The 133,082-nt window shown below is 40.5% G+C and overlaps 5 protein-coding genes across 15 annotated transcripts in view; 2 read left to right on the forward strand and 3 right to left on the reverse strand.

The window, feature by feature from the left end:
- The first annotated feature begins 20,853 nt into the window (after positions 1–20,853).
- On the forward strand, positions 20,854–62,449 carry lmo3 (LIM domain only 3). 9 transcript variants are annotated; one of them, XM_034032603.3, is made up of 5 exons: positions 20,854–21,340; positions 22,738–22,930; positions 37,713–37,926; positions 54,254–54,379; positions 61,304–62,449. In XM_034032603.3, the coding sequence occupies exons 3-5, from the start codon at positions 37,721–37,723 to the stop codon at positions 61,407–61,409; spliced, it is 438 nt and encodes a 145-aa protein (XP_033888494.1). In that variant the 5' UTR covers positions 20,854–21,340; positions 22,738–22,930; positions 37,713–37,720; the 3' UTR covers positions 61,410–62,449. The 9 variants fall into 9 exon arrangements, with proteins under 9 accessions (XP_033888494.1, XP_033888496.1, XP_058842346.1 ...); XM_034032605.3 differs by lacking the exon at positions 22,738–22,930 and having other exon boundaries at positions 20,855–21,340; XM_058986363.1 differs by lacking the exons at positions 20,854–21,340; positions 22,738–22,930 and adding an exon at positions 29,476–29,527.
- Positions 62,450–85,786: 23,337 nt separating this feature from the next.
- LOC117420119 (microsomal glutathione S-transferase 1-like) lies at positions 85,787–89,981 on the reverse strand. 2 transcript variants are annotated; one of them, XM_034033660.3, is made up of 4 exons: positions 89,836–89,981; positions 87,972–88,110; positions 87,091–87,188; positions 85,787–86,716 (listed from the first exon to the last, which is right to left on the reverse strand). In XM_034033660.3, the coding sequence occupies exons 2-4, from the start codon at positions 88,095–88,097 to the stop codon at positions 86,470–86,472; spliced, it is 471 nt and encodes a 156-aa protein (XP_033889551.1). In that variant the 5' UTR covers positions 88,098–88,110; positions 89,836–89,981; the 3' UTR covers positions 85,787–86,469. The 2 variants fall into 2 exon arrangements, with proteins under 2 accessions (XP_033889551.1, XP_033889552.1); XM_034033661.3 differs by having other exon boundaries at positions 87,972–88,144; positions 89,836–89,924.
- A 6,833-nt stretch (positions 89,982–96,814) lies between these two features.
- slc15a5 (solute carrier family 15 member 5) lies at positions 96,815–111,010 on the forward strand. Its single transcript, XM_034033548.2, has 9 exons — positions 96,815–97,160; positions 103,136–103,358; positions 103,898–104,067; positions 105,079–105,299; positions 106,048–106,234; positions 106,820–107,008; positions 108,189–108,320; positions 109,493–109,601; positions 110,286–111,010. The coding sequence occupies exons 1-9, from the start codon at positions 96,815–96,817 to the stop codon at positions 110,410–110,412; spliced, it is 1,704 nt and encodes a 567-aa protein (XP_033889439.1). The 3' UTR covers positions 110,413–111,010.
- Positions 111,011–118,799: 7,789 nt separating this feature from the next.
- dera (deoxyribose-phosphate aldolase (putative)) lies at positions 118,800–131,013 on the reverse strand. Of its 2 annotated transcripts, XM_034032239.3 has the most exons (9): positions 130,847–131,012; positions 128,695–128,792; positions 127,456–127,603; positions 126,681–126,776; positions 125,859–125,993; positions 125,250–125,378; positions 123,017–123,129; positions 122,035–122,184; positions 118,800–120,434 (listed from the first exon to the last, which is right to left on the reverse strand). In XM_034032239.3, exons 1-9 carry the CDS (start codon positions 130,875–130,877, stop codon positions 120,378–120,380), a joined length of 957 nt encoding a protein of 318 aa, XP_033888130.2. In that variant the 5' UTR covers positions 130,878–131,012; the 3' UTR covers positions 118,800–120,377. The 2 variants fall into 2 exon arrangements, with proteins under 2 accessions (XP_033888130.2, XP_058842352.1); XM_058986369.1 differs by lacking the exon at positions 126,681–126,776 and having other exon boundaries at positions 130,847–131,013.
- A 1,634-nt stretch (positions 131,014–132,647) lies between these two features.
- The window catches only part of LOC117419530 (serine-threonine kinase receptor-associated protein-like), a 7,826-nt gene continuing 7,391 nt past the window's right edge, over positions 132,648–133,082 (reverse strand). Inside the window, exon 10 of the mRNA XM_034032338.3 lies at positions 132,648–133,082. This exon is cut by the window's right edge and continues 225 nt beyond it. The gene's annotated coding sequence lies outside the window, so the exon portion shown is untranslated.

Genomic DNA, 133,082 nt, shown 5'->3' on the forward strand with positions numbered 1-133,082 from the left:
AAGTTACTATAAAATCTGCTGTAACTTTTTGTTATTTGAAAGTAAGTGAAATGCAAGGATTTGAAAGCATTGTAAATCACAGAGGTATGGTACAGCTTATTAAAAAAGAAAAAACATGGTCAATTAACCTTTATAAAAGTTTCCCATGGTAAAAACACAGCAAAGTGTAGTAAAGCACAATGAAAGCATGGTAAAGCATAAGCAAGCATTGTAAATCACAGAGGTATTGTATAGCATATTAAAAAAACAAAACATGGTTGACTAACCTTTACAATTTACCACAGTAAAAGCATAGCAAAGCACAGTGAACGCTTGGTAAAGCATAGGTAAGCATGTAAAGAATAGCATGGTATGTTAAAGCATACCATTGCAAACCAGGGTAAGCAATGGTAAATGCATAGGATAGCCATGGGAAAAGCATGGGGGAAAACTGCAACATACAATGTAAATGTACCTTTTATAAGGGAAGAACCCTCAAAACCACCCTTTAACTGAGTCTCTCAGCTGACCCTTGTTCGTATGTGAGTCACAGCAGCAAAAGCAGTGGTTGTTATTGAGAAGGACAGTTGGAGTCCTCTAGCTTTTCTGCTCAATAAGCAGTCTCTGCGTTCAGTGTCTCTGCCCTCATCATGTGACTTCTCAGAAGTGCAGGGCTGTTGGAGAGCGTTGGGCTGTGAAACATGTAGAATAAAAAACAAACTGCACAAATACAGTGGTGAACTTTCCTAAGGGTCATGGTGCAACCAAGCAATCCAGGCCTAAGCTCAAAAGGCTTTGTCACAAAGTATTTGAATAGATCATTTTTTCCACCCTTCAGTTTGAATATTGGATTTTGTGTATGGTACCTTAAGGCTTGAACATTGGATTGGAATGAAAAGCACAGATGTTTACCATTAATATTTTAAATAGATTTTTTTTTCTTCTACAGTTTTAACATTCAGGAGGCTTCTGTTTCATTGAAGTGCACTGAAAAAGGCAAAGTTAACTAATAGGTCCAAATTTTCAAACGAGAGGAAGATTAAAGGCAATTGACTTCCCCACTGGGTTTGAGTCAGTGGTGCTTTGAAAACTCAGCTCCGTGGTGGGTTTCATATACTGTAAAAACACAGCTCCTTCGAAGATATCAATATTTCATATTCTCATTACAGAGGGCATAATGGCGGCACTGAACTGGTTTTGAAAGTGCTTAACACTTTGTTTTATGTTTTTAAGAGCACTGTATGATAAGTCATGAGGTTTCACAAAATCAGAGAATAAATTCTCAAAGCTTGAATGGAGTATTAAGTCATTTCTTATTTGTTGCAAACTTTTAACTGGTGTTTTTTTTTCCATTGAGAAAATAAAATTGGGCTGATGATGTTTTGGAGTAAATAGCTTTTATGAATGCAGAGTGCCTAGCGGTGGGGTCTGTACAGTACTGCTGACTTTGCTACCAGCAAGTCCAGTGATGTCCTCTAAACCAAACTAAAAATGTAATTAATGTAATTAAGTGACAATGGGCCAGATTCTCAAAGCTATTTCCTCCAAAACATCATTAGCATGATATTTTCACAAAGTAGTAACACACCCAATAAAGTTACCAAACCAGAAATAAACAGCTCAGACATTTGATGCCGGGGACGATGAGTAGAAGTATTGTTTCTGATTCGTTTCAGAATTGTAAACGTCAGACAAAAATAATGCTAATGACGATTTGGAGACATGATGCTATGCATTTACCATATAGCTTACCATGGGGTGTCTTTTTTTTTTTTTTTTAAATATGCTTGGCCATACCTTGCTATTCTTTACAATGCAGTACTAAGAGTAAATAGCTTTGAGAATCCAGCCCAGTATGCCAGCTCAGTAAAGTTTCACCCTGTGATCTCTTGATTCTCACACTTCCCACAAGATTACCCTGCTACATCGAGAGCACTAGTCCTCGATTCCCTCTGCAGTATCCACTGCTACTACTCCGACAAACCAGCGTGTACAGGGTTAGCACAGCAGGCTTTAGCTCATTGTCATGTCGGAATATGAAGTTAGGACCAACAAGCTGATAAGACTAAACAAATCTCCATTTCTCAGTCGCTCGCCGCTGTCAGCGTCCTGTTGACACAATTTATGACACAATTTGTTTGGAGATACTTTACAGCAACATGCTTGCACACGTCCTGACTCCATGACAGCCAGCTCGCCGCTGGAGGGATGTCACATATATCATTAGCTCTATCGTATCTCTTTCTCGTACACAATGATGTTTATTTACGCACAGCTGTTTTATTTTATTTTTTTGGTAGCACTATATATAGGTTAACCTAGGCAAGCATTCCCATTAGTTATGATGTCACCAAGTCATTCTGTACTTTACTTTAGGAACTAAAAGTGTGGCAACAACGTCTCTTTGGACCACGGCTGCCTTGAAGAATGGCATTTCAGGAAATGCAGTCATTTGGTGCTAGTCTCCAGCCCAATCTACATGGGTGCTTGAAACGTGGCGTTGAAAACTCAGGCTTTGCAGAGATTTGAAAATGTCCTTTATGACTAACACAGATGTTGTTTTTTTTTGTGTATGTAGAAGTCTGTTAAAAGAGGTCAATCTGTGTAATAAATAGCATGATGCCTAGTTTCAAGAATATTTTACATTTTCATTTAGGCTGTTACATTATTACACTGTTATAATTCCTGTTCATTAGTTAACGTAAATATTGACCTTAACGTATTCATTTCATAACAATAGAGACAAAGAAAAAAAACCGTTTCATTTCTGTTGCAGTTTCCCAAAGTTTACCTATTAATTTGAACGGTACCATTATAAAATGGTAAAAATAAGTGGGAGCCTCTCACTGGCTAGAAGGTGTTCCAGCCTGTGCAGATATGTCATTATAGCAACACTGCTTGGAACTTTCAGAACCACTCTGCCTGATTCATTGGACAATTCCCAGTGGAAGGGGTGGGGTAGTCCAATAACACGACCACGAGGGTTAAATATGGTCCAAAATACTTATCGGCTATTGGACTATATTTGAACACCATGTCATGTGTTATTGCTTACATATTATAATGGTGGATCTGAGGTCCTACATAAGGAAGTGCCAGTGTAATAGACTACCTGAAAGTAAGGAAAGCTAACTGAGAACTCTCTTTCATCTTGTATGATACCAGATTTCATGTTATTAAAATGAAAATGCATGCTTGCTACAACATTCTTTCAAAAGTGCACCAATGTGACGTAGAGAGCCCTTATTTAAAATATTACCATGGTAACCTTTTTACCTTGCTTTCCCCATGGTCATGTTATGCATTCACAATAGTTTACCCCCATTTGCTATGTTTTTTGGGTTTTTTTTTATATGTTTTACTATACCTCTCTGTGCTTTACAGTGCTTGCTTACGCTTTACAATGCTTTCACTGTGCTTTATTACACTTTGCTATGCCTTCACTATGGGATGCTTTTATAAGGGTAAATTCAGAGTGTAAGGAGTTTTACAGCTTTGAAGTAATATACTGTGACAGCGATTTATGACAATGTAGTGCGATACAACAAGGTGTGTTACAATAGACTCGTTTGTAAGAGTTCTCAGTAACTACAAATGAGATAAAAAACCCTCTTCACAGTGCTCAAAGAAGAGCCATTTGTACAGTGTGACACTGCGGGAGAGACATCACTGTCAGCCTGGATTCATTTACAGCACAGAGTCTGTGTCAGGAAAATAATGACTTTAATAAAGTTTACTATTGACTTTGACTTTACATGGGCTAAAATATGAAGTCGTCAGGATTAAATGAATAACAACACAAGCAGCTGCCTGAAAGCGCTTCTCTCAAACAGGGTTCTTTAATGTTTCAAAGCAGGCGAAGATGACTATTATTATTATTATAATTTTTTTTTTTAATATACATCAAAAGATATATTTGAAATGTATTTTTTTTATAGAAACATGTTTTGTTTTTTTGCATGCGTCGGGGAAAAGGTCCTCTGACACTTCCGTCTGAAGAGAGGATCGCAATTGCAGTTCATGCAGTCTCTCTCGCTAAAGAGTAGGAAATGAATAATTTATAAATTAGTGAAGGTCCATCTCATCTGGAAGATATCTTTTGATCAGATGAGGGACTCCAACCAGCCTGCTGTGTGCACACTGTGAGTGGAATGTACAGCATGTTAACAAGGCTGGGGTCACTGGGAATACCAGGGGAAGGGAAGGCACCCAGGACTCTGTTAGGGAACGCTTTGCATTGAGCATCTCTGACTGTGATTGCACTGTAATTTCCAGCGTGCTTCCAGAGTTATAACAAATACACAACCCATGGATGGAATCCCATTGCATAGCAGTTTGATCCATTCCTGGTTTTGTTATGAGTTTAATACGACACATCTGAGCTTGTTACCTACACACTGGGGCTAATCAAGCTCGTATTAAAACCTGGAATGGGTGAAACTGCTATGGTATTGGCAGCGCCTAAAATATGCTTGATGTTGACGTGATTTGATCTAAGGTTGATATGAGTTCCCTGCCAGAACCGCTGCTTTGCTTAATATCTCTGATATCAGCTGTTAAATCCCAGTTTAAACACACTTTATTTTCCATGCATTGCACTTCTTATACAATGAGAATGCGTTCATGGGGTGCCGCGTTGTGTCCTCTATACCTGTGTAGCTATAGCCCTGGCTAACATCAAAGAAGTACCTGATGATGTGCCTAACACCTTATCCATTGCACACGGCATCCTACCCCAATCCCATCAGCAGCACCAGGCTGGAGGAGGACCCTCGCTGGGACTCAAGTCCTGGAATCTCCTGTGTGGCTCATGAAATAGATTCCAGGTCTACTGTAATGATCTCCGGGCTACAGGCATGAGCTGCAAGGATATAAAGGTTGAATCCGATCGACTTTGGAACAGGGGGGTTAACTGAAGTTTTAAAACTGTGATTATATATATATATATATATATATACGGTATAATCAACCCAAGCTACTATTTCAAGAAACAATTATCTGCTGTCCTGGGGGTGAAGAGAAGCTCTAGATGGAGAGCCTCCTTGGGTCTCACAGCCTCCTCTCTGCATGTAAAAGAGAAGCTCTAGAGGAAGAGGTCTCCTTGGGTCTCACAGTCTCCTCTCTCTGCATGTACAAGAGAAGCTCTAGAGGGAGAGCCTCCTTGGGTCTCACAGACTCCTCTCTTTGCATGTACAAGAGAAGCTCTAGAGGAAGAGGTCTCCTTGGGTCTCACAGACTCCTCTCTTTGCATGTACAAGAGAAGCTCTAGAGGGAGAGCCTCCTTGGGTCTCACAGTCTCAAAACACAGCTCTTTGATGTGGACTTTCACTAGCGAGACATTTGGAGCTCTTTGGGTTTGCTTTTTAACTTTTGTAAAGTACCTTGGGATGCTTGTGCATGAAGGACGCTATATAAATGAAACTGGTATGGTATGCTATGGTATGGTATGGTGTGGTATGGTATGCAATGGTATGGTATGGTTGCTAGAACCACTTTAAATGTGAGAGATTGCAACTCTATTGTATTAAAAGAAAAATACTGTAATTTGCCTTGGGTGGTGAAAACAACACAACTACCCTGAAATACAGCGCTGATCAGAAAGCCAGTCAAGGGGTTAAACAGTATGTGAATAGAATGGAGTTTCTGTATTGAAAGAGTGCTGCAGCCTTTCTGAAATCTCAGCAGATGTGTATCATAAACACATATGTAAAAATAAAAAAAGAGAATAAAATCCTTATTGAGGCTAAAATAAGGCAATTTATATGTAAATCGACAATAAAGCAGAACTCCTGCGGATGCACAACCAGTTCCATTATTGACTCCTCTGCACTGAAACAGTTAAAATGCTTGATAAAACCCACTTTATCTGCGTAAATATTTGCTTACCTGTCTTCTATTCCCATCTTACTGGCTACATTAAGCCATCTACAGCCTAGATTAATATCTCTCTGCAAGCCACCTTAGCATTTGATTATTTAGTCAGGTAATTCCCTTATAGAAATATTGCAGGAGCCGAGTTTGCTGTACAGCCAGATATTAACTGCAAGCAGAATATCATACATGCTGAAATTTCAGATTAAACTAGAATGCATTATTGATTGTGTGGTAATTTAGTTTCCTGAAAATAAGTGCCATTGGGTTATTCTTTAATATGAATGATAATGCAATATCTCCATAGACGGGGAATGAGGCCCTTCTCGCCTGATCATGAGCACCGTTACTTTGTCAAACATTTTCAAATTGCTTCCCTTTGTGTGCGTCTGGATGATGGTGCTATACCAGGGTCTTTTCATTAGTTTACAATTTGAGATTTATTACAATAAAAACTCAACTGCAAATGTGCCCGGAGTATTGCTTTATTAGTGTGGAGCGAGTCTTTATTGGACGACCAAGTGAATAAAATGCTGAGTTGTTCCATGCACAATGAATTGCAGCAATATCTAGGGTGCTTTCATAAATTGGTATTAAAATATCTGATAAAAAAAAAAGTCCTAGGAGGTAAATCTTTTGTTAACTTTTCTTTTTTCAAATAATGTGTTATTTTTATAATTAAAAAAAAAAAAAAAAAAAAAAAAATCACACATACCGGTACCTAGTCCCGAAACCAAAGTAGTGGCCAAGAAGTAACTAAACATGAAGGCTGTTTAATCTGGAGGGTGATTTCATATCAAACTGGGGGTGCTGATTCCATCTGCAGTCTGCAATCCAATCTAAAAAAACACACTTTTTAGCAAAGAGCAAATATCGCAACTATGAACCACATTGTTTCATCTTTCACGTTGGACACTCAGTAGGTCACTAGAGAGGTCTCCAATATCAAACTGTATGAATCACATCTGTGTATAATTTATAGCTATGAGTTGGTAACACTTTACATTGTACGATTGTAAGTCGCCCTGGATAAGGGCGTCTGCTAAGAAATAAATAATAATAATAATAATAATAATATCTCTAAATCACTGTGTATTTACATAGTAGTTACTTATTATTATTATTATTATTTGTTTATTTAGCAGACGCCTTTATCCAAGGCGACTTACAGAGACTAGGGTGTGTGAACTATGCATCAGCTGCAGATTCACTTACAACTACGTCTCACCCGAAAGACGGAGCACAAGGAGGTTAAGTGACTTGCTCAGGATCACACAATGAGTCAGTGGCTGAGGTGGGATTTGAACCGGGGACCACCTGGTTACAAGCCCTTTTCTTTAACCACTGGACCACACAGTCTCCTTAGAAAATACATGTGTACTTACACATAATTACAATGTTATTATGCATACTTACAATGTACTTAATGTGTAAATCTTTTCGTGATATATGTAAGCACACAATTGTATCAGAAAAGGATTAGGGTTAGGTTTAGGGTTAGGGTTCGGGTTATCTTGCAAAAAAATGTACATATTAAGTACATTGTAACTATGCAAAATAATGTTGTAATGATGTGTAAGTACACGTGTTTACGAAGTAACTGCTCTGTAAATACACAGTAATTAGAGACACTTAATGTAAAGTGTTACCTATGAATGAATCCACGTCCAGTATAACTCTCACTGCCACGATTGATGGATTTGATCTGCTGCTGATGGAAACGAACAAGTCTGATTTCAAACAGTTTTCAACTCAGTCCCAGTGGCTGATGGAAACGTGGCATAAAGTGTCCCAGCCTTGATTATGGTGTTTATGGTTCCACCTCTAACAGATAGCACAGTAACCCATTAAGAACCTAATTCACTGAAAAAATCAGAACACAAGCTGTATTTATGCAATTTGAAACATCACATTTAGACTGAACTTTTGCGGTTAACAAAATTAGAGTAAGTTACCATAGCAATATAGTTAAAGAGAACATTTAAATAACAGGCAAATGCCAGTTAAAAATGCTCTAAAAAATTACAAAGTAGCCTGTCCTCAAATGAGAGAACCTTAAAGTAACCGTAGCAACAAAATAGTTCTATAAAATCTCTCCACCATGCACATCTATTCATTATATAGTTATCAAATGTGCAGTTTGGAAAGAAACACATGTTATAGCAAACATGCATTTTAATGTCAATACATGATATCTGGTACTACACCAGGTTAAAGAAGCCATGCTTTCAGATGCTGTCTTGTACTTCCTGGGTCATGTCACCTGGAGAGCGAAATGGTCCCCACCCCTTCACTGGCTTCTTTCCTGTCAATAACCAATCAGCTGCCCCTATTGACTGACATGCCTTCAGCCAGTAACATGCTTTGAACCAGAAGACAGTGCTGAGGTGAAAGAACCCAGGGAGTGCAAACAGATAACCCAACTGAGAGCATGCTTTAAAATGAAAGCACATGTGTGCTATTACATGTGTTTCTTTCAAAACTGCACATTTGAGACATATGTAGTGAGTGGAAGTACAAACTGTCTAAGATTTATGCAACTATTTTGATATCTGCAATTACTTTAAACACAGTGCAGAGCAGAGCTCCGACCTGGTCAATACAATGACATCCAGCTCAATGAAAATGAGGAGGGACAGTTCAGTTCTTACTGTGGGAGCCCACTATGATCCGGGTGTGCCCGTCTGAGAAGGAGCAGCTATGTATGTTCCTGAATTAACACTCGTTAATAAATAAGGATGTGTGTGGTTGTTCTATATTCAGAACATTTTAGACAGCAGCTGTACAGTGGAAACAGAACTACAACAACACAGTCATTTGAATTAAGCAATGCTTCAACAACTACTTTATTTTAAAAAATACTTCTTTTTGCAGGATGTATGACTTATAATAGCTCTAATGATCTAGAAGCAGCACGTCCATGGGGGTGCTAGTCTTTTATTTCAAAGTAATGTTCTGGGTCCTGCAGTATAAACTGCATGCACACAGTCATGTAGAGGCAACAGAAGTTTGTACACATACCCACACAGAGATCTAAATCTGCTCAAGTACACAACAGGTCGTTTTTCTTGATAGAGTTGGTCATTAAATCACAAATTAGGTTCAATAGCTGCTACTTATTGCTTCAGTCTCTTGCATTGTGTAGTGTGTGTGTGTGTGTGTGTGTGTGTGTGTCTATGTACACACACACACACACACACACACATCAGCATCAACAGCACTTCATATTTCGATAGAGCCTTTCACCAGAAGGATCCTAAAGCGCTTCACACACACACACACACACACACACACAAAGAACTATTAAACCAATTAAAAACAGTCTAATACAGAATTTGATAAAACAGAAATTAAAAAAAAAAGCTAGTAAATGTGGTTTTAAATTGTAAGATTAGAAAAACTAAGATAGAAAGCCAGTTTGTAGAAATAGAATTGAGTCCAAGAAAAAAAAAAAACATGAATAAAATTGGAATGAAAAAAAAATAGTTTAATTGTCAAATTTGAAAAACTAAGATAAAACGCTAGTTTGTAAAAAACATCTCTTTTTTTAACAAATAAAATAAAAACAGTAACCCGTCTGCCCTTTCCATAGATTATCCTATTTTCTATATGTAATGGGTATGCATGGAAGCTCTCAAATGCACACATTGCAAGAGGTAATTAGATAGCTGCTAAACATGATTTGTTTCAATTCCAGTCCCTGACTGCAGCAGCTCTCATTTAACTTCATGATGATCCAGTCGTTTAAAATCTGTTCTTCTGCACTCTCTTCGGATGGCAACCACAGGGTTAATTTGCTCATTCCAGAACTGCTGACAGCCCTAGTCAAATACAATAGATTTAAAAGTAATAAAGGCAGCTTAAATTTTAATGTAGCCACTACTTTAATAACTACATTTTAACTACAGGGCAACTCAATATCTCAAACTTGCTTATTTTAGATGATCACATAAAAACAAATATATATATATATATATATATATATATATATATATATATATATATATATATATATATATATACACCTCTTCAAAACTTGTCATCTTTTTTGTTCAAGACCTGATAGATTGTCCTGGAGATTATTATTATTATTATTATTATTATTATTATTATTATTATTATTATTATTATTATTATTATTAATACTACTACTACTACTACTACTAATAATAATAATAATAATAAAGCAGAGGTGAATGTTATTGTGTTGCGTGGATAATATTTTGTAAAACAGAACCAAGTTTCACACAAATTCAAATGAGTCTCTGACAGAACTCTGACAAATGAAGTTAATATTCCAACTCAGAATGCTTTTTAATATGAATTACCAGTGGCAGTCAGCGCCTCTAGACCTGTAGAAGTATTTCACTTTGCATGAAGCCTAGACGTGCTTCTTTATCAGAACACCAACCCAAGTTTAACACTTTCCCCTTTGGAAGAAAGAAAAAGACAAGCCACTTTGCATACCAAGCTATAGTTTTTATTCAATGTTTTTTTTTATTAGACTGTTTTTAATCATTCTCTTTCTATAAAACTAGCTTTTTATCTTTTCTAATTTTACAATTAAAAACCACATTGTAATTTCTGTTTTATCAAATTCTGTAATAGACTGCTTTTAATGGTTTAATAGTGTGTGTGTGTGTGTGTGTGAAGTGCTTTGGGATCCTTATGATGAAAGATGCTATAGAAATGTGAATTATATATTATTATAGAAATAACAGAATGCAATGTAATCCTGTGTCGTCAATATAATCACTGGACAATGATGAACAATCAATCAAAAATGAATGAAAGCCACTGACGCCTTGTCAAAACTCTTAGCACAAGCAATTACTAGCAAATGACACCTCTGGTTAAATGTACTTAACATGTAAAATCTTCTTGCTCGATATATGTAAGGACTTAATTTGATCAGAAAAGGGTTATAGAGTTAGGGTTAGGTGGGTTAGGGTTAGGGTTAGGTTTAGAGTTAGGGTTGGGATTGGGGTTAAGGTTATATCATGCAAAAAGATTTACACATTAAGTGCATTGTAACTATGCTTAATAACATTGTAATTATGTGCAAGTACACATGTATTTACTTAGTAACTACTATATAAATACACAGTAATTAGAGACACTTCATGTAAAGTGTTACCCTGAATTAGTTCACTTTCACAAAATTATATTGAAAGCAAATATGTACGTGATACTTCTATCAATGTGTTTTGTACAGATTTATTAAAAAGACATATCTACAGTATATTCTGTTTTCATATTTATATAAAAACAAGTGCATATTGCATGAGGTAAGGGTGTTATGGCTTCTGGTAACATTGACATAACAGGAGGAGGAGCAGAAAAAAACAGCTTTAATTTGTGTTTCCAAATAAATGTGTGGTTGCAGTGAGTGCTTTGAAAGCAGCCTAATGAAATCCCAAGCTGCTCTAGGGCGGTTGCTTTACTCTGATCACTAGATTGCACTATTGACCATATGTCAGGCGCAGTGCGATACAATGATTGAATAAACCCGTCTGCATAATCGAAGCAGAGAACTTTGCCAGGATTGGCTTTCATTGCCTTTCTAATAACACTGCCCGAGATGCTTCTGTTTACCCCCCCCCCCACCCCCCCCCCCCCCCACCCCACACACACACATACTTTTCTCAATATAGCCTAATCTGTTTGTTTTTCTCATAAAGTCCCGATAATAAAATACCTTTTTTCTTCTAGTTCTTCGTCTCTCAATATTGGCATGCCCTCTGCTGAATGAATGCACGTTGCCCCGGTCAGGGAAGGCTGATGAAATATTTGTGAAGCAGATTAATCTGTTATCGGTTCCAGAGGTGTGAAATGTGACGAAGATGACAAAGAGTCGTGCTCCACAAGGCCTGAAGCAATCTGCGGCCGAGATATTCAGATCTGCCGGGACATCGCAGATTGCTGATTATGGGAGGGGACGCCCCAAGGGGAAGCAGCCTTGACACATAATTCAGATGCGGAGAGGGAGCCGCAGGAGCAAGTTGGTAATGAATGAAGTTTTCATTGGGTGGAGAAATCACTTAGGAGCATTGCTTTCCAAAGAGAAGCAGCTTCTTACCTGAATTATGTTTAACTTGCAAACAGATACTTTTTTTTTTTTTTTTTAGTGATGGATTTTATTTTTTTAATAACTTTGGAAAACTTTATGCTTCATGGTGTTTAAGTTTCAGGCTGTTATTTTCTTTATTGATATGTTTTAATACTTCAGTAGTCAGTCATTGTTCCATTTCAATAGTTCCATAACTCTGACACAGTTGGGAAGTGAAATGGCTGTTTCTGTTTTCACTCAAATTAGTATCTTATTTTCACTAATGGTTTTATAATAACGAAGATTGTCTTTCAGATATGTTTGCTGACATCATATTTTTAATCTCTTGAGGGTTGAGACCTGGAAGTAACTTCATTTTTACATTAATGCAGCCATGGCCATAATTAAAGAGTCAAACATACATCATTTTTTCATTATGAAAGATTTGACCTCGCCTGAAAAAGTTTTTCATGTTGCGTTTTGGTTTATTCTCTGGTTTTCTCATTTCGGAGGGTAGGGGTTTGGGTTACCCCCTTCCTCGAGAACATTTTGGACATTGGTTAATCTGACCTAAATTATTAAAATTACATTTAGTATCAATAAAAGAAAAAGAACAATATTGGTTCAAAATTTGCAGCTTGAATTAAGAACCCATCGATGAATGGAGTGCACATACATGTTGATAATGACAAGCTTCAGATTTTTACATCACCCAAACACTGATCTTACATAGAGGTTTTATTTAGTGGGTTGTACAATGACTATCGTGGGTCTGCAGGTTTTAATGCGGGTTACTTGGGTGGTCTGTATGAATGCAATGTTGTTCTACATTCTATAGTCAAACCTGTGTTCTCTGTGTAATAAGAACATAAGAAGAAGAACATAAGAAAATTTACAAACTAGAGAAGGCCATTCGGCCCCATCTTGCTCGTTTGGTTGTTAGTAGCTTATTGATCCCAGAATCTCATCAAGCAGCTCCTTGAAGGATCCCAGGGTGTCAGCTTCAACAACATTACTGGGGAGTTGGTTCCAGACCCTCACAATTCTCTGTGTAAAAAAGTGCCTCCTATTTTCTGTTCTGAATGCCCCTTTATCTAATCTCCATTTGTGACCCCTTGTCCTTGTTTCTATTTTCAGGTCGAAAAAGTCCCCTGGGTCGACATTACCTTTTAGAATTTTGAATGCTTGAATCAGATCACCGCGTAGTCTTCTTTGTTCGAGACTGAACAGATTCAGTTCTTTGAGCCTGTCTACATACGACATGCCTTTTAAACCCGCTCTTCTTTACACTCTTTCTAGAGCAGCAATATCCTTTTTGTAATGAGGTGATGAGAACTGAACACAATATTCTAGATGAGGTCTTACTAATGCATTGTAAAGTTTTAACATTACTTCCCTTGATTTAAATTCAACACTTTTCACAATATATCCGAGCATCTTGTTGGCCTTTTTTATAGCTTCCCCACATTGTCTAGATGAAGTCAACATAAACTCCTAGGTCTTTTTCATAGATTCCTTCTTCAATTTCAGTATCTCCCATATGATATTTATAATGCACATTTTTATTGCCTGCGTGCAGTACCTTACACTTTTCTCTATTAAATGTCATTTGCCATGTGTCTGCCCAGTTCTGAATGCTGTCTAGGTCATTGCTGCAACAGTGTTTGACACTCTTCCTATTTTTATGTCGTCTACAAATTTAACAAGTTTGCTTACTATACCAGAATCTAAATCATTAATGTAGATTAGGAATATCAGATGACCTAATACTCATTCCTGTGGTACACCACTGGTTAACTCACTCCATTTTGAGGTTTCTCCTCTAGTCAGTACTTTCTGTTTTCTACATGTTAACCACTCCCTAATCCATGTGCATGCATTTCCTTGTATCCCTACTGCATTCAGTTTGAGAATTAATCTTTTATGCGGGACTTTGTCAAAAGCTTTCTGGAAATCTAAATAAACCATGTCATATGCTTTGCAATTATCCATTGTCGGTGTTGCATCCTCAAAAAAATCAAGCAGGTTAGTTAGACACGATCTCCCTTTCCTAAAACCATGTTGACTGTCTCCCAGGATACTGTTACCGTATAGGAAATTCTCCATTTTAGATCTTATTATAGTTTCCATAAGTTTACATATAGAGAAGTGTTATGACTCTCCCAGGACTGTCTTACAGCCTAAATTAAGAGGCTATGCTCCAAGCAATTAAAGCAAAGACACATTTTCAAAAATGAATAAAATAAAATACTAATAAAGCAACATACCCTGCAGAAACCCTGCTGCTGTATATAGTGTGTGGGGGGAATGTAAGGTTGCAGGGATGAGGTTAAATCTATCCCTGCCAGAAATCACAGGTGTGGCCATTCCCCAGTTTGATAATTGGTGCTAATTGGGGAGTTGCCACCTGTATATAAGGAAGTTTATGAGTTTTGATCTGTGTGTTGCTGGAACAAAGAAAAAGGCACAAGGGCCAAAACAAACACTTTAAACAAAATGCACAAACATACAAAAACACTGCTGTCAGGCTAGGCATTCACCTTCACTGAACAGATCTAAACAAACAGCAACACACAGATCTACAATCTAAACTTAAGTTTTAGTCCCGAATAACTTTAGTACAATTTAAGAGTAAGATGCACGATTATCTACTTGAGAGTTGTGCATGTTTTAAGTAGTTGAGTAGACTTACTGTTTGTTACTATTTGATTTGTTGACTGTTTCACTGAATGTTGACTGTATTATTATGATTTGTATTTTATTTTTGTAAATGTGTTTTAGTACCGTGTTTTATTGTGTTGCTGCTTCTTTTCTTGGCTAGGTCGCACTTGTAAAAGAGATTTTAATGTCAATGTGCTTACCTAGTAAAATAAAGGTTTAATAAAAAGAAAAACTCACTCCACCAGACAAAGGATTTCTCCTTCCTTATATACAGGTGGCCACTCCGCAATTAGCACCAATGACCTAACTGGGGAATGGCCACACCTGTAATTGCTAGCAGGGATAGATTTAATTAAAAGAGAAAGGGGCCGCTACATCCAGACAGTTATCTTGTTTCACGTGGAGGTGCAGGGACAAAAAAACAATTAATTGATAAAGAACGACCTGCACTCTCCACTAAAAAAAACAATGCGAAGCACTTAAAAGTACAATTAATATTCCTTTCTTATTTCATTTTTGATAAAAAAAAAAAAACAATTATATCCACCCTGATTCGGAACGGAGCTGCAAATGCTTTTCGGCAAACTGCCTCTACAGCAGACCCTTTCACTGAGCTGAGGGCTGGCCTTTGTCCACTGAGTATTCGAGGATAGAACAGACTTTGGAGGATAAAATCCAAGACAGAGCCAGCTATCCTCTCCAAGTACACCAAACTCACAAACGGACCCGTCTACCCCACGTTCAATCACTCGACTATGTGTGCAGTGCAACAGATAGGCACTCCGATAAGTGACATGCTGGTCATGAAGAAAGCAAAATTACTGTACCAACAAATGTGTCTAGACAAAGGTGAGGCGATTTCAAATCAAGCACGGGCAATTTTACTTGTTTTAAACAAAGCACACTTTTTTTCAAGCCAAGGGAGGCTGAGTGACTGAGCAAGCTGCACGAATGCATTTTGTTTAAAATAAAAACAAGCGCTACGTTAACCCATGTTATCCTAGACGTTTAAATCTGTGCCTAAAACTGGTCTTCCTCGTTTCATATCAAATCATGTGACACAGGGGCCTTTCAACTTGACTGCTCCCACATGCTCTCCTTCTCTATAAAGGTGGGCCTGTCGAAATGTCACATGGTGTGAATGGACTGTTCAGTGCTAGGCAGTTCGGATTCTCCAGACAAGCCAGCACAAAGTACAGACAGATCCAGAGACGAGTGATAATAACCCAATGCTGTAGCATCAGACATCACAAAAAGCCAAGGAAAAGGTGAAACGAATAAATAACAAAACCTTTGAAGATACTTAACGATTGAAATGCTGGCTGTGTTCCGACCCTATTGAATAAAACCGGCTGCATATTTTATTAAACAAGCCGGATACCCAGAGGACTGCTGATGCAGGTTCAGCCGTCGTCCTCAGATTGATATTTTGATGTATTCCACCCGAGATTGCTGAGAAATGACCCTGGAACGCATGCAGTGTTCAGGGCTTTACAGTTCTCATTTCAAACAGACTGCATTGGAAAACGACGTTTGGCTCTGGAAATGAACAAAGACACTGGAAAAATATTAAAATGGCTATAGGGGTGACAGGAAAAATGGAGTGAGACAGATCGATTCCTCCAGCCTGATGCTTTGTGATGTTCCTCTTGTTATTGAGTGTATAAATTTCCATTCCGCTGTACAGCTGGGGGAAGGAGAGAAACACAAGACTATCATATCACTCCGAGGCCTACAACGGAGAAATCAGACCCGATATAAATTCACGCTATAAAATGACTTTAATAAGCTTCCGCTAAAGTTAGTGTTACATTTTGTATGATTAAAAATTGATTTACCCTCTCTTTGCTCATTGGCTGACTTTCCCTCGCTCCCCTCCCCTTCCCTACCATCTGAACTGATTATCTCAGCAAGCTTGTTTTTTTTCAACATTCAGGAAACAAAGCAAACGTTTAATACTGAGCTAGAGCCGGCTCACAAATCTTAGCAAGAGCTTGGCAGAGCACACGCCACCTGTACCAGAGGACACCGCTGACAATGAGTTGGTGACAGACTACGGACGGTAGAAGCCATAGATTGAGAGTGTAGAATGGGGTCCTGAGACATGTTGTTGATTCTCAATCATTGGGATCCTTTAAGTTTTGAGATCAACCAGCCACATTGGCTGAGTGGCTTCCTCTTGTTCTTTTATCATCTTGCTTAGAAACATGTCAACAAAAACTTTTCAAATAAGTGAAATATAAAGTTGCTCAAATTTACCCGTATCTAAAGGGACTCAAGTCAAGTGGACATGCATTTCATTTGATGTTTTGAGGTTCCAAGACTTGAAAAATGACTAGAGGCTCACGAGAAACACACACAAAAAGTGTGCCTTGCAGACATGTAACAGGCAGTGTTGTGTGATGCACTGCCGTTACGGACTGTCCCGTCGGTGAGGTCAAAAGCTCTAAAACCACAAATGCATACGAACTTGGCTGTTATGCACAGTGGTTAAGACACTCGTTTGCAGTGTGTGGGGTCGTCAGTCTGCTCCCAGCCTCCACTCTGTTACAGATACATCACATCAAATCATAATTATGCTATCCTGACAGTGTGACAACAGGTGTTTATAGTGTTTTGTTCAACATTAACATTAAAAGGAGGCTTATGAACAAGATGTGTTTGATACAGAGCCAAGCCTACTGCATACAGGCGAGCTAACATGCAAATGTATAACTTCCTTGTCTGCTTATAGCAAGTAGGAATATTCAGGCAAAGCTGTCAGAGGGCATTAGCGAACTAGAAAGGCTCGTTAGCACCACAGACCACTCATTAGACTCATAACCACAGCGGCAACGGCACTTTATACCACTTTGCTTAGCTGATAAATGCACAAGCCCTGGTTTTACTGTTTAATGGCGTACTTTATTTTTCATTAAATAAAAAGAGAAAAAAAACACACAACATTAGCATAAATGCCCTAAATGTTTTAAATGGCTGTACTGCTTTTCACTTCAGGTTTTAAAAGCTTGTTTGATTTTAATGTTTTTACAGTGGGGGTGCTGAAAGCCTTTGAACAAAACTGGAACCCCTGTATATGATGGAAGCCATGCATTCAGTTGGTGTTATGTTAAACAAGTTAATAAAACTGAGCCAGTGTCAACACCTGTTTATCTAGTTAAATAAAATAAAAAAATCTTTAACCACAGTCCTTCCTACAATATTTACAATATGCTTATCATTAAACATTAAGAGCAAACACATTGAAAAGTACCGTATACAGTGTACAGTAAACAAATGTTTACTTGTGAAAACAGTCTGAACAGTTGTAATTTATTGACAGCAGTCGCTGTAGACTAGCAGAGAAGGCTCCAAAGGTTTACTTGCGCTCCGGTTTCATGCTGATGAATTTTTTCAAGAGGGGCATCTAGCATGTCTAGAATGTCACTGTGCACTGTATTCTTGGTACTCTGCTGTTGAGTTGAAGAGTTTTCTACAAACTTTTGCAAGGTGATCTCTATTGCACAGCTGATTAATGATCCAGAGGCTGGTTGTTTAATAATAAATATGAAAGCAATCCCATGGAGACTGTAAAGACAGGCCCAGACAGCTACAGTGCGTTTTAAATATATACACACAGTCCCCCTAAATACCGAAAATAAAATTTACTAATGCTTTAAGCCAAGGTCTTTCCGACTTTGACCTGAATTAAATCCATTTATGGAGACATCATCACTATACCCAAGTAAGGCCCGCAGTAAAGGAAATGGACAGAAATGTTTTTTTGGTTTTGTAAAGGGAGGGGAGGGAAGAAAACCTGCAAAAACTGAAGACTGAGATCATATGAAGTGCTGCAAAGAGTGTTTAGGCTTGACGAGTAAGGAGTTGGTTAGAAAAACAAGGGTAAAATTGAGAAAGATTTGATAAGCAAAACCCACAATCCAATACTAACCTAGCATCTTAATAATTTAGTTTATTAAGATCTACGCCATTCATTAAACCTGCTGACCTCTCCGATTCTGTGGTACGTGGTTGACCACGATTGTGTCACTCCTGGTATAAAGATGGCCACTTTTTGTAAAATGTTTGTAAAATGCTTGGGCTGTGGGGCCCAAATCTAAGCGAGGCCTGGCAATGGATAACTGGGAAATCAGGGTTCATAGGTAACCCACTGAGTATCAGATTCCATTCTCTTTGAAAAAATCAGAACACAAGCTGTATGTATGTAATCTGATGCATGAACATTTAGACTTAACTTCTGAAGTTTAACAAAATCAGAGTAAGTTCTCATAACAGAGAAAATGATAATGACGGGTAGATGATGCCAGTTAAAAATGCTCAAAATAATTACAAAAGTAGCCTGTCCTGAAATGAGGACAATGGCACTTAATGGGTTAATAGTCAAACAGTTGGGGAAAAAAGCATTTAGTGACATGATGCAAATAAATACATATTTGGGTAGACTTGCTACAGTATAGTGCTCAGAGGGGAAAGCCTCTTCTTGGCTTTTAGCAGTTACTATAGAGGGAAGGATTATAAATAGAACTATATGTCCATCTAACTCTGGATACCTGACTGTACATACCCACTTTCACAGGAGGAGACGAAGCCCCTCGAAGCCACAATGTGACACTGTCGTTTTAATAGATCTCAGTCATTATGAGTTATGCTTCACAGTGATGATTTTCTCTTCACTGTGTTTCATTAGCAAGCCTCGTTTACATCATGCATACCAAATAAAAGGTACTCTGTCAGTCCTGATCTGGATTCCCTCAGCTAGATGTGTGTATTTGAGTTCTCACTTCAGTGAGACTGAGTCAGTGACTGGAACCGCCAGCACAGACTACAGGAATACATGACAAGCGGCTGCTTGCATTCTGTAAAATACATATTCAGCGCTATCATTTAACCTTTTAGGGTTAGGGTTATAACAATCATATCATTGAACCTTTTCATAATAGAAATATAGGAAGCAATAGGAAGAAGAGGATGTGCAGACACTCTTTAAAAGCCCCTTGTTAAATAAAAGTGCTGTTTAATTAGGAAACCAATCTGTAAAACTCCAATCTCATCTTGTACATTAGTTACACAAACACTCAAGAGACCTCCACGTGTGTTACATTTTACATTACCAGGGTGCACCTCCAGTCCAGGGCAGGCTTGAGGCATGAAGACTCAACTGCTCCCTCACCCCTAAGAGAAAGGGTGCACCCTCCAGACCTGGGCAGGCTTGAGGCATGGAGACTGAACTGCTCCCTCCCTCACTGGCTTGAGGCTGATATCGATGAGATAGCAGGGCCCCACTACCTTTATTCTGAAAGACACTCTCTTCAATCAGTCCAATCTGCTAATAATGACATGGTAACGATTCAGCCATGAATTGAAATCATTCCCCGGCTTACACCTTCAGAACAACCGATTAAGCGTTTTGTATTAACCTCTTAGTCCATTAAATAAAGACATTTAAATAAAACCAAACATATTAAATGTAATATAAATATGTACTGCGGTGTACACACACACGCTGGGAATGAATATCACCCATTAGGACTTTACAGCACCGATCGCTGATTCCTTCTGTGTTGGAAAATATCTTCTCCTTTTAAGTGCAAAACCAGAGCATTAGCATTTCCCCGAGTGCTTTGTGTTCTAATTAGAGGCATGATAACAGCCTTGCTGATTGGCATTATAAAAGCACCAGTTTGGCTTCATCTGTCCCAGGTGGACGGCGTCATTTCATTTCTTTTCTTTCTTCCCTGCGTTTCTTCTTACCGTTTCAGAGCGCTACCTTGTCTCCCCTTCATTTTTCCTTAAAGTTTCCATCGGAGGAATTAATAAAGATTAAAGAATGCTCTGAGAAACAACACACCTCCCCTGCCAGGGTTCATCACTGGAACCTTTTATCAAAAGTACAAACTATATAAGTTAGTTTTTTTCCCCTCCTCATCATTTCCTGAGTGTTTCAAAAAAGAGAGGAGAAAGGGAGAGAGAAAAGGGAATAAGACAGTCAATGGATTGAATGCGCTATTAAATCTGGCGTCACTACAAAGGTTGGCAGATCTGACTGTCAATACTGTGAGTGGAGTGGAGTCCGGTCTGGGGAGGGAGAGAAGGGAATTGCTTTGTGAAAAAGAGATACTTTGATATTTTGGAATGTTAGAAGGGTGAATCTGAAAAAATTGGAGGTTGGGGATTTAATTACTCGACTGTAATTGGGGGCTAGGGAATAAGTTGCAGTCCTCTCAACTCACCGCAGATCAATTATGTTAAGAGAACATCTGTAAGTAGAGCTTAATGAGGTCCATTAGAGCAGCATGTACAGCCTCCTCTAACAGCAGTTGTCAGCTTCTTGGAAGAGCAGAAGGAGGCAACTAGCTAGGGACCCCACAAGGTTCTTAAATACTGAGGAGACACAGCGGCCCGCTCTGATCAGCAGGGAAAGAGTGAGGAACAGACCGAGAGAAGAGAGAGAGAGAGAGAAAGCAAAAGACAGGTGCTGTTTTTTATCCCTGCTGCTCAGTTTTTTTTAAACGGAAAAAGTACGGTAGCAAGCCAGCAGTGCTTTTTAAATATTATTTTTGTCGACTACTGCACATACTCGTCTTTTTTATATACTGTTATTTATTTATTTATTTTTTAAATCGGGGTTTGGAGGAGGGTGTGGAGAGAAGAAGTCGAAAAGAAGACACGGACAGATTCACTTGGTTTAATTACTTCTTACACAAATTGGTGTTCAAGAAAGTCCTTCACCCTCTGTGGCAGAAGAAAATATATATATTTCTGAGGAAGACAAGAAAAAAGGTAGGTTATTTATTTTCTTGTGTGTGGTATTGAATTGGAAGATATGGCTGAATTTTATTTAGTTGGAAGTGGAGGGGAGGGTGGATTAAGTAAATGATTCTTTACGTATGAAGTCTGACAAGCCGTTGACAAAGAGCTCGCCCTATGGTAATCACACGAGAAAATAGCGTTTTACTTCAATGCTTTCTGAAAGATTTCTCTTTTTATTCTCTCTCTCGCGCTTTCTATGAGCTTGTAATTAAACTCTTCATTTGCTTGCAGCTGACAGGGAAAGTGCTTGCCTGGTTTCAGACGACCTTTAGCTTTGTCGCTTGAATTAAGCTGCAATTTCTTTTCTTTCTTTTTTTTTTCTCCCTGGGAGAGGGAAAAGGTTGTGGGGGGGGCGGACAAATAAAATAACCAGCGAGACTTTTCCACGTGTTTATGGTGTCCGTTCGTAAAGGTGTCAGCAGAAAATGATTGAATTCCACCTCTTGTTCGCTTTGCGCAGGCTTGTATTTCATTGCAAAGCAGTCACCGTCAGTCTATGTAAAGCATTTGATGGCATACCTCTTCATCGGATTATTTTTTTCCCCTGTGAATAATTCATATGATTATAAAAGAGGGAGCATGAGTGTCTCTCTCTCTTTTTGTTGCATGGTCAAAACATCTCTCAGTAAATTGCATGATTGGGAAGATAGCCTGCTTTCAAATAATTTAATTCATGACAAAACCTAATTACTGTCAGGTAATACCCTGTCAGCTTTAATGCATTTCATCAGTCATAATGAAAAGAGGTCCATTTTATGACCCATCTAATTATCATTACATTTTAGGGGGAAATGGTGGCATGGAGATGAATGTTAACTATGAATTTGATTCTGTGTGCCTCTCTCTCGCTCTCTTATTCTCACAAATGTGGCCTACCATATAAATGTAGCAATTTCCTTTTCTTCTACTGTATAAAAGGAACACCCACACATTCATAAAAAGCAAAGAAAATGTAAATACTGAGGTGTGCGTCGCCGTTGACAGAAGCTTGACAAAGTAGAGTTAATTTTGCAGTTCGTCGGCTGCATTATTAGTACAAGCCTAACGCCACAACGCCCAAACAGAACGCTAATTAGTGAAGAATGATGTCACCGCAGGAAGAGGAATAATCGCATAATTGAATTAGCAGAACGAGTTCATACAAAGATTTGCGAGATGCACTAATCGTTTTTCAGAACACTGCTTGAAAAAAAAAAAATCATATTCTTGAACATAATTAATTTAATTGTCCTCATTAGTTGTACCATTTGTTTTGGTTTTATTACTCTCTCTCCTCTCTATCCTCCCCCTCTCTCTTTCCACATACCTACATCTCTCTCTCTCTCTCTCTCTCTCTCTCTCTCTCTCTCTACTGCGTTGGCTGGCAGTGCTAGCGCTGTGTGGAGCTGTGTAGAGCGCTGGTACAGAGCTCAGGTAACCAGAGAATGGGTATGAGCTGGATACAAGCAGGCAAAGAAAAAGACCCCAGTCCGTTCTTGTGAAAGATTTCAATCCACAGAGAGCTGTCTCGCTAATCCGCTGCTCCTGTTCTGCCTGCGCTCCTGTGTTCTTGTTGCTGAGGTTGGTGTTTCATTGCTTCTTATTTGTTCTCTCTCTATTTAGAAAAAGTAGCACAGTTACAAGTTGCATGGGGATAATAATAATAATAATAATAATAATAATAATATCATCCAGCTCTGTTTTTTTTTATATACAGCGAGCTAATAGTTTATCTAGTATGATACATTGTGTTTGCATTGAGACAGGATCTCAGTGCACACTGTAAGTATGGTACCTATGAAGTGATCAAAAAGTTACAATCTGATAGAATCTCACTGAAGAGGGAGGCGTGTGATTTGAGAATCTGATCGGTGCAGCTGTTTCATCAGTAAATTGTGTATTCTCTTATCTTTATTAGGTGCTAGGATAGGAAACAGTGCAGGGAGAGGGAAGGGGGTTTGTTTTACTTGACTTAACTTTCTAAATGTGTCTAGTTAAAAACTGGGACTAAATGTTCTGCTTTTTCCTTAAAAAAACAAGTTGGTGCAAGAAGTGAAGCAGATTTATTCTTTTTGATTTTTTGCATGATATATGCAAGTACAGACAGTTAGGGTTTGAATTAGAAGTAGAATTAGGTTTAAAGTTAGGGATAGGATTAGAGTAAAGCGTTAGCATTAGGGTTATCTCATGCAAAAAAAAATTTAAACATTAAGTACATTGCATCTATGCATAATAACATTGTAATTATGTGTAAGTACACATGTATTTACTAAGTAACTACTATGCAAATACATAGTAATTAGAGACACTTAATGTAAAGCAAAATTTGCAATAAGCATTTGACAATCTTGTATTTTAGTATCTTATAGAACTGTAAGCATTCATCACAATCTCTATCTCTGAACTGAAGGTTCAAGCACAGCAGGTGATTGACAGGGAAAGCGATCAGTCACAGTTCTGTGAATTATTATTTGTTTATTTAGCAGACGCCTTTATCCAAGGCGACTTACAGAGACTAGGGTGTGTGAACTATGCATCAGCTGCAGAGTCACTTACAACTACGTCTCACCTGAAAGACTGAGCACAAGGAGGTTAAGTGACTTGCTCAGGTTCACACAATGAGTCAGTGGCTGAGGTGGGATTTGAACCGGGGACCTCCTGGTTACAAGCCCATTTTTTTAACCACTGGACCACACAGCCTCCTTATGACTTTGTGACATCAGATATCGGACAGACTAAGATTATATAAACACAGATTATTGATTAGGTTAGATTTAAAGCAATTACTAAATGATGTCAATACATGAATCGAATCTGTTCAGTTTTGTATAATGATAATTGAAAAAAAAAAAACCCACAAACTTCAGCACCTGAACACATTCACTGAAACTACTGTGAATGTGTTCATCATTTTAAACTGAGCTTGATTTTAATGTTAATATTTTCAGGTAGACCATTACTGGAATTCCACATCATGTAAGGTGCTTGCTTGTGGTGTGGGCGGTCGCCAATTCGTGCCCAAGCGAATAAAATACAGATTACAGCTTTATTATTTACAGGCACCTACAGCAGATTTGATTGTTAAAGCAGAAGATCAAAATGACGTCCAGATTTCAGATTTGGACTTAAGAGGACAAAAGAAACAGTTCAACAGCAAGAAAATGCTGCAAGAATAATCTTTTTTTTTTTTACATTTTGAGCGATACAGTTTGAGTGCTAATTATTGCAGCACTTATTTTGCATGTCTGTTTACATGACCCGAGTCAAAGTTGGATTTCCTCGATCCCAGTCTAAACCTTATAGCTTGCAGGCTAATCATCACCTGACAGGCACCCACATTGTCCGACAGTGCCATTTTAGGATCCTAAGATTTCAACCCAGTTCGGTTTCTTTGTCCTAATTCACAGCTGAGAGTATTCTACACCTTGGGTATAAAAACTTGCCCCGTCCAAATGGGCTGTTTCATCTGCGGCTGTGTGCGTCTATAGAGAACATATACAGTATTGACGTAGGTATATGGCATACAGTGGCACCAAAAAAGTATGTACAACTCAATATCCATAGTTCTATAGTAAATATAGATTCAGTTATACATTTAATTCTGTGTAGTTCCCAAATAAAGTACCTAATTAAAAAAAATAATTAATAAATAAGACCAATTTTCACAAGACATGGAGAAACCAATGCTTATTTTAACAAGAAAATAATCAGTTTAGCTGGCACACCTAGAGCGGTGTTAAAGGACACATCCTGCTAATTAAACTAATTAGTGTGGTTGAATAATCTGTCAAGCTATTTATAAAACCAGTTTCAGGAGTGCAGCAGCAGCAGCTGCAACGTCTTTCTGTAAAACATGGCACCATTCTGGGCAGATACCATTGCAGAAACTCGTTTCTATTGTACAACGTTGAGCAGGTAAATGATTTTGGGTATCAGTGTGCCTGTGTGTGGGATCGCGCATTACTTTTTCTTGTATTTTAAGATGGGAAGATGACAGCAACGTGTCGAGGTAAACAGGCAACAAATGTCTAATACTGGGTGTGTGTTGGGGCATCTTTGTAAAGAGTATTCATCCATGTAAATTAGTTCTGGGACCAACATGTATTCATTTAAATTGTAATCAATATTCAGATATTTTGAAATGGAGAACAAAAGTATAATTGGTACCATATTATGGTAGAAAAAAAATCAATTATACCAGGAGTAAAATAAACCTGCTACCCCTGCAAATGAGCTACTAAATAAAACTCCTGGCTATGTTGTTCTGCTCTAAAGCAAAGGAGAAAAGCCCTCTTCTGTGCAGTATACTCTGTGCTGTGTATTTCACATCTCAGTTCTGCATTGGTTTCCTTTGCATCTTTTCAATACAATTGTTTATAAATTCTGTCTCCTGAATAAATTCATTATTTTTCTGCGGAACACAATTCAAGCAGTGATGGCTCAAATATCTGAATGTTTATGCTAATGTAAGAGGAAGAGCGAGGAACAGGGAGATTATTGAATAATTTGTTCCTGTTTTAATATTGGGTCCGTTTTAATTCTATAAAAATACCAATGATGGGCTCTTACAAAGCAGGCTGGCGCAATCTTCTTACGGAAAATCCATTTGGAAACACACATCTTGTAGTTTAATTGCTGTTTATCTGTGTTTTTTTCAATGGTAAATGAGACAGTAACATTTACAAGCAAGTACATCGGTACCAACAGTATACTTGGGATAGCAGCTATACACATCCCCTTTTTGCAATGTATTTATTTTATTTTAGTGGTAAGTTTCAGCTCTCAATGTTGAGTATTAGATGGACAGGTTGACCAGTTGTCTAATTCCATTTGAAAGGCTTCATTAATTAACCGTGTTGATTTAGTGCGGGTCAAGTTTAAAATCCGGGGGGGGGGGGGGGGGGGGGGTTAAATCCCTACTTAAAATGTGTGCGATTGTTTAAGATGTATTTTATGTTATGACCCTAACTATTAAACTCTCAATAGTGCTGAATATAGAGATTAAAAAGAAACTCAAATTCAATGACAAATATTTCAACTAGAAGTCTTCCTCAACGCCTTCGAAATTCAATGTGTAATGAAAACAAAATGCAGTTTATGAAAATGACACCACAGGAAAGCATGCAAGATATTTCTCTCTCTAAAGCAGAATTAAACGAGTGTGCGACAAAGACATGTGCTTTTATTGAATTGAAATGTCGACATGCACGTGGCAGTGTAATATGTTTACTTAGCTGAATCTTTTATTTACAGCCCACAATGCTCTTTGGCGGTATGAAAAATGAATTCCTGCGATTTGTCAGCATCAAACACAGCAGAACTAAATCAAAAGCTGCCAAATGGGAAATGTATTATTCAGTGTGTGTGTGTGTGTGTGTGTGTGTGTGTGTGTGGGTGTGTGTGGGTGTGTGTGTCCTCATATATGGAGAGCGAACAAAGACACAGACCAGCTCTTTTCTTAAACCTGACCAAAATATTTTGCCATATCTTCTAACTTCTCAGTTCTTCAAATTGTGAGGGTCACCCTGATATTTTTGAGCTTCAGTAGTGTGCAAATGATTTAGAACACCTCAAGAGGTGTCATTTATATCCTTTATATACCTCCCTGCACGAAAACCTCAGGGAGTGAAAATTTCAGTTTCTGGTCAGTAATCAGTGATATAGAAACAACAAGCACTAATGTGTGAAAATGTTAGACCACTTTGTGCTTTAATTAGGCGTCTTAAACAACTTCTAAAAAGTCTCGTGCATTTTACCATGTGTGGCTCTGTGTTCCTTTTCTCTTACTATTTTAAATGAATTGCATGTGTGACCTATTAAGTCATCAATTAAATTAGACAATCACTAACTTGCCGATTTTGAGAATTTACAGTGGTTTCATTTCATATGCACAACCAATCAAAACTACAGAAGCAATGGGATGTTTTAATAAATGTGAAAACTGCTGTACACAATCCTATTTTACCACTGGCTTGATGCATATTTATTTTTCAACCTTTTTGCTCACAGACAGAAAAGCATGAAGAACCGTGGACTGCGTTAATTCTACAGCTCAGAAGCTAATAAATAAATAAATAGTGAATGACAGATGCTCGCTGGCAACAGAAGTTATCCTCCAAAATCAAAAAAGGTTTAGAATGGTCGTATTCCTGTTAGTGTTTGCTGTTACGCATATATGCTTAATAAATTTAAATTGTATCTACCTGCTGTTGCCCTATAGTGCTGGAGCGATGTTGATCCGACCATGCTCTGCTATTCGCCAAGTATTAACCTGTTTAAGATATAAAAGCAATTGCTTTTTAAAAAATACTTTGCTGCAGCCGTGGACAGAAAGGACCCGAGTGTCTGCCGTACTCAGTGAGACACTTATCGTGGCACATTGGAGCGAGTGCAAACACTCAGGGGTGTCTTTGGGGTTCAATACAGGTGTTAAGGGTTCCTTTGTATGTGGACATTAAACCAACACAACACCGTTTTGTTTTTGAAGAGTGTTTCAGATTGAGGAGAGCACAGTTTGCACAGGTTGTGCTGAAGGAAGGCACGGTGAGCCACACTGGCAAAGCATTTACTCTGGCCTTTAATGCAGTCCTGTTTTTTGGTAAAAAGCCTGTGACTTTCACAAAACTAGAACCATATATATTTCAAGTTCTCTTTGGCAACCTTGAGGTGTTTTGTTTGTCATTTTGTAATATTAACATGATTTTTTGTTAATCCTTTCAGAAAAAAGGGAGGTAATTAAAGAATAAAGGAAACACTTTGAACATTTTACAAAACTAGAACTAAACAAATCAATGACATAACCCAAGGTCTCTTACTCCTTTAAGGTACAAGGGACATATGTGTCCCCCGAAAAAAAAAAAAAAATGATACTAACTTCTTATTTTTGCAATGAGGTGCACAAAACAGGGTTTCACTGACAGGTTGGATCCAGTGAAACCGTTTGAACAAGCGCTCAATTCCTTGTGTCCCTGAAGGTGTTACGAACCCTCAAGGTGTATGTGTGTTTCTGTTTTGTAACACTAACATGGCACTTTCTGAATTAAAGATGGGATACCCTGAATTATACATATTTATAATACCTTGCTTCTATTATAAACACCCATATAATGCAGCCCACAGAACACAACACATGCATTTCATGTATTTTGAAATGCTGTTTTCAGCAAAGACCTATTGATGTCAATCTAATTCATTTTCATGGCTTCATTTATTTGTACGTGCAAAAACTCAATGTTAATTCAACACGATTCGTTTCTACAGTCAGAACCTCACCTGGGCAGCAGTTCCTCCAGCTGGTACAAAAGACACTATCAGTGTACATAACAAGCTGATTGCGGTATGTAGTTCACAAACTAATATGTTACATTATATTTTTGTGTTACGCTTCTGAAGCAAATACTGAATACTGTGAAGCAAGGTTAGCCAGCATCGTGATAATAATAATAATAATAATAATAATAATAATAATAATAATAATAATAATAATAATAATAATAATAATAATAATAATGTATATTAAGAGGTGATCTAGTAATCGTGCTCTTTAATAACAGAATAATCTTATGTGCAATAATAGACCGGCAATTTATTCCGAAGTGGAAGCGATAGAAAAACGGACGTATTCTTACAAATAAACCTCACACATTCAAATGCGAGTTTAAAACTATAAACCTGGCGGATACATTATATGCCTATGGACCCGTACTTGCCTGCTCCTGTGTGCACCAGGATTTGTGAGACTCGCCGGCTTTCACCAGACCGTACCTGGCTCTCCGCTATGTTATCTACACAGGTCAGTGGCGCGCATACTGGAGCTGCTGCTTCCCTCGTTGTAGCTAATTTTCATCATGGGGTATTATTAAGTGCTGGAGCCGACACTTACATCGTGTAATGTGGCCCTAGGCTGCGAGTCTCCTTGTGAGCCGATTCTCTCTATAAACTCACGGTAAATATTATAACAACGGGGTGAATAGGTTTGCTGTATGCGGTGATAAGAACCGCGGAATGTGTGTGTGAGTGAACACGTGTGTGGTTTCGTACTCGACTCACAGCTCGGTACTAATAAGTGAGTGAGTGACCTTTTCTTAGCTGTAGTGTCTCGCCGGTGAGGGATTGGGCAGTCGCAGTTGATAAAGCTCGAGTTCACTGTGTTCTCCATCCCTCGCCCACTGACGATGGGTAAGCTGTCTTGAGCCCATTACGGCAGAGCTGAGAGAGAGAGAGAGAGAGAGAGAGAGAGAGAGAGAGAGAGAGAGAGAGAGAGAGAGAGAGAGAGAGAACGAACGAGCACCTGTAGCTCTGCTAGGTCATCGCAATTACTGCAACAGATCCGTGTGGACCTCATTATTTTAAACTTAAACAACTCCGACCCGTTTCGAGGAGATGCTTCTTTTATGATATCTCGTCCCGAGGAGAGAAAGGTACGCTGTTTCCCCTGTGCCTGTTTCGAACAGTCTCCTTGGTATTGCTTAATTGAGAAGGTAAGTCAATACACGGCGAGTCTACTACAAGTAGGCTACAGCTGCCTTCATGCACTGTACTGTACTGAACGATAGGGAGACGCTGCTAATGAAATACAAATTATTGTTGTTTGTGTTATTTTAAACTCGCTTAAAATTTTAACAAAGCAAAACAATGTAACCCTTTGTGCATGCTATTTATTTTTATTTATGTGTTCAAATATGGAATGTGGTAGGCACAAAACGTTTTTTTCACCAACCGCAAGCATTGTCTCGGACTGTCAGAATAGTTGTACAGGTTTCCAACTGGTGGTGCGGGTTCAAGAAAAGCATGCACACCTCGATTTATAGACAATTTACAGTTCCCTTTTTTAAGTCAATTAATTATGTTATACATAGTAATAGCTGTATGTCTGTGCAGATCTTCTGTTTTACCCAAAGGTCTCCAGTAAGAAACCAGTTTACCTTGCTGGAATATCCGGTAAGGAAACTGGGGCATTTCGAACAATATTGCTTAATTACTGACGTCTGGAAACTGTCAGAATGGTATATATTCAGTAGAAAAGGAGGCTAGTGCGTGTTAGCAGTCAGAAAGCATGCAGTTTTAGCGCTGTACGTAACAGTTTCGATATTGTGATTAGGTCGGTTTTATTGTATCTATAAATCTACAGAACACAACTATTCACCGCCGTAGAGTATGCCTCTCTATTATGAGTGATGGGAGGGTAATCTACTGCACGCGGAGAGTTAATAATACATTGTAGCCTATAGCCTACTCTATTTTACCTGGCATAAGATTTTCATATTGTGCGTTATTTTTTCTTTTTCTATGTATTCATCCTGGACAAACTCCGCAGATCGACCATAATTGGCGTTATTAAGAGAGCAGTAGCCTAATGGGTCAACCAGAATAGCTCATCATTATGCTTAACCTTTAAAAATGCAATCTATTTGAGGCACGGTAGGCTATTATTATTATTATTATTATTATTATTATTATTATTATTATTATTATAGGCTATTTTTTTCTTGTAAGAAAGCACTCCTGCTTTTAGCGCTGAGCTTTTACGAGAATGATTATATGTTGCACTGGCAGTTTATTGATTATTCTTTATTTATTTTTAAATGCTCTAGTTGTGGTGCTTACTAAAGCTACAATTGTATGCGTAAAAGGGGAGAGGGCTCTCCCCCAAACACTGGAAAAGGCCCATTTGCCTTTAAACAAAGTCTAATCCACAGTCCACATGCGACATATCGCATTATGAAATTACAGAATAAAAATGTAAATTGACCCGCGATTTCTACAGAACTTTGAACTGCTGGAGTAAAGCAGTGACATGTAAGTACTGCAGCGTCGCTAGTTTGCGTCCGCAAGGAACGAGCATGTTGAGGATTAGACGATTTGCTGCGCAGTAAAGGGGATATGCAGCATGTGCCTTTGTCATCGCCTGTCATTTCCACGCCGCCTCTTGCAAAGCAGCGACTGGCAGGCGCGGGATTCCTTTTTCACAAATAGCAGGAACCAAACGTCGCCGTTGTGAGAAACGTGAGTTACGTTCTTTACAGATGCGACCAAGTCTCATCTTATTCCGTGCGTTCTTTTTAGGGGGCCTGTCACTTTGAACAATAGGCTTGCCATCGCTGGCAGCGCCGTGCATGTATTGCATACAGCTGCTCACTTGACCCGCAGCAGCTGTGAGTGACTGAGCGGACAGTTTCGTCTCCGGACTTGTGTGCATGGTGAACGGGGTTATCAACAAATGCAGGAAAGGGATCAAAGTTTCGGTAAGGATTTTTTTTTTTTTAACCTGACTTGCGTGGGTTTAAAGTAAATAAATACATGTTATATATATATATATATATATATATATATATATATATATATATATATATATATATATATATTAAACACACGAGTGTTTGTGGGGGGTATTGGCGACTGTTGTTCACAAATAAAGTATTCATGTGAGTATTGCGTATTATTAACTCCAATGCGCCTCTGCAAAGCGGTTATTTAATTGCTTTCGAGAACGTAGCGTGTGCCAATTATTCTGACAGTTTTTAACAGATAGCTTGAAAATGTTCCCGCTGAACGGCGCAGATAAAGGGGATATTTAGCACAAAAGACTGAGCACATTAACTAGGAAAGTGTTTGTTTATTTATTTATTTATTTATTTATTTATTTAGAGGGGCGGGTTGTTTTGTTGTGCAGGCAAGCAAGCTGCATTGAAAATTGGGTTCGCTGTTGCAAATGTCTCATTGGCTTTTGCCAAGCACTGGCACTTTGCTGCCATGGCAACTGTAATTAAACTGATAACAGCGGAAAAATGTCGGCATCTCCGAGAGAGAGCGAGCCTCGCTTAACAGCTGCACAGGCGGAGAGGAGTGAATCAAATTGGTTCTGAGCTCCGCGGCTTAAAAACGCACAAACACGCCACTCACTACTTAAAATAAATAAAAAATTACAGTTAACTCAGAGCCACAGGATTTGGGGCATCTATTTGTGGTTACTCAGATAACCCACAGGGATGCTCTGGGAGACTGAACTAGGGGAAAGAAGAGCTTCAGTCAGGCCCCATCACGCTCCCGTTCCTTTTCTAAAATGAGAGGAACCTTTTGTTGGTTTTCCCTTGGTGTTAGGAGGATTGGATGTGGCAAATTGTTTTCATCTGCGTCATAAAACTTCCAGCTGCGTGTGCTAGGTGGGAGATTTTTAATTTACACAGAAATGAAAAAGAAGGAACACAAATTTTAAAAAAAAGTAGTTGTGCCTCATAGATTTTTTTTTTTTTTATCAGGCGCAGAATCGTCTAAAAAGGATTTTAGACTTGAGAGTTGAAACTCTTGCTTCTTTGAGTTGGTAATGACTTGCGGTTACTTTGTTGTGTTAACTAGCCGAGCCGGGCATACTCGCTTGAATGCCGCAGAATAACGGGTGCAATCAAGCGGGAGCGGTCTTTACAAGGTAATACAGCCAATTAAAACCTCAAGAGAGTTTAATGAAAGGACACAATAGACACAGAGGTCAGTTTCTGACAATAACACCGCGGTGCGCCAAGCTATTATGCCGATTGCACGTCTCCGTGTGTCACACACTGTTCTTCCCAATTTATATTTTAATATTTCACTCAAACTTACAAATAATACAAAACAAACATCTTTTCAATCTTTACAGCCCAAATTTACTGCCTGGCAGTATATATATATATATAAAGATTATAAAGTTAATATTTTATAGTAGTTACAAATGAGAAGGAGGGGTACATATTAGGTCAAACTAAGATCACTATTTGTACACGTAAGGCACTTTTTTTGTTAAAATTGTGTTCAAGTTTTTGGTCTGCAATACTGTTTTTTTCTTCTTACTGGGGTAAAAAAAATGGTTGTGATTTAAAAAAAAAATACACATTTGTTTTCATTAGTTGTGATGAAAAATCAGTGTTACTGAATCTTGGGACTGTATCATTTAGAAAATGAACATGTTGTGTTTTATGTTAAGGTACTGGTAGCAAGAACTGCTTATTTGTAAAGCTTTTGGTGAACTCTATAAACTCAACTTCATTTCTGCACCGTCCCTCGGAAGTGAAGTGGGGGTCTGTTTATCACAGTTTGTGTTATTTTTGTACATCTTTACAGGGGTGGAGATAAGACTCCCATTGCTTAGCAGTTTGTTACAAGCACTGTTAAACATGACAAATATCCTTGAGTTCAGAAACAGTATTAAATGATGAATAAGAACATAGGCTCATAATCATAATCAGATATGACAAAATAAATATTAAGCAAATGCAGAGGGTGTAAAGTATTACTTTAAGTCAATACTGTTGTGAACTGTAATTATTATATCCTCTGTGTGTGTGTGTATATATATATATATATATATATATATATATATATATATATATATATATGCCACCTCAGTAAAAAGGCCACTTTCGCAATTAAGGCCACTTTTTCACTGTTCTGATTTGCTCCTGTTGACAACAATGTAAAAATGCCTTCAATATTAAGGCCACCCCATGTGTTTAGTATTAAGGTCACAATCTGCACTCCCCAGACCTCTGTTCAGTTACCTCTCTAATGAGACCAACATGCTGTGGATTCCCAAGCCCTCTGAAACATGACGTAACTCCTCCACATGTGATTCAGGTTTGAGAGAGATAACAGTAAATGAGAGCAGTCTGCATTGAAAATAGCTGAAGTACAGTAAATCGCATCTCGGATGAATGTTTCGACTGGAATGCTTTAAGCACTCGCAGACCCTGCTTCTAGAGCCTTTGTAGATTCTAAAGGCATCTCTGTTCTAGTGTAAGCACTCACAGACCCTGCTTCTAGAGCCTTTTGTAGATTCTAAAGGCATCTCTGTTCTAGAATGTAAGCACTCACAGACCCTGCTTCTAGAGCCTTTGTAGATTCTCAAGACATCTCTGTTCGCGGGGGCTCCCGAGTGGCGCATCCAGTAAAGGCGCTCCGCGCAGGATGTGCCCTATAGTCTGGAGATCGCAGGTTCGAATCCAGGCTATGTCACAGCCGACCGTGATCGGGAGTTCCTAGGGGGCGGCGCACAATTGGCCGAGCGCTGCCCGGGTAGGGAGGGCTTAGGTCGGCAGGGGAATCCACGGCTCACCGCGCATCAGCGACCCCTGTGGCCGATAGGGCGCCTGTGGTTCTGCAGTGGAGCCGCCAGATCTGTGTTGTCATCCGGCACTATAGGTCTGGTGGCATTGCTGTGGATCTGCAGTGCGAAAAATGACGGCTTGGCAGGAACACATTTCAGAGGACGCGTGTTCCAGCCTCCGTTTCCCCGAGTCGGCGCGGGGGTTGCGAGCGGTGAGCCGAGGATACAGATAATAACTGGGCATACTAAATTGGGGAGAAAACCGGGATTCTTTTAAGTCTAAAAACCTAGGTCTACTTTTGTTAATGTGCTTTTATATAATTGGTTGTAGCTGGAGTGTATTGTACATGTGAGCTCTCTTGTTTTTCATTTTGTACAGCGCTCTGGGAAGCCATGGTGTGAAGGGTGCTGTATTGTATTGTAGTGTTGCTTGTTTAGCATAATTAATTTAAAGGGGGGGGGGGGGGGGGTCACTGTGGAATGCAGGAGCATAAGAGTGAGACCAGAATTTAAACAGATACAATAACGTGTTCCGCTACAGGCTGGTATTCAATTGTAATTAGGGAGGTGCATTTGTTTTAGAGGCTTTGAATATATATATTATATATATATGACATTTCATTCTTAGTTGAATTGGTGGGGTACAGAGTTGAATATTGTTCAGCAGCCAGCACCTTTATTTTGGGTTACCCTAGTTTTCTACAGTCCTGGTTTGGTTTGAGCTGTGGTGTGCAGGTCTTGTTAACCTGGTCGTTGTGTCTGTGGATATGGGAGAGGAGTGGCTGGACATCTCCACAGATGCTTAGTGCAGGCATCGATTAGCTGGATTAATGAAACACATTTGGCCAGAGACCCCTAAAACCAGACTACAGACAAGGCTTGGAGGAGGAAATGTTAAATTCCTAATGTTTTGTTGGGTGTTAAAACACATGCATCGGATTTGTGGGTTGGGTTCATTTTGCGCTGAAAATAAATCACAGGTTATCAAAAGTTAAAATTCAGTTTGTACCCACTGAAGAATAAGAAAATACTAGAAAAAAAGACTTTTGGATGTGGTGGATACAAATCTTAATGGCAGCCTAACAAAATGTACAATGGCCTAAAACACCAGTAAGTTCTTGTGACATTCACGACTACATTCACAATCTGCTCTAGAAGCTACAGGATTTACTCCTAATCAGCACTGACACCATCTGAAGACAAAAAAACAAAAGAAAAACAGCATTTACAATTCTAAAATTGATTTGCAAGCCACAGCATGAATGCCATTTATTTCTTTATTGGGTGCATTTTTCCTTTCTGAAACTTGACAATTTGGAGTAAACCGCTTTGAGAATATAGCCCTCAGTTTGATTATTTACTACAATTTAAAATGTATGCCACTTATAAAGGATTAATGCTTTTTAATTGAAGAGATGACAGTGCGAGAAAGCCTCCCATGCCTCTTGTCTTTAACCCCGAGAACGCTGCTGCCCCTCAGAGTCTGGCTTTGATAATCTGTCACAAGAGGGCTTACGTTGTCATGGGATTGATGAGACAGATGTACTGCAGATAGATAAGCACACAGCTTCTGAAATACAGGCTGATCCGCTAATAAAGAACAATACATATACAGTATGTGTAAAACAATCTTTAAAGCAGCACAATTACTGCTGTGAAACTGTCTCTTACTGTATGAGAGTGTCTTTGGGTAGGCAAGAAAGAGGGCTGCCGAGTGAAACCAAGCTGTATCCAAACTGCTAGACTATTAACTACGAGACAAATAAAAATGCATGCTTTTATATATCAAAGGGTTTATTTAAAAGCTATTGGGGGTGATTTATGCAAGATTTATCTCCAAAAAGTAAAACTCAAACTAAGAAATCCACACAAACTTAACATCCACGGTAGTTCATTTAAGTATAGTTCCACCTGTATTTGTTTAGTCTATTTTAGAAAAAAACTAATCAGTTAAAGGACTACTTTATATAATGGATATTTTCCTAATATTTCATTTCTTGCCTGTTGAATATCGTACCACATGCGTGCGGTCTGTATCATTGCCTGTTGGTGTTTCTGTTTTGCTAACTTTAGTAACTAACATTGTTTCTGAAAAGACTCCAGAAGGCTGTGGGGGAAGCAGGAAGGAGATGGACAATAATAACTATAGACAATCACACAGAACACACTTAATAGGATATTCATTTAAGGAAAATGTTGGTGATATAAAATGCCCTTTAAGTTAAAATAACATAAAAAAAAGCTTTTCAAAAAAATAATTTATACTGTTTGTATTGATCAGTAGATTTACCTAAAATGCACATAAGATTTGAAAAAAAAAATAAAAACCAAGAAAAACCCTTTAGGGTGATTGTGTTTTCCCTACTGGTGTACAGTAGTGGTCCCACTAGCAATCTGATCGTCCCTGTTTGCAATTACAACAGACTTTGTTTTCTCACAGTTTAATCTTCATGGCGCTGCAGTCTCCAGTGTTGTGCTTCAGTTGTAAATGGTGGTTGCTGTCTTTGTAAAGTGGTTTGAGATTACTGTGTGTAAAACAGGGTTGGTTGCTGTCTTTGTAAAGCGATTTGGGATCGCTTTGAGGAAACAGGTTCAGTATGGTTGCTGTAGTTCTGTTGGGTTTTACAGTGCCAGATACAAAGAGGTGAATTTCAAATCCATTCCTCCACAGACAAACACACAAATACAACCAATCAGCTACTGGTTTTACCTCTGAATTTATGATTAAGGGCTTGATTCTCAAAGCTCTTTATTCCAGATTACATTTGGAAGTAAACTGCTTTGAGAATCTAACCCTTAGTATCTGATACAGTGGATGGATTTCTCAAACCTGATTATAAAAATCAGATTTCCTGAGCTTGTGGTCCAGTTCCTGAGCTTGTGTTCATATCCTACTCGGAAGCGTAATGTCACTTACGTTATACAGCAGCATCAATCCTGTGTTGTTTAACTGACCACTGAAACAAATATAGGGAAACAAGGACATTTTAAAATCTTTTCTCCCAAAAAACTAGTTGTGAAAAATGGAAGCGATTCTGTTCAGGAAAATATATTTATGCAGTTCAAAAGATGGGAAGCAAAGAGCGTAGCACAGAGATCCTCTTCTAATGTGCTCCCCGATTTAAGTGTGCGTTGAAGGTGATGGGTTCACAAGTTCGAAGACAGGAGGCATTTATCTGCCAGACAGTAGTGCAAGGTACTAGCTCTCCCAGCACTACTGTATTGTCTGTATTGCTGCTGGTATGTTGAAGTGGATCTCGGTGTGTTTCTCCCCCTCTGCTGCAGGTATACAAATGCTCTCAGTCCAGCCAGACACCAAGCCGAAAGGTTGTGCTGGCTGCAACCGAAAGATCAAAGACCGCTACCTCCTAAAGGCCCTGGACAAGTACTGGCATGAGGACTGCCTGAAGTGTGCCTGCTGTGACTGCCGGCTGGGCGAGGTGGGCTCCACGCTCTACACCAAAGCCAACCTCATCCTCTGCCGTCGGGACTACCTGAGGTAAGAGCTCACTCTCACACTCACACTCTCTCGCAGTCCCTGTCTCCCAAGAAGCAAAAAAAAAAAAAAAAAAAAAAAAAAAAAAAAACACCTTCACAAAAGCAATCAAATCCACAAGTGTGCATAGAAGACATGCTTATTAAAAAAGCAAATGAAATGTACACTCTTCGCAAATGCCTTGAAATGCATGTGCTAGTAATGTAATATAATGTATATAGGCTCCAAATAAATGTTTAATAGAGGCTTGCAAAATGAAAGCTGCAGCGATTGGTTAATTGAGTATTGTTGCATCTCTGTATGTCAGGTGGGTTAAGTAAGTAGTAGATCACTAAAGTGTCTGGTGTTCATACACTGCAAATAATGCACTGTATTGATTTTGGTTTGATTGGCCCCCATATGTAAAAGGATATATAGCTTATATGTATGGCAGACTGTTTTTACATAATATACAGCAGACTCTGATATTGATGTGATCCAGCCACCTGAGATTTCTAAGTGTCCGATAGTTTGTATCAGATTATTATTACTAAGCAGACGCCTTTATCCAAGGCAACTTACAGGTGTGTGAAATATTGCTTGCATCATCAATGATGAAGTTCAGAAGATGAAGAGATGGAGTTTGGCGGTTTCGGATCAGATGATACAGACTCCACAGTCTGATTGATTATGCTTTCCCGTTATGCCACAATCCATATATATTATATATATATATATATATATATATATATATATATATATATATATATATATATATATATATATATATAATTTTAGACACTGCAAGAGCTTGTAACTCAGGCATTTTTGTATCAAACATTTTAATACCATAGTGCTACTTTGGATGCTACGTTAATTTATTATTTTGTGTTGTATTTTCACGCTGGACACTCCAATTTCTTTTTTTTTTTTTTTAATTTTAGTAGTTGCCAATTAGTTTTTTTGTTGTTTTCTCGCCAATTTAATGGTGAGCTGAGGACACCCTGGCCGACCTAAACCCTCCCTCTCCCCGTGCGGCGCTCGGCCAATTGTGCGTCGCCCCCAGGAAGCTCCCGTCCTCGGTCGGCAAAGGAAGAGCCTGGACTCGAACCAACGACGTCCAGACTATAGGGCGCATCCTGCACTCTACGTGAGTGCTTTTACTGGATGCGCCACTCGGGAGCAGGACACTCCAATTTCTTACTTGCAGAGATTATATAAAGCCATTTATTTAAGTGGACCGTACATTTCACGTGCTTATATATTTTTTAAAACATAGCGGCTTTCATTTTAGCGTTTTTCACCTACAAATGTGTTTTTTCATGATGTGCTTTTGCACTGCACATACCTAATTGTAAACGTAAACTATCTACCTAATGTTACAAATGCCTGTAATTTCGCCCCTGCCTGAGTCAATGTTTTTTTTGGCTCATCCCTTTAACTTGATTTAGTGGCATGTTTAATAAAAAACAAAAATCCATATTTCCATGTTTTAATCAAGTGTTATCAAAAAACAGCAGAACCATTCAATCACTGAGTGCTAAACACACACACACACACAGATCACGATTGTCTCACTCCTGGTATAAAGATGGCCACTTGTGAAGTGTGACCATGTGAGTTTGTAAAATGCTTGGGCTTTGGGGCCGAAAAACCAAGCAAAGCCTGACAATGGATAACTGGGAAATCAGGGTTCATAGGTAACCAAATTCCATTCTCTTTGAAAAACATCATTTAGACTTTTGCAGTAAAAAAATGTGAGTAAGTTCTCATAACAATATAGTTATGATACCAGGTAGATGATGCCAGTTAAAAGATGCTCAACAAAATTACGAAGTAGCTTCCTGTCCTCAAATGAGGACAATGACACTTAATGGTTTAGTGATTTTTTTATATAAATTGGCAGAGCATAATACATATTACGATCTGTTAGAACAGATCACTGATCTGATCAGCGTCCAGTCACTACTGATTCGGTTAAGTCTAGATCACTTACATTTCCTGCCATTTTGGAATTCTCATGGAATATTTATTACATCATTAAACGGCAGTTCCAAGACATTTGAAAGCATATTTTACTTGTATTGTCAATATCTATTGCAAGTAGCTGTCTGGCTTTTTAACATTCCAAAATATATTGCTTAAGTTTGTGCTAAACTCAGCATTTCATTCCTCGTTGTGTACGGTCAGCCATCAATATTATCGTAAAAGAGAAACGAGTCCAAGTGCCCTGTGGTCCTAATTAAGATGTTAACTGGGCCCGTCTATTAACACATTTTGTCTGCAATTTCCATCCCCCATTCAAATAAATCACACTAAACTGTCCCAGACTTAGGAATCAAGCGCATTTGACAAATGGAATAAAAATGAATACAAATCAGAATCAATACCAATATATATGTGCACAACAAGATTTAGGAATTGTGAAGAAAGGTTAATGGATCCTTGCCAAAGCATTATGCAAAACCAGAATCAATTGCTATTTTAAACTCCCCTCCCTGTTCCCCAACTTTTCTGCTTATTTGCCAGGTAGAGTCCTGGAGAGTATACAAGGGTAGCCAGAGCCACACTGCTGCATTGCTTAGCTTTCTAATCCTTGTGATCCCCCTCAGCTAGTTCAAACTCATAGACAAGTAAAGGTAAAATTGATGAGTCCAGGCCCTGTTCAGAAAGCTGAAACTTGGGCAGCTGAGTACAGTTTGATATCGTTGAAGCCGTTCTAGGCTGTTTAGGCTGGATCCTTTTTCATGCCCTTTTTCCACATCACTAACCCCAGGATTACATTTTAATCCTGCTGTCGCTGTCTTTATGGTGGCTCTAGTTTACAACACGAATGGGGGGGATCTTTGCAGCTAGTGCCTTCATCTGTGTTTGTGCAGTTAAACTTTTCTTTTTGTTAATTTTTATTTTATTGCATCTTTGTCAAATACTGGTTTTTTTGCAAAACAATTGCATTGATCTTTCTCTTTTTTTAAAATGTGGTTTTCAAGTTGTTTCAATCTTACTTTATATATACATGTACATTTGTCACATATCCTGCTTATCAAATTAAAAGTTATTGAGAGTTCAGATCTGACGAAGCAGCCTGTATGTAACATTTCTAATATAGAGGATCCACAGGACAGTACCGGCACAAATTAAGGCAACAAATGATTTACAGCAAGATTGCAATGCCCATTTTTCCTCACTTAGACCCTTTACTTGCTAAATATCTTGGCATCCTTAAATAGACAATAGTCTCCTCTTTAAATAATATGCTAAATATTTAAACAAGCAAGACATCTCACAAGTAGAATGGTACCTCAAAATGTTCTCCTTTTTCTAGGAAAGCAGTGCAACTGGGAATGGAGAGTTTGTAGCTGGAAGGAAAGGGTCTGTGAGGACAATGGGCAATACAATCCCCACCCCTAGTCTCGCTGTAAATCATTTGTTGTTGCCATAAGTTGTGCCGGTACTGTAGCTCACAGTAATTTACTTTTATTTTTTCATGACACCAACTTTTGTAGTTACTGCAGCGTCAGGGGGTGGATGTTACCAACACACTTGAAACTTCTAATCCAATTCAACTTTATTAAACTATAGGAATCATTCATATATTAAAACAGTTTACCCTAGTAAAATCACAGCAAAGTGTGATAAAGCACAGTGAAAGCATGGTAAAGCATAGGCAAGCATTGTAAAGCACAGAGGGGTATGCTTAAAAAAAAAAAAGCCAAACCGTTGTAAAATATGGTAAATGCTTAGTAAACTGAAATTAATAATATATAATGGTTCACAATTAGATAATGAATTTGGTTAATTCAGGTTTAGGCGACAAACAGTAAATTGTCGTACTGTACTTTACTGTAAACAAGCCCTTCATTCATTCAGTGTTAATATTCCCCGATTGTTTGGTGTGTCGGTCAGATAGCTGAATGAAATGGGAGCACCATATTTGTCTTGGCATAGTTTGGCTGAATTAGCAGTTGCAATTCTCAAGGAACATGACAGTGACACACACAGTGATTCTCGCTCAAACGAGTCCGTCACTACCACTGCCAGCTTGCTTCTCAACCTGCTTTAGCACTTTACCTAATTAACAAAAAAAAAAAAAAAAAGTTCCTAATTACAACTCCCCGCACTGGAATCTCTGCAGCTGTCAAGGTGACGTGGGTTTTGGTTTGTTTTTACTGCGCTACATCTGCCGCTGTTTTCTGTGTTGTCAGATGACACTTTTGTAAAGGTCCTTAAAGTATCAAATTAGCAGCGCGCTTACATGGTATCAATTAATCTGGGCAGCTGGGCCGGTCTCCCTTGGGACAAGACTAAATACAGCTCTCCAGGTCTTCTCGTCAGCTGTTTGGGTGGAGAAAGTACGCAGACTGTGGCCTTCTACGATACCAGACCTTGCTTATACAGGCAGCAATAGAAACATTAAAACAAACAAAATGCGTATTGGAACAGTTTCTACTCGGTCTCTTTGAAGTGATATGAAAAGGGTTTGAATTTTGTTCCAATGTTCTGCCAAATAGTGTCATCTGAAGAAAAGTGTTGCAATTGTAGTCAGTGCGTATGCAAAATCTAGTTTATTTTTTCTGCCATCTTTGAATCTTGTCTGCCAAAGTGTCGCATTTCAAAGGCGCTCTGCGTGGAGTGCAGGATGCGGTTTAGGTCGGCCAGGGTGTCCTCAGCTCACCGCACACCAGCGACCCCTGTTGTCTAGATGGGTGCCTGCGGGCTTGCCTGTAAGCTGCCCAGAGCTGCATTGTCTTCCGACGTTGTATCTCTGCAGTGTGAAAAGAAGCGGCCGGCTGATGGCACACACTTCGGAGGACAGCGTGTGTTCATCTTCGCCGCTCCCGAGTCAGCGTGGGGGTGGTAGCGGTGAGCTGAGCTAAAAATAATTGGATATTCTAAATTGGGAGAAAATGATAAAAAACAATTGACGACTACTAAATTAAAAAAAAAAAAAAAAAAAAAGTATTCTGCTCCGCTACAGTAATAAATACACTAATTAGCAGTACAGTGTTCTCTGATCTTCCAAAACAAAAATATCAAATCAATACAGTTACACAATATATTGCACATTATTACTTAATATTACAATTGTGATACATTATTGGCACAACACCGGCCAGAAACAGTAAACATTTTAAATTTTGCTATTGAGATTATATATATATATATATATATATATATATATATATATATATATATATATATATATATATATATATATATATATATATATATATATATATATATTATATAAATAACAAAATTATATTATTTTTATATATTATATATAAATGGGAGAAACAAGGAAGGGAAAAGACAAGGCGAGCAGCAGAGTTTTGGATGAGCTGGAGTGGACGGGTAGCAGAGGCAGGGAGGCCAGCCAGGATGGAGTTGCAGTAGTCAAGGCGGGACAGTACCAGGGTCTGAACTAGGAGCTGTGTGGAGTAGTCGGTGAGGAAAGGGCGTATTCTGCTTATGTTGCTGAGGAAGAAGCGACAGAAGCGTGCCAGAGTAGAGATCTGTTTAGAGTAGGTGAGGGAAGGGTCGAGGGTGACAGAGGTTTTTAGTGGATGAGGAGGGAGAGAATCCCCTCTCAACCTGATTAGAGGGAGCCACCAAATACTTGGTGATTGTCTGTTATTAAATACAGTTAGAGTTTCTAATGCATCAATTAATAAAACATTTTTTTGAAAAAAGTCCCGGGAGCGTGGCAACCCATTGGTCTTCTTTTTAACAGCCTCTATTTGCTCACAGAACACGTGGATATTTAGACAGATGGATGCTCAAACAGGCTGGGGTTTACTGCCTGCAGTGGATTAAGCAGCTTTTGTCTCCTGTCGTGAAACACACTCGCGCCATGCTGTTTTAAAGCAGCTTCCGGCAGCGCTGTGCTTAGTTAGGCGGCAGGAGTGTTGCTTACAGCTCCGAGCTGACACAATTATTAGTGAAGAGAGTCGAACAGTGACAGTGAATGGTTTAATAACCACAGCTTTAAATAACATTCTCTTGCCCCTCCTTAGTATAGCACTGTTCTTGCAGAGCCCTTATTGTTTTCCTGATTTTTCACTTCAAGTGAGGTCAGTTCTTCTTGCCACGCACTCTTAAGTTCACTTCCTTCCTGTGTTGCAGGTCTGTGCAAGGTAGCCTCACCCCGTCCACAATTTTTTTATTTTTTATTTAATAAACTGTAAGTGTACCAAAAACTACCATTCCAAAAAAAACAAAACACTTTAGTAAATTGGTATGGACACAGTATGACCCTCAATGTGCTTAGTGTATGGTAAAGCATGTCAAAAAACAAACCCTGGTAAACTAACTCTTGTATTATTATTATTATTTATTTATTTTTTGTATTTGTTTATTTAGCAGACGCCTTTATCCAAGGCGACTTACAGGGACTAGGGTGTGTGAACTATGCATCAGATGCAGAGTCACTTACAATTACGTCTCATCCGAAAGACGGAGCACAAGGAGGTTAAGTGACTTGCTCAGGGTCACACAATGAGTCAGTGGCCGAGGTGGGATTTGAACCGGGGACCTCCTGATTACAAGCCCTTGTCTAACCACTAGACCACACAGCCTCCTACTGGACCACACAGCAAAGTGTAACAAAGCATAGGGGAAAGCATGGTAAAGCATAGGCAAGCATTGTAAAGTATATTTAAAAACATGGCAAACCAGGGTAAGCTATAGGGAAAGCGTGGGAAAACTGCAAAAATACCATACAAATTTAGTGTGGTAAACTTTTCTAAGGGTACTCTGGTTAATCTGACCATGTATTTTTCTAGACTGTACGGTGATGAAACTTTCAGCCCTTCAGTACTTAAATACAAACAGACTATATTGTAAGATAGATAATGTATTTTTATCTTAACTTTATTGGCAGAGATCCTTTGAAATGAACCCGGAACCCTCAGATAAATAGTCTGTATTGACAAAGAAGAAAATAGTGCAGGTACTTACTGTATGAGAGGCTGTATCCTTTGATCCAGAGGACTTCTCTGAGCTCAGCCTGTCTCTGCGGCCAGAAGTGTTCACGTTTTCCTGCTCTGAAAGGATGGTACCTGCTTTGTGTTTTTAATTAAACTCCATGGCGGTTTGAAGGCTATTTGACCTTTTTGCAGCACTTCATTGTGAAAAGTGCTTGCGTCGTTTCCATCTGCATATATTAAACCTTTCCATTCAAACAACGTCCCAGGAAGCTTTGGGGATTAAGGGAGGGAAGTTCCAACCTTTCTTTTAATTATTATTTTTCTTTGGTTGGAAACCATTGACATATTGCTTTCTGAACAGTCACTCCAGAACACTCCAATACTGTTTAAGGACAATACCCTCCTGCTCCAGAAGGTGCAATCTGCTTGACACTGTTGGATTCAAGGCCAGAAAAGGTTTGAGGCTGAGAGCCTCTTAAGGCTTGGTCGGTGTCAAGGCTAGGATTCTTTTAATGCTACGTTTCCATCAGCCACTGGAACTGACTTGAAAGCGATCTTGGTTCAGTACTGTACTGGGATCACATTTACAAACACCAGAAACTGGCACAGCTATTCATGACAGACACTGGTCAACAGTGTGTTTACTATGCAGAACTGGTGTTCACGCACACACACAACCTCTTCATCCAACTCACAATTACAAACTGACATAGAAATTGAATAATATTATGTTACATGACACACAAAAGAATGGGTTTCTGCAATGGCGATTACCAAGACTAGTGCCGTGTTCAATGTGGTGCAGAAACCCTGGGAAGTGTAATGAAGTATTTGGTCCCAGTCACACACACACACACACACACACACACACACACACACACCTCCCACCGAACCCACCCGCTCCACAGGGAACCTTGTTAGAGAGTTTTGAATATCAGGATTATGTAAGCAAAATAACTATAAAAAGCCTAACTAGTGATAATAAAAAGAAATAAATTGAGTAAACAAATGCATAAATAATTGGAAAAACAGACCATGTGCTGTATATGCAGTATATCTATGCCAGCACACCCCAATATATATACACCAGTACCTGCTATCGGAGAAGTGTAATACAAGTGTATATCAGCATACAGTATAAAAGTAGTAATAAAAATAGAGAAAATATCTATATGAATAGTGATATATAACTAGGTAGATGGGTATATTGGTTTAGCCCTTCTTTTGAATGTGTTTGAAGAGGATGATTATTCATTCAGGGATAACAGTATATTTAGTGAGCAAGGCTTCCCGATTAGTTGTTCAATGTTGCATTTAAGATATTTAGTATATTAAGTCCAGACATGCAATTGCAATGCTCATGTAACACAAAAATCACAAGAGAATGTTTTTAAGTAAGAGCAGGATTAATGGCTTATTTAAAAGACTTCCTGTAACTCCCATTATATACAGGTTTATCACAGTATTTTTCCATGGTAATATTGCAGTTTTCCCATGCTTTTCCCATGGTTATACTCTACATTTACCATAGTTTACCCTGGTTTGCCATGTTTATTAATAAGCTTTACCATACCTCCTTATTCTTTACAATGCTTACCCATGCTTTAGAATGCTTTCACTGTGCTTTATTACACTTTGCTGTGCTTTTACTGTGATAAACTTATACAAAGGGTCAAACCAGGTCCGGGTGTTTTAATAAAACCCCAAACTGGCTACGCAGTGGTTCTCAACCTTTTTCAATGTAGGGACCACCTTGGTGTTTGGATTTTTGCCATGTATTTTTTCACAGCAGCATTTCGAAACTACATTTTATGTGTATATGTAAAAGTACATGTAGAAAGTAAAGTGTTTATGTACCTAACTCAATGAGATTCCTGGGCTTGGACCTTTGCTACCAGTTCAGCAAGGAATGTTGTCATTTTGCATATTGAAAGTTCCTGTTTCTTTTGTTTAAAATATTTTTTCACATTCTGAATGCTTTGTAGATAAATGGCATCTCAGTTTTGCAGGTTTAAGAGTTTTGTTTGACAAAACCTCCTGACAAATAATGCACTGGGGCTTGGGTTGTCCTCGGAGCCAGTAAATGTAAATACATGCCGGTTCCCGCAACCGTTACCTCATGTAGCAAATTAATCTATCAATTTCTAACACAACTTATTGCACTCAGAGTCGCAAACTTTGCTCGATGTACATATAAAAAACACTGGAATACGAAGACGAGGGAAGCAATTTGAAAAATTTAAAAATAATTGGAGAGTGTACAGGATGTTACTTGCCACTTCTGGTGGGCTGCGATGTGTAAATGAAATGGGATTGGTGGCACACAGTCGATAGGATTTATAGCTTTTCGGTTAAATATGATAGCGTCAAGAACAGACTGTACACATTATTTCCAGAATTGGTGTTAAGAGAATTTCCTTTTGGCATATAGTCTTGTGCAGGGTCGGTCTTAACGGCGGCTGCCTATGACCCCCACCCTTTAGGGGGCCCCGCTCTCAACCAGACTGCCGTGAGATTAAGTGTGTTCGTTTCGTGCGAGTAAAACGCTCACGGGTGGAGATTTGTTTTATGTTTTATTCCTTAGCAACCATAGATGATGATAGTTTGTCATTGAGTCTGGACTACTCACATGACCCATCCACATTCATCCACATACACAGGAGAGGCGTTGTGTGGGAAAGTGCTAGCAAACATGTCGCAGTGTGCTTTTATACGGTTATTAATTACATCTTTGTTCAGCAAGTCAAAAAGGTATTTGGGCAATAGAAAACTTAACAGGTAACAATACATTGTAAAATAATGTTTCGTGTTCGGAAGCCTCTTCATTTTACCGCGGAAGTTAAGCTTTGCTAGTTTATAACACATTTTGTTGATTAAAAATACTCATGCTTTGGTTAAATGCATATAAAATCACAGATTTATGTTAAAACCAGATCAGCTAATGTAAATCTAATCCATAAATACAGTTCAGTGTAACCGAATTCGCTAGCTATTGTTTTGTTAATATATCTAACGTTTGGGCTACTCAGGTCTAGCATCATAGGTTTCTTAATATAGCAATTTTGGTGTAGAGATTATATATACACATACAGCACAACTGTTTCTAATACTGGGGTTTCTAATCATAGAGCAGCAGTGTGGAGTAGTGGTTAAGGCTCTGGACTCTTGACCGGAGGGTTGTGGGTTCAATCCCCAGCGGGGGACACTGCTGCTGTACCCTTGAGCAAGGTACTTTATCTAGATTGCTCCAGTAAAAACCCAACTGTATAAATGGGTCATTGTATGTAAAAAAAAATAATAGTAATGTAATTGTATGTAAAAATAATGTGTCATATTGTAAGTCGCCCTGGATAAGGGCGTCTGCTAAGAAATAAATAATAATAATAATAATAATAATACTGGTCATCATTTTGTTAATTTGATTTTTTTTTTTTACCTACTAAATTTCGGAATGGAATAATAATAACAACAACAACTAAACTCCATCTAGCCACATGTAAAATATCTTCTTTTTAAGTACACGTTTGTTTCTCCTAAGAAAAAAATTAAGTATTACAGGCTGCTTTGAGTCTTGCCATGGAAGAGAGAAATCTGGCAGAATTTCCTTTTTACAAAATATTACAAATATGGGTGTGATTATATATGGGGTACATTTTTAAATATTTACTGTAACACAAAACACTAAACTAATTGAAGGGGGAGGGGTGGTGATAATTTATCACCAGTAGGCTCTCTGGTGTTAAACTTTCAAAACAGTTTAGCACCAATTGTCTAAATGATTTGCACCCCTGACTCTGTAGCTGCAGCTCATCATGTTGGCCCCTCGCAGGTATGAGTCCTGTGAAAATGCTGCAGCACATGCATGGAAACGGATGAGCCGACAGATCACTGCAGTGACGGCTGCTTCTGGGGAGCGCAACTTTTCCAGGCTGAAACTGATCAAGACATATTTGCGCTCAACGATGACTCAAAAAAAAAAAGGATTGTCAAATTTGGCCACACTGTCAAATGAGAGCGAAGATGCCAAGAATTTAGAGTAGTCAGATTTGATAAAGAACTTTGCTGCCGCTAAAGCTAAAAAATGTCTTTGTAATTTATGTTCTTACTTAATTTAGAACGTAAAATGAAAAAAAGGATTTGATAATGCCCAGGGGCTAATTTGTAAAAATGTTTTTGTAAAAAGTGGCATTGCACACAGTGTCAAAGAGGGATTTTTTTGTTATTATTATTATTTTTATTTCATTTATTTATTTCTGCCTGGTTATTCTCACCACTGACCTGCCAGAACACATTTATAGTTGGGCATTACAATATCTTTCAATAGGCCTGCTGGGGCATGGTCATTTTAGAAAGTTAATACGTGATATGTTTGGAGTAGACTGGAATTCTGAGTGCTTTTGAAGTTGTGAATTATATAAAATGATAAAGTCTAACAAACAAACTGAAACAAGTATTGATTAACATTTTAATATCATAATTGTTATTTACCGTATCTTAACATTAGTATATGTAGGTGCATATGATTACATGACGCACCTATATAATAACTAAGATACGGTTGCTACTGTAGCATTCATTTGATGTTCTGGACCCCGCACTTAATCATCACTGCCTAGGGCACTTCACAGCCTGAGGCCGGCCCTGGCCTTGTGAGATTAAACCCGGTTGAATAAAACCATATAATAACATGGAGCTGAAGTCGATCATTCACACTGTGGTACAGTTCACAAGTCAAGCTACAAATATAGCCTCTTTTTGTTTCACATTAACTTGTTACTAAATGCAGCTAAGCGCTTCTAAAACATATGGCAGTAATAGGTATATTCCTATATCCCTGGCAACATTGTAGCACAGGGTGAAATGACAGTGACAGTGAAACTACAGTACTAACTGACCACTGAGATGACTGACAGCGACCCCTAGCCACTCAGAGCGGGAAGGAAACGGGACAGACAGGAAGTATAAAAACTACACAAACTAGAGATGATTTCTAAATGATTATTTTTGGTAACGTGACGCTGACGTTTATCCTATATAAATTTATTTCAGTCAAACTCATATTTTTGGGGAATTCGACGTTTAATGAGCTTTACTGAGTAGCAACAAAAAGTAGCAAGCCTAAATCTATATTAATTTATAAACACACCCGTAATAAAATAAAACCGATAAAGGGGAGAAATGCAGACTCCATATGTATCTTATAATTGTATATCACGTGGTTGATGCCGTTTGCTGTGTTGCTTAGTAATAGTAGTAGCACAACGTGTGATTGTGTAGAAATTGGTTTTGCAAGAACTGCATAACCATATTTTGGGAGTTGTTTGCGGATCACCTGGAGATTACTCACGGACCACAGGTTGGGAACCACTGGGCTACACCATTAAACTATGATATGGAAGCAGTGTGTGGGTAAGGTTTTATCCAGACCTAAAGCTACAATACATTATCTAAATTCAGTACTCTATTACTTACCTAATAGAAACTCAGATAAAAAAGCTTCATGAGGTTTCTAGAGACACCCTTTTATAAGATGCTGTCATTTTTTGTCAAAATATGTAGATTTAAAGAGCTTTTAAAGTAATTATTGAATTTTGTCTGTACATGAAAATAAAAGCAGGCAGTGCTCTGAAACACTGCACTGAGCTTTGCGTCTGGAAGAATAATTCCTCCTCCTAATACACTGGAAGATCCCGGAGGAGAACCTTTCATTGCTCTAAAAGCAGGACTGGTGGGTGTGTTTACATAATCCTGAATGGTACAGATAATCTGAGACACAGCTTCAAATTGAGCATGAATGGAAGCAGAGTAAAAGTATGCTCAGAACAGAAGGTACGAAGCACTTTTTTTTTTTTTTTACAGAGGAATACATGCATGAAATGGCAACCAGTGTGATTTTCAGCCTGGCGCTGTATGGCTTTGATTACAGTGTGTTAGCAGAATCTGGATTTGTTAAAGTAAATGAATAAATCTCAATACTACGTACAGCTTGTCCGATGTAATCAAAACATTTTCTCTGGTGATGCAGCAGTGTTTTAGATCCTACTACTTCACCTGGTAGGCTATTCCATGCATTTATAACTCTTGTGTAAAAGAGTGCTTCCTACCTTCTGTTCTAAACTTACTTTTACTCAGCTTCCAGTTATGCCCCCTTGTTCATCTCTCTGTGCTAACCTTGATAACACAAGAAATTGAGAGAAGGCTATTCAGCCCCTCAGAATTTAGTCAAGTTGGGTCTTAAAGGATCACAATGATTCTGCATCAACAACATGAATAGGTAACCATAGCAAACCCTTTCCATCCCCTCGCCACTCTCTGTGTGAAGAAGTGTCTCCTACCTTCTGTCTTAAGTCTGTCCGCTCCTAATTTAAGAACGCAAGATAATTTACGACTGAGATTTGTAAACGGCACCCTGCTGTCATGACCAGATATTTAATGTGTGGATTGCTAAATAGAACCACAAGCACTGTGCTGTGCAGTACATTATAGAGTTATGGCTGGTTGTCAAACAGGCACACTGACCTAAATCAAGAGAAAGCTTTAAGCCCCAAAGTGACTTGAAGATTGGGTTCCACTCACAAAGCTTTAACTTTTTTTTTTTTTTGGTTTCAATGGTTTTCTATTGATATAGGCTGCTGCTGGCTTTAAAAAAACACAGACTAGAACATGAATATCACTACTGGTGGATTTTTGTTTCAAGTGGGTATTGTTTCATAGTTCTAAACATTTTTGCAAGTGAACTGTGACATTAGGGCCTTATCAAGCACTATATTCTGCAATTTTGAATACTGACTTTGGATACTGTTTTAATTCTGGAAACTGATTTTTTTTATCTTTTGCTAAATTGAATTGCCTTTAACGTTTTTTTTACGCATTTCTGTGCATGGGTAACATTTTGATTTAAATTTTGCTGTTGGGTCATTAATGGGGAATTTTACATACTGCTACAATACATACCGGATTTAGAAGTATGTACTGTATCACAGTCCACATATCCAGTTGTCTTTTGGCAAGTGATATTTTCATAATTTATAGTTCTGAATTAAAATACTACTTCTGTATCTTTGTGTTCCCTGAAAAATAGACAAGGGTTGAAACGGGCCAAAATGAAATAATCAGGTATGCATCACACGTGTTTAACCATCACTTTCCCCGAGGGCCTTTAAGTTTCTCATTATGAACCAAAGTCTGCAATGCATATTTGTTTTATGAATTAGTCAAGAAAGTAAGTAAGTGAGGCAAGGTTGAGTACAAAACATAATTTTATATATTTAGTTTAAATATATCTGTTACAAGGGGAAGCAAGCATGAGTCAATAACAAACGCATTGTCTCACAGTTAATTAGATCAGATCTCCGTGTCTCCGCGCTCCGGCTGGGAGCTGACAGTTCAGTAGACCAGTCATGTTCCCTTGTAAGGCTCGCCCTCTTAGAGAAAGGGGCAATAATTCATCATTAGGATATTAGTCCAGACGGAGATGAAAACTGATGGAGCCTCCAGCGAGGGAAAGAGAAAGACAGACAGACTGTTACAGTTTGATCTCAAGCCCAATCCCCCCTGGTTTCCCCTGGCTGAGAATAATTAAGATAATATTGCTCAGAGAGGTGTTTGACGACTGCAAATCGCTCACGTGTAGAAACCCCAAATTGAAGTCTGAGGAGTCCCCCCACTTTCCTGAGCAGCTCTGTTTCTGGAAAGCCTGCGTTGCTTGCCATGCCAACAGAGACTGGGGACCCTTTCCAAGGACTTTGTTTAGGTGCAACAAATCATTTGTCTGTTATTAACCCAGAGTTTGTAATTATGCAGATTGCCATAGATTTTCCCTGGGCTGGAAGTGAGATTGAGGGTTGTACACATGGTGGCAGGCAGCTCAGGGCTGGCCATGCATTGCAGAACTCGCCACATTTATCATGTTGACTGATGGCAGGAGAAGCAGGTCTCGGGTCCCAGTGGTTAATGTAGTGGGTAATTAACTGTCATTTGCCTAGTAATAGGCTGATGATCAATGGTTTGTGTGGAAACAAATTCCAATCAGGTAGCTGATAAATGCGCTCTAGAGGAATCGAGGCTATTGAAGGCAGCGTAATGGGGAGGGGGAGAGAAGAAGGAACTACACGGATTTGCAAAACAGGATCATCTTTCACAGGATCGGTGTTGAAATTCCCCAAACAGCAGCATCCACAAGGGAGGGAATGTTACATTTGTTACCAGGAAACACACACATATTTCCAGGGTATTTAAAGCATGATTTGTAGGGGTTTTGGTCTTTATGCTCAGAATCCCTGTGCTGAAGTCCTGCCTGGATGTTAACAACGCATATTGCGGCAGGTTTGTTTTTTGGCAGATCACGCGGTAGGATTTCTAATTTCTAGCTAGATCAATCGATGTAAGATGTTCAACCCTCCAAGTACTGTTTGGCAAGATGAATAAATGCAGAACCAGTTGCATCCCAGTCTTGGCAGTCGGCATTGCAAAACAATCTTTTTTGGGGGTGAAAAAAAAACAAAAGCGTGAATTTGACAACAAGTGTACTAAAGAATACCAGTATCTGTGCAAAGAAAGCAAAAGAGAAAAGGAAGGCTTTGTTCATGATCCACTTTGTTAATACTGCCGAAGAGGCATTTAGCTTCCTCTCTCCTTCTGCAATGACAAATATACAGGCTTCATCTTGTACTTGCAGCAGTAGGAGGTTATCTGTTAGAGCTCAGGGTGCAGGTATTTCCAATGGCATGTTTGTTGTACCGATAAGGCTTTTAAAAGGAGCTGCCCGTTCGCTTTTTATATCACAGCTATTTTTAAAACCACACAAGTCTCACGACTTCTTTAACAGACAAACGGCCTTTAAAACAAACAGAAATAAATCCATTCATTATAAAGAATCAATGAGCCTCATAAAAAGAAGTAAACGCTCTGAGGTTTCTTAATGACTGAACTGTGTTTTAAAGCAACTTCCTTTGAATTGATCACAGCCACAGAGCAGCTTTTCATTTGTAGAGTCCCATGGGAAGCATTACAGACTGTGCTGTAGGATTGACAATGCAATAAAACACATCTGTCATAGTCGCATCACCCCTCAGACCTGGAGGCTGTGTTAAAGGAGGGCTAACCATCTTTAAAATCCATTCTCTTACCTCTTACTAGCTTTATAACATTATCACTCTCCTGTGTGTGGTAGTATTCTATAGCAGCATTGTGAACTGACTGTCTCCTGTGTGTGGTAATGTTCTATAGCAGCATTGTGAACTGACTGTCTCCTGTGTGTGGTAGTATTCTATAGCAGCATTGTGAACTGACTGTCTCCTGTGTGTGGTAGTGTTCTATAGCAGCATTGTGAACTGACTGTCTCCTGTGTGTGGTAATATTCTATAGCAGTATTGTGAAGTCACTGTCTCCTGCTCAACACCTCCCTGCTTTGTCTCTTGCAGGTTATTCGGTGTCACTGGGAACTGTGCTGCTTGCAGTAAACTTATCCCTGCCTTTGAGATGGTGATGCGAGCCAAGGACAACGTATACCACCTGGACTGCTTTGCATGCCAGCTCTGCAACCAGAGGTGAGTGCGAGGAGAAACTGACAGCGGCGCGGTCCACACCCCGAATACCAGCTCATTTATTTCAGAACCTCACGTTGCAAGAGAAATAAGTTAGCTGGCCTTGGTGAACAATAGTCACCAAATCCCACAGGAAAAGCACAGCAAAGTGTAATAAAGCATAGGTAAGCATTGCAAAGTGCTGTTAAACACTGCGGAATTCATAACCTTGTACTAAAAAGAGTTCTCGTCGGGTTTGGGTAGCTTTACAAAGGTGTACTTGGATGTCCCAGAGTCTGTATACAGTGTACAACAGGACTGTCTGTGCTTCAAGCATAACTATGAACAGGAATGTTTCATTTGCCACGGGCTGCAGTGGGGAAACACAGACCTACATACCTGTGTACTGGAGTGTCTAATCTCGTGTCATTGAGGTTGATATCAGAGCAGGACCAAGAACAGCCCTCAATGATGTTCTTAATAACACAGGTCCTCTTCTGTATAACTCTTCCAGGATTTCAGGACAGTTTGCACATCGCAGAACAAGCCACACCCGATTCAGGACAGCTGCAGTGTTAGTCTCTGCAGGACTGAATGACAGGAGGTCTAATGAACCTCACACTTTAAACGCACGTCACTGATACATGACTGTGCACCAATCCGGTCTCATTAAGGCAGACACTCCTATATTTCAGTGGCATGGTTCATTTATTACTGGATGTCAGAGGTGCCTGGTTACACACAATTAGCCCTTTGTTATTGTCTTGTCACTCCAGCCCCCCAGTGCAAGACAAACTCTGCTAATGTGAGAAGTCAGCTAATCTTCATCAGCGGTGGTAGGCAGAGCGCTTGGTTTCTCTGAATTAAAACCCATTCAAGCTGGGTAACTCTTTGCTTTTACATTAGGACAGACCATCAAGTGTTTGAGACAATCATCATTAGCAGGCCCTGCACGCTCTTGAGCGCTATCCTGTGTCAGGCAATTGATGCCCATCGCAGTATCTGTGACTGATTCCCCAGATTGATGGTAGGGCAGGGTGTGGAATTGAAGCTACTTTCTTCTCCTAGCATTAATTCGGCTATACGGTGTTAAAGTTGGTGTTGCAGTACGTGACTATTGTGATTTACCATTATAAGTCATGTCCCCATTGGATCCTATTAGCAGCAGCTACTCTTCTAATGGCACCGAGAGTGTAGCTCACACACTCAGAATGTCAACGACAAAGCATTTGAAACGTTTAAACCACAGCAGGCCCTATAGAAACAGCAATGGTGGCTCGTCAGAGGAGGCACTGCCTACTCCATAATTTTAAAATAAGTTCTTATTTATTTAGTTATTTATATGTAATATGCAACATATTTATTTTAAGTGGAGGCAGCCGTCTGATCCAAATTTTCCCCACTCGGTCACCGCTGTTCGTTCGAGGCAGAACGAACTCTTGCCTCTATAGTTATGATTAGCACGTCTATTAGCCAATAGCTGATGAGAGTGAAAGGAAAGAGGCGTGGTTGTAACGAAGTACGTAATGCGAGCGAATACAAATACACTAGTTTGATTTATTTAATTTTCAATAAATGTTTTTAAATTATTAAAATTACTTACTTTTTTTTTTTTTTTTTTTTTAATTACTTTTGGGAGGAGGTTTTCCGTCAGCTACCTTTGCTTCCAGAGATACAGCTGAGTAATATACCTTGCTCCAGAACGAAACTCTGTCTGAATTGCTTCTTTTATATTAAATAGATTCATATGTACAGAACAGTATCTAATTATTTTGTTGGCCATTTATTAAGTTTAACAAATGAAGTCGATAGGGTGTGCTTGTTTTTTGTCTGACTCACCTGCTTTAACAACTTTTTTTAGAAAATATTTTTATGCAAAGTATGTTAAAGTGACATGGTCTTGAAATCTCAATGCTACATTAATGTTGTATTTTAAACATACGCTGGCTGTGTGTAACAGTTAAGTTTATTAGAATAAATTACAGTGGACTACTGTTTTTTTTTTTTTTTCTGCTGGCTGGTGGAGAAAATGCATTTAACAGCTTTGAATTGGGGTAAACCGTTAAGATATGAAAAGTGTTGTCAGTCAAAATAAAAATAAGATTCTTCTGCTACTGGAGACTTAAGGGGACCACCAGCCGTCCCTGATAAACAGATTAAGTGCGTTAATATCCGGGTTCCATCTGCTTTTTATTTACGTTTAATGACGTGTATGTTTAGGTGTTTGGTGGCTGCCTCTGATCAAGTTGAGACTGTACTTTCTCTTGCCCTTTTTATATGACAGACCCAACACAGCAAAGATTGCACGAGAATGAAATACACTCTCAACTTGATTAGAGGCAGCCAACGAACACTTAAAAAAAGTGTGTCAGAGCTGGCCTGTTCTATCAGACTTGCAACAGGGAGATGCATCTTTTCTATACAGTGCAGGGAGTCCCATGAATCAGGCAATGTCATTGGGATAATCTCTGATCAATGGGAAGGCAACCTCTCGTTAACTATCTGCACCACACAGCAATCTGAATCCATTCCTCTGAAAAAATAAATAAATAAAATAACAGAGAGACCATCAATATTAACAAGTATGCCTCAATGTCTGACTTCTGCAACACATTGTTACAAAACACACTTCACGGAATTGCGTTTTTGTTTATTTTAAACATCTTTCTCAATGTGCAATAGGGATGGAAGTAAGACACTTATTGCATAGCAGTTTCACCCATTCCAGGTTTTACTACAAGCTTGATTAACCCCAATGTATAGGTAACAAGCTCAGGTGTGTCTTATTACTCATAGTGAAACCAAGATTGGATCATACTGCTGTGCAATGGGAGTCTTATTCCCATCCCTGTGCACTTCTTAAATCAGCTCCAGAATAAGCTGAAATCTTCTTTCCCTTCGCAGCACGTTTTAAAAGCAATGAGAACCGAAAGGAAACGATTCACTTTTATGAGAATGCAGCTACAGTTATTCTCCAGGACCAATGAAACAAACTGACTGACTGAATAAACAGAAATAAAAAAAAAAAGCAGAGAAGAGAGATTCGTGTCTCTACTTTCCCCTCGTCTGTAGTGCCCTCTGCAGGACAGTACTGTTTTGGACACGTACAGCAGCAAACTACAGCAGTGCACTGAACTAAATACAGAATTCAGAACAGAGGCATAGCATGAGCTCCCTGTATAAACTGCGTATTTATCTGTGTCAAGGGAAAAAAGGGCATTAATCTTTTTTTTTTTTGGTAAAAAGATTGTGAATTTACCCTTATAAAAGTTTACCATAGTAAAAGCACAGAAAAGTAATAAAGCACAGTGAAGGCAAGGTAAACCATAGCGAAGCATTGTAAAGAATAGTGAGGTATGGTAAAGCATATTAATAAAACACGGCAAACCAGGGTAAACTATGGTAAATGCATAGGATAACCATGGGAAAAGTATAAGGGGCAAAACTACCGTGGTTTATTAAGGGTAGCAAGGAGAAGATCTGTAAAATCACAATCGCCTTAATTCTCAAACCTTGTGGCTTTTGAGTTAAATTAAATCTCAGTTGACTCATCTGGATAAAGAAAGGTTTTGATTGATTTGATTGGGTGAGTGTAAGTTCCCAAGCAGGGGAAACCTGGCAGTTTTAAATGCGTGCACCTCTTAACGCTGTTCCTTCTCCATCAGTTCCTGCTTGAGAATCCCTCTCTCGGATCATTTGCCTCGCATTCCGCTTTTTCCCCCAGTTTCCAGCACTGCAGAACATTAAAGCGGCTTGCTTTGACCAGTGCAATCTCCTCCATCTCATTAGAAATGGACTAGCTGATAAACAAGAGAGCTATCAGGGGTCAACCGGGTCAGGCTTTGGAATTAACCAGGCCAGCTGCAGCTGACACCAGCGTTTGAAGGTTAGGTTGACACAATCAAATATAGAAATATATATGTATAGCCATTACCTTAACTGATTTGCTGGTAAATCTACCGTAGCAAATGTAAATGCAAAGAAAAAACCCAAAGGCAGCTGTTAGTATGTGGGCTGCGAGTTCAGAACATTCACATGTAATTCTTTGTGTATCTTGTTTATCGATTTGCTTCTGCATATTACAGCAAATGTAAAGCAAGACTGTTTTATTGTGCGTTTGTTTTTTTACCAACAAGGATTACTAGCCTGCAGTGTCCCACAGTTTTGTTGATTTAACATACAAAAAAAAAAAAAAAGTTTGTCATGTGTTTCTACATTTTTCCCCACAGTTTATTCTCTTAGCACCACTACTTAAGAGAAGCAGCCCCCTTCTTGACTCCTGCCTCTGGTCGCACTGTCCCAGCTGTTACTTACAGCACTGGGACATGGGTGCATATTCTCCCGGTCTCATTTCATTTGAGTTCTTAACAAAGTAGTCCATTGTTAAATGGTCCCTTGATCTTTAATAGGCATCATACAAGTATCCAATCGGGACCATCACGTGTATCGGGATATACTGTGTCGCGATATGCAGGTATTGTATTGTGACATTGAGATACCATTACGGGGGGAACCTCCCTGAGCGCAGCAAACTATTTTTAGGGCTAATGCCCAGATAACCACATTTTTGACTTTATTTTTGTTCACCCGTTGAAATGTTAATGATAGAACCAAAGAATATGGTTTCCCATATAAAAGTTTTACCCAGGTGAATCGGGATGGCCAGTTAGCAGTTTTCCTATGCTGCTACTGAAATACAAAACAATATTACAACTTATAACAATGAAAAGTCAATCACAATTTACAACAACACAATAAAAACATGTACGGATCAAACTTCAACCCAAGGCCAGAAATAAATAAGTTTGACCTGTATCGATCTGTTAATGTGGGCTGTAGGAGAAGCATTGGCAGGAGGTTCGAAGCAATTCCCAAATACAATCTTTAAAACGAGAGAAAGAAAGATGATCAAACTCCATCTTCATACTATGATGGAAACAGTTCTTCGGGAGTTGATGTGCAAAAGATAATTCTCCCGCACGTGTTTGAACCCTTGGAACAGCCAGATGAACAGAATTGTCTCATTAGACAATTCCAGATTTCAGTTTAACAGGAGGTTTAAGATCAAAAGTTGCAAGCATTAGAAATGTGTAGCGTTTTAAACGACTGAAATGCTACAAACATGCTGGACAGATGACTGACTGGCTGCTGCATCCCTGAAGTCATACTCGGACGCTGATAATCATGTAAAATCCTTGCTGTGCAAACACAAAGTAACTAAAGCATACTGTTACAATTAGGAATCCGTCTCATGGGAACAAACATTTTTAACCGAATGCTATCTCGATCTTAAATAGATTTCTTCTTTTTTTTTTTTTTTTTTTTTTTTTTTTTTAATTGGTTTTCCTTTGTGGTGGTTTAGTGCGAGATGGAAATGATTATTCTGGTCTGCCTTTGAGGTTTAGATCTGGCTTCGCTATCAATCTTTAGGGATGCAGTGGGTTTGTACAGTACGGTGTATGGAAAGAGGCTTGACTGCTCCAATCCACTTACTGTACTCTGTCCTGCAGCTGCCTGGCTTGAATAGTAGGCTGATCCCAGGACTTCATGATAGGAGTTATGAGGAAAGGTTAAAAGAATTACATTTCTTCAGCCTAGAAAAAAGAAGAAGGGAAAGAGGGGACTTGATTGAAGTCTATAAAATCCTAAATGGTATAAAGTTAACCCATTTTACAACTTCAAAGTTAGCACAGAGAATGGTGTTCTAAAAAGGGACAAGCCTTGATGGGCTGAATGGCCTTTTCTCATTCCCAAATGTATGTTCTTGCTGTTCAAACACAATGCTCTTTTTATTTGGTTGCAATTCAATCCAATAGTTAATGTACGATTGAATATGTTAACGTTGACGGTATTTAGATCAAATGGGGTGCTGTCCAAGTTGCATGTCACATTGGCACTAGCAAAATTACCACTGACCCCTTTCGTTCAGTTGTAGAACTTTCGTTTCCTTGCTTGTATTTTGTGCTTCAGTTTGGAATATGCAGATATGTCAAAGACAGAGCTATAGAGTAGAGGCTGCTAACACTTCCCAGTGCTTCAGGAGCTGTAGCTTAGACTCACTCCAGACTGTGTGACCTACAGCTACCAGGAAGCAGTAGTTTATCTGTGGTGTTATATCGAACCAATAGACTATCGGCACGTTAAAATCCCTTATAAAAAAGTTTCCCACAGTAACACAGCAATGTGTAACAAAGCACAGTGAAAGAAAGCATGGTAAAGTAAAGGCAATCATTGTAAAGCACAGAGAGGTATGGTAAAGCATATTAATTAATAGTAAACAAGGCAAGCCAGGGTACATGTATGGTATAACCATGGGAGGAGCATGGTAAAACTGCAAAAAATATACCATGCACAAATACAGTGGTAAACTTTTATAAGAGAAAGGTTGCCAGTAGCAATGTTAAAAAGCTAACACAAGGACAGAAAATTGATTTTGAATAGGGTGCAATGTTATAATATTTGCATGTTCTACAAACAGTGGAGAAAGAAATCTGTACTCCTGCCCCACACTGTTATCTTTCAAAACAGAGTTGAAAAGCCCTGTGAATGTGTCTCTTTAGTTGAGCTGTCAGTGTACTACATTACAGATACATTATCAAGTGACAACAAAGCTTGATCACAAAACTGGCAGCCTGCTCTGTGATGTATTCCCGCTATACAAATGTACATGTATTATGTTTCATACCGCTGTTGAACATTTGCACAATACATTTCAAGCAATGCTTGCCTTGAATATTTCAACACATGTAAGAGAAATACATTTTAAAATACATTCAACTATTCAAGATTGGCACCTCAAAGTTGGCACATACTACAAAATATCTATACAGAACCCTAGTGGATCCAATTAAAGCCCTGTCAGAAATGCATTGCGTGTAAAACCTGAGGTGGTTGTGATTGCTGCAGCTTGGTTTAAGATGTATTTTTTTCTTTCTCTCTCCGTTCCAGGTTTTGTGTTGGAGACAAGTTCTTCCTAAAGAACAACATGATACTGTGCCAGACGGACTACGAGGAAGGCTTAATGAAAGAAGGCTTCGCGCCGCAAGTCCGTTGAGAGAGAGAGAAAGAACACACACAAATAAAGAACTAATTCCACAAACCGAAAGCACCAACTTCTTTTAGCATTCGCCCCACATGTACATAAGAAACGAGGCCGGATCCGCTGTATAGACTAGCTGTAGGGACTGAGGAGACTATGATATTATCAGGAGACTGTGATGGACGCAGGGATGAGGGCAGCTTTCATCACCCCCTTCCCAAACAACTGGCTGTAGTGCGAGTGACAAGCGGGGGTTATTTAATTAACTCTTCCGTCCAGAGCAGAGGAAGGGGGAGATGCAGCCTGTTTGCTTTACACTCCGGTCCAGTGGGGCTCTAAAGAGTGATCTGTTCGTCCCTGGTCCTTACTCCTTACGCCCTCCGCGATCCGCTGTGCCCATTCAGAGAAGAACAATCTTGAACTCATTTTAGCCTGAATCTGATCCGTCCCTGGCCCTCCTGTACTGCCATCCAGCTTGATCTGAGACTGTTAAAGGGGTGCTGGCTCAGGTTTTACAATTCTTAACTCATTTCATCCTTCCTTTTCCTGTGATGAGTTCTCAAGCTTGAGGATACGCAGGTATTTCAAATACAGGAGGATTAAACATTGCTGCTGCTGCTGGCAGTGCATTTCCTGGGATGTAGGTCAGTTTTACTCCAATAGTTCAATTAAAAAAATAAAGAAATCAGTCCATGTGACCTACAGCACAGGAAGTGGTTAGGTTCCAGGAAGCGGCAGACCTATTTATTTATCTATAGAGTTGTAGCTACTGTTAATGTGTGTCTCCCAAATAATACAAAGAATCCATTGCAAAATCTTTTACTCGCCCTAATAAGGATTCTGAAGCGGATTATAAAGCCTTGGTTAGTGCTCCCTTAAAGAGTATTGTAAATATATTTGACACTTCGGTTTTTCTTTGTTTCTTTTGCTTGCTATTGTATATGATTGGTTTTTATGCGTCACCTGGCATGAGATGTTTATTTTCGGACGACTCTTGTACATACTGTATTGTAATATTTCAAGCACAAATGTAATACAGTTTTATTGTGTTTCCATTTGGGTTTGCTCTTTTCTTTCCATCTTTCTCTTTTTGTTCCTTTCAGTAATGTTGGTATTTTGTGCAATTCCTTGTTCAGATTTTATTGTAAATCTTTTGCTTTCTGTACTGGGAAAATTTAAAACAGAGCTGTAACTTTGTAGTAAAGAGTTAAACAGCGACAGACAATCCCATTATCTGATTTGCCAGACCACCTGTCTGTACCCTGAATGCCCCATACATTAAACAGAGAGCATTTAACAATGAGGACGATGTGGTTTAGAAACAGCACTGCTTTAAAAAAAGCTATTAGTTATACAAAGAACAAGTTTTCTACGTGATATGCTCCACTGCATTCCCCAGCACCTTCTCTATATTACAGTCCGCTCGCAGTGCACTAACAGGCCAGGCGTGTGCATCATGCTGACCACATACACCTCTAGCCATAGCTGGTTAATGCTGCAGAATTCAGTGGCAGTTCCTGGCAATTCCTTCAGCGGCAGGCTGTTCTGTAAATGGGACCCTTTGTGACGTGAATCCCAGTTTAAGTGAATGGCAGAGGTTCCGCCTGACTGCTCTGTTTTTCCTGGGTTCCCCTGTGCTTTGCTGTAATGCAGGTCTTGTTATAACACACAGTCCAGTCTTTGGGGACGGCTGCAATGAGTGTGAGATCCATAGAATAGTCTTTGAATAGGAGAAGGGGAGACCTGGCACATGTTACTGAGGACTTTCTTATAGAAGGAATACATTGCCGATTACTTTTGCTAATAATAATAATAATAATAATAATAATAATAATAATTTACATCTGATACATATTATCTGGTACAAAGTAGTATCAGATGCCTGTATCATATCAATATCAAGGTATATTCTATATATTATAATTTTAGGCACTATTTAGCATTTAAAATGTAGATTTTAAAAAATTGTCCCCTTCTACTATGAATAAAGCCTTGAAATTTAAATATATTTCATATAGAAATCGCCTGTGAAAAATACAGTGGACCCCTCTATTAAGAGCACTGAAAGTACAGAGTAAAGGGGTCTTCAGTGAGAGTTAAGCATTCATAAGACTTTGAGGGACTGACAGAGAGGGGTCTAGCTTGTGAAACAATTCCACCAATCTTACCTGTCCTGCTCTTCCATTCTCTCTGGAGCTTTCCAAGTGCAGCTTTGAAAGAACAACTAGCAAACGAGGTTAAAAGAAACTTCTCGGTTTGCATGCATTCATTTCAGGTTGTTGGTTTACGCTTGCACCTCTATGGTTGTTTCACCATAGAAATATATATTGTCTGGCTGCAAAGCATGTCAGTCATTAGGGGAGGAAGCTGGTTGGTTAATGACAGGAAAGAAGGCGTTTAAGGGGTAAAAAATAATTTCACTCTCCAGGAAAAATAACCTAGGAAATGCAAGTGTGACAAACTAGCTGACAGTAAGGCATGCAAACATTGTTTTTAATTCAAGTTTGGCAGCCGATAAATAATTTTTTTTAAACAATTCAGATGACATCCAGCACCTCAGAAACACTCAATGAAATGTATAAGGTAAAACGTAACTAGCGTAACAAAAGGGAAACTTTACAGCAGTTTATCACACTGGGGAGTCAACCAGGCTCTCCCAATTCAATTTAAAATCACCCCAGCTCCAGTGCCTTCATCAGTGTCACTCGTGATTGTGTCAAACCTGCACGTGTGGGTCCTGATGATAATGAATAGTGCCGTGATGAGTGAGATTTACACTTCATCTGCAATAAACCCTTTAACATCTGACAATAAATAAAAGGGACATTTCTTGACATGCTAGTGCATCTTAGGAAAATCCCACGGGAAAGGCTCTCCATTCCATAAAGTTCCTCTCCCTTGATCTCACACTGGAAGACTGTCGTGCAGATGGGCTTCCCATTGCGTGCAGGTCATTTGATGCCAGGATGGATCAAATAGTTCCAGCTCACAAGCTAAATGGGAGGGAAGTCAATCAGATTTCATGACAGCCATTAAACTACTTCACAGCCTTGCTGTGGATGGACTGCCAGCCATTCCCACACAAGTCCATTGGGACAGACTGCCAGCCATCCCCACGCTCGATTACTATTGTTTCTATAACCCTGCTAAGGGCTTCATTCCTGCAATAAACAATTCCAGCACACTCCATGAACATGAATAGGTCTCCGTTCACGAGTCACGGGATAAACGTCAATAGGAAAGTGCTATCTGGATGCAGAGCTCTGGCTTGTCTGTAAAGATCATCGCTTTCTCCCCACGCAGCCGCTCCACTGGGTCCCTCTCATCGCTTTCCTCCCCCCCACACACAGCCGCTCCACTGGGTCCCTCTCATCGCTTTCCTCACCCCCACACACAGCTGCTCCACCGGGTCCCTCTCATCACTCCCCCCCCCCCCCCCCCAGCCAGCCAGCCAGCCAGCCAGCCAGCCAGCCAGCCAGCCAGCCGCTCCACCGGGTCCCTCTCATCGCTTTCCACCCACACAGCCAGAGCCGTACCGATCACTGATGGCACCCTATACGAGATATAAATCTCAATGGAATGCACCAATGGAAATGAAACCTAGAGCCTACAAATGTACTTTTCTTGCCTTCAGTGATGCAAAGTCATTGATGACATGGTCATAGTTCAGGGAGTTGGCCAATGCAAATTCAGTGGCTATAATGGCTAGATTGGACAAGTGTGATTGGACCATGGAGGTTCGGAGATCATTTTTAATCAATTTCAGCTTTTTGAAACTACGTTGGATTGTAGGAACTTGGAAAATAAAATCTACCTACCTGCTTGAAAAAAGCATGCTGTTAGTTGGATGGAAAAATGTTTATTTGCATGTAAAAAATTCTATTATGTGAAGATTGGAACTATTTTTTAGGTTACCAATAATCAGTATAATAATTAGGATAGTAGAAGATGCTGAAATGGAAAAGTCTGCCAATCTCTCTGTTGGGTAGATTTTCTATGGAAGGTTCCCTGCCCAGAATAAAGAAAAGGAGACTCTCACTCTCTAAACTAGGAGGGCTATCCTTGCCTCTTCTTTGTAAATATTTGGCTGCAAGGCTATATTCGGTGCAATACTGGATTTTCAAAAATATTAATAGTGGATGTACCCACTTGAAACCATTTGGACTATTCACTTATAACTGGGCCCAATAAATGTTTAAGCATTTCAAATAAAATAAAGAAAAACTGCTATTTTACATACACTAAAATGTCTGGTTTTAAAAATGTTTAGGATTAGCCAATGAGTATTTAAAACTGGAGGATATTCCGCCCACAAAATAGAAGCAGCTTGGTAACAACACTGGAGGACATCTCTCAAAATGACACACTTTGACACAACACAATATAGCAAAGGAACTCTTTCAGTTCTTTCAAATAATACAAGTCTTAAAAATGACCAACAATATAGCCTACACACGAATAGCAAACATCCAAATGAATAAATGTGATTGCTGCATGCTAAGCCATTAAAAAGAAACTGCAGGGTGCAAATAAAAACAAAAACATTAAGAAACGGACAATATTAGCCTAACACTTGTGCCCTTTTTTACATACAATATAGCATCCTAAAGCTCTTTTACAATAAAACATGTAAATACCAAACAGACATCACAGAAATAAGAAACAAGCTATAAAATGCATACAATTAAAAAAAAGAAAATACTTTAAAATCAGACATAGCACGTCACAAATAAAAAATTAACACGACAAAATGTATGCAATAAAATAGAGCGGAAGGCTTTATATTATAACTTAATAAAAATGGGCGTGTTGTGTATTTGATAATGAAAAGTGTAGCCATTTACCAGTAAAAAATACTTATGGTCGGATAGAAAAAATATGGTCGGTCGGGTAGTCCGAACCACACTTTTATTTTTGGTTTTTTTAAATATTTGGCCTTATTATTAAAGTGCTTTCATTTCTTTTGTCATGTTATTTTTGTTTTGAATCGTTATTGCACACATTTGTTTTACTTATTATTTGTCAGCCAATCGGCACTCCTCCTCAGGTCAGCACTCTGTGTGGCTGAACTGCTCGATCCCCCCTTGGTACTGCCCTGCACACAGCCATTCCACTGGGACCCTCTCATCGCTTCTGATTTAATGGACAGTACATAACGTTCTAGAGATTTGGAGGTCTAAGTTTAATTCTTAAACACTTTGTTCACAGTTTACTACCATATCAGTGCAAAACAATATCCCACATACAGCAACACAAGAACTGCTGAATGCAATGCTGCTGGAGACACATTGAAATGCATTGCAATTCGTTTCAGTCTTACCTACTGGAATGGGAAGGGGGAGTGTGTGCAATCAAAGAGATCAATCTGTTTTCTAAACGAGTATTCAAATACCACCAATTGCTTAATAACAGCGTACAGCACATCTCGCCGCCTCGCGAGGAATGCATTATACGCTATTACTGCGATGCAATCTGAAAAGGGCTGATTGCCTTTAACCACGAGACACCACTGCATGCAGATGATGCCCGCAGATAGGATTCTAGGGGGAGTTGAAGGTTTTATAAGTCTTTTATGTTTCGTCTTTTGATGTCAGGCAGGAACCTCTACCAGATGCTAAAGCCTAATCTGCCAGTTAACCTGCGTTTCCTGCAGCACAACCCGGACTAAAGATAGGCCGCAGCAGTATTCAGGAAAACTGAGAACACAGAACACTGGAATCATGTACTGTGTGTGCGTATATTAAGAGACCAGGACAACGACCTCATCTTTATCAAAGATCATACGTTTGTAACATGACCACCAGTCACATTACCACATATGGTGGCAGGGTGGGATATAGCAAATACCCACAGACACTATTGTAGTTCACTTTTAGTTACATAAAACAAACACAGGAACAAAACACAGGAACAAAACACTACACACAGAACGCTTCAGGCTAATCAAAACAAACCAACACCCAAGCACAAATATCACGGTACCTTTCTCACACGGTGTTCTCTCTTAATCTCCTTCTGTGCTCCACACTCTCCTACACAACCCACACCAAACATTCTTTCCTTTGTTCTCTTTATAGGGTGTGACCAGGGGGAATTGACAACCAATCATTCCATTATCACTTGGCCACATTACACACTTTTCAATCAACCATCATTCACTCAATTAATCACTTAACAATGAAACACAATTAAACTAGATTACCATCACCTGTGGCTGTGCATAAGCAAACACACTATTCTTAGTGTGCAGGGCCTCTGCCCTGTCACACATCCTCCCACACACACACACACATATATATATAGACATCATATCTGATCTTTGATGAACATGCAATATACAGTACCATGGAAACATTTGAAAGTGTATTAACGCACAATATAGATGACAATAGGCAGTCACTCTGGAAACTACATTTATAAATGAATTGATAGCTGCCAATATGCCCGTCATAGAAAGTCAAGCTTTGATTCTTATATGCAGCTTTTCTGTAGCATTGCACAGTACTTGAGAGGCCACCTGGCTGCACCACTAGCTCTGTAGGGAAAGACAGCTGAGCTGCCATTGGAAGTTCCTCTCTACAGATAACACCGCTAGAAGCTATGTCTATGTTATTCATGAAGGACATTCTCAAATGCTGCCCCCCAATAGAACCACCATAAAAGCCCAATCAGTTATTAATCTGTGCATTCTACATGTGGTACGTCGCAATCTCGCTGTTTTCATAACAAGCCAGCGTTTGTTCTGAGAGGGTTATCTTGCACAAATGACTCATTAACTCAACAACACATAATAAAACAGAACATCAATTCATTCTCAAACAAGGAGGAAAGCTGTATAATATTCTCCAGGCTTACAAGCAGACTGGCGGTCAAGCGCTGCCTATGTGGGTCATTTTGAATGGGCCGGCGCAAAGATGTGCTCACCTCCTGGTTCTGCATTGTAAGCTTCTCTATTCCTCCAAAGGCAGTCTTTAAAAAATGAACTGCTGGACCTGAGCTGTCATGCTCTGACATGGAGACAAGGTTCTTACACTTTCATGCTCTCTCTCTCTCTCTCTCTCTCTCTCTCTCTCTCTCTCTCTCTCTCTCTCTCTCTCTCTCTCCCTCTCTCTCTCTCTCTCCCATCCCTGAATTGCATGTTATTTTTTTTTTTAAATATCATATCGAACTTACATTCACAAAGAGAACCCATAATTCTGATACTTTGATTGAGTATATATTACATAACTGCTTGGCTAAACCTTTGACCTCGCTCTATCTGTTCTTACAGATCAATACCATCCCCACCTGTGAAACTAGTCTGTGTATGAGAAACAGCAGCACAAGCAGCGGGGAATGGACTAAGGATGAAAGTCAATGAAGTTGTAATCTGTGTACCTCAAAGACATTTGCATAAAACTCCATTACTCGCTCGATTTTAACATTTGACTTTTTAACAGCTGCAGTAGTTGTGATTGTGAAGCCTCCACAGTGCTGTACCGGAATGGACTGAGAAATGGAGTTGCACTATGCAGACCTTTTAATTTATGCAATTTTTTTAAAGTTTGATTTCAGTGCAATGTTTTATAATTTCTTTGATTACAGGATGTTAAATAAAAGATTATTATTATTATTATTATTATTATTATTATTATTATTATTATTATTATTATTATTATTATTATGTTGTCTCAATCCTAAAATTCTAGGTGATGCAAAACTTTTGGCCACAGCCGTCATTTTGTACTTCAAATCTTTTCATCAACTCTTTACACAGCCATAGAGCTAACTGATTGATTGAGCATCTGAAACTACATGGCTTGGATGGGCCCAATCATATACCATTCAATGTCTGGATCGTGGTGTGCTGTTTGGGGTATGGATGATGTCAGTGCTGTAGATCTGTGCCGGTCCTGAGAGAAGGAGAGAAGGAAGCCATGGCTTGCAAAACAAGCCCTCAGGATCCCCACCACATCCCAACCCACCACAACCAAAGCAGCCTAGGATTTTAGCCCTTTAAGGTACAAGGCACACACGTGTCTCACAAATAAAACAATATTAACTTTCTTATTTATGCATGAAACAGGTCTTCCAAATTTTGAGTTTCCACCTTGTGATACTTGAGTCACTCGCAAATGTATTTTAAGAAGAAACCGTTTGAAACAAACACTCTATTCCTTGTGTACCTGAAGGGATTAATCGAAGCGAAACAAATCCATGAAGCGCTCAAAGCCATCCTTTTCAAAGCGGCCTCCTTCTCATCTCTGGAGCAGCTTTCTCAGTCACAGGACCTGCGAGTCAAGCTGTTAGAGGGAGTCGGAGCATGAACTCTGTGGGCTGGTACAGTACAGCCCCCAGCAGCACAGGCTCTCTCTTTCTTGTTGTTCTTTGCAAGCTCGGTCCAGGGTTGTGAAGCTGCCGAGGGCTTTTCGCTGCCCCCCTCCACCCCCGCTCCTGATCCCAGTGGTTCAGCCCTCCATAGATTCCTCCCCTGCAGTGGGGCGCAGGTGGGTGTGCACGGGGGACGCAGGGAGGCGGGTAAAGAGTTTGTGGTTCCTGTTAGAATGAGTCAAGGTTTTAAAATCAGTTTTATCTCTTGTTTGCACTAGCAGCATTATCACTTCCCCCCTTAAAGGAGTGCTTAAGAAGTTTTTAATATCCATTTGACTAAAATGACTAGAAATGATAACAGTTCTTAAAATCATATTTGTTGTAAACATTTGCTAATCTTTAGTAAGAGGTGTGTTTTTTAAAACCTGTGGTCCTGACCACAGCCGAGAATAAAATATTTAATAATAAAATGTAAAAGATCATATATATTGCTACAATATACAGAAATATACTTTTAGTGACGTTTTTCAGTTGGTTGATATTTTAATAATTCAAACGTGTGTTTGTAAGTCTTTTTTTTCTATTATTACATTAACTTTCCTATAACATAAAATAGCCTATGCAAAACACTAGAATGCCAGTTCAGAATGCTGAACACGAGTTGACAGCCGAACCCTGCTTCTGACCTCAGCTCACAACCAGAGCATTACATTTTAACGGTGTCTAAAAATGAAACTGATCGGCTATTAAGTGCATTCATCCCAGATGAAAACTGCTGCACGGGATACTGTCTGTCTGCAGCCAAACTCCGGGATAGATTGCAGTTTTCCAAAGCAGTCCATAATGCTGAAAAAGTACTGAAAGTTATTTTATGTGATCCAGGAAGATATGAAACAGCTCAGCAAGGTTCAATGCATCATACAGGTATTGTTCTAACTTACATGTACGTGACACTGGCTCTGTGACCCATCATCGTACCACTACCAGATAGCATGTTTTAAAATAATTTTCAGTAGTTAATACACTGCGGACTAGGAGTGAGAGCTAGAGAGAGAGAGAGAGAGAGAGAGAGAGAGAGAGAGAGAGAGAGAGAGAGAGAGAGAGAGAGAGAGAGAGACAGTAGGCAGTGCACCTCTGTTTTGACTTCTCCCAGCTCACAGTGGCTGCACAGCCTGTTCTGTCTGGCCAGCAAGCTCTTTTTATGGCGGCCTGTTTCAATGGCCAGACTGTGGTCACTGACCCTGTACTTGGTCAGGATCTGCCTCTGCTTTGTATCTCTGACAGCGAAGAGATACTCTACTAGGGTAAAGTTCCAAATAATAGTTTTTGATTTGTTTTATAATTTGGTTTACTCTGATTGTCAGTGAGCTGGCAGTGGGTTATTAGTGTGTGTTGTTGCAGTGAGCAGGGACCAGCTGGCTGAGGAGACTCTTTTCTGGGCTGAGTTCTTGGGTTTGAAGGGCCTTGTACTGGAGTGAGTCTGAGTCACTTTTCCTCAGATGCATCCAAAATTTGAGTGCTCTTTTCTGTATGTGGATGAGCAGTGGATAGCGACCTAATTCAGCCCTGCATGCATGGTTTGATGTATTACGTTGGACCTGTAATATTGTTTTGCCTAATTCAGCATGCAGGGTTTCTATTGGATGTTTATCCCATAGAATCTCTGGAACCTGTCTCTCCTGGATGTCCTCTTACCTATCCGGACGCATGCAGTCTGTTTTCTATGCTGGACGCAGTGGTGTTGCAAACCCAGTCACTTGTGGTGTCCCCCAAGGATATGTTCTTCTCTTCTCTTCGATATCTACATGCTTCCCTTGGGTCACGTCATCCGCCAACACAGCCTCATGTTTCACTCCTATGCTGACGACACCCAGCTCTACTTAAAACTCAACCCTGGTAGCCCCATCTGCCAATTTTCTTCAGCTGAACACTAGCAAATCTGAACTCCTTCTAGTAGGATCTAAAACTCAATGTAAGAATCAAAATAAACCATAAACCGACTGCAGCTAGTTCAGAATGCCGCTGCCAGGATCCTTACCAAATGTAAAAAACGTGATCACATCACCCCCCCTGTCTTGCCCAGCTGCACAGGCTACCGGTAAAGTTCAGGATTATTTTCAAAATGCTCCTGCTCACCTACAATGCCCTTCATCACACAGGTCCTGAGTACCTCCTCAACCTGCTGACTCGCTATGTCCCTGCCCGCAAGCTGAGGTCCTCCGATCCTGGCCTGCTTGTTATCCCCAAGCAAAAGTGCACCACACTTGGAGAACGCTCGTTTAGCTTCATGACTCTGACTCTTTGGAACTCTCTCCCAGCTTTGGTGCGTGATGCTCTCACCGTCGCTCACTTTAAATCAACTCTCAAGACCCACCTGTTCTCTTTTGCTTTCCATGCTCTTTAAGCCTGATATCTGCTATTAGCTGCTGTGTTGCTGCTACTATTTCATGTATTACGCTACTATCATGTATTATGCACTTTCCACTGTATTTAATGTATTATGCATTGTTTTTTACTGTATAGCATGTATTATGCATTTCTCTGTATTTAAAGTATTAAGGATTTTCTTGTTCTTACTGCATCTTGTAAAGCGCTTTGTGATGGTGGTCCACCATGAAAGGTGCTATATAAAATAAAGATTGATTGATTGATTGGTCTTTTTCAGATTGACTGCCAGGGCCCAGGTCTGACAGTACTGCTCTAACAGTGTCAGGCTCTGCTGTAGTCCCTGTTCAGTGGGTGACTGCAAAACCAGATCATCTGCGTAGAGCTGGAATTTAATTTCTTTGTCCTGTAGAGTGAGGCCAGGGGCTGCTCCAACACTGTTGCTAACTCATTAATGTAAATATTGAACAGTGTTGGGCTCAGACTCAGCAAGGTCTCTCTCTCTCGCTCTCTCTCTCTCTCTCTCTCTCTCTCTCTCTCTCTCTCTCTCTCTCTCTCTCTCTCTCTTTCTCGTTGTGATTTGTTTTAAGTATAGTGTTGTTTTTGTTTTATTTCCTCAACTTAACATTTACATATATATGTATTCTATAACATTTATTTATTTATTTATTTATTTATTTATTCTTCTTTTCCTCCCTCTTCCTCCCTGTGTGAGGAGTCTCAGTGTTACTCCCTGTCCCTCAGGCTGTGTGAGGAGCCTCAGTGTTACTCCTTGTCCCTCAGGCTGTGTGAGGAGTCTCAGTGTTACTCCTTGTCCCTCAGGCTGTGTGAGGAGCCTCAGTGTTACTCCCTGTCCCTCAGGGTGTGTGAGGAGCCTCTGTGTTACTCCCTGTCCCTCAGGCTGTGTGAGGAGCCTCAGTGTTACTCCCTGTCCCTCAGGCTGTGTGAGGAGCCTCAGTGTTACTCCCTGTCCCTCAGGCTGTGTGAGGAGCCTCAGTGTTACTCCCTGTCCCTCAGGCTGTGTGAGGAGCCTCAGTGTTACTCCCTGTCCCTCAGGCTGTGTGAGGAGCCTCAGTGTTACTCCTTGTTCCTCAGGCTGTGTGAGGAGCCTCAGTGTTACTCCTTGTCCCTCATGCTGTGTGAGGAGCCTCAGTGTTACTCCTTGGCCCTCATGCTGTGTGAGGAGCCTCAGTGTTACTCCTTGTTCCTCAGGCTGTGTGAGGAGCCTCAGTGTTACTCCTTGTTCCTCAGGCTGTGTGAGGAGCCTCAGTGTTACTCCTTGTCCCTCATGCTGTGTGAGGAGCCTCAGTGTTACTCCTTGTCCCTCAGGCTGTGACAGGCACTTGTGAATTGGACTGCCTCTTTAATGCTCCTAAGAGGATGGGGAGTTTTTCATGTTCTTGCAGGTCTGGGAATTGTTTGCAGAGATTTTCTATTTTTGGGAAGAAGGCTTCCCTTAATGGGTTATATTTGGAGCACTGCACTAGAAAGTGTAACTCTGTCTCGACCTGGTTGAGAGGACAGTGAGCACATAGCCTGTCCTCTTTGGGCAGCCATGTCTGCCTGTGTCGGCCTGACAGTACTGCTCTAGCAGTGACAGGCTCTGCTGTAGCCCCTGTTCAGTGGGTGACAACAGGACCAGTTCATCTGCATAGAGCAGGAATTTAACTTCAGTGTCATGTAGAGTGAGGCCAGGAGCTGCAGACCGCTCCAACACTCATCGATATAGATGTTGAACAGTGTTGGCTCAGACTGCAGCCCTGTCTCACTCCCCACCCTTGTGAGAAAAATTCTGTTCTTTTACTGCCTATCTTAATCCCGCATTTATTTTCTGTATACATAGATTTGATGATGTCGAATACTTTACACCCTACACTGCTTTGGATAAGTTCATAAAATAATCCTTCATGCCAAATTGAGTCAAAAGCTTTTTTAAAGACTATAAAACAAGCAAATATTTTCCTTTTATTTTGGTTTACGTGTTTGTCTATTAAGGTGTGTAGGGTGTAAATATGGTCAGAAGTGATGTGTTTTGGTAGGAATCCAATTTGACTTTCTCAGGACACTGTGTTCGTTAAAGAAGGCCAGTATCCGGGCGTTAATGATACTGCAGAACATTTTCCCCAGATTACTGCTCACACAGATGCCCCGGTAGTTATTGGGGTCAAATTTGTCTCCATTTTTATATATGGGTATAATTAATCCTTGATTCCAGATGTCAAGGAAATAACCCACCTTTAGAATTATATTGAGGAGTTTGAGCAGGGCCTCCTGCATCTTGGGGCTGCTGTGTTTCAGCATCTCATTGGAGATGCTGTCTGCCCCACTGGCTTTTCTATTCTGGAAGGCCTGCATTTTCTCCTTTAGTTCCTGCTCAGTGATCGGGGAGTCCAGGGGGTTCTGATGGTCTTTAATTGACAATTCCATTTGTTTTAGTTTTTCATAAATATTTTTTTGGTCTAATATTTGTTCACTTTGTGGTATTGTTTTGTATAGTTTTTCAAAATGTTCTTTCCATGTGTTTCCATTTTGAATAGCTAATTTGTCAGGTTTTGATTTATTCAGTTTGTTCCGATTTTCCCGGAATCGGTTTGAGTTAATGGACTCCTTGATTTCTGTCAGTTGTTTATTGGTGTGGTTGTTCTTTTTCTTTTGGAGTGTGTGTTTGTAATTTTTTAACATATCACAGTAACTGAGGCTGTGAGATGTTAAGTAGATCTTGGTTGTCTGGTTGTCTGTTTTCTATTTGATAATTGTCGGAGTTGTTTTCTTAAATTCTTACTATCTTCGTCAAACCAATTGTCTTTCAATTTTTTCTCTTTAGTGTTCCTATTTATTTTTAATTTAGATTTTAAAGCTGTCTGTTATATATCTATCTATCTATATATATATATATATATATATATATACATACAGCTGTGGAAAAAATTAAGAGACCACTGCAAAATTATCAGTTTCTCTGGTTTTACTATTTATAGGTATGTGTTTGGGTAAAATGAACATTTTTGTTTTATTCTATAAACTACTGACAACATTTCTCCCAAATTCCAAATAAAAATATTGTCATTTAGAGCATTTATTTGCAGAAAATGACAACTGGTCAAAATAACAAAAAAGATGCAGTGTTGTCAGACCTCGAATAATGCAAAGAAAATAAGTTCATATTCATTTTTAAACAACACAATACTAATGTTTTAACTTAGGAAGAGTTCAGAAATCAATATTTGGTGGAATAACCCTGATTTTCAAGAACAGCTTTCATGCGTCTTGGCATGCTCTCCACCAGTCTTTCACATTGATGTTGGGTGACTTTATGCCACTCCTGGCGCAAAAATTCAAGCAGCTCGGCTTTGTTTGATGGCTTGTGACCATCCATCTTTCTCTTGATCACATTCCAGAGGTTTTCAATGGGGTTCAGGTCTGGAGATTGGGCTGGCCATGACAGGGTCTTGATCTGGTGGTCCTCCATCCACACCTTGATTGACCTGGCTGTGTGGCATGGAGCATTGTCCTGCTGGAAAAACCAATCCTCAGAGTTGGGGAACATTATCAGAGCAGAAGGAAGCAAGTTTTCTTCCAGGACAACCTTGTACTTGGCTTGATTCATGCCAAAGCTGCCCGATTCCAGCCTTGCTGAAGCACCCCCAGATCATCACCGATCCTCCACCACATTTCACAGTGGGTGCGAGACACTGTGGCTTGTAGGCCTCTCCAGGTCTCCGTCTAACCATTAGACGACCAGGTGTTGGGCAAAGCTGAAAATTGGACTCATCTGGGGGTGCTTCAGCAAGGCTGGAATCGGGCAGATTTGTCTTTGTGAAGGACGCATGAATCAAGCCAAGTACAAGGTTGTCCTGGAAGAAAACTGAAGTGCATGTTTGTGTGAACCCGCTGTGTATCTGCTGTGCCCATCTGACAGAGCTCTGTGAGAGTGGCTGGTGCTCATCCCCACACCAGTGACAGAGCTCTCTGTGAGAGTGGCTGGGTGCTCATCTCCACACCAGTGACAGAGCTCTCTGTGAGAGTGGCTGGGTGCTCATCTCCACACCAGTGACAGAGCTCTCTGTGAGAGTGGCTGGGTGCTCATCTCCACACCAGTGACAGAGCTCTCTGTGAGAGTGGCCGAGTGCTCATCTCCACACCAGTGACAGAGCTCTCTGTGAGAGTGGCTGGGTGCCCATTCTCCAGGCTCATTTTAAAATTATTTATAAGCAGCTTCAGCAGCAGCCTGGAATTGAATGTGTGACCTTTTAATCCACAGGCACCTAAACTAATCACCTAGACATTTTGCTAGTATGCCAACTAAATGCTTTTTTTTGTTAATGGCATGGACTTGATTGTGCAATATAAATGAATCAGCACAGAACCACTGGGGCTGCATCATTTGCAGTTCTTTTTACCCCACAGACCCAGATTGATCAAGATCTTTACTCGGGGTGTGCCAAAACTCGTTATAATTACCTTTAATACATTTGAATTGTTAGGTATTTATTAAATGGAATAAAACGTGTTCATTACTCAACACAAAACAATGCAGTCTCTTGGCTTCCCTGGCTTGCAAAATTATTGAATATCAATCAATACCAATCTGACAGGGTTGTTTAATATAGAACCTGTCGTGATCTAACTAACTAAAACTCATTTATATTGGAAAGTGATTATTTGTCTTGCCTTTCTTTTATCCTTTTGATATGGACCAATTTTTTTTCACTTTCCCTAGTTTCCTGAGAAATAAGTCATCTCTGCAGTGCATTGTAGAATTGTAGTCCTGGGCAGGGTGTTCTCTCATTAAACTCCATAAAGAACTACAGATCCCAGTTCCCATAGTGGTAGCTCTTGAGTTAGGTGTAAGGAAAGGTCAGGTTTACGCGACGAATCAGTTGCATTTGATAGTTTCATATAATAATTAAATGTTAATTGGTATTGTAAAGGTGAGGGAAGGGCAGCTTTTCTTCTGTGGGTTAAAGGTGATGCTAGAGTTGAAGATCATACTGAACTTCTGAAAAGACTCCCTAAAAGCTGCATTTCTGACGTGAGATGGTATCATATAAATTACTGGAGGTCACTTCTAAACAAGCCTATACTGTTTTTCCATTAGCCACTGGGAAGGGGTCTGAAAGGTGTCCTGGGATAAAAGCGATTCGTATTGCAACTCTCTGGCAGAACTGAACCTATCTCTCCAACTGGCCTCTCTCATCCCGATTTAACACATAATCGAGCTGTCTGTCTTTCTGTGTAGGGATACCACAAGCTTTCTGGATCAACAGATAGAAAGAAGATGAACAGACAAGCTGATGGGCTGAAGAAAAAATTATAGAAATACTGTAGTACTATTATGGCTTCTGGTAGACTTTTGCAATATCATTTTGTAGTTTCTTTGATTACGCAATGTTAAATAAAAGATCTAAATTATGTTCTCATATATTTTTTTTTAATTGTCTCAATCCTAAAATTGTAGATCATGCACAACTTTTGGCTAGAGCTGTATACCTGTCCGTTCGTCTTTAGTAGAAATGCTTTTTCTTTTCTCCCTGGCAAAGGAGCCCAAACAGATAAAGAGGCCAGCCCTGATTAATATGCAGCGTGGGGAACAGGACTTAAAAAACAGTCCTGTAACAGTGACAGAAAGCATGTGAAAACAGACACCGCTGACTAATGTGGGAGCCTGTGCATGTCCTGCATAAAGACGACTTCACTTCCTTCCCAGCACTGCACACACACCCTGACAGCAGTGCTGCGCTGGTCCATTGTATTAGTGTGTGTTCTCTGTGTCTGTGTTGTATTAGTGTGTGTTCTCTGTGTCTGTGTTGTATTAGTGTGTGTTTTCTGTGTCTGTGTTGTATTAGTGTGTGTTCTCTGTGTCTGTGTTGTATTAGTGTGTGTTATCTGTGTCTGTGTTGTATTCGTGTGTGTTATCTGTGTCTGTGTTGTTATAGTGTGTGTGCCTGGCGTGATGACTTTTCTACCCCCACAGCTTGGCTGCTGTGTGTGTTTTTTCTTCTACGGCTTTTGCAGTTTAAAAAATAATAATAATAATAACAACAATTAAACAACATGTGCTTCCTCCACCAGGGCCGATTTCTACCTTGCCCCGCTGTTGAGTAGACTTCGCAGGCTGTCTCAGCCCGCTGGGCCTTAAAAAAAAACAAAAAACCTCCTTTTTTTCTTAACTGCCTCTTAGCAGTTCAGGCCACACCTACCGCAGCTCTTTGAGCTCTTTGAGTGTGTGCTCGACTCTGGTGTACACTGCACGCTGCCCTGGTTGTGTGACTGCATGTGGTCAGGCCAGGCTGCACCCCGGTGCAGCACTGTGCGCTTCTTCTATACTGTGCTCCCGTTGCCTAACCGCAGCCACTCGAGCCTGTATATCCACCCTGGCATATGCTACGCGCTACCTCGGGTTGTGTGACTATACGTGAGTAAGGCTAGGCGCCTGGCCTCAAAGTACCCTTGGTGCTTGCGCCCTCGGAGTTAGACGCCCTCTGTGCTTGTCACCCCTCAGTGCTTCGGCGCCCTTGGGGCCTCAGAGCCTTGGTGCAAGTGGTGCCCTCAGTGCCTCAGTACTCCACTACTTAGACGCTCCTCGGTGCTTCGGTGCCTCAGAGCCTCGGTGCCCTTGGTGCTTCGGCGCCCTCCGTGCCTCGGTGCTCCACTGAGCTTGTCACAAGGGTCCTTGAGGGTGCACCCTTGCAACGCTAACTGTAGTTTTGCAGTCTTGAGATGTCCCTCGTCTGCTGTCTCCACTCACACTCCCTTGCAACAGCTTTGGTATACTTTCCCAAAAGTATTGTTGGTGGTCGTCTTCGAATTGAAAGGGAACGTTAGATTACAGATGTAATCCTGGTTCCCTGAAAGAGAAGACGACCACCAACCTCAGAGGTCGCATCGGCCGCCTTCATGGGTTCGATGCAAAAGAGGAAGTGAGCTCCGTGGAATGACTATTTGTTCCCTCTGGAGGTAGGATCGAGGAAGTCACTCCCCGGAGGGGCCTATCGGCAGCTCTGACACAAAATGCTCAGTGAATACCTGACCTGTGGCAGGCATATCCCAAAAAGTATGCAACTGTCTGTAAATACTCCCTTTATTAGTTTTGCTCCAGCTCAATTCAATGTAAATAAAGTTGTACATTTCCTATTACTATGTAACAGTAGGACAATACAACCCCCCCCCTCACAACGATTCACATTCCCGGGATGATAAAGGAAGCGGTCTCCAGCCTGTCTCTGATATCAAAAGCCCGGCAGCTTTCAACTCCAGCTATATGCACAGTTGTGATAAAAGACAGCTGTGTGACGCCATTACATGGCATTGATCTCATGGAGCAAACAACAGCTAAAAAATTAGCAAAGAAATGCTACTCAAACATCACAGCGCGTTTAATTCACAGCGATACAAACGCAGGGGTGAGTAAAAATGGTTCATTTGTCTGCCGCAGCTGTTTGCTTGGGTAAATGTGTTTTAGAAATCGCACCTGTCATTTTAGGCTAGCACCCCTGTGCATTTCGAAAGGCATTTATCTGCAGGAAGCACACAGTGATTTGTACTAAAAAGCTATTTCATCTTTACACCACTTGAAACTTTTGACTCCTATTAAAATCATCTGGATTTCCTTTTAATTGGATGGAGTGAAAAACTGGGACTTTTCTTCAATTCACTCACACCGTAGCAGCTCTGAAGCTGTGAAAATAACAGTATATAACACAATCATAATTTAAAAATTAAATATCGGTGTATGGATTGCAGATCATAACAGCCTGTTGTTTTTATTATACTGTCGTCAAATCAATACATGTTAAATGCACACAAATCCAGATTAGAAAAAAAATAGATTAACTATTACAATTTAAACATGTGATCGACACATTATAATCAGAACGATTAAACAAATAATCCATACATTTCTTTATTTTTTTTTTGTATAATAAATGAGTGTGCTGTCAACTTGCTGAGCACACTGCTATAGTTTTGTACTTATAAAAATGTAAATACAAAAGAGCAAAACCAATGTGATTTGACAATTTTACTGTTTCCGACCCGGACAAAAAACGAAGGCTGAAAACTGCGACACTCAAGCCTTTGCTCATAGCCTGACTGTATTTTCTTAGCTGTACTTGAAATATCACTCAACTTTCTTACTGAGTGGTAGGCTATGTGTCTGGAGTTCTGTGCTTTGAATAGTGGGAGTTCCGCATTGGTGCAGTATGTGACCATCTAAATATAAGACCAGCTCCACCTACTGTCATACCACTGGGACAGCACTGACCAGGATAGGAAGTTGAAATTGGTTTGAGGTCCATTTTTAAAGTTAGCATAAATATGGAAATTAGTCAAGCAACTCTTTCTGAGTACGTTTGATTACTAAACCCTGAACCCTCCTCATTTCCTTCATTTGAGAAGTCACCAAACACGACAAAAATGACCTCCTCGTCTACTGCAAAGAGACTGGCATGAGCAAGTAGATAAAACAATAAAACCAATCCACTTCCAAATGAGCTTGCTCGCTGACTGTTCCCATTAATATCAAAATATGATAAATAGGGGGTCCCTGAGAGTCTCCCCTAGTAAAAGCACAGCAGTGTGGTGTGCAGGGTGAGTCATACAGTCGGGGCGCAGGTTCGTGTCCTGGATGTGTGAAGTCGATGGTCTTCGCTGGGGATTCCACAGGGTGTCACATTGGCTCTGGCGCTCCTACGGGTTAGGGAGGCAAAACCATCAGGGGCTGTTTCTCCTCATTACACTACAACAGACCCTACTGGCCAGGCGCCTTGTGAGCTCAGAGCAGACACCTGCAGGGCTTGTCCTCCAGAGGCCGGTAGCTCGCTGACATCTGCTCTCGAGTTCCTGGGTGTAGAAGAGGAAGCTGGCTTGGTCGGGGGATTGGAGGACGTCCACTGAACCTTCAGTTCTCCTGTGTGGTGAATTGCTGCGATGAGGGGAAAAAATGATTGGACGTTCCAAATTGGGGAGAAAATCAGGGATAAAATAGTTGGGCAGAATTGGGCTGTCATCCGGTGTGAGCAGTTTTATAGTTGGATTCACGTGAACTGGATTTTCAATGAACGGAAGTACAATCTTCTACAACACCAGAACCGCATTCATTACCGGTGTAAACTAATATTAGTTACCCCGAATATTTGTTCCTTCAGTAATAAATATTCAGTGATTATTCGTACCCCCAGGGGTACATTGTGATGAATGTTTGCAGGCTGTTATCATGTGTTATTGTAGGTGAAACTGGACCTGTCAGAGGGGTCTGGATGGTACAAGTTTAGGGTTATGGAAAGTGGTCTTAAAATGAAGGTTTTAGTTGAAAGTGCATGGATATAGCCAAAGAAAGATTACTTTGTTACAAAAAAATAAGGGGTTACAAATATTTGGAAGGGGAACCAATATTCACTGGTTCCTACGGGAAACCAATATTCAGAGGAACATATAGTCTGTGACATCGGTAAGGTAGCACATCTGCTCTAATACAGGCAGCACTGAACTGGCATGCTGTTTACATTCTGGAAATATCGACCATTCCTGTCTATTATCTATGCTTGTCCGGCTCCTAGTAGTACCTAATTGATCCCAGGTGGCTCTTGCGTATCAGACGGTATTGTGTCAAACTGATCATGATCATGTGAAGCTATAAATCAACCCCCCTCCCCCAAAATAATTTTCAAGTCGTTGCTTTTCTCAGCTCTTGCCTTGCTGTCACGCCTCGATTTGCTGGCCACAGCGGTCATGAATAGCCAGCCATGCAAGTGACATCGGCACTGGAAATCATTCGACCTGGAGATAGACATCGTCACGCATGCGCAGTATAGACAACGTCAACTTATTTCCCGGTCGAGCGATTTCCAGTGACAACGTAACTAGCATACGGCAGTGTGACTGACGATAGCGAGTGAAGATGGCACCAGGAGGATACCACTGCGAGGCAGGCAGGGCAGTAAGTAGTTGCCTCCAGTGTGTTCTACAGCCGACAGTTACTGTTCTGTCTGTCTGAAGCGCAGGTCTGAGTGCTGCAGTCAAGCATGACACCAGGTACTGGTACAGGAATTCATACGGACGGGGGACAGGATCATGCAATCTTATCGATTAGCGGCTAAAAATGTTCAGCTGAAATCATGTTTGAACTTCCATTGACTGAAACGCTCAGTAGTTAGTAATTCTTTCTCTGCCTTGTTTCTCAGGCGCTGTTTTCAGGAGACTGAATTAGAGCCACTCTCTTATGCCCAATTCAATTGCACTGTGCTTGATCCACTACAATGCTTCAGTAAACCACAGCATTCGTTCGGCTTTGCAGAGTAATCAAGGGACTCAGGGTATACCAGGAGGGCACGCCCCACACCAGGGCGATGCCAGATCCATTCGGGATAGACAGGTCCTAATAAAGTGGCCAAGCAATGTAGGTAAGCTCTGCTTAAGCTCAGGGGAATAAAACACAAAATCTCAACAGAAGACCTCCCTTTTTTCCTTTGGTGTTTTTGTATACTTGGTCATATTTTACAGAAAATCATTAATATTTAAAAATAAAAAAATAAAATAGTGCACCTTTAAAAAAAAAGCATTGTGAATATCCCAGACATGCGAGAGTTCAGATATCTGAGCAGATTAACCTTCCCTTTTTATTTACCAGATTACCTCTGTAGTAAAAATACAGCCCAGTTAGACACACAGCATAAATCCTTTAGCTCCTACAAACTGTGTTGGGAAAGCCATTATTATTATTATTATTATTATTATTATTATCATCATTAGTATTATTATTATTATTATTATTATTATTAATGAGGTGCAATGTCTCTGCTCTTCACAACAGCATTCAAATACAACCAAAGCCATGCAGGTGTCTGCTATAAAACAGTGATATTATATATGCATTGGGAAATATGTATTATTTAAAAACTAAAAGCAAAAAAAAAACATGTTCATCGATTACCTCTATAATAAAAAGCACAGCAGCACACCATTGCCAAACAATAAAACAAACAAGCATCTTTTCCTAAAACAAAGCTTCCCTGCGTTTTTCTGGATTGTGTGTTAATTGCTTCCATGACAAACTGCCTATCGATCCGCTCCACTCCCCTTTTCCTTAATGATCGAGTCTAGGGCTGTGCTTGGAAAGTCCAGGTTCAATCACACCATCCAGAAGGTTAAATCAATGCCATGTAAATTGCTTATGGTAATCACCGGACTCAGATCTTTGCCAATTGCAGAAGCATTCCTGCTGACCCCAGCCAAGCTGCCTGCACTGAAACTCATAATGAGCGATCTTTTCCTTCAGCTCCATTCCTATTGCTTTGCAGGCAGCTGAACTAAGATAAACCTGAGCTCCAATTCAATACAACTCTGTCGTGTTTAAAGAGAAGGTAATTAGAAATGAATACATCCATTCTGTCTGGCATAAAGTACCATATATATATACTTTAAATGTCATTGTGTTTTTTGCATTTCTCTTGATATTTTTAATTTGCAGTCACTCTGAGTGAGATTTCGCTGCTTTATCATTTTTCTCTCTATCTGTCTTCACCTGGCTTTTGAGCTTGTCTGTTGAATCCTGCCGGGACTGAACAGCCTTCCCCATTCCAATCAAATCATGTGACAGTGTGACCTTTCAGCTATGCCTGCCCTAACGGCTCTCTATATATGAATGTAGAGTAGATGAGGCTGGTTGAAATGTCACATGATTTAAATGGAACGAGGACAGCTGTTCAGTGCAGGCACTTAGGATTCTCCGTAAAAACTCAGACCTGGAGCTACAGAACCCAGGGGCACTCAGAACGAAACAGTAAGGGAATCGTGGAAAATTCAAATGACATTTGAGGCTAGTGTACTTTAAGCAAAATCACGAAATGAAAGCTGCGAAACACGGGCAAGTTCTCTGTTAATGATGAATAAGCTCTGCAACACACAGAGAATGGTGTGCACCGCCTTTCTGACCAGGGAAAGCAGTCCACTAATCACAGCTTTATTCCACTGACCTCTTGGCGTAATCAAAAAGAAGTACAGATGAGGTCACAATCTAGAGGTGTTACAGTACGTACAACACCGTGCTAGAGATATTAGAGATCTCATTCATAATAATGAGAACCCTATGCACTCATCGTGTCTGGCTGTTACACTCTCTTCTCCAAACTTGTCCTAGCCTCCAACAGACCTTTCGTGTTCCATTTGTTCTCAATTGATTTTGTATACATTTTAACCTATAGATGAGTGCAGTCTGTATGCCTGTGTACTGGTTAGAAGTACATCTTTCAATCGAAGCCTCGATCGTTTGAGGAGGCTGTGAGCTGAGGAGGGGTGCTCAGGCTGCTAGTTGTTTCACAATCAGAAACTATTCTTTAGTGGACTGCTCCCGAGCCCGATGCATATGCGGTCTTTGTGATTTGATTCCAGTATTATTTAGCTGCTCATATAAACAGAGCGTGATTCATCGCAATTGCAAAACAAATTACTGAGCATGTGTCTGCATGGAGCTCTCCCAGTCTTTTACATTATTATTATTATTACAGTTCCATAATGGTCCTTATAAAGGTTTAACACGGTACTGCTGCATGGTTCTTTTCCCATGCATATACTACGCATTTACCAGTTTACCCGGGTTTGCCGCGTTTATTAATATACTTTACCAGACCTCGCTATGCTTTACCATGCTTTTACTGTGGAAACTTTTATATGGGTTCGTTTACTATGTTTATATCTGCTTTACCAAACAGACGAGAGTAAAGTGAACAGGCATACCTCCCTGGGCTTTACCATGCTTTATTACACTTTGCTGTACTTGCACTGTGGGAAACTTTTATAATGGTTAGTTTACCATGGTTTTTTTTTTTTAATATGCTTTAATATGCTTTCACTATGTTTTGTTACACTTTGCTGTGCCTTTACTACAGGAAACCTTTATAAGGGAGGTGGTGGCAAATGAAGATTAGCTATGGCAGTGCCACATTCTTTTACATACCAGTACAACAAAATGTGTCTCAGAATAAAAAAACACTGAACTGTCATTTCAAAGCCATCCAGTAGGTGTCAGTAACTCCCTGAATATGATCACCAGGCTCCTAAAACTATAAAACTGAATAAAACAGAAAAACAATTTTCATTAAAAAACAAGTCTATCACCTAAACCAGGTTTGATAACTATAACTAAAACTAAAACGCTAAATGATAACAAAGAGTCTTTAGTAAACTTACAGTAGTATTTAGAATAATGGTATAAAAAAAGTGTATTGTCACTGAAGTCTAATTAAGTATAAAATGACTTAGAAACTCTCCACAGCTGAATCCACAAGGTCAATGCTTACAGGATCTCTGCATGCTGTTCTCAGATGATGACATTCCCATTTGAATCAGGTCTATTTAAAGTACTTAAACCCTGGTGTCATGTAGTCTCGTCTGTGAATCATGCTGATGTGTTTCAAGCAATTCTTTATTGGACTGAGTTTAATTGGCAGAGTCGTGTTTAATGGACCCAGCCTGCAAGAAATGCTACATTGTATATTATTCTTAGAGCGGCTCTCTACAAAACATCCACTTCAACTGACTAAACAGGTCAAATTAAGACCCGAGTTGGTCTGCCTGTGATGTAGTTGTTCCTTCCGTCCCTCCTAAAACCACTCTTGAGGACCGCTTGACTAACTGATTCTCTGAAATCCAGATTTAAGAAAATGCCACCATTTAAAACAAGCTGCAGTTAAACAGATCGATGAGTGGGAAAATTTAAGAAGGTATTTTATTTCATTTGGTTTTACAAAAGATTTCAGGTTAGAATGGCATAAAAAATTTAAAAAAAAACACAAAACCCCTCATAAAAAGACATCTCTCCACGTTCTGTGCTTGCCTGCTTTCACATTTCAATAGAGAGAGTCGCTCTGTGAGGTAGCCTCAGGCACATTCATCATGACAGCCAGCGATTTAGAACTGAAAGAGAAGGGTTTAGACCCAATGGACTGCAGTGTCATAGAAGTGACAAACAATGATGTTGAAAGCTACGCCAGCCAAGGCTTCAAACAGCATTCTCTTACCTAATAGCAATGGATATGCTTTCATTTTGAATTAGCTAGACCCTTACAAAAGTTTACCATAGTAGAAGCATAGCAAAGTGTAATAGAGTGAAAGCATGGTAAAGCACAGGAAAGCAATGTAAAGAACAGTGTGGTATGGTAAAGCATCTTAATAAACATGGTGCAGAAATACCATGGTAAACTTGTATAAGGGGAAAACAGGTAACTTGTGCTATATTAAAGTAAAAAAAAAAAAAAAAAAGAAAATACCTCTAACCCAAACCCTGACGCTGGTACCATTTCAAATCACCTATTAAAGAAAGGAGATAAGCACTTCTTCTGTACAGACCAGAGCCTGCTGTGTGAGCCAGGGCCAGGCTGTCTCTCTAGATGACCAGGCTGGTGCTCAGGAGCCGGTACCCCATAGAGAAGGTGCTCAGCAGGCCCACTATCCAGCTCACACCCCTGCAGGGCTGGGGCAGGGGCAGCAGGTAGGCCACGGTGTGAAGGAACCTGGAGCCCACGAATACTCGGAAGTGCAGCAGCGCCGTGGACAGGGCGGGGCCGCTCAGTGCATACAGCAGACCGATCACCACAAAGGGCACAATGTTCTCCAGGTCATTCTGGTGGCACCTAAACCACGGGGAGAGACAGTGACACGCAACGTTAGTGTTGTACGTTTGGTCTCGTATCACGACAAACGAGGCATCGCAATTCATCGACACACTGTGAATCATTACCCCCCTAATGTACATGGACAAGTGTACGTGCGACATTCATAAAGACACACTCCTCAATATCCCACAACATTAAGCTCATTAACCTGTGGTAGAGTCACCAGGTTTTATCACAATTGATTAGGCTGTTCTCTGATGACAGGCAGTGTTATGTAGCTCTGTAATCAGTGTGAAATACAGGTGTGCTCACTGTGATTGAGGCCCGAGTGTAACATATGCCTGACAGGCAGGATCTGCATTGAAACGACGGGGAGTACTGAAGACACCCACCTTCTGACACGCTCCACGTCCGGATCAGTCCGGAGGAATTTCTTCTTGTCTTCTTCATTTCTTCCATGTATAGCCATGTCTTCCGGGTTCGAAAACGCCTGGAGAATAAACAAACAATCACAGCGAGTGGATCGGGTGAAAGAAACAGCCCTACAGGCATTGACATCTACAAGGAGCAGGTCAGAGGCAGCAGCAAACTGATCTCTCAATGTAAAACACAACATGGAACTGTGAATGATTCAGCCTGGAAAGGTGTGCCGTTGATCATTTATACAGTATTATTACAATGGCAAAGGAGTGCTGAGATTAAATTACAATTATATTGTAATTACAAATATTGTAATTACAAATATTGAAGATTGAATCATTCAGTTAAGAAACATCTTCTAAAGCTGAAGAAAACCAGATACTTTTTACTACAGAAAAGTTCCCCACCAAAAAAAGTCAGAAAACAAGAATTTTTTTAATGCAGTTAGTCCGAACATAGATACATTTATTTTACCAAAGTGTGTTTCAAATAGTGAGATGCCATTTCCAAGATTTACACTTCAATCAAGGATTGCCCTTATAAAGTTTCCCATAGTCAAAGTACAAAGCACAGTGAGAGCGCAGTAAAACATAGGTAAGCACAGAGAGGCATGGTAAAGCTTCTTAAAAAAAATATTTAAAAAAAAACACACATAGTAAACTAACCCTTATAAAAGTTTCCCATAGCAAGAGCAAGGCAAAGTTTAACATAGTACAGTGAAAGCACAGTAAAACATAAGGAAGCATGTCACTCCTACACTCAGTGACTGCTCACTTTACTCTCATCTGTTTGTTGTCACTCCCACGCTTCAGTGACTGCTCACTTTACTTTCATCTGTTTGTTTTTTGCCCACCTTCCTTGTCATCCTGTAGTACCCCGTCATGGGTCCCATCAGCAGCATCTTCAGAACCACGATCGTGGTGTACGTGGAAAACGCTAAGAAGACATCACTGTCAATCATCTGAGAGACTTCCGCCATCCTAAACCTTCTCCTGGGCAGAGAAGAGAGCAGAGCAAAGACAGGGCCTTAATCAAGAGAGGAGAGGAGGGGAGGGCATGGAGCAATGAGAGCAGAGACAGGGCGTTACCCAAGAGAGGAGAGGAGGGGAGGGGCATGGAGCAATGAGAGCAGAGACAGGGCGTTACCCAAGAGAGGGGAGGAGGGGAGGGGGGCATGGAGCAATGAGAGCAGAGACAGGGCGTTACCCAAGAGAGGGGAGGGGCATGGAGCAATGAGAACAGAGACAGGGCGTTACCCAAGAGAGGAGAGGAGGGGAGGGGCATGGAGCAATGAGAGCAGAGACAGGGCGTTACCCAAGAGAGGGGAGGGGCATGGAGCAATGAGAACAGAGACAGGGCGTTACCCAAGAGAGGAGAGGAGGGGAGGGGCATGGAGCAATGAGAGCAGAGACAGGGCGTTACCCAAGAGAGGAGAGGAGGGGAGGGGCATGGAGCAATGAGAGCAGAGACAGGGCGTTACCCAAGAGAGGGGAGGAGGGAGGAGAGGAGAGGGGAGGGCAGGATAGCAATTAACACAGATAGGCTAGATCAACCAATGCGTGTTTACAGAAAAGCTGACTGATTATTTACAAAAAAAAAAAAAGTAAAACTAGCAGTCACTGCCCTTTCCTCTCCCCCATATGGGCTAGTGTGTACAGGCGCTTGTCCACTAGGCACAACAGATTCCACATACAGTATGCATTATGGAACATATTATAAAACCACTGCCCTACTGTTTCAGTGCTTCTGTTCTGCACTGTGATCACGGTTAGGCTCAGTTCCATTTCCATTTCCAATTGCTTTTTAAAAGCAGTTCCCTCAAAGGAATTGGAAAACATATTTTAAACACACAATAAGTAATATTTTGCCACTGCGAGAAACGCATTTTAACAGAATACCGCCAATTGCAATTTTGATCAATGACGTGTTGAATTTGTTAAAAGAGAATTGGGAATTGATTTTAGAAAGGAATTGGATGACCCCAATCCTGACTGTGTTGTGGTTTTCGTTTGCCAATCATAGACCGCCTATTTTAACATTGATACTATACTAACATACGCTCCTGTATCTCTCATTCGGACTCTGGATTGTCAACATGGAAAATTGGCAATAGAACTACAGCGCTGAAATAATACAAAATGGACTTGCCAAACTATGTTGAGTAATACAGCAGCACACCGTTTAACCAGTATTGTTACCCACTCTCTGCAGACGAGATTGTGTTCAATTTTGCGTCCAGAATATACTAATAACTCGTGTAAAAACTTAGTTATTATTAAAGTAGTATTTAGTAATAATACACAAAAGTTACACGCATGTACTACTAGTTGCATTCATGACCGCTTCAATGATAAACAATACAGATAAAAAAAGTCGCCAAAAACAATATAAAAACTTAAAAACTATTTGTTTACATAAAAAAAGATTTAAAAGTGTCCATTTGTTTTTTAATTTCGCCAACAAAGACAACGAAAACGAGCAATTTTATACAGACATGACTAGGCAAGAAAGAAAAAGAAACACGCATAACCGTACAAATCCTGGCCCTTTTTTTCCCTGCACGAAGATGTTTTGTTCCTTCCCCTTACTAAATAAATGGCGTATCTTTACTGCGCTGTACCCACCCAAACCACTATATGATTTCTGCACGCCAAGAAATTCTTCATTTACTTAACTGACATATTACTGTCATATTACTGTCAACATTTTAGTCTTACCTGCTGTGCAGACGGAAAGGGAAGAAAAACAAGTGTTTATTTGCTGAAGTGAAATGGGCGTATCTACGAGCTACACAGTCTTATAGTAAAGGCGGGTGCGATTAGGCTTGGCTAGATCACTTACAACGAGATAAGGAACAAAGCTCGTAACTTTTAACCCAGTTTCATTCCATTTACGCTGTTCCATTCACAATGCTGAGTCATGCTTGCTTAGTTTGTTTTCATTAATGATACATTAATGATAGTGTCACGCTATCATGTTCCATTTTACAGCAGCGCTAATTCATTGGTGTGAGTTTACTATATTGTAGAAATGTAGACAGGTAGGTGTACTCTACTTCATCAGCGGACCTTGTTGATTGTCCAGATGGTTTGCATCCCCCACAGGTTTAGCTGTAGGGGCACAAGCCTGCACAAGCCTCAGGCCTGTGAAGCATTTGGAAATATGTGAAGTAGGGTTACCACCTGTCCCTGTATTCCCTTAAGTCACTACAGATACTATAGGTCCTGAAGTGGGCGCGATGCTAACGAGAGTATAACCACATTTTTTATTTTATTTTGATCAGCACGCTATAAATCCTTCCTACTTGGCCCGATTTTAATCATAAAACCAAACAAACGTTTTCATCAACGCTCAATGCACCATCAGTCCCTGCCTGTCCTGTCTGTAAAAAGTGACTGATGTGTTTAGGAATAATGCGTGTGTGTCAGACGCAACAAATGCGTTAGTAAGAAGAGGCTATCATTATTATTCACATAAATCTGACCGCAATTATTCCTGCATGTTTCTTTATGCAATATGTCAGGTCGGCAGGCTCGTGGATATTAATTCCGAATTTCTCCAGTCCCCTCTCATACATTCAATCAGACCCTTGCGCTCGGCTGTGATGTATAAACACGGTGCTTTTAAATTCATTGGTGTGGGGGCTGAGGGTGGAAAAGCACACACGGTACATTGTTGAGACCTATAGTAAATTTGGTGAAACGATTCCACAAACGAAACACAAATATGGGGCAGCAGTGTGGAGTAGTGGTTAGGGCTCTGGACTCTTGACCGGAGGGTTGTGGGTTCAATCCCTGGTGGGGTGACACTGCTGCTGTACCCTTGAGCAAGGTACTTTACCTAGATTGCTCCAGTAAAAACCCAACTGTATAAATGGGTAATTGTATGTAAAAATAATGTGTAAAAAAGAATGTAATTGTATGTAAAAATAATGTGGTATCTTGTAACAATTGTAAGTCGCCCTGGATAAGGGCGTCTGCTAATAAATAAATAATAATAATAATAACAAATAAATTATATTTTAACACACACATATACATATATACACTGTCCTGTTATTTTTTATGATGTTTGCAATCCATCTGAATAATCTGGAGAATGCACACACCCATGAACGACTTGCTGACTCTACACTCATTGAGACATTGGGATACATAGAGCAGCTCATGTATATAAGGTCTGATTATCCATTACTTGATCTTTCTTTCATGTTGCAGGGCTGTTGATAGCTTCACCCTTAGTGCCTCCCCTTTATAATGTTGATGTTGGGAGCCATATGCAACTGTGCAATTTGTGTTCCTCCTTATAATAAGAATATGAGTGCTGGTGGAATGGCATTATGGGGCAGATGGGAGCAGCGACCATACCAACTTATAACTAGGTCTTTTAAACTATTTGTCCTCTGTAGAGTCTGTATTCTCGGTGCTCAATCGATGTTCCCTGTACGGCAGTTACTGCTTAAATATCCCTTCATCAGTTCTAATAAGAAGTTGTGCAAGCAGTTTTAGCACACACAGGTGGGAGGGGGGTTGCTATTGATACAGATTGCCTGGTCAAAGCTAGAAAATGTTAATATTCTGCATGGTTTTGAAGATGATGGGACAGTTATCTATACAACATATTGGAGCAGGAAAGCAAGAAGCTGTTCTGCACTCATCCAGCATTTCATGTTGAAGGATAGCATATAGTCACAGGCTTGCATACCCTCATCAGTGCCTTATTTCCCATCTCTTGAGTTTTCAAACAGAACGCACGCATCTGACCTTTAATTCCCGCAGGACGGGAACAGAAGGCCTGTTTGAAAGGCTGTTGAATTTCTTCCCTCTCGGAAGCTGAGGACTTCTCATAGTATTCCTCCCGGATCACAGACACCTGTTATTTATCAGCCGCTCTGATTTGAAAGCCCAGGGAGCCTGTCCATTGCGTATTGCAGTACACACCACACCCCCCCCGGGACTCGCTTGGAAATGGAATGCTTCCTCTCAGCGGGGTACCTGACTTCAGTTTTCTTTTTCAATAAAAATAGATGGCATGATTACATGTTAATTGAACACACACACAGAGCCTGGGGTGCAGTGGCAGGTTAGTGCTTTTCATTCTGCTACTCTGCTGTTGTGTTTGTCAGTGTGTTTGTACTGAGTGCGTTGCTTCCCTGCAGACTGGGAGTCAGTGGATCCAGGTTCCAGAGGCTAGGTGGTGTACACAGAGGGCTAGTTCATTAACCTCTCATTCATGCCTCTCCTCTCTGGAGGCCTGGGTTCAAATCTGGGGGCTTAGCTTCGAACATCTTTCACCTCTGGAGGCCTGGGTTCAAATAAGGCTTTTACATGTGAAAAAACAGATTTATTCACACCTGCACAGGTTAATGTCTGCTATGCGCAAGACCAGCACACACTCACTTCTCTGAATGTGACCATTAAGAGATGGTATAAGAAACAGACTTAAAACTAATTTCACTATTGAAGACATTGAGAATGACTTCTAGTCGAAACACTAGTTTGAGGGATCGCCAGCCTTAGAAGTGTCCGGCTCTGCTGCCAGTGGGTTAAACGCTGTACTTTCTATGAAAAATCTATTTTTGAAGACAAGGTAAACAGTTCTTAGAAAGTGACCTCAGCCCTCGTATTTGAATTCGTGGTGTGCTGCGAAAGCAGCACAGTGGAGGAAAAAGGTTTATCACCCAGGCTCCAACTCTTAACTCATATCTCACGAAGGAGCGAAGGCACTAATCTGTCAGGACACAAAGTCCAGTGCACAGCACACAGGTCATTGAGTAACATTGATGCACAGAATCAGAATATCTCAAATCTCAGGGCAGGAGGGAAGGAAGCTGTTAAATGCACCATATACTGAACAGCGTGCCCAGTAATATAGTTTCAGATTATAAACGATTTATGAGAAATCAACCAATCACCATTAAGGATTTGTCAGAATTCTTCTGCATCATATACTGTGTGTACAGATGTCCTCCTGTGCATATAACATGTGGCTCAATACTAAATAAAAAAAAACAACAAATAAAAAAAGTTTAATAGCAGTTCCGTTTTTTTTTCTGTGATTTATAATACAGTAATAAGTCATGTTTTTATTCTTTTGGAAAGTCCAGCTCCAAGTCGCCTGCACTTCTCCTGTGCTTCCTCATTCCACTAATGCTATCTTCATTTTCGACAAACACGCGGGGTCAGAATAGAAACGCTCCTGGTAGCCATGGAGAAAGTTCTGGTAGCCATGGAGATAGCATTACTGGAACGAGACAGTGCAAGCTGGGCTAAAGTTATTTCTTCATAAATCATAATGGATTTGTTCTTTTTACATTCTTTCTGAGTTCTTTTTACATTTTTTATGAGATCTTTTGCCATTTTTTTTTTTTTTTTGCATTATGGTAAAGGCATGACCGCATGGAGTGCAGGGGGAGTCATACAGCCTGGGTCCTCGAGGGTCTCCCCTGGTAAAGGCATGACCGCGTGGAGTGCAGGGGAGTCACACAGCCTGGGTCCTCGAGGGTCTCCCCTGGTAAAGGCATGACCGCGTGGAGTGCAGGGGGAGTCATACAGCCTGGGTCCTCGAGGGTCTCCCCTGGTAAAGGCATGACTGCGTGGAGTGCAGGGGGAGTCATACAGCCTGGGTCCTCGAGGGTCTCCCCTGGTAAAGGCATGACCGCGTGGAGTGCAGGGGGAGTCATACAGCCTGGGTCCTCGAGGGTCTCCCCTGGTAAAGGCATGACCGCGTGGAGTGCAGGGGAGTCACACAGCCTGGGTCCTCGAGGGTCTCCCCTGGTAAAGGCATGACTGCGTGGAGTGCAGGGGAGTCACACAGCCTGGGTCCTCGAGGGTCTCCCCTGGTAAAGGCATGACCGCATGGAGTGCAGGGGGAGTCATACAGCCTGGGTCCTCGAGGGTCTCCCCTGGTAAAGGCATGACCGCATGGAGTGCAGGGGGAGTCATACAGCCTGGGTCCTCGAGGGTCTCCCCTGGTAAAGGCATGACCGCGTGGAGTGCAGGGGGAGTCATACAGCCTGGGTCCTCGAGGGTCTCCCCTGGTAAAGGCATGACCGCGTGGAGTGCAGGGGAGTCACACAGCCTGGGGAGTGCAGGAGTCTGTGAGGGTCTCCCCTGGTAAAGGCATGACTGCGTGGAGTGCAGGGGGGTGGGGGATAATTGGGCACATTTGCAGCTAGGTACTCTTTAATAAAGCCAATGAGGCACAACATGAAAAACAGTGACCTCATTCATGCTAACCAATCCTTCTCAGATGACAGTTAAATTATACTCATGCAAAATAGGCACATCACATATTAATAACAAAAGTTTCTGAACATCGCATCGTCTTACCATAAAATATCTTTAATAAACAAGTAAAGGGTGTCAGTGTTGGTTCATAATTTTGAGTTTGTGAGCCGACTCTCTTGGAACCAGGGCCGGATTCTTTCAGAAATGTTGGTCAAAAGTCGGGGGTAAAATAATTGGGCACACAAAAAAAGTGTGCTTCTTTTTTCCTGATTTTTTGGAAATAAGAGTTCAAAAGGCCTCACCTCGGAGCTGTCTGCTTTGGCTGTGCTTGCTGACTTTGAAACCAGCAGTAGTGCTTGCCCTGAATTCCACGCTTCACGGCTGCTGGCTGCCCTTCATAAGCACACTGAATGTTGTGCTCCTTTGGTTTGTCTCCTAACAGAGATGTGCTGGAGCTAATTAACTGACGCAGGGTTCAGCACAGGGCTATTGACTCGAGGCAGGGCACCACAGGGGTCAGGACTCACTTTGTAAGCCATTAACACTTTGCAGACCCAAAGCTTTGAAAGCATCTGTGGCCCATGAGGCGGGGCCAGTTTCATTTTGTTGTGTTTCTCTCCTTCCCTTTTCATGCTGCTGTTGTTGGGTGCTTGTAGTTCTAGAACTGAAACTTAGTGTTTTGATACCTTTAAAGGAGTTTAAATTTTACAAAAAAATCTATGTAGCCAAGATATGTTTTTGTTTTAACCTAAACTGCTTTTTTAGTAATTTGATGAACTTGTTTGTAGCTGTTGCGTTCACTTGAATTTGTGACCAGGTCGCCCTTGAAAAGAAGAGATTTTAATCTCAATGGTTAAATAAATAAATAAATAAAACAAATTATAATTTACCCTGTGAAATCAGGTATTTTTTTCACCTTTCCCTTAAAAATCCATTGCAGGACAGACACTGGGCTTTGTCAGTTAAACCCTCCAAATCAGAAACGCTGGCTATAAAGCTTCCCTTTTTACCAAAACTGGACAATGCACTCAATATATTTGAATTTACTAAGTAATTACTTTGTAAATACACAGTAATTAGAGACACTAATGTAAACTGTTACCAAAGAAAAGCGTTCTGAAAGACCTCCTCAAGGCTGATTATGGGGAAGCATATTGGGGTTGCACAGGCTTCAGTTCACCTATGAGCTTCAGCACACAGTGCAACTCCAACATGCTTCCCCTATTGAATAAACAACCTTGCGCTGCACACACAAATATCCAGAACTAGAAATCTGAACAGGTTACTGGCCAAAATAAGCAGTAATATCACTACAGCATCATATTTATTTGGTAGTTTTTTTTAATACATTCGTTAGTTGATCTTTTTTTTTTTTTTAGCTCCATGAGAAATAAAAACCCTCTTCATTGTGTCTCTCCCTGCTTCCTGTCTCCCGCGTGTTATTTATTGTGCAGACCCGTTGCTCCCTGACATCATTATAGACAGCTGCGCGGCACTCAGTCAGCCTGATTGATTAAGTCAACGCAGCAAACCATTCTCAAGAAAGAGCAGAGGAACACATGGCCAGAAAGAGGGAAATAACACTGGAATGCATCACAGAGACAGATTTTAAAATTCAATAAGATTTATCCAACAGGCAGCGTCTGATTGATTAAGATCAGGTACCAAACTCAACTTGCAAGCCTTCCTAAAAAAGTGAGGGCATTCCTGGAATTTGAGGGAACAGCAGTTTGAAACCTGGTTCCAGGAGACCTAGTTTGAGGCAACTTTGCTGTATCAAAACTCAAGTCTCTCCTGGTGTGCCATGCAGTGGACTGAAACCAAGTTCCAAGCCACAGAGTTACTTTGTGTTCCCTCAGCTTTATTCTGTTCCTCTCTGCAGAACTAGACTTGAGGTACACCATGACAACAAGAATAGTGAAGTGTGGTAAAGAAAAGTAGAAGCTTAGTGACATTATGGTGAAGCATGCATGGGTAAGTAGGGTAAATCGGAGATACTTCTGGTAAATACAGTAGTTAATAAATTGTTTAAGAGTGGTACAAGTCTAGTAAAGGTAGCTTCATGTAATTCTACAGCATATGTAGTTATACTAAAAAAATACAATTCTTTGACAAATTTTGATAAGTCTTACTCAATGCAATGAACACATTGAGAAAGACTTTTAATCAAAACGTTTGTCAAGGCGTGTTATATGAGTTTTTATACTGTGGTGACGGCAGAATCCTACATCATCAAATGCAAACCACCACACTTCATTGGAATCAGAAGACAGCAAACCAAAGAGGTTAAAACCACAACCCCTTCCTGCCAGTGCAAATACTGATGTGCCGTGAAGTGTGATCAGCAGTGTACCCACAGGGAGGTGTGAGAAGCAGCCAGGAATGCTAGAGCTCCCATGTGGAATTCAGACGAAAGACCTGCCTGGGCTGATAACGAGACGAGCCTCTCCTCCCCTCACATACAGCCATGGCGGTGATAGACCTCACAGACCTCCAGGAGAAGAGCTTCCTGAAGCAGGCCACTACGCAGCCCCAGAGAGCCAGGAGGAGGGCTCCCCCCAGGAGGAGGCTGCAAGGGGTAGTGTGTGTCCTGCTCGTGGAGCTCTGCGAACGCTTCACCTTCTTTGGGATCGTCTGCAACATGATCCTCTTCTGCACGCTCAAGTTGGGCTACGATAACGTCCAGGCGGCCGCGGTCAACCTGGTGTTTATCGGGGCCTGCACCCTCACCCCGGTGCTGGTGGGCTGGGTCGCTGAGTCCCGTCTCGGGAGGACCAAGGTTCTGTATATATGTGCATTACTGCATTTCATAGGTAGGTGTCTGCTCTTTCTTTATATTCAGTATGCAGATCTGGGCAAAAGTTTAACATCACCTAGAATTTCAGGATTACCATAAAAGAAACCCACAATGTTTGAGTACAGTAATTACAATAATTCCACTCAGAATAATTGCACACATCATCATTAAAAAAAGAAAAGAATGAAATGTGATGCTACCTGCTCTTTAATAGAGCCTTGTTATTGACCCAGATCTCTGTGTGATACTGGATTGTTTATAGAGCCTTGTTATTGACCCAGATCTCTGTGTGATACTGGATTGTTTAATAGAGCCTTGTCATTGTCCCAGGTCTCTGTGTGATACTGGATTGTTCAATAAAGCCTTGTCGATTCCCCAGATTTCTGTGCGCTACTGGATTGTTTATAGAGCCTTGTTATTGACCCAGATCTCTGTATGATACTGGACTGTTTAATAGAGCCTTGTTATTGACCCAGATCTCTGTGTGATACCGGATTGTTCAATAGAGCCTTGTCGATTCCCCAGATCGCTGTGCGATACTGGATACCCAGGTGTACAGCTAGCCCTTGTTCTAAAGCAGCGAGTTTATTTATTGACTTGCTATTTAAATGTATTCATAGATTTGGATAAAACATGTAATTTACAAGGCTTTCCTCTAGGCAGACAGCCGCGACATTAACATAAAACATCATTATATTCGGAATTGGAAACAAAAGATTAATAACACAATCAGAGGAGTGCATTAATAACTAAGAATGATACCTGCTGCAGAGTTTACCACCCCAGCACATGGTTAAAAACACACCATGCTTTCTATTTTCAATGACCTTGGATTGCATTGGTTTATTTTCATGAATATTACATCGCTACTTCATATTTTTTAAATGAATCTAGTAGAACCTTATCAGAATGCATAGAACCTTACCAGAATGCACAGAACCTTATCAGCATGTATACAGACTTTGATTATTTGCCAAGTTGATATTAAAAACTGTGTTCCTGTAAAATAACTTACAGTTTAATCAAAAAGCCTCATACTTTATAAAAATCATTACCGATTTAGTTGATTTTTTATTACATTTTGTCTTCTGTATATTGAGGGCCTTCAATCTTTTATTTTTTGGGAGGTTTTAAACCACTCTACTGGACGCTAAACCCAAACAAACAGTCAGGCAAGCCTAATGGCACCACATTACAATCCCATTGTATGACTTGGACATTCTCTAGCTAGCAATGCATCACAATGGATGGGAATCGAACATTGCACATCACCGTGGTCCTGATACTGTGTGAATGGGTTCATACCATTGTGAAAACAGAACTGTGTGAAAATATTCAAATGTTGTTGTTTTATGAGCTTAGTCCAAACCTAAATACTGCTCATCGTATTTGGTTTGAATAAAACCTGCATAAGAAACATATAGTTTTGATCCCATGGAATTCACTATTGTTAGATAGATTACATGCAAACATACAAGTAAGGCACTGTGTTTTATTTATTAATTATTATTTAGTTTTTATGAAATTTCTTAAGTTTAAAAAATAATTACTGTTTTTCAGGTAAAAAAATGTCAATAGAATCCGACTAGCTCAATTAAAATTAATAATGTAAAAGGGCTATATTATAGATCTTGTGGAATTATATCTAATATTATGTCTGAAGGGCAAAATTTAGTTTTTTATGGCCAAATTCTTCCACTGGCTAAGAATTTATAGTGTTACTACATATTCTACCACTGACATAATTAATAATTTATTAGTAACATTATAACTATCATCCAATCAGGAAGCAGCATTTCAGGGCACAACCAAAGAGCAGACGGCTGGAAAACATTCAGGTAAAACGTCTAGCTTTAACCCCTTCAGGTACACAAGGAACTGAGCAGCTGTTCAAACAGTTTCTTCTTCAGTAACATTTGAGAGCGACTTGGGTATCACGAGGAGGAATCTCTGACAATTTGGATGAGCAGATCCAACGCGTCAGTAAATGTGAAACCTTGTTTCGTGCACATATAAGAAAGTTGCCATCATATGTATTTGTGGTACACGTGTGAAGAGCGAAATACACCTGTAAATTAGAGATCTGAGGTTCAAAGGTACTGTTTACCAGTTTATTATAAAAATAAACCTCTGGTTAGAGGGAATTGTTACCTGATAGTTGACTTTCTCTTCAATAAGCAAATATCATCTGAGTATATAGACCCTGCACAAATATCTTCACAGATAAGCACCAGCTGTCATGAAAGAAGCAGGGAAACTCTCTCCTGTATACTCACAGATCCAAGGCAGCCAGTGTGGTGCTTTCAGAATCTGCAGGAGTCCTTCTCACAGCTCATGATAATTTACTATCATGTGCCAAACCGCAGGGTAGTGACAGCTGTTTCCATCGTGTGCGCAGGATGACAGGCTCTCCTCAGGCCAGGAACATTGAAGAAACTGCTGATTAGAGACAGAAACGGCCTATTCTGAAGTGCTTTTACTTAAATGCATTTGGCTAAGGGGAGCTTCTTCTGAGATACGTTAACTGAGTTCTTCTTACAGAGTCTGTGTCTCATAAGGGGCCCCCGAAGAGCTGCCGTGTGGAAGAATACAATGCTGTGGACTGTAAGATTGAGGCTAATAATAATATACATTTCCTTTCAGCTACACAATTACCCAGATAACATCCCTGATAATGGGCCTTGTCAATTAAGGGGAGCTTGGAGAGGGTGGAGAGTGGGGTTGTGGATCATACATCAGAAACTGAGATAAAACCACAGCAACTTTATATTTCTTTCATCTGCTCAACAGCTACAGTTTAGCCACGTGCCAATATGACTGGCAATTTTAAATAATGTAGGTTGACAGAGAACCTATGCAAAGTGAGGAAGATGTAGGAGTTGTTTAATCAGTGTCTAATAATGTAATATGTAGTTCCCCTTAAATTCCCATTTCTGAAAGAATAGTGTAAATATAGGGACATATTTGTATTACTTAAATACAGCAAAGGTTTGCCTCATTGAAGCACTACCCATTACTCTGCATTTAGGAACATGGCAGCCGGCTGAAGGGGACATTTCACAAGTCTTATTTTTACATTTATTTATGTTTTTGTGTTTGATAATTCACTGATGGTAGAAATCGAATGTCTTTAAATATTTTACAATCCAGCCTGTACTGTTCTTCAGCTACTGCCATTCAGAGAGCCTGAGACTGGAATGCTCATCACAATTCATAGGTTTCAGGCATTTGATTATCATCAAGAGTAAATGCCGATGAGCCCCATTATATATGTTACTCTAAACCCACCTAGAGGAGCAGCACCTCTAAGGCTTCCTTTAAGCCTTAGCCTTAACGCAGACAGAAACCACACATTTCAGCCCAGCTTATATCCCTGCCTGCTAATTACAAGCAGGTGTACTTAATTGAATTAGAGCCAGGTTCTGATCCTGGCTCTATAAAACAATAAAACAATTAAACAATTACCCAATTAAACACTTACATTGTGGCTGTGCAAAACAGCCACAAAACTCACATTATCCCAGTGTGCCGGGCCTCCGCCCTGACACAGCATATCTGAAACAAAAACACATTGGAAATGTGAAAAAACGGCACGTTATCAAAAGTACCCAGCCATTTAAAGTGGAGATATCAAAAACACAAGCAAGTTTCAAGAAAGCATTGGGGCAACCTTGCCCAGCACCAAGCAAATAGGCACAACTGTAAAAGCGGTGGGGATCAAAGGTTGCCCCAATTGTTTCTACAGTCAGGCAAGCCTAATGGCACCACATTACAATCCCATTGTATAACTTGGACATTCTCTAGCTAGCAATGCATCACAATGGATGGGAATCGAACATTGCACATCACCGTGGTCCTGATACTGTGTGAATGGGTTCATACCATTGTGAAAACTGTGTGAAAATATTCAGATGTTGTTGTTTTATGAGCTTAGTTATATGGGCTGAGCCCAAACCTGAATATTGCTCATTTTCTACTAACTTGGCTTGTGTTTTTGATGCAAGTTTGATCCGCTTTTATTTTGCCTGAAAAACGACCATAATTACATATGCATCTAAGGCTGAACCACAAAAAAAAGCTGCTGAACATTCCCTAAAAAGTCGCTAACAGCATTGCGCATGTTTAGTACATTTCAACTGGTTTGCAACTATTGCGAGAGCTGTAGCACTTGAGTACATCTACCCCTAAGTGCTTTAAAAACAGATTGAAAGTGAAGTTTCCTCATCCTGGGTGCTGACATTTTTGCACCAAGGCAATTTCTGGCACGAGTACGAGTACAAGTACAAGTACAAGTACACCCCTACTTTCACCCGAGTTTCATGTTTGAGTCTTGTAAGATATTGATTTAGTTATATGTAAGGTTGTGGCTTTAATTTTTTACATTTATAATATTGGTTGATTATTGTCATTATCAATTAGAATTAATAAAGTAGAATTAGGACGAGAGTGAATGCCTCCTGATTGAAAAACTATTTCATGACAGATTGTTACTTAATGTATCTAAGACACAAACTATGCTATCCTGTTCTAATAGAAAGCGGTATAAAAATCCATCTTCGACTGAAAGGTGAGATAATAAAGAAAGTTCCTTATTATAAATACTTAGGCATATGGATTAATGAGCATCTTACATTTAATTAACAAACTGATTTCAAAGGTAAGACCTAAATTAGGCTTCCTTTTTAGAAACAGGAAGATCTTTTCTCAGTGTAGCAGATCAAAACTGGTGACTACCGCTATTCTCCCTGTCCTTGACTATGGGGATTACATTTACCTGTTCACTTCTACTCAGTCTTTACATAAACTAGGCGTATTTTACAACTCATGCTGCAGATTTGTATTAGAATGCCCCACCTTGACTCATCATTGCAACATGTATGTAAAATAAGGCTGGCTTTCACTTACAGACCGAAGGCTTTATCATTGGTACTGTTTTGTGTTTAAGTTTCATAAAGGATTGGTGCCTCGTTATTTAACTGCTCTGGTTAACAGGTATGATACCAACTATAATCTGCGTTCCTGTGATTCTGCCAACCTGGCTGTTCCAAGGGTTGGCACATGTTTGGGTAAAATGTCCTTTGAACTCTTTTAACCACGATATAAGGAGTACATTTGATTGTCTCTCTTTTAAATGTTTTAAAATGATCTCTGTAAATTGTTTAGGGCTTCATGTAAATGTTTTGATCCTGATTAAGGATCCGTACATGTTCGGGTGAATGTCCTTTGCTTATGACTCTTAAAATGATGAAGTCAGTACCACACATGATATTGTGTTCTTTTATTGTATATGTTTGTTGGCAGGACCCCCTGCCCTAGGTCTCAATGGGTTAAATTCCTGTATAAATAAATAAATATAAACAGCATTACATTTATTGATTCCAAGTCTCCAAGCACACATGCATAAGAAGAGATTAACATTAGACATGTTAAAATGGTCACTAGCTTTAAACAATAGTTAGGTAGTCAGGCATATTATCATCCTATTGGGAGTCGCGTTGGGCACACCTCAGCACGATGTTCGGGGAGGAGAATGAAAGCTCTCAGATGCCTGTCTCTCTGAGTGACTCCCAATTTATACAGACAAACAAGCTTGCAAGCTGTACTAAACTTACTTCCTATGTCTACATTGCAATTCCCCTTTTCTCAGCATAGGTGTTTCCACATAACATTACTTTCATCACACTCTTACCACCTGATATTCCATAGCTTGCTAATCGTAGTCAAAAGATGTGTTGCCTCTGGTAAGCAAGCCGCATGTCCTTGAGCTCAACCAAAGTGCACCTCCTTCAGAGAGACGTACTCTCACTTCCCATTCAGCTTAAATGTGAAACCGCAACTTGGTTCCTTTTCTAAACCCCCTAGTCTGCATATACATATATTTGCATATGCATATATTTCCAATGAAGACAACTTACATCTGGTAAATATAGTTTCCATGAATAATATGAACTCTTTCTTGGTTCATGTCTAACCCTACAGTCTCCTCCGCAGGCACGGCGATGCTCCCCGTCGTGGCATTCCCCTTCGAGGATTTCTACATCGACACTCATCACATCGTGCACAGCCTGGCGCGCAGGGAGCAGACGCTGCTCTTCTATGGGGGGCTCCTGTCGGCTTCGCTGGGGATCGGCGGGATCCGAGCCATCCTCTGCCCGCTGAGTGCCTACAGCCTGCAGGACTGCAGCCAGCGACAGCTCCTGTCCTTCTTCAACTGGTCAGTCGACAAGCGCTGTCTCCACTCCGGCATGTACACCTGAGCTCTCCCAACATCACCTTTCATTTAAACCTGAGCTCTCCTGCCATCACCTTTCATTTAAACCTGAGCTCTCCTGCCATCACCTTTCATTTAAACCTGAGCTCTCCTGCCATCACCTTTCATTTAAACCTGAGCTCTCCCGCCATCACCTTTTATTTCACACTAAAACATAAGCTCCAATAAACTCCATTCCGTCACACTGTATATTAACTTGTTTACCGCAGCATACTTCAGTTTAATCTCTTCTTGAAGCTTTCTGGTGGCTCTGCCCTTATAAAAGTTTACTATAGGAAAAGCACAGCAAAGTGAAAGCACAGTAAAGCATACGTAACCATTGTAAAATCCCAGAGGAGTATGGAAAACCACGGTAAACTATGGTAAATGTGTAGCATAACCATGTGAAAAGCGTGGGAAAAGTGCAAAATGAAGTGGTAAACTTTTATAAGGGCATCTGAGGTCTGACTAATGAAGGAACCCTCTTTTTATATTTCTTGCAGGTTTTATTGGCTGGTGAACCTGAACTCGGTGGTTGTGTTTGTGGGCATAGCCTACATCCAGCAGTCTGTGGCCAAAAACCTGGGCTTCCTCATCCCTTTCACCTCAGTGCTGCTCGCTCTCATCACTATCCACATGGCGCGCAACAAACTCATCTACCAGCCCAAGAAAGGTAAGGGCTAGATTCTCAGATAACTACTCCGAATTACTCCCTAGTGTCGACATTATAAGAACAAGAAAAAGCTATTCGGCCCATCAAGGTTAGCACACCATTCTCCCCTACTGGGGGGAAACTAATTTAAAAGTACAGAATCTTGTCTTTTTTTTAAAATGTTCCCAGTGTTTTAGATCCTACTACTTCACCTGGTAGGCTATTCCATGCATTTATAATTCTCTGTGTAAAAAGTGCTTCCTAACTTCTGTTCTAAACTTACTTTTACTCAGCTTCCATTCACACCCTCTTGTTCTTCTCTATGTGCTAAATTTGTAGTGTCTTGAGTTAACTTTATCTATACCATTTATAATCACATTATAAGGAGCCACCTTCAGATCTCACACATTACAGTACATAACAAAGAAGCACAGCAAACTGCAACTCCAAAGACAATGTCTGCTGCAACAATGCTCAATAGTGGAAAGAGACAGGAAGGTAAAATGGATAATCATTCAATCTCCATATTAATATAAGCAAATATCCAATAGCAGTCCTGCACACTTTTAAATCATTAGTAGAAAAGCACTTTTGTTTATAATACACAGTCTTACCACGACACATCACCTGTAACCCTAACCATTTTTGTCAGTGACATGACATGACATGACATGACATGACATGACATGACATGACATGACATGACATGACATCACATCACATCACATCACATGAGACTTTGTATTGGGTCACATTTTCAAAGCCTTAACTCTAGTCTTTAATGAAGTCCTACTTTTTGAAGGAGACAAAACAGCAACTAATTTAACAAAACTAGAACCGAACAACTAAGTTATATATTTCAGGTCACTTTAGTAGCCTGTTTATGATCATTATTATGACGATGCAGCTGCAGAATATGCCAAATCTGTGGAAGACTGCGAATTCCGCAGGAGACTACAAATTCCGTGATTGCAGAGGACTTCCGTTATCCGCAGATTTGGACTGCTTTAACACACGAGGCTTCTCTTCCAGTGGGTTCCTTGCTGGCCACCTTCGGGGTGTTCCTGAACTCCCTGAAAATGTGCTGTGTGCGTTACCGGCACCTGAGCGGAGAGGTGAGCAGCTGGCTGGACCGGGCCAAGGAGCACAATGGAGGAGGGTACAGCGAGGCTCATGTGGAGAACGTCAAGACCCTGGTCAAGCTGTTTCCCTTCTTCGCACTTCAGCTTTTATACCGCGCCTCCGTCACCCAGGTGAGGGTCCATCCAGTCCCGGGACACTTCTCCTATTCTCCTTTGCAATGCCTTGCTGCTCCTAATTGAGCAGTAATATGAACTGTGTATTATATGTGTTGTGCTCAGTTTTCTTCTTTTTAAATTGAAGTGTACACTAGTTAAAGTTTCTCTCCTTCTTGTTTAAAAACAACTTAGACCAAAAGATGCGCAAAACTTTGGGCTGTCGTTCATTGTAACTGTTTGTTTTCAGTGCTCAACTGCCAGTCTTCTCATGAAAATTCAAATAAAAATAAGCATTAACACAGCATTTCTTTAAATGGTATAAGAAAGTCAAACTAAACCTGAGGGAACACAGAGCCACTTTGTGGCTTGGAACTTGGTTCCAGGAGATGAGGTTTCAAGCCACTGCATGGCACACCTGGGGGGAGACTTTGGGTTTGATACAGCAAAGTTGCCTCAAACTAGGTCTCCCGATCTCCTGAAACCAGGTTTCAAGCCACTGTACCTGAAAGTGTTCCCTCAGCTTTAGTGTACACTGAAGAAGGCACTAGCCAAAACCTTTGTCCGCTTGACTTAGGTTCATATTGTTTGTATTTAGAATTCTGATGGAGCATTTTGATGTTGTGGATGATTGTTTAAATCTGATTTTCAGTGATGATCTGATAGTTATTTTTTTACAGTTCCACAATGGTCTCTTTAGCAAAGCAATGTTCTCTCTTCAGCAAAGCAATGCATACTATGACATCGCTGTGTTCTCAATGTGTAGATTCCTTCAGGCTACTACATCCAGACCATGAACTCCAACCTGAATCTGAACGGCTTTCTGCTCCCCATCGCTGCCATGAACGTGATCAGCATCCTGCCTCTCCTGGTGCTGGCCCCCTTCCTGGAGTGCGTCTCCACCTGCTTCTTCTCATTCCGGAGAGTCTCGCTGTCCCCCACAGCACTGATCAGTAAGTTAAAGGCATTGTGTGCAGGGTGTCATGCAATCAGGGGAGCTCAGGTTTTCATCCTGGCTGTGCCAAGTTGTCGATCTTCTCTGGGCAGCATTGCATTGTCTCTGTCACTCCTGAGAGTTAGGAAGACACAAATCATCCAAGATTGAGTGACGTCTCCACACTACAGTGCCCTCTAATGGCCAGACACCTGGTAAGCTCACATCGACTGTGGAGCTCCTGGGTATAAAGAGGTGATTGACTTGGCTTGGCGGTTGGATCACGAATGTATAACCTCAAAAATGCAGGGCATAGTTTTATCCAGTGGGATAATTTACCAGATGTATTCTTCAATCATGGTGCTCAATAAGATTTATCTTGCCATCCAGAAAATCTGGAGTTCAGTAACATTGAACTGTTCCGGGCTGCATTTTTAGCCAAAAGTTGCAGAAAACAATGCGTGATAGATGCCTGCAATTCTTAGTTTTCTCTGTGGACTTGCTTAACTGATTTCATATGGAGAGGCACTTCAGTGTTTCCTAACTCTATATTCCTCTCTCCTCCTCTCCTCTCCTCTCTCTACTGCTCTCCTCTCTGGTCCAGTTGCGGGTCACCTGTGCGCTGCTTTCTCAGCGGTGGTGGCTGGGATCTCGGAGCTCCAGCGGAAGCGCTACCCCATGGTGGAGCAGGCCCTGTCCGGCAAGGTCCTCCACGTATCCTCCATGCCCTGCCTCCAGCTGGCACCCCAGTACATCTTACTGGGGATGGCAGAAGCACTGGTCACCCCGGCCTGTAAGAATGCTTTTTATAATCCCTTGCTCTGCGGATTTTCTTTGAGAGTAGCTAAGGGTCCCCAGTGGCTCACCTATAAAGGCACAGCCAAGTGGAGTCATGCCATCAGGAGCGCGTTGGTTTAAAATGTGTAATGTAGGCTAGATTAGCCAAAATCCCTCTATATCAGTAAGGGCCAGTTCCATTGAGCGCACAGCAGTGTATTACTGGCCAAACTAAAATAAACTTCTTCCAAAGTGGAAGATCTCTATATGGGACCAGCTCTTTTTTTTCTAGCCTAGATTACATAAATATATGAATGAAAGAGCTGCCCCTCAGCTCATAACACCTTGGCACAGACTTATTTACATTTTCTGTTAAGTTTTTTGTTAAGTCTGTGTTAAGCTGCTTTGACTGTGAATTCGGGAGCTGCTCTTCAGTTCAAGTTGCCTTTCATAACCACTAGGTCAGTCAAAGTGTATGTACACTACAGTAGACCCTCAGAATTACAACCCCTTGGAATGGAGGTAAGCCTGAAATGTCTGTAACTCTTTAATAAAATGTGTACACCTGCTATCTACACCCTTAATCTGGTGAATAATGAAATGATACAGCACAGTGATGCAATACTCATATTGTTATGGTTCTAAAGTCTTTAAAATTGTAACTGTAGCAAAAACCCAGATTTAAACGTCCAGGATAACATGGGTTAACGTAGCGCTTGTTTTTATTTTAAACAAAATGCATTCGTGCAGCTTGCTCAGTCACTCAGCCTCCTTTAGCTTGAAATTGCACGTACTTGATTTGAATTTTGCCTCACCTTTGTCTGGGTACATTTATTGGCACAGTAGTTTTGCCGCCTTCATGACCAGCAAACCGCTTATAGGAGTGCCTATCTGGCTGCATTGCAGTGATTGCATACTTCTGTTCTACTGTAGTAAGGGCAAATTCCATTGAGTGCATAGCAATTTATTACTGTCAGTTTAACAAAAGGAAACTTTGACTGAATTCAGGAGCTGCTCATTAGCTTCAGGCCTGCTGTGTTTCCAACCTAATACAACAGCCTTTGAAAAAAAAGGAACCGTTCTTTAAATAAAAGCCTTTCGAACAGAGCACAGTGGAATTCATGTTTCTACCCGGGAGGTCACAGACATCTCCTTTCTCATCCCCTGCCCCCTCTCTCTCCCTCTCTTTCTCGCAGGCTCGCTGGTAACCTTCTGCCTGGCTCCGAGCAGCATCCGAGGGATCTCTATGCACTTCCTGGCTCTCTCCTATGGGGGCGGCTGCTTTCTGGGGGCGTTCATTATTCAGGTGGTCTATCTGGTATCAGGAGGTAGGCAGAGACAGAGGCTCCGGATCATTTCTTGTATTTATCTAAAGATCCCTTACTGTGTACGCTGTTTTCAACTGAAAACCTACTTACCCTTTCATTCCTGTTGAAATAAAATATGTAGGATCTTTATTGTGAAGTCACTAGAGGGGTCATCCCATCTGAACTCTTATAAACATGAAACAGAATTTTATGTCACATCCGCATTGGATGCTATTAGCAGCAGCTACACTTCTAATGTCACTGAGAGTGTAGATCTCACACTCAGAATGTCAGTCACAAAGCATTTGAAATGTTTAAACCACAACAGGTTCTATGGAAACAGATCTAGAGCATTAATATCAGGATTCTGTCTATTTTTTATTTAATGTTTTAATGTTCCTAAGTGTTTGGTGGCTGCCTCTAATCAAGTTGAGAGAGTACTTTCTCTTGCACTCTTTGTATGACAGACCCAACACAGCAATTGCGTGAGAATGAAATGCACTCTCAACTTGATTAGAGACAGCCACCCAACACTTAGGAACATACATTGAAAGCATAGGAAAGCACAGGCAAGCATTGTGAAGCCCAGAGAGGTATGGTAATTATGCAGTACCTAATGTGTAATTACTGCAGATTAAATGTAAGAATTATCAGGGTAAGAAGAAAAGATACAGGGATGAGACCGGACTCTCAATGCATACTGGATCTTCCTCACCTGAGATTGTGGCGATCCCAATCCAAGCCAGCTTCTTCTTCTACACCCAGGAACTCGAGAGCGGATGTCAGTGAACTACCTGCCTCTGGAACCCTTCAGGTGTCTGCTCTGAGCTCACAAGGCACCTGGCCAGTAGGGTTCGCTGTAGCGCGATGAGGAGACAGTCCCTGCCTATACCGCTGGAGCACCAGAGCCAATGCGCCGCTCCCTCTGGAATCCTGAAACTTTGCACAGCCAGGACGCGAACCAGCGCTCCCCTGACTGCATGCACACCACACGGCCGTGCCTTTACCAGGGGAGACCCCGCGGATACCTGCAGGGCTGACCTTTGTCCTCCAGAGGCCGGTAGCTTGCTGATATCTGCTCTCGGTTATAAGCAGTCTGCATGCCTCATGTGCTCTGAAGAATCACGTGGCTCCTGTTATAAGCATCTCATGTGTTCTGAAGATGCCCAACTCTCCTGGCTCTCTCATTTCAGGTAGCTGCTTCCCAGCAAGCCTGAGCGAGGGGCATCTGGAGGGATTCTTTTTCCTGTTAGCCTCACTGATGCTCACAAACGCACTTGTGTTCTGGAAGATCTCACACCGGTAAATGCATATACTGTCATTTCTATATTGAGAATACAGCTATGGCCAAAAGTTTTGCATCACCTTGAATTTTAAGATGAGACATAATTAACATGATGTAATCAAAATGATATCGCAAAAGTCTACCGTATTTCATGTTAGATTTTGAAATGCCACATTTTTTAATTTCTTGTCAATTTTTCGTTAAGTGTATGGAAAACTACAGAGCAGTGTGTAATTCAATATGTTAACATAACATTATTCAGCAGGTTTCATTCAACTTTATGAAGCAACATTAGTTCATTCTATATAGAGGGTTATGCAACACTTTTGACCATAGCGGTTGGTACTTTAAATCACAGATGAGAAATCAGCCAATCACTGTTAAGGATTTGTCAGAGTTCCATTACATCATATCCTATGTATAGATGTCTCCCTGTGCAAAGAACATACATCACAATACTAAAGTTAAAGTACCCTTGTTTCTAAGTGTAATGGCAGTTCCTGAGTGCAGTTATATGATTTCTAATAATACTGCACAAGATGACATTGCTTCTAATAATAAGAGACCCTACACACAATGCATTAATTTAGCGTAACTGTAGCTAGGGTACAAGTCTCTCGTTCTAGAGAAACGAGAAAAAAGGACAATACAAACAAACGCTTGTGTTAACCTGTTGATTTTCCTGTTGATTTCATTGGCAGATACAGTACTTTGAGCCTAGAACTGGATCGAGGTGTGAGGGGCAGTGTTCTTGCCGAGAAGCTTCTAGAACACGAGAAGTCTCTCAAGTTCTATGACACATTCTCTTCTATGGAGACTGCTTTGTAACCTTCTTATAGACCAGTAACGCTGGCGTTGCATATTTATTTCTAAGAAATATTTGTAATAGTTTTTCTATATACATATGAATGGCCTACAATTTGCAGTTTTAGACTAAATGAAATTAAATAATGTACAATACAGAAAAATAAAGGACAATAAATGGAGACTCAATAAAATGATGCCTGAAGGTTTAAATAGAAAGGAATAGTAGATTTTTACATCATTAACTATGTAGTAAATTACATCACAAACATTTCAATAGAAATAAGTGTGTGTAGTTACCAGGGCATCAAAAGCCTAGAAGTACCTCCACTGTTTGTTTTCAAAAACACTTTCCCTTGACAAAGGTATGTTAAACATATCGAAACCTTGGGAAGTTGGCTCTTTTGAGCAAAAACGGAGAGAGAGAGAGAGAGAGAGAGAGAGAGAGAGAGAGAGAGAGAGAGAGAGAGAGAGAGAGAGAAAGAGAGAGAGAGAGACGCATATTTATATATTTTTTACATATTAATACCTGTAGTTTGCATATTTATGAATCTATTATTGCATCAGAGGCATTATAAATATGACTGCCATATATATTGTATTGTCTGTATAGTATATGTATCCAAAGCAAATAATATTATGTATGTTCAATTGCAATAAACAAATAAATAAATACTTAAAACAAGCTGTGGATTATTGGCCAGTTTTAAATATTCAGCTGGGGTCTATGTGAAAAGTCTGTCAAGCTTTACTTTCATTTTATTAACAGTTGACAACTAGCTGAAGTGTTAACTAGCTTGTTAACAAATCTGTTGCAGCTTTAGAAATGGTTAGGAACAGTCTTGTCGCTTGTGTTGTCAACTGTGTTGCCATTAGCTCAACTTGCAGTGCCGGACTCAATGTGGCTCCTTCATTTGCCCCACAGAAGAGGAGTGGGGATGATGGTCAGGCCTCGGAGGACTGAGTACAGGGACTGGTAGTCAAAACAAGCCCTCCTCCCCCTCCCCCTCCCCATTGTCACTGTGATGGGAGTGGGGCAGAGTGGCTGCTCACAGACATAGCCACTCACAGACAGGAAGGGGCTCTTCCAGGAGGCATCTGAGTAAGACTGAGATTCTCCTGCTCTCCCCGGAGGAGGGACCCCACGGTGGCTCAGCAACCCCCCGGATAGTTTTGAACCTCCTTGACGTGATTGATCAGGTGTTGGGTGTTCTGATTTTAGTGAACCTGATAAAAGGCAGATTTGAACCCCCAAATGTAATTTTAAAATCTGAAACCCAAGCGCCAACTCATCAACCTGATATTAATCTCATGTAACAATTATAAATTAAGAATATTTTTTTAAACAATCCTATTAAAAATGTGGTCGTGTGTCTGTCCGTGTGTGTGCATGTATCTGTGTGTGTGTGTCTGTGTGTGCATGTATGTATCTGTCTGTCTGTCTCTGTGTGTGTGCATGTATCTGTGTGTGTGTGTGTGATTAAAAACATCTATATTTGTCCCCAGGTTTTAAACTGGGTCCTAAACATGCAGAACGATGTGATGTGTGTGTGTGTGTGTGTGTGTCGCTATGTCCTCAGATGTGAATTGAACCAGAAACTGTCCCCATAATGCTGTGAAATGTCAAGCTGTTTTTAAAGGCCAAATCAAAAAACTTGATAGATCAGCATGATAATGGAATGCCCCAAAATACAGCCAATGCTGCTCTCATTGCTAGGACCTTAGGAAAGAGGTGTCCCCAGATAGCTGTTTCCTGACATGCGACCCATGTAAACAAGAAATGCCTTACCATACCTCTCTTTGCTTAACAATGCTTATCTATGCTCTGCCATGCTTTCACTGCACTTTATCACACTTTGTTGTGCTTTGGGAAACTTTTATAATGGCTTCAGATATTTGCATTCAGATCAATAAAACACAACCAATAGAAGCATATAGACCAGGGTATTCACGACTCTTTCAGTCTGTACCAGCGCAGGATCCTGTTCCAATCCTGTCTCTAATTACTGCATTGAGCAGGCAGAGCCTTGTGCCAAACCAGGGCCTGGGTGTATAAAACACCTTCATTATTAAGTTTAACATTTCAGGATGCATTTTCACTAGTTGAACAGCAAAGCGACAGGCAACCTCAGAAACTGATAGTGGACTAATCTCAGGTCAGGTGACTGTGATGTCATTGTGAAGTGTGTGGTTGCAGTTGGACCGATGCACAGTTGCTGTCCATTAACATTCTGTATAAATAAAATATAAATCATATAATTAAATCCCACCACTGATTAAAAAAGAACAAAGGGCCCAAGGATAGGAAAATCAAATGTGCAGCCGTGCAGGTCTGCCTCTTTAGTTTGTCTCTGTCTATTTTAATGATCTAAATAATGAGATTTATGATCTGCCTCTGTTTAAATGGATTGGAAAGCAGGAAGTGATTACCATCGGAAACTTGGTAAGAACATTCTTTATCCTGTCCACCTTAATGAATGCCCAGACCACTCAAGTGACCTGCATTTCACAGGTCAGACCTGCAAATTGACATTAAAACCTGCAGACCTGCTAAATAAAACTATGTAAAGTCAGTGTTTGGGTGATGTAAAAAAACTGAAGCTTGTCCTTATTGACATGTATCTGCACTCCATTCATTGATGGGTTCTTAATTCAAGCTGCAAATTTTGAACCAATGTTGTTGTTTTCTTTTTCTTTTATTGGTTCGAAATGTAATTTTAATAATTTAGCTCAGATGAATCACTTAGGTCAGCTGCATCAAATACTCTGGACCAGCATTCCAGTTATGTAAACTTGAGACTTACATAACGAGACCTGCTCATCCGATATCCATTGTGAGCCCATGCTTCACCACGGTATTGAGTGTATGGGAATGTGGGGGTGTATTCGTAGGTGTGCCACACATACATCCAGAGAAGCGATTGATGCTTGTAGCTCTGTCTGTGTTTACAGTACGGAGGGGGTACTGCGTGCTCGTCTGTTCTGTTTTTTAATACACACTTTGAGAGATCATACATATCCTCCCCCCTCACCCCCTCACTGCAGCATTGTCAGGATGTTAACAATGAAAAGAAAAATTACAGGTACGTTATATAAACAGCTGTAGCACCACGTGGGGAAGTATAACGCTATATTTTTCAAGAACCCTGCTACTTACACTTTAAGCCTATTTTAATAATTGTTCAAAAAGAAAACTCGCAACTGACTGACACATGCTAAGTTATTTCTAGAAATGCTATTTTAAACAGCAAATTTAATTAGGAAGCAGAATAAGCTCAAAATAAGTTTAAAGGGACGTCTTGTGATCATAAATAAAACCTGAAAACGTCAAGCCCTTGATATATGTAACTTAGGTATTTGTTTATGTGCTAGCGCCATCTAGTGACCTGCCACTTTGGATCGCGTTTCCTTTTGCTTTGCTGGCAATAGACAGCAGTGCTCCACATGGTTCGGGCGCTTACTATATAATTACACTTTGGCTGATCTAGTCTGTGTTACACATGTCTCTAGCAGGCAGCTAGAACTGGAGTAGTGGTTAGGGCTCTGGACACTTGACTGGAGGGTTGTTGGTTCAATCCCAGGTTGGGGACACTGCTGCTGTACCCTTGAGCAAAGTACTTTACCTAGATTGCTCCAGTAAAAAAACAACTGTATGTACAAAATAATGTAAATAATAAAGACTCCTATTACATAGCAGTTTCACCCAATCCAGGTTTTACTGCAGTCTTGATTTGCCCCAGTGTGTAGGTAACAAGCTCCGGCACATCTTACTAAACTCATAGTAACACCAGGAATGAATCAAACTGTTCTGCAATGGGAGTCTTATTGCCATCCCTGGAGTTGGTTTTCCCTGCAGACACGCTAAAGGAATCAGGTTTAAACCTCTTTGGTATCAGTGTTTGCTAAGGGCACTCTCTAGTACAAGTTCATGATATAGTTAGAAATGGGGAGAAATATGAAGATGACCCGTATTTATCAGTTTTTCGATTTGTCTGTCAGTCGGTCGATCTTACACATACATTTTCCTATATATCTATGGAGCTACTTGTCCCATTGTGATGAAACTTGCTTTATTTGGGTCTTTATTATATTATTATTTGATGCCAATCAGAATCATGAACCCAGACTGAAGACAAAGCTTCTCGCTCTTTCAGACTCTGCTGCCAGCTGCCCTTGACTGGTGTTATTGTTCTGCTTGTACTGAGTTATACACATTGTTAGAACCAAGTGTTCACCCTGATGTCTCTGGCATGCTCCTGTAATCGAGTTGCTACAACAGAAAGGACTTGATCTTGGCGAGCTTTAACTCCTAAAGAAATAAAAACAAAAATAAAAGTATCCCCTATTCCCCTCTGTGGAGCTATCCCAGCTCCTCGGCCCCATACTGCCCCCTGGTGTTAATTTCTGGGACTGTAACTAGGACAAGTCAGTTTAAATTGGGTGCATCTAGCAAGTTACCTACACCTTACCCATCATGCACTTCCATTCGCTATAAACATCTCAGATGTGCAGTTTTGAAAGAAACACATGTAATACCAAAGAAGTCCTTTCTTTATAAATCATCTGCTACACTATCTGTTTGCTAGCCTTCCTTTAAAAAGTCATTGATGTTTCTTAGTTCATTTCACCAATAATACCATGCCAAGGTAACTGGGAAATTTCTCTAAAATCGCATACATACCAGATATCATTTTTAAATGAAAATCCAGGTTTGTTGTAACTTGCGTTCTTTTGAAAGTGGAGCCCTGTAAAGCGAACAGAAGTGAGTAACAGGTAAGATCCATTGCATGTTTTGATTGCAACCCCTCTTTAAAGCCTTAACTATTTTCTCTTAACCCATTAAGTGCCAGTGTCTTCGATTGAGGGCAGGCTACTTTGTAATTTTTTGGAGCATTTTTAATTGACATCGCCTACCTGTCATTTTAAGGTCCTCTTTAACTATACTGTTATAATAACTTCCTGATTTTGTTAACCCGCAAAAGTCTAAATGTAATGTATCAGATTACATAAATACAGCTTGTGTTCTGATTTTTCAAACAAAAATGTATTTGGTGCTTAGTGTGTTAAGAGTTTAAGCATTCTGTCTTTAACGTCAAACAAAACCTGCCTGTCTTCTCCCGGGACTGCTTCGAGAATGGTGTTGTTTGTCCCCCGTTCATTAATGCCTTCCTAATGCTTATTTAATTGGCAATCATCTCATGGAAGAACTCATGCTGGTTCTCATTGCCAGAGCAATTACCAGCGCGACATCAGAGAGTTACTCAGGGGCTGAGCAGGGCTGTGACATGGGGAGGGATAGGGCTCTCTCAGAGTTACTCAGGGGCTGAGCAGGGCTGTGACATGGGGAGGGTTAGGGCTCTCTCAGAGTTACTCAGGGGCTGAGCAGGGCTGTGACATGGGGAGGGATAGGGCTCTCTCAGAGTTACTCAGGGGCTGAGCAGGGCTGTGACATGGGGAAGGACAGGGCTCTCACAGAGTTACTCAGGGGCTGAGCAGGGCTGTGACATGGGGAAGGACAGGGCTCTCACAGAGTTACTCAGGGGCTGAGCAGGGCTGTGACACGAGGACGGACACAGCTCTCACAGTTACACAGGGGCTGAGCAGGGCTGTGACATGGGAAGGACAGGGCTCTCTCTGAGTTACTCAGGGGCTGAGCTGGGCTGTGACATGGGGAGGGACAGGGCTCTCACAGAGTTACTCAGGGGCTGAGCAGGGCTGTGACATGGGGAGGGACAGGGCTCTCACAGAGTTACTCAGGGGCTGAGCAGGGCTGTGACATGGGGAGGGACAGGGCTCTCACAGAGTTACTCAGGGGCTGAGCAGGGCTGTGACATGGGGAAGGACAGGGCTCTCACAGAGTTACTCGGGCTGAGCAGGGCTGTGACACGGGGAGGGACACAGCTCTCACTGAGTTATACAGGGGCTGAGCAGGGCTGTGACACGGGGACGGACACAGCTCTCACAGGTGCCCTACTGTTTTGATGTTTCTTTTTGCTTTCTGAGCTTTTATTTTCACTTCACCTCAGGTGAAGCGCATTCATCCGGTCCCAACACTTTAAAAGGGTGTTACTCGTGAAAGTGTTTGTAGCAAACAACATGTTACCTTCTGTGCAGTACTATACAGGTATGGCAAACATGTATTGTCAATTTAGAGCATGTCTGGTACTTCACGAGATAGAAGGATGTCTTCAGTTTGCTTGCCTTGTCCTCCAGGAAGTCTCTTACACTCGCACTTCCTAGTTCATTTCAGCCCAGCAGTGTCGTTGAGGTCGAAGCATCTTACTGGCTGCAAAGCAAGGTCAGTCACTGAGGGAAGAAGCTCATTGCCAGGCAGTGGAAACGAGGCATGCCACAGAGAAGAGCAGTGTGCAAGGCTAAGATTAGCTGCAATACTGTCTTCTGTTGAAGATCTTCTGGTTCCTTGCTTGTGTTTTACACTTCAGTTTGGAATATGCACATACTGTATTTTTTTTGCAGCAACTTAATTTCGCTAATGGCCATCAAGGTACATTTTCTTACTTCCTGGTATGGAATCACTTCCTGTGCTGTAGATCCTGTGCTGGTCTTGCTGGAATCAAACCACGTGGTGTACTGCACAGGAAGCAATTTGTTGTATATCTATAGATATCTATCTATCTATAGCATTGTACTTGCACGCTCAACTGAAGTACAAAAAACAAATAACATTTTTAAAAAAAAGCTCAACACAAGAAAAGAGGGACCAGGCATACTGCAACTCAGCGGTGAGAAATGCATTTAAAATCTTGGTTTGCACTTAGTGGTTCTGATTGCAATAATTCAAATTCTGTGTTCGTTGTCTAGTTCTCAGCTATAGACGCGTGTAACGCAGGAAAGATCAACCAGCATTTCTGCGTAGTGGAAGTACTTTAACCTGTACTGGTATCATACTGTTGAATCCCTTTAAAAGTATACCACATTAAAGCTGCAATACTTGGTTGGTATATGGTTATACCATGGTTAACCTCTGTGCTGTACAATGCTTCCCTATGCTTTACCATGGTTTATTAAACTTTTATAAGGGGCATTAAACCCTATTTGAAATATACACAAACAACATACCTATTTGTTTCCGTCAGTATACTGACAGTACAAGTATGTAAGGAATCCATTCATTTTTTCACGAATCTGAAGTGTCAAGGGCAATGCATTCGATATTTAATTAAAAAGTCAAACAGAGTAGCTAAATGAAGGCTACATTTATGAGCCATTGAATCACATCATTTAAACTCACTTAACCCCCAATTAATCCAAGATCCTTTCCTTTCCTGATGACTTTTCTATTAAAGACGCCCCACCAGAAAGACATAAAGTAGCTCTACTGGACTATAAATATAATAAGCATATTTATCTGTCAACACAATAATTCAAGGCAGCTGGTGAGACAGGGTTTGAAAAACACACAGCCTTTCCCTCAGTCCTTCACAGAACTGTACTATGTGATGCTTGGCGTCCCAGAAGTCTCCCCTGGTAAAGGCCCAGCCGCGAGCGTGGTGTGCAGGGAGAGTCGTACCATCAGGGGAGCGCAGGTTCCTGGCTGTGTGAAGCGGCTGGTCTTTGCCGGGGATTCTGGAAGGAGTGACGCAATGGCTCTGGCACTTCTGTGGGTTTGGGAGGCAAAACTGTCAGGCACTGTTTCTCCTCGTCGCGCTACAGTGGACCCTACCGGCCAGGCACCTAGTGAGATCGGGCAGACACCTGCAGGCCTGCCTTTGTCCTCCAGTTGGCCAGTATGTCAACTCCAAGTTTCCCCCGCAGAAACACTGTTAAATCCAAGTTTCAAAGGTTGAAAGAAGTATTTCAGCTCATTAACAGCAGGGATTCTCCATCGATAATGACCAGAGAGATCAAAAACATTATGAATATCAAACCTGCTCTATAGAATTTCCACAGCTCTTTCGTGTGGTCTAATCTAAGACTGCAGGAGTGTAATTAATAACACAGCAGTGGCAGACAGATAATCCAGACCTTAATAAACTCAAGTGACGTTCAGTAATTAACAGTCAGCGATTAATATTTAAGGCTTCTTAAGGGATTAAAGCGTCTTCTCTTACAACGCAAAGACAAGGTTCTCCAGCGAAGGCAGTGCAACGTATCCAGAGAAAGGGTGCATTTTGTTTATTGAGAGGTTTTACTATTTTACATACTGCAAAACTTGTGAATAAATCAATTTAAAGTGTTGTTAGGGCCACCTTGCATCGCCACAAGGCCTGTGAGGTGTTTAAATCGTTCTGGAGAGATATCATTAGAGGCAGTCCGAATCTGTAAAAAAAACTGCAGAGATTTTAGATATCTGCAGAGGGTTCTGAGGAGCATCTTATGTGTTTAGTATTTGTATTAATAATGGCTTATTAAATGTAAATCAAGTAAACATAATCATATCAAACAATGAATGTGTTAAGTACGTCCAATTTAATAGGGAAATAATTTGTGTCTGTAAAATCTTGAGAAACTGTCAAACAAAAACATTGCATCGCATCACAGGAGATTTCGTATTGGGCCACGTTTTCAAAGCCTTAACTCCAGTCTTTAATGAACTCCTACTTTTTGAAGGAGACAAAACCTGCTAATTTAACAAAACTAGAACCGAACACCTAAGTTCTATATTTCAGGTCACTTCCGCAGTCTGTTTATCTGCAGACTTGGACTGCCCCTTGATACTGCAATTGAGAGAAAACTTCCTTTTTTAACCCTTTAAAAAAGGTACAAGAGACATGAGTCCCACCAATAAACATGATGCTAACTATCTTTTTTTTTTTTTGCACTGAACAGAGTTTAAAATGTACTGATCTGGTCATCCTCCTCGTGATACTTGAGTTGCTCTCAAATTTATTTTAAGAAGAAACCTTTTGAACAGCCGCTCAGTTCTTTGGTTAAAAAATATAACTTTTTTTTTATTATTTTTTATTTTACCTAATCTGGGATATCAAAGGTCATCTTTAATGAACAAAACACATTGGTGTATAACCTCTTTCCAAAATACAGCAGTTTGTTAAAGACTGGAGTAAACGCTCTGAAAAAACAGCTCCAACATTCTAAAATACTCCCCTCTCATTCTTCATTCTCACAAAACTGATAACATTGTCAGCTTGCTTATTGAAAATAATTCACATTCACTTGAAGAGGGAATGATTGAGATTCAGTGCTAAACCTATTTACTACAAGTCGTCCTTCGCATCATTTTTTGAGAAAGGAGAAACACCCAGTACAGCTACCAAACCAGAGATAAACAATTAAAGCCTCTTTCACACTGGCATGCTCTACCAGTGGCGTGCAAGATGGCTACACCATTTCACACTGCTTTTTGAAGAAGCAGGGTCGATCTGGGTGACAGAAGCAAGTACGCAAGCAGCAACGTTCACATTAAGCGCTAAATAATTTTTTCTTTGAAAATAACAACGCAAGCTGTATTTATGTCATTTGATACATTCTAAATCAATATTTCTTCACAGAAAATAAATGTAATCATTCGTTTTGGATGCAGCCTATAAAAGCATAGTGAAAAGCATAGTGAAAGCATAGCGTAGTGTAATAAAGCACAGTGAAAGCACAGTAAAAGCATAGGTTAGCATTGTAAAGCAGGCAGGTATAATAAACATGGCAAACTATGATAAATCCATAGTATGTCCATGCAAAAGCATGGGGTTAAACTGCAAAAATACAGTGGCAAACTTTTAAGGGGATACTCACTTTGCCATGAATGTATTATTTTTTAACCTGTGGCTAGTTTGATTTCTATCAGAGGAGAATGCTTGACCATTGCCAGTGATCCACAGGGGACATTTATTAATATGTTATGGGCAAATCAGTTATAACATTGAACACTGAACCTGACAACGTTTTAAACAGTGTAATCCATTCGGCTCCCCAGTCGTTAATTACACTTGCAAGTGTAACACAGCATCTTGCGTTTCCAGAAGCACTGAAGCTGTGTGTGGAAGGGCAGGTGCATGGGGGGCCTGGCTCCTCAGCTATGCCATTGGAAGATCGTGGTATGCTGCATATCTTCCAGTCACATAATGAAAGATCTGCAGAGAGGGGAACAGGAAAGCACTTTGCTGCTGTCCAACAATACTGCAAGACTTCTCTTCTATATCCCCTTCGGGGGTCACAATTTGTTAATTTGATTTTTAGAAGTTTTACTCAAGGGAATATGCAATTCAATACTGCATGCATACAACCTTACAAACAAACAAAGAGATAGTAGTTTAAAATTAAGGCGCTGTGAAAATCGCAGACATTTTTTTTAAAATCCATGGCAGTGTCACGGGTAAAGTATCGTATTTCACGGAACGTGCACGGAACTATTTTATAAAATTATGTGTACAGATTATTATTATTTTTTAAACATCAAACATAGAGATAAAAGCACTGACATCATCGTCATCAACATCAAAGTTATTCAAGCACTTTACAATAGCTTGTGAAACAGTGTTGTAATTAACAGCCTGTAGGTAAAGTGTATCTGCAAGGACAGCTTTCAGTTCTAGTACGTCAGATGCATGTTCACCACTTAGGTCTTGCAAAACAAATATGTAACCCATACTGATCTTGGGCATCAGTCGATTTGTCAGTGTGACCACTGACAAGCAATCAGACTGTTTTACCAATTCCATAATCTTCTGCTTGTGATACTCGGCAACTTTAGGTAAGTATTCACGTCTCAGCTGGGCTGATGAAGGAATCACTCCACCATTTGCTACACTTTGTCTGAAGAATCTACGTAACTTTTGGTTGTCACAGTCTTTCAAGAGGGATATTTGCGCAAACAGACGCCTCTGTCAGGTTAAAATGTAATGTGTTTCATGCTTCACGGTTTTCAGTGGACTTTTGGAACATGGAAGTCACCATTTGTTGTTTCTTTGCAAGTAAAGCAGTCGCGGTATTGCTCTGGATTTCCACCTTTCTCTTTCAGTGAATACTTGAATCTAAATGCCTGTCAAGAGCCGATTCTCGGTAGTGATCTACAGTAACGTTGCAGGACGTACAGAAGAGCCTACCTCCATCGTTGTGTAAAACTCCTGCTGGACACTTTATGTGATCTGCTGCAGACACATTTTTAGCCTTTTTAGAGACATCCATTTTCTTGTTTACAGTGTGTAGTATTTTAATTTCCAGCCTAGACTGCATATAGTCACATGACATAATCACTGCACAGTACACGCAGGCACACAGCAGAGCTGTACAGTTTCATTAATATGATTTTTTTTGTATGAAATACAAATAATTATGAAGTAAATTATTTTTATTTCTTAAAAATATTGTAAAATTTTTCGGTGTTGAGCTAATTTCAAGATTTCCGCGCAGCCTGTGAAATCACGATTTACACAGAGCCTTATTTATAATAAGTGCTGGAAGGCTTCTTATGATTTCTGATTGCTTACAAATACTCCCAGTACGCAGTTTAAAAGTTTTAAACGTGTTCAATATTGAAGTCTAGAGGTTTAGACACCCCTGGCCGCTGACCTGCTTGGTTTCCAGTATCAATTAAATTAGAGACAAATATTCTACCAAGCTGGCAGAAAAAGAAAGAGCTTTCTAGATGAACGGGTGTGAAGAAGAAACAAAAAGTGCGAGTGTGAGTGTGTGTGTGTGTGTGAGTGAGTGTAAGGCTGGCTCCAGACTGACCTGCCTCTCAATGTCACTCAGGAGGCTGCTGGCTCCCAGGCGGAACAGCGCAGGGCTCAGCCACTCCTCCCCCAGCTCCTCCTTGATCAGGGACAGCCAGAGCAAAGAGTCCTTCGCACTGCTGATACCGCCGGCTGGCTTGAACCCCACCTGAGAGAGAGGCAGAGAGGGGGTGAGAGAGGGAGAGAAGAGGGACAGCCAGGCCAGAGAGTCCTTCACACTGCGGATACCCCCCGCTGGCATGAACCCCACCTGAGAGAGAGGCAGAGAGAGGGTGAGAGAGGGAGAGAGGGGGTGAAAGAGGGAGAGAGGGGGACAGCCAGGCCAGAGAGTCCTTCACACTGCGGATACCCCCCGCTGGCATGAACCCCACCTGAGAGAGAGGCAGAGAGGGGGTGAGAGAGGGAGAGAGGGGGTGAAAGAGGGAGAGAGGGGGACAGCCAGGCCAGAGAGTCCTTCACACTGCGGATACCCCCCACTGGCTTGAACCCTACCTGAGAGAGAGGGAGAGAGGGGGTGAAAGAGGGAGAGAAAGAGGGAGAGGGACAGCCAGGCCAGGCCAGAGAGTCCTTCACACTGCAGATACCCCCCGCTGGCTTGAACCCTACCTGAGAGAGAGGCAGAGAGGGGGTGAGAGAGGGAGAGAGGGACAGCCAGGCCAGAGAGTCCTTCACACTGCGGATACCCCCTGCTGGCATGAACCCCACTCGAGAGAGAGAGAGCAAAGAGGGGGTTTGAGAGAGGGAGAGAGACAGAGTGGGACAGGCCAACCAGAGTCCTTCACACTGCGGATACCCACCGCCGGCCTAAACCCCATCCAAGAGAGAGAACAGAGGGGGTGGGAGACAGGGGAAGGGTGAGAGAGGGAGGGAGGCTTGAACCCCATCTGAAAGAGTGGGAGAGAGAGGGAAAGGGAGAAAGACAGGAGGTTAGAGACAGGGGGTGTGGAACAGAAAAAGAGAAAGGCTTGTACCCCACCTACCTTGACGCCGGTCTTCCAGAAGTACTCTCGAATGGCTCGTACCATCACTATGGCAACCGGGAATGTAGCATTAACCCCTTCCTTCCCAGTCGACGTCTTAATGAAGTCCGAACCTGGATGATCAAAACAAGACTCATAAATCAACTGCCCAAAAAAAAAAAATTATATATTGATATTTTTTGTTGTTGTTATTTCTCACGTTTGGTGGCAGTATCATATTCTATCATGTGTATTTCACATACAGGATAGCTGTTCTCTACACAAGTAGACCATCTACAGCAGTTGTCAGAGAATATTCGTTCCCCCTAGGGACCAATATTTGAGAATATTGGTTCACCTTTCAAATATTTGTACCCCTTTATATGTAAAGATACGATACAAAAAACAAGTCTATACCCATGCATTTTCAACTAAAACCTTATTTTAAGACCACCAAACCCTAACCGTAACCCATAAAGTCCCCTCTGACAGGTCCAGTCTCACCTACAATAATACATGATAACATTGCTCACATTTAATAGCATTATACATGTCCCTGAGGGAACAAATATTGGGGGGAAATGATGTTAGTTTACACCGGTAATCAACTGCATTCACCAGAAAGCGTATGTGGGTCAATTAGTTAACAGCAGTCACATTGCTGTTAATCACCAATGTAGTTCATTTCAAACCAAGAAGTCAAATGAAATGAAGGTTAATCAGCTTTCTGATAAAAATAGAAGATGGAATTGTGCCTTTAATAGATTTACCACAAACTGGAGACGTATAAAAATCAGTCTCTCTCTGTTCAGGCAGCAAGTTTAATAGCTGCTCGGCACCTCATTACTGAACAGAACAAGATGAACCGTTTCCAGTTCATTAAAGCAATGTTCTACAGGGTTCCTTTTCTTTTACTTCCATTGTCCTGCTGATTCGTTACGGGGCGTCTTAATTACAGGATAATGGATAATGGTTATTAAACGCAGGCTCTGCTAATGAAGCTCCATTCATTTTGCCAGCCGGGGAGAGCGCTGGGAGGGCCAAATAAAAACTGCCAGCTTCGGAGATTAATGGATCAAATTATTATTCAATTTCAGAAATCTCATCCGGAATTCATAGAAACAAGAGGAGATTAAGAAAGGAGCGGCACGACAAAAGCGATGCATTTTAATAATGATCTTAATCAGACCCCGGGACAATTTGGAAGTGTAATCGGTTTGAGACGTGATTATTAGTTAAGCACACAGTCACGGCTTGGATTTCTCATCAAGGATGAGGGGGAGAGGGAGGGGGAGGAGAAGACAGACAGGAAGAGTGAGGCAACAGCACCATGCTGTGGAGGCTAAAGGGAATTGCAAGCGTCTTCTTTTATCAAAAACTGTGGCCGTTCCTTTTATAGGCCAACAGTGTCACAACAGCATAGCTTACAGACTGCAGAGTTTATCAGAACAGCTGCAATTCAGATCTAGGGTTAAAGACTGGCTTCAAATTCAATTTTGTATTCCTGTTCCCTAACTCAGTTTACAACCCTTCTTCCTGCGTTTACAAGAGCAAGGAATCAACTCTTCTAGAATTGATTTGAATCTGGTACCAGCAGATTATATGACAAACTCACATTCAAGAGGACTCCATGCTTTTAAACCTGTGTGCACTAGAATCTGATTCCAGTTCTGTCCTGGTTTACATGCAGGAAATATAAAACATTTTGGGAATCGATTCCTCAAATGGGTAGCTTGAATTAGGGGGTGTAATGATAGACTAATGTCATGATACGATGCATATCAAATATGCAGGTAACAATGTAATATGAATCACGATACATGTCATGGACCTGATAATATTAACAAATGATCCTTTATTAAATGGAATCCAACTATAAAACACACCTATTCTTTATTCAAGAACCTGGTGAATTACAATGAGCTATGCTATGTTTTAGGTCTTGTAATCACAATACAAACAATACAAACCTCTATTACACTACGATGCATCATGTTAAGAATCGATACACAGCAAACCGCTAGCCTGAATCGGACAAGAATGTATAACGGGCAGTGTTGTGCGATGCTGTTCCGGATTCTGTCGCATGTCAGTGAGATGAGATGAGTGAATGTAGAGACGCTCGATTGAAGGGTCTCTGGTTCACACCCTAGACTCCGCCCTGCTCCGGCTGCATGTAAAGGAGGTATCTGTGGTTCTAATGCATGGGGTTCAGTGTGTGGCGAGTGGGTGCAGGAGGGGTGAAGGGGGTTACCTGCCATCATGGCCACCAGGCTGGCTTTGTAGATGTTGCTGAAGGATCCCAGCTCACCCACCGCCAGGATCGTCTTCATGTGAGCTTCTCCGCAGGCCTCCCGGAACTGCCGGATCTCATCGTAGAGAGCTGAGCACAGAGCAACCACACACACATGACATCCAGCACAGCAGCAACAAGAGAGCTAGCTCTTACACATCATGACAATCCAGGGTGGAAATAAGATTCCTATTGCATCGCAGTCTCACCCATTCCAGATTTTACTACGTGCTTGAATAGCCACAGTGTGTAGGTAACAAGCTCCTGTGTGTCTTATTAAACTCATAGTAAAACCAGGAATGGATCAAACCGCTATGCAACAGGAGTCTTAGTTCCATCCCTGCTGTGTGCAACTGCAATTTCTGCCCCCCTCTGCAACTGCAGCAACTGTGACTTAGCACATGATAAAATCTCAGAGGGGACAGAATTTACAGCTGCTTTGCAATGGGAGTCTTACTTCCATCTCTGAATAAGACCCACTCAGTGTGACTGTGTGCACTGAGACAGTGTCTGGTGGCGCTCCTGCCTGCATGCACACAGGGATGAAAGCACTGAGACTCTCCTACTTACCTTCCCACTGTGCTGTGAGAGCCAGGGTCCGGTTGATGACAATGTCGATCTCAGAGGCTCCATCCTCCACCGCCAGCCGCACCTCCTCCAAGCGGGTCTTCAGTGGAGTCTGTCCTGCTGGGAACCCGGTTGCCACTAAACACAGTTCAGAATCCACAAGCAGTCAGCAGGGTCAACGTTAACACAAGCGTGAATATCAGCGACCTTAAAGACAAGGAGCCGCGCTCCATTCTGTATAAAGGTACCAGGCAGGGTCGTTAACTGGTGGATAGCATTATGGTTGTTTAGTATAGGACATGCAGGGTTACAAATATAAAATAAAACGGTTAAAACAAAACAACAAAAATGACTGGACATTCCTTCACCATAAACTCCCAACACAGTATATCTCCAATGGTCCCACTCACCTACACACCAACACAAAACAAACAAGACAAGTTTTTTCACTTTGTTTTACAACTGTGACTGGAGCCTAATTAATCATCAATTATTTCATTATGGCCCCAGCCACATTCCCATGTGTTCTGGCAGGGAGGAATTTCTCCGTGCCAACCCAATATTCCCCACACATTACACAGACTGGGCTTCCACCCTGCCAAACCCAACGATGTTTAACAATAACAACAATAACAACAACAACAATAATAAAAATAATAATAATAATTTGTTTTGCAGTGTAACATGATTTCATGTTTGACTCCTATTCATCTAGTTTTAAAAATGTCTAGACAAACAAATACAAAATACTGGTTTAAAACAGGGTGAAATGTCCTGTTTGGTTGATGCATGAAGCAGGGGAATGTTTTGACTGTTCAACCTCACCTGAGGCAACAGGAATGTTACACTTGGCAGCCTTCAAGGCTTTGACAGCATCACACACTCGTGATGGGTACACACAGACAGCTGCCGAGGTTATACCTGCAAAACACAGAGAACTTGCAGTGATTCCCTTAGAAAAGTTTACCACAGGGATTTTGCACAGCAATTTTGCAGTTTTCCCATGCTTTTTTTTCCATGGCTATACTATGCATTTACTATAGCTCACCATGGCTTGCATTGTTCTTTAATATACTTTACCATGCCTCTCTGTGCTTTACAATGCTTTCCTATGCTTTTCCATGCTTTCACTAGGCTTTATTAAATGGGTTAAAGCCAAGGCATGTTCCAATTTATTATATAAAGTGACTCAGTGCATTTAATGAGGGCAGAATCTCTTCTGATTACCTAGAATGCACAATTCTGCACGACCACATAAAAACTAACCACCACATGTAGTTCTTAATCAGAACACTGAAGAAGGCACTAGCCAAAGTGACTTTGTTTCTTAAGGGTTTAACATAGAATTGTGTTTTTAACTTATGAATGAGCTAGGGTGACCATATGACTCCATGTTCACCGGGTCAGGCTTTTTAACTCCCATCCCAATGCATTCTGGTAAGTGTAGTCCTGCTTCTCTTAAAAAGGTGAAAGTTACAAGCCTCTACAAAAGTACCTAAGACAGGTCAAGTGTACCAGAGTGCACTGCAATGGCAATTGAAAAGCCTGAACTGTCCTGATGAAGACAGAGCCCCATGGTGGCCCCCAGGACGAGCGTTACCTTTGTCCTGCATGCCCATGCTCTCCATGAGGTCATCCCGGATGGGGTGCTTTGCTTTGAAACACAGCCGCCGCACATTGGAAGGCGTGTCGTCCCCAGAGAGGGTGGTCAGGTCTATACAGGTCACTGCCTTCAGCAGCCATGCAGCCTGGGACAGACAGAGCAGGGTGACAATACACATCAGTGCAGACACACCTGCAGACAAAACTTCTCCATAGACACTACCTGGGCATATCCAGGGTGGAAATAAGACTCCTATTGCATAGCAGTTATACACATTCCAGGTTTTAATACAAGCTTGATCAGCTAGTGTATAGGTAATAAGTGTATGATTAAACTCATAGTGAAACCAGGAATGGATCAAACTGCTATGCAATGGGAGTCTTATTTCCATCCCTGTATTTGACAGATCAATATACTATATGTTGAAATAATTCTGTGATCCAAGGTTATATTTATCACTTAATTTGTCACCTGTTCAACATCCTATTATGGGAGTGTTCTCTATCATGTTCTACAAAGATAATTATTTGCCAGGTTTACAAACTACTCCAGCAAAAAAAATACTTTTTCATCCACATCTGCTCCTGAAAAGACTCCTAAAAGCGAGTGAGTGCAGCCATAATTTCTGTCTCCTCTTCATTATGATGTGTAAATTTCCATTGCTGTGGGGAGGGGAATGCGTTTCCACAGCAGCCCTTCTTGAGTGACTATAGCAGTTGCCCTCAAAGTGTTTGGTCCAAAGGCACGTGTGTATTTCTCATAAGTCTGAGGGTATGATTATTTTCATCAGGACATAAAACGAGCAACATATTGCAAAATGAAACAACATTAAAATAGCGATGTTTCAGATCTGCACAAAAGCAGAGTGTGAGCACCGAGTAAGCAGACTGCAATGTCTTTAACTCCCTTCTCAATGCTGCCACATTGCTGGCACAACTGAGGACCATTTTCACTATAACCCTGCTACCTTCCCTTATAAAAGTTTACCACATCATTATACATTCCCCTTGCTCTTTTCATGGTTATATGATGCATTCACAATGATTTACCCATGTTTGAAATGTTTTTATTTTACTTTCCCATACTTCTCTTTGCTTTACAATGCTTACCCTGTTTTTTTAATGAGCTACACCATACTTCTCTGTGCTTCCCCATGCTCTGTGGTGTGTGCACTGTGCTGTTTTACACTGTGCTGTGTTTCCTAAGTGAGATCAATACCCCTCCCTGCAGCCTTACCTGCCACTCTTTCTTCACGGCCCTCCGCGTCTGCACCTGCTGGGCTCGTCTCAGCACGGCCGGCTGATTCACTCGCACTCTGGAGACCCAGGCCAGGTCTGGAATGAAGCACAGCATCACCAAACACTTCTGAATTCAACACACATACATCCTGACTGAAGCTAGCCATGAATACCACCCAACACAGGGGTGGGAACAAGACTCCCAATGCATAGCGGTTTGATCCATTCCTGGTTTTACAAGAGTTTAATAGGACACATCTGAGCTTGTTACCTACACACTGCAGCGAATCAAGCTCGTAGTAAAACCTGGAATGGGTGAAAACGTATTCCCATACCTGCAACACATTGTTCATTCAAATTTAAAGACATTGGTTATCAACAATTGTATGTAGCCACGTTCATACTCCCTAATGGTTTCTGAGAACAGACATTGATTCCTTTTTCCTGGACTTCTTGGGGCTGTAACGGGGCCTTTGAGGGAAAGTCAGGTATTGGTAAGTTTGTGACATGGAATGACTTCTGAATTAGCTGACAACACAATACTATGATACCATACTCGCTGACAGTACCGATGTGTCCTGTACAATACCAGCTGTCAAACTACCCAATCTTCACAGCTTGATAGCGTGAACCCAATTCTGAAATCCACTCTGCCCCAAGTAGGCTGACAGTGACTGTGCTTTGTTGTGATATTATAACCCCTCAAAAACATACAGATTTTAAAACAAACTTCATACTCTCTAAAATCTCACTAGAATTTGAAACATATAGTACTGCCAAACAAATAAATTATCACATCACAATCAAGGTAAATACAGCTATTACATGGATCCACTAAAATAAACACAGATCAATTCTGAAAAACATTCCTTCCTGTAGCAGTATTTTTTATAATGTGTAGTTTTTATAGTTTAAACTGCCTTAAATGTGCTCTGATAATAATAATAATAATAATAATAATAATAATAATAATAATAATAATAATAAATAATCCTTAAAGTTAAGATATTTCAAAATGACATTTTTTTTTAGACAGGAAGCACCAATAATCTTGTTAACCCATTAAGTGCCATTGTCCTCATTTGAGGACAGACTACTTTCTAATTTTTTCGAACATTTTTAACTGGTATCATCCAACTGTAATTTTAATTTTCTCTTTAACTATACTGTTATGATAACGTACTCTTACTTTGTTAACCGAAAAAGTGAAGTTTAAATGTTAATGTATCAAATTACATAAATACATCTTGTATTCTTATTTTTTCAAAGAAAAATAATTAGGTAATTAATGTGTAAAGTTGTCCAGTTCAGTACCGAGTCTTGCTCTGAGTGTCCTAAAGTGAATCCCATGGTCTATATATCCTGATCATGCGTGGGTCATTATCTCAGACGTTTTTGCAGCACACTTCTGTGTTAAAAGCATTACGTTGAAAACGGGTAAATGATTTAAAAGTATGAAAATGGTAATGTGTTACAGCCAATACAAAACGATCTAAATATTAAAAAAAAAAAAACCCTGTGTCAAATGAAACAGTCCTAATTTAAAACCTTCCTAATTATTGCATTCTCTAACGATCCTCGCATCTGTTTGTAGACGGTTCCGTCTTGTTTTGTGTAGGACTTAATAAATAACTCAAAAGTCTGACTGCTACCAAAAAAATGTACTACTTACACTTTGAGTGTTTTATGTAATGTACGTTATAAAATTAAATGCATTCTTGCTGGCAAATTATCGCCAGCTGGTCTCGCAGTAGCTTAAGTTTTGGTGAAGATATTCTGTACATTTTTTTTTTAATCATGTCTGTATGTGAGTTGGAATCGAGAATTCTGATGTGCAATGTCTTTTCATTCCCATACATAGTGCAGCATGGTCACTCAGAAGTGCATACAATAAATACAAATCATTGTAACAAAAATGATTTACTTAATATAGAAATGATCGATACCACACCACCCGACCTTAATGCAACTCGGTCCAAAAGTTAATGACTTCTGCAGCAGACCTCTCCACATCTGTAATGTTTGATCGTTACATATCGACTCAGTCCGGCATGACAACTCAACTGCACAGTGCAACCCAGCATGTGTCAGGGTCAATTTTCAAAACCTAAACAAAACCAATCACTATTGTTAACCTGTTAGGCCCTTACCGAGTTCCATTCCCGGGTTTCTTGCAGACATGACGTGGACACGTTAACAGTTTTACAAACAGACACGAGAAAAGTGAACGTTTAGCTCACAATCGCCACCACTGAAACTATGTAACTGCAGTAGTAAAGTTCAGTTTGACAGCACAGCCGCCGTACTTCCTGGTTCTTTCGTCATTTCCCTCCCCGTCGCCATCACCACCCCCTTACTTTGACCAATCCCGTTCTACTTTTTTAATCGCAGTGGCCAATGTGAATTGTTCTTTCTGCTTCGCCCGCAAAAAATAAATGAACTATTAGAAATGACGCATGTGTGGTAAATATTTAATAGCTGTTTTTAGAATCGATATCTGAAGTTGAACAGCCGGGTAGAAAATGTAAGTGGTTGCCTGTGTAGTACAAACGTTGTTTAAATGAGCTGTATGCTGTCTCTCTCCCATGTGTTAAGAAAATTGCACTGACATGTAATCGGATATATAGGAAAGCAGCACCATCCTGTTGGAAGTTGATATAAGATAGAGGGTTTATATATATATATATATATATATATATATATATATATATATATATATATATATATATATATATATATATATATACACACACACACACACACTGAATAACACCAGTAATACAACCTAATTGACAACATATCATTCTGTATCTCAAACTGTACTTTGTCAAGGTAACAGGGTGGAGGTTGGGCTTGAACCGGCGACCTTGTGCACCGCGAGTGTCTTATCTCTCATTGATTTAGATGTATTCTGTGATATATATATATATATACGCACACAAGCTGCATCTCCCTGCTACATGTCACTTTCTCTCACTGGGCAAGACATCAGATCTGATCGAGACTTGGTTGGCCAAGAACAGCACACTTCATTGTTTCAACAGGAACAAAGGATCACAGCCACCAAAGCCAGCCAGGCAGCCAAGGATACACCAGAGGTGACCAAAAATGGTCCTTGCACACCTGGTCTTTGTTCCAGCCTTGTTCTCAATTGTTTAACTTAACCAATAAAACCTCCACCTACACCCTCAAGTAGTTCATAATCTCATTTTACCTGTTAAGCCTGGAGCGCAACGGCCCTACAGGACCAGGATTGGCCAGCCCTGATGTACAGATATGCCCTGCAGTCTGGCACATATATGTCCTAAAATTGTCTGGGTCACTCCAGATGAGGTGGACCAGGTTTGGAGACGTACTTCATTTGCAATGGATGATACAGAAACTACAGGATATTAAAATAACATTCGAAGGGGTGTGTCAGTGAAAGAAAAGCCTGTAACCCGGACTGCAGATAAGCTGCGAAAGCTTGTTTTATACATTGAGAATTATATTTAAAAATATAATGTGTAACAAATAAGCATAGCAATTTTGCTGCACAGCTTGAGTTTGCATGCTATCAAGCTTCTTGTTCTTCGTTGGTTCCCAGCTTCTCAGTGGTCAATTGTGAATGCGGTAGCTAAAGAAATGACGGGACAGCTTGCCTGGGAATTGCCAGAAACACATTACAGTTGAAATGTAAGGTTGCAGTTTATGCATACCCCGTAAGTTAGCATTAAAGTATGTACAGTATTTATTGAAAGTACATGTGACTTCAAGGTAATGTTGCATTTCCTCCACCACCCCACTGGAGATTAAATGGCCTGATTTACAACAGCTGCCGTAAAAATGTTTTGTGTACTTCAGATCGCTGTCGAATCCTTCGTAAAACATCCTTTTTTTTTTTTTTTTTTTTTTGCATTTTGAAAAAAGAAAAAAAGGACATTTCACAACAGACCAGAAAAATATAAAAAATTACATTTAAACATTTTTATTATTTTTTTGTCTCTGACAAAAGAAATCACTGCTGACGTTACAGAAGTCTTTGTAAAACAAAACTAAGAACCAAAAAACAAAACAAAAAAAACAAAAAAACACACCTGCCTCTTCTCTCTCATTCTGTTGTTTTCCAGTAAATCTCAATAAAACAAAATCCTCCTGCCTCTTAGAAACTTGCAAGCACCAGCAAAAAAATTCAACTTTCTAGATTTTAAAACAAAGAAAAAAAAAACAGTCAACATGGCTACAGCGTTGGAAATACCGATACATCCGATAGGTGCAGTGTTGCCAACAGAGAAGGCAGCAGGCAGCTGTGCAGGGGAACACAGGTCTACTACTTGCCTTATTCTTTCTTTTATCGTTTCAGACAAACACTCTCAGCGTCCCAGTTATTTAGTTAGCCAGTAAAGT

Source organism: Acipenser ruthenus, chromosome 14 (assembly GCF_902713425.1).
Source record: "Acipenser ruthenus chromosome 14, fAciRut3.2 maternal haplotype, whole genome shotgun sequence".
NCBI classification, from domain to species: domain Eukaryota; kingdom Metazoa; phylum Chordata; class Actinopteri; order Acipenseriformes; family Acipenseridae; genus Acipenser; species Acipenser ruthenus.

What these genes read in the sequence shown, in the direction of transcription:
- lmo3 (XM_034032602.3), top strand. Translation starts at nt 31,569, where the DNA reads ATGCAGGAAAGGGATCAAAGTTTCG. An exon ending in GGAAAGGGATCAAAGTTTCG is followed by an intron (nt 31,594 to 37,712) that starts GTAAGGATTTTT and finishes CCTCTGCTGCAG; the next exon opens with GTATACAAATGCTCTCAGTC. An exon ending in TGCCGTCGGGACTACCTGAG is followed by an intron (nt 37,927 to 54,253) that starts GTAAGAGCTCAC and finishes TGTCTCTTGCAG; the next exon opens with GTTATTCGGTGTCACTGGGA.
- LOC117420119 (XM_034033660.3), bottom strand. Translation starts at nt 88,097, where the DNA reads ATGGCGGAAGTCTCTCAGATGATTGACAGTGATGTCTTCTTAGCGTTT. An exon ending in ACTACAGGATGACAAGGAAG is followed by an intron (nt 87,189 to 87,971) that starts GTGGGCAAAAAA and finishes TTTATTCTCCAG; the next exon opens with GCGTTTTCGAACCCGGAAGA. An exon ending in GACGTGGAGCGTGTCAGAAG is followed by an intron (nt 86,717 to 87,090) that starts GTGGGTGTCTTC and finishes CCCGTGGTTTAG; the next exon opens with GTGCCACCAGAATGACCTGG.
- slc15a5 (XM_034033548.2), top strand. Translation starts at nt 96,815, where the DNA reads ATGGCGGTGATAGACCTCACAGACCTCCAGGAGAAGAGCTTCCTGAAG. An exon ending in TGCATTACTGCATTTCATAG is followed by an intron (nt 97,161 to 103,135) that starts GTAGGTGTCTGC and finishes TCTCCTCCGCAG; the next exon opens with GCACGGCGATGCTCCCCGTC. An exon ending in CATCTACCAGCCCAAGAAAG is followed by an intron (nt 104,068 to 105,078) that starts GTAAGGGCTAGA and finishes CTTCTCTTCCAG; the next exon opens with TGGGTTCCTTGCTGGCCACC.
- dera (XM_034032239.3), bottom strand. Translation starts at nt 130,877, where the DNA reads ATGTCTGCAAGAAACCCGGGAATGGAACTCG. An exon ending in AAACCCGGGAATGGAACTCG is followed by an intron (nt 128,793 to 130,846) that starts GTAAGGGCCTAA and finishes GCTTCATTCCAG; the next exon opens with ACCTGGCCTGGGTCTCCAGA. An exon ending in CCTGGTGGCCATGATGGCAG is followed by an intron (nt 123,130 to 125,249) that starts GTAACCCCCTTC and finishes TTGATCATCCAG; the next exon opens with GTTCGGACTTCATTAAGACG.